The following is a 144,179-nucleotide window of genomic DNA, read 5'->3' as shown; positions in this document are numbered from 1 at the left end:
ACTGTGTCCAGAGGCAGAAGACATGTTGGTGTGTTGTGGATTCCAACCCCGACCGGCTGCGATGAAGCAGGTGGGCGTGGCGGCGTTGCGAACGCCGTCGAATTTCGTTTGGCTCTGAATTCCACAGTTTCGGGGTGAGCTGCTCCAAACTCACTAGGATGGATCCTTATCCATCCCCGAACAGGAATCCATAGCGATATTTGGTGGGCGTGGCCTAATTTCTCTATAGCGACCCCTAGAGTATTTTAAATGAACAGCCCAAAGCCATGCTTTAACTTAGAATTACGAAACTTGGTACACATGTGTATCTTGTCGGGACGTACAAAAAAGTCTCTTAGAGCCATGCTCTAAACCCAACAGGAAGTCGGCCATTTTAGATTGAAGTTCATTTGACCTCGATTTTGACGTTTACAGCCTTTGCATTTGATCGAACTCCTCCTAGGGATTTCGATTGATCGGCTTCAAACTCGGTCAGTCTGATCATAAGGCATGTCTGATTTAAAGTTATCAAATTGGTGACTGTATGAGCTTGCTGAAGGGGGGTTACCAGGGGTCAAAGTTCACCTACTCGCCATGAAACACGAAACTCTTATATATCCTGCACAGAAACTCACAGAGATACCAAACTTTAAATTATTGATCATCATTAGGTGTCCAAAAATACCCTGTGGTCAAATGATGACATCACTTAGGCCACGCCCCCTGAGAACAGGAAGTGTCATGTTTTACTGTGAACGGTCGCTATCTTAGCCCTTTGACATAATCAATATTAAACTGTGTCCAGAGACAGAAGACATGTTGGTGTGTTGTGGATTCAAGCCCTGACCAGCTGCGATGAAGCAGCTGGCTGTGGCGGCGTGGCGAAGTGACCTGTAACGCCGATGCCATACGTTTGCTTCTAGATTCCACATATTTCGACCGAGCTGCACCAAACTTGGCCTGACTCATCCTGGTGTGATGCCTGACAATGCTATGTCATCATATTATGACGTCGTCTAAGCCCCGCCCCCTCAGAATGAATTAGAGAGATCTTCTGTGTAATTACATAATAAACAGTCCATGTTCGTTGTTTGTAGGGCAATGCTGCCCTCTGCTGCCCACTGAAATAGTTTCATTATTTCAGTAAATCGACACCAGAGGGCAGCATTGCCCTACGGAATGACAGTTCAATGTTGAATTAAAGAGGAAAAAATTAAATAATTTGTAATTCTAACACAAAAACTGACAGAGACACCAAACCTTCAGTTATTGATCATTATCTTGTGTCCAATAATATCCAATGGTTAAATGATGACATCACGTAGGCCACGCCCCCTGACAACAGGAAGTCTTGTATTTTACTGTGAACGGTCGATAGCTTCTGCACCAAACTTTGCACGAGTGACCCTGGTGGGATCCCTGACGACCCTGTGTCATCATATTATGACGTCATCTAAGCCCCGCCCCCTCAGAACAGGAAGTGTCTTTTTTTTCCTTGGAAAGCTCCGTTTATGGCTCTCTTGACCTAATCAAGGTAATTCGGATGATGAGCTCTGTCAATGCTCGCTTCTGGCTGAACCGTGTGGGCGTGGCCAAATGGCGAATATCAGTCCCTCGCCATATTCATATGTTTGGCTCTAATTCACACATAGATCATCCGATTGGCGCCAAACTAGATATGTATGATCTTTGTTCTGCTCTAAAGAGCCCAACGGGTTTGAGATGTAATTTGACTCCACTGCGCCCCTACGTTAATACATCGGCTGTGTCTCCTCGACGCATCGACCGATCTGCGCCAGATTTTTCGACAGTCGTCGGGCAGCGCCGCCGAACGCATTCACGCGTATCGCCCGGTGGACGGGCGGGGAAAATGCGCGACAGCTTCTGCGGCGGCTGGCGGGCGGCGGTGCTGGAAACTGCGGCGGAGCTTCTGCGGTGGGGAGCGGGCTGCGGCTCTGGAAATCGTGCGAGAGCTTCTTCGGTGGCTGGAACCCCCGTGGTGGCCAATAGGCCGGAGCGGCGCTTGCTGCGAGGGCCGCCCGAGGCTGCTTGCAGCTTTAATTAGGCCCGAGCAGCAAAGCGCTGCGAAGGCCTATTGTTTCTGTACTGTTTCTTATTATTATTACGATTCTGCCCCCCCAAAGAGGCGCCTTTTTGGGGGCTTTATCATATTCAAAAACTCACCAAACTTGGCGGTGGCGACTAGAAAATTTAAAAATTTTGAATTTTAAGGTTGTCGCAAAAATCGCAAAAAAAATTGCTGAACGGCGGCAACTAGCAATTTTCTGTTGACACAATGGTATGAACGTACTTCATCGTAGAGACATGAAATTTGGTACACATGTAGAGCTCACCAAAAGACTCAGAACTTACATTTAATGTTATAAGCCAACTATCACAGGAAGTCGGCCATTTTGTATTGAACGTCCATTTTTTACCTCGATTTTGACGTTTACAGCCTTCGTATTTGATCGAACTCCTCCTAGGGATTTCGATTGATCGACTTCAAACTTGGTCAGTCTGATCATAAGGCATGTTTGATTTAAAGTTATCAAATTGGTGAGTTTTGGAGCATGTTGAAGGGGGGTTAGCAGGGGTCAAAGTTCACCTACTCCCCATGAAACACGAAACTCTTATATTTCCTATACAAAAACACATAGAGGGACCAAACTTTCAGTGATTGATCGTCATCGGGTGCCCTACAATACCCTATGATCAAATGATGACATCACTTAGGCCACGCCCCCTGAGAACAGGAAGTGTCATGTTTTACTGTGAACGGTCGCTATCTTAGCCCTTTGACCTCATCAATATGAAACTGTGTCCAGAGACAGAAGACATGTTGGTGTGTTTAGGATTCCAACCCTGACCGGCTTTGACATAGCAGGTGGGCGTGGCGGCGTGGCGAAGTGACCTGTAACGCCGTTGCCATACGTTTGGCTCTGAATTCCACAATTTCGGGCCCAGCTGCTCCAAACTCACTAGGATGGATCCTTATCCACTCACCGACAGGAATTCATAACAAAATTTGGTGGGCGTGGCCTAATTTCTCTATAGCGACCCCTAGAGTATTTTAAATGAACAGCCCCAAGCCATGCTTAAACCTAGAATTACGAAACTTGGTACACATGTGTATTTTGTCGGGACGTACAAAAAAGTCTCTTAGAGCTATGCTCTAAACCCAACAGGAAGTCGGCCATTTTAGATTGAATTTCATTTGACCTCGATTTTGACGTTTACAGCATTCGTATTTGATCGAACTCCTCCTAGGGATTTCGATTGATCGGCTTCAAACTCGGTCAGTCTGATCATAAGGCATGTCTGATTTAAAGTTATCAAATTGGTGACTGTATGAGCTTGCTGAAGGGGGGTTACCAGGGGTCAAAGTTCACCTACTCGCCATGAAACACGAAACTCTTATATATCCTGCACAGAAACTCACAGAGACACCAAATTTTCAGTTATTGATCAACAATAGGTGTCCTAAAATACCCTGTGGTGAAATGATGACATCGCTTAGGCCACGCCCCCTGAGAACAGGAAGTGTCATGTTTTACTGTGAACGGTCGCTATCTTAGCCCTTTGACCTAATCAACACGAACCTGTGTCCAGAGACAGAAGACATGTTGGTGTGTTGAGGTTTCCAACCCTGACCGGCTTTGAGATAGCAGCTGGGCGTGGCGGCGTGGCGAAGTGACCTGTAACGCCGATGCCATACGTTTGCTTCTAGATTCCACATGTTTCGACCGAGCTGCACCAAACTTGGCTTGAGTGATGCTGGTGTGATACCTGAAAATTCTATGTCATCAGATTATGACGTCATCTAAGCCCCGCCCCCTCAGAACAGGAAGTGCTATTTTTTTCCTTGGAAACTTTCATCTATGGCTCTCTTGACCTAATCAAGGTGATTCTGTGTTGGATGACAGATAGGAAGTTGGTCTCGCTTGCTTTAAAGTGCCAAGAGTTTTCAATGGCGGCAACGCCGTTCGTATACGTTTGCCTCTACATTCCACATATTTTGACCGAGCTGCATCAAACTTGGCCTGAGTGATCCTGGAGGCTTGCCCGTCAATCCTACGTCATCACATTATGACGTCATCTAAGCCCCGCCCCCTCGGAACCGGAAGTGCCGTTTTTTTCCTTGGAAAGCTCTGTTTATGGCTCTCTTGACCTAATCAAGGTGATTCTGTGTTGGATGACAGATAGGAAGTTGGTCTCGCTTGCTTTAAAGTGCCAAGAGTTTTCAATGGCGGCAACGCCGTTCGTATACGTTTGCCTCTACATTCCACATATTTTGACCGAGCTGCATCAAACTTGGCCTGAGTGATCCTGGAGGCTTGCCCGTCGATCCTACGTCATCACATTATGACGTTATCTAAGCCCCGCCCCCTCGGAACAGGAAGTGCCGTGTTTTTCCTTGGAAAGCTCTGTTTATTGCTCTCTTGACCTAATCAAGGTGATTCTGTGTTGGATGACAGATAGGAAGTTGGTCTCGCTTGCTTTAAAGTGCCAAGAGTTTTCAATGGCGGCAACGCCGTTCGTATACGTTTGCCTCTACATTCCACATATTTTGACCGAGCTGCATCAAACTTGGCCTGAGTGATCCTGGAGGCTTGCCCGTCGATCCTACGTCATCATATTATGACGTCATCTAAGCCCCGCCCCCTCGGAACAGGAAGTGCCGTTTTTTTCCTTGGAAAGCTCTGTTTATGACTCTCTTGACCTAATCAAGATGATTCAGATGATAAACTCTGTCAATGCTCACTGCTGGCTGAACCGTGTGGGCGTGGCCAAATGGCGAATATCAGTCCCTCGCCATATACATACGTTTGGCTCTAATTCACACATGGATCATCCGATTGGCGCCAAACTGGATATGTATGACCTTTGTTCTGCTCTAAAGAGCCCAACGGGTTTGAGATGTAATTTGGGGAAAATCCGCGACAGCTTCTGCAGCGGCTAGCGGGCGGCAGTGCTGGAAACTGCGGCAGAGCTTCTGCGGTGGGGAGCGGGCTGCGGCTCTGGAAAACGCGCGAGAGCTTCTGCGGTGGCCGGAACCCCCGCGGTGGCCAATAGGCCGGAGCGGCGCTTGCTGCGAGGGCCGCCCGAGGCTGCTCGCAGCTTTAATTATTATTACGATTCTGCCCCCCCAAAGAGGCGCCTTTTTGGGGGCTTTATCATATTCAAAAACTCACCAAACTTGGCGGTCGCGACTAGAAAATTTAAAAATTTTGAATTTTAAGGTTGTCGCAAAAATCGCAAAAAAAATTGCTGAACGGCGGCAACTAGCAATTTTCTGTTGACACAATGGTATGAACGTATTTCATCGTAGAGACATGAAATTTGGTACGCTTGTAGAGCTCCCCAAAAGACTCAGAACTTACATTTAATGTTATTAGCCAACTATCACAGGAAGTCGGCCATTTTGTCTTGAACGTCCATTTTTTACCTCGATTTTGACGTTTACAGCCTTCGTATTTGATCGAACTCCTCCTAGGGATTTCGATTGATCGACTTCAAACTTGGTCAGTCTGATCATAAGGCATGTTTGATTTAAAGTTATCAAATTGGTGAGTTTTGGAGTATGTTGAAGGGGGGTTAGCAGGGGTCAAAGTTCACCTACTCGCCATGAAACACGAAACTCTTATATTTCCTATATAAAAACACATAGAGGGACCAAACTTTCATTGATTGATCGTCATCGGGTGTCCTAAGATACCCTGTGGTGAAATTATTTTTTTAAGTAGGCCACGCCCCCTGAGAACAGGAAGTGTCATGTTTTACTGTGAACGGTCGCTATCTTAGCCCTTTGACCTAATCAACATGAAACTGTGTCCAGAGACAGAAGACATGTTGGTGTGTTGAGCATTCCAACCCCGACCGGCTTTGACATAGCAGGTGGGCGTGGCGGCGTGGCGAAGTGACCTGTAACGCCGTTGCCATACGTTTGGCTCTGAATTCCACAATTTCGGGCCCAGCTGCTCCAAACTCACTAGGATGGATCCTTATCCACCCACCGACAGGAATTCATAACAAAATTTGGTGGGCGTGGCCTAATTTCTCTATAGCGACCCCTAGAGTATTTTAAATGAACAGCCCCATGCCATGCTTTATCCTAGAATTACGAAACTTGGTACACATGTGTATCTTGTCAGGTCGTACAAAAAAGTCTCTTGGAGACATGGTCGAAACCCAACAGGAAGTCGGCCATTTTGTATTGAAGGTCCATTTTGGACCTCGAGTTTGACGTTTACAGCCTTTGCATTTGATCGAACTCCTCCTAGGGATTTCGATTGATCGGCTTCAAACTCGGTCAGTCTGATCATAAGGCATGTCTGATTTAAAGTTATCAAATTGGTGACTGTATGAGCTTGCTGAAGGGGGGTTACCAGGGGTCAAAGTTCACCTACTCGCCATGAAACACGAAACTCTTATATTTCCTATACAAAAACACATAGAGGGACCAAACTTTCTGGGATTGATCGTCATCGGGTGTCCTAAAATACCCTGTGGTGAAATTATTTTTTTACGTAGGCCACGCCCCCTGAGAACAGGAAGTGTCATGTTTTACTGTGAACGGTCGCTATCTTAGCCCTTTGACCTAATCAACATGAAACTGTGTCCAGAGACAGAAGACATGTTGGTGTGTTGTGGATTCCAACCCCGACCGGCTGCGATGAAGCAGGTGGGCGTGGCGGCGTTGCGAACGCCGTCAAATTTCGTTTGGCTCTGAATTCCACAGTTTCGGGGTGAGCTGCTCCAAACTCACTAGGATGGATCCTTATTGACCCGCCAACAGGATTTCATAACAAAATTTGGTGGGCGTGGCCTAATTTCTCTATATCGCCCCCTAGAATATTTCAAAAAATCAGCCCCAGGCCATGCTTTATCCTAGAATTACGAAACTTGGTACATATGTGTATCTTGTCAGGACGTACAAAAAAGTCTCTTGGAGCCATGCTCTAAACCCAACAGGAAGTCGGCCATTTTAGATTGAAGTTCATTTGACCTCGATTTTGACGTTTACAGCATTCGTATTTGATCGAACTCCTCCTAGGGATTTCGATTGATCGACTTCAAACTTGGTCAGCCTGATCATAAGGCATGTCTGATTTAAAGTTATGAAATTGGTGAGTTTTGGAGCATGTTGAAGGGGGGTTAGCAAGGCTCAAAGATCCCCTGTGATCGACTGTGTAATACAAAGGGCTTTGTCATGTGTAGGGTAATGCTGCCCTCTGGTGTCGAATTACTGAAATAATGAAACTATTTCAGTAATTTCAGTAATTCGACACCAGAGGGCAGCATTGCCCTACGGAATGACAGTTCAATGTTGAATTATAGAGGAAAAAATTAAATAATTTGTAATTCTAACACAAAAACTGACAGAGACACCAAAGTTTGAGTTATTGATCATCCTCGGGTGTAGAATAATATCCAATGGTCAAATGATGACATCACGTAGGCCACGCCCTCTGACAACAGGAAGTCTTGTATTTTACTGTGAACGGTCGATAGCTTCTGCACCAAACTTTGCACGAGTTACCCTGGTGGGATCCTTGACGACCCTATGTCATCATATTATGACGTCATCTAAGCCCCGCCCCCTCAGAACAGGAAGTGCCGTTTTTTTACTTAGAAAGCTCCGTTTATGGCTCTCTTGACCTAATCAAGATGATTCGGATGATAAACTCTGTCAATGCTCGCTGCTGGCTGAACCGTGTGGGCGTGGCCAAATGGCGAATATCAGTCCCTCGCCATATACATACGTTTGGCTCTAATTCACACATGGATCATCCGATTGGCGCCAAAATGGATATGTATGACCTTTGTTCACCTCTAAAGAGCCCAACGGGTTTGAGATGTAATTTGACTCCACTGCGCCCCCTAAGTTAATTCATCGGCTGTATCTCCTCGACGCATCGACCGATCTGCACCAGATTTTTCGACAGTCGTCGGGGAGCGCCGCCGAACGCATTCACGCGTGTCGCCCGGTGGACGGGCGGGGAAAACGCGCGACAGCTTCTGCGGCGGCTGGCGGGCGGCGGTGCTGGAAACTGCGGCAGAGCTTCTGCGGTGGGGAGCGGGCTGCGGCTCTGGAAATCGCGCGAGAGCTTCTGCGGTGGCTGGAACCCCCGCGGTGGCCAATAGGCCGGAGCGGCGCTTGCTGCGAGGGCCGCCCGAGGCTGCTTGCAGCTTTAATTAGGCCCGAGCAGCAAAGCGCTGCGAAGGCCTATTGTTTCTGTACTGTTTCTTATTATTATTACGATTCTGCCCCCCCAAAGAGGCGCCTTTTTGGGGGCTTTATCATATTCAAAAACTCACCAAACTTGGCGGTGGCGACTAGAAAATTTAAAAATTTTGAATTTTAAGGTTGTCGCAAAAATCGCAAAAAAAATTGCTGAACGGCGGCAACTAGCAATTTTCTGTTGACACAATGGTATGAACGTACTTCATCGTAGAGACATGAAATTTGGTACACATGTAGAGCTCACCAAAAGACTCAGAACTTACATTTAATGTTATAAGCCAACTATCACAGGAAGTCGGCCATTTTGTATTGAACGTCCATTTTTTACCTCGATTTTGACGTTTACAGCCTTCGTATTTGATCGAACTCCTCCTAGGGATTTCGATTGATCGACTTCAAACTTGGTCAGTCTGATCATAAGGCATGTTTGATTTAAAGTTATCAAATTGGTGAGTTTTGGAGCATGTTGAAGGGGGGTTAGCAGGGGTCAAAGTTCACCTACTCGCCATGAAACACGAAACTCTTATATTTCCTATACAAAAACACATAGAGGGACCAAACTTTCAGTGATTGATCGTCATCGGGTGCCCTACAATACCCTATGGTCAAATGATGACATCACTTAGGCCACGCCCCCTGAGAACAGGAAGTGTCATGTTTTACTGTGAACGGTCGCTATCTTAGCCCTTTGACCTCATCAATATGAAACTGTGTCCAGAGACAGAAGACATGTTGGTGTGTTGAGGATTCCAACCCTGACCGGCTTTGACATAGCAGGTGGGCGTGGCGGCGTGGCGAAGTGACCTGTAACGCCGTTGCCATACGTTTGGCTCTGAATTCCACAATTTCGGGCCCAGCTGCTCCAAACTCACTAGGATGGATCCTTATCCACTCACCGACAGGAATTCATAACAAAATTTGGTGGGCGTGGCCTAATTTCTCTATAGCGACCCCTAGAGTATTTTAAATGAACAGCCCCAAGCCATGCTTAAACCTAGAATTACGAAACTTGGTACACATGTGTATTTTGTCGGGACGTACAAAAAAGTCTCTTAGAGCTATGCTCTAAACCCAACAGGAAGTCGGCCATTTTAGATTGAATTTCATTTGACCTCGATTTTGACGTTTACAGCATTCGTATTTGATCGAACTCCTCCTAGGGATTTCGATTGATCGGCTTCAAACTCGGTCAGTCTGATCATAAGGCATGTCTGATTTAAAGTTATCAAATTGGTGACTGTATGAGCTTGCTGAAGGGGGGTTACCAGGGGTCAAAGTTCACCTACTCGCCATGAAACACGAAACTCTTATATATCCTGCACAGAAACTCACAGAGACACCAAATTTTCAGTTATTGATCAACAATAGGTGTCCTAAAATACCCTGTGGTGAAATGATGACATCGCTTAGGCCACGCCCCCTGAGAACAGGAAGTGTCATGTTTTACTGTGAACGGTCGCTATCTTAGCCCTTTGACCTAATCAACATGAACCTGTGTCCAGAGACAGAAGACATGTTGGTGTGTTGAGGTTTCCAACCCTGACCGGCTTTGAGATAGCAGCTGGGCGTGGCGGCGTGGCGAAGTGACCTGTAACGCCGATGCCATACGTTTGCTTCTAGATTCCACATGTTTCGACCGAGCTGCACCAAACTTGGCTTGAGTGATGCTGGTGTGATACCTGAAAATTCTATGTCATCAGATTATGACGTCATCTAAGCCCCGCCCCCTCAGAACAGGAAGTGCTATTTTTTTCCTTGGAAACTTTCATCTATGGCTCTCTTGACCTAATCAAGGTGATTCTGTGTTGGATGACAGATAGGAAGTTGGTCTCGCTTGCTTTAAAGTGCCAAGAGTTTTCAATGGCGGCAACGCCGTTCGTATACGTTTGCCTCTACATTCCACATATTTTGACCGAGCTGCATCAAACTTGGCCTGAGTGATCCTGGAGGCTTGCCCGTCAATCCTACGTCATCACATTATGACGTCATCTAAGCCCCGCCCCCTCGGAACCGGAAGTGCCGTTTTTTTCCTTGGAAAGCTCTGTTTATGGCTCTCTTGACCTAATCAAGGTGATTCTGTGTTGGATGACAGATAGGAAGTTGGTCTCGCTTGCTTTAAAGTGCCAAGAGTTTTCAATGGCGGCAACGCCGTTCGTATACGTTTGCCTCTACATTCCACATATTTTGACCGAGCTGCATCAAACTTGGCCTGAGTGATCCTGGAGGCTTGCCCGTCGATCCTACGTCATCACATTATGACGTCATCTAAGCCCCGCCCCCTCACAACAGGAAGTGCCGTTTTTTTTCCTTGGAAAGCTCCGTTTATGGCTCTCTTGACCTAATCACGATGATTCGGATGATAAACTCTGTCAATGCTCGCTGCTGGCTGAACCGTGTGGGCGTGGCCAAACGGCGAATATCAGTCCCTCGCCATATTCATACGTTTGGCTCTAATTCACACATGGATCATCCGATTGGCGCCAAACTGGATATGTATGACCTTTGTTCACCTCTAAAGAGCCCGACGGGTTTGAGATGTAATTTGACTCCACTGCGCCCCCTAAGTTAATACATCGGCCGTATCTCCTCGACGCATCGACCGATCTGCGCCAGATTTTTTGACAGTCGTCGGGGAGCGCCGCCGAATGCATTCACGCCTGTCGCCCGGTGGACGGGCGGGGAAAATGCGCGACAGCTTCTGCTGCGGCTGGCGGGCGGCGGTGCTGGAAACTGCGGCAGAGCTTCCGCGGTGGGGAGCGGGCTGCGGCTCTGGAAAACGCACGAGAGCTTCTGCGGTGGCCGGAACCCCCGCGGTGGCCAATAGGCCGGAGCGGCGCTTGCTGCGAGGGCCGCCCGAGGCTGCTTGCAGCTTTAATTATTATTACGATTCTGCCCCCCCAAAGAGGCGCCTTTTTGGGGGCTTTATCATATTCAAAAACTCACCAAACTTGGCGGTGGCGACTAGAAAATTTAAAAATTTTGAATTTTAAGGTTGTCGCAAAAATCGCAAAAAAAATTGCTGAACGGCGGCAACTAGCAATTTTCTGTTGACACAATGGTATGAACGTACTTCATCGTAGAGACATGAAATTTGGTACACATGTAGAGCTCACCAAAAGACTCAGAACTTACATTTAATGTTATAAGCCAACTATCACAGGAAGTCGGCCATTTTGTATTGAACGTCCATTTTTTACCTCGATTTTGACGTTTACAGCCTTCGTATTTGATCGAACTCCTCCTAGGGATTTCGATTGATCGACTTCAAACTTGGTCAGTCTGATCATAAGGCATGTTTGATTTAAAGTTATCAAATTGGTGAGTTTTGGAGCATGTTGAAGGGGGGTTAGCAGGGGTCAAAGTTCACCTACTCGCCATGAAACACGAAACTCTTATATTTCCTATACAAAAACACATAGAGGGACCAAACTTTCAGTGATTGATCGTCATCGGGTGCCCTACAATACCCTATGGTCAAATGATGACATCACTTAGGCCACGCCCCCTGAGAACAGGAAGTGTCATGTTTTACTGTGAACGGTCGCTATCTTAGCCCTTTGACCTCATCAATATGAAACTGTGTCCAGAGACAGAAGACATGTTGGTGTGTTGAGGATTCCAACCCTGACCGGCTTTGACATAGCAGGTGGGCGTGGCGGCGTGGCGAAGTGACCTGTAACGCCGTTGCCATACGTTTGGCTCTGAATTCCACAATTTCGGGCCCAGCTGCTCCAAACTCACTAGGATGGATCCTTATCCACTCACCGACAGGAATTCATAACAAAATTTGGTGGGCGTGGCCTAATTTCTCTATAGCGACCCCTAGAGTATTTTAAATGAACAGCCCCAAGCCATGCTTAAACCTAGAATTACGAAACTTGGTACACATGTGTATTTTGTCGGGACGTACAAAAAAGTCTCTTAGAGCTATGCTCTAAACCCAACAGGAAGTCGGCCATTTTAGATTGAATTTCATTTGACCTCGATTTTGACGTTTACAGCATTCGTATTTGATCGAACTCCTCCTAGGGATTTCGATTGATCGGCTTCAAACTCGGTCAGTCTGATCATAAGGCATGTCTGATTTAAAGTTATCAAATTGGTGACTGTATGAGCTTGCTGAAGGGGGGTTACCAGGGGTCAAAGTTCACCTACTCGCCATGAAACACGAAACTCTTATATATCCTGCACAGAAACTCACAGAGACACCACATTTTCAGTTATTGATCAACAATAGGTGTCCTAAAATACCCTGTGGTGAAATGATGACATCGCTTAGGCCACGCCCCCTGAGAACAGGAAGTGTCATGTTTTACTGTGAACGGTCGCTATCTTAGCCCTTTGACCTAATCAACATGAACCTGTGTCCAGAGACAGAAGACATGTTGGTGTGTTGAGGTTTCCAACCCTGACCGGCTTTGAGATAGCAGCTGGGCGTGGCGGCGTGGCGAAGTGACCTGTAACGCCGATGCCATACGTTTGCTTCTAGATTCCACATGTTTCGACCGAGCTGCACCAAACTTGGCTTGAGTGATGCTGGTGTGATACCTGAAAATTCTATGTCATCAGATTATGACGTCATCTAAGCCCCGCCCCCTCAGAACAGGAAGTGCTATTTTTTTCCTTGGAAACTTTCATCTATGGCTCTCTTGACCTAATCAAGGTGATTCTGTGTTGGATGACAGATAGGAAGTTGGTCTCGCTTGCTTTAAAGTGCCAAGAGTTTTCAATGGCGGCAACGCCGTTCGTATACGTTTGCCTCTACATTCCACATATTTTGACCGAGCTGCATCAAACTTGGCCTGAGTGATCCTGGAGGCTTGCCCGTCAATCCTACGTCATCACATTATGACGTCATCTAAGCCCCGCCCCCTCGGAACCGGAAGTGCCGTTTTTTTCCTTGGAAAGCTCTGTTTATGGCTCTCTTGACCTAATCAAGGTGATTCTGTGTTGGATGACAGATAGGAAGTTGGTCTCGCTTGCTTTAAAGTGCCAAGAGTTTTCAATGGCGGCAACGCCGTTCGTATACGTTTGCCTCTACATTCCACATATTTTGACCGAGCTGCATCAAACTTGGCCTGAGTGATCCTGGAGGCTTGCCCGTCGATCCTACGTCATCACATTATGACGTTATCTAAGCCCCGCCCCCTCGGAACAGGTAGTGCCGTGTTTTTCCTTGGAAAGCTCTGTTTATTGCTCTCTTGACCTAATCAAGGTGATTCTGTGTTGGATGACAGATAGGAAGTTGGTCTCGCTTGCTTTAAAGTGCCAAGAGTTTTCAATGGCGGCAACGCCGTTCGTATACGTTTGCCTCTACATTCCACATATTTTGACCGAGCTGCATCAAACTTGGCCTGAGTGATCCTGGAGGCTTGCCCGTCGATCCTACGTCATCATATTATGACGTCATCTAAGCCCCGCCCCCTCGGAACAGGAAGTGCCGTTTTTTTCCTTGGAAAGCTCTGTTTATGACTCTCTTGACCTAATCAAGATGATTCGGATGATAAACTCTGTCAATGCTCACTGCTGGCTGAACCGTGTGGGCGTGGCCAAATGGCGAATATCAGTCCCTCGCCATATACATACGTTTGGCTCTAATTCACACATGGATCATCCGATTGGCGCCAAACTGGATATGTATGACCTTTGTTCTGCTCTAAAGAGCCCAACGGGTTTGAGATGTAATTTGGGGAAAATGCGCGACAGCTTCTGCAGCGGCTAGCGGGCGGCAGTGCTGGAAACTGCGGCAGAGCTTCTGCGGTGGGGAGCGGGCTGCGGCTCTGGAAAACGCGCGAGAGCTTCTGCGGTGGCCGGAACCCCCGCGGTGGCCAATAGGCCGGAGCGGCGCTTGCTGCGAGGGCCGCCCGAGGCTGCTCGCAGCTTTAATTTCTTCTTTTAATTTATGGTTTCCATTTATTACCATGTCCAGGCCAGCTGGTTCTGGGACAGAGCAATAATCGTGATCTGCATAGGTGCAGTTGCGCCGCTGTCCGGCTCTGGTCTGCTCACTCTTTCCCATACACTGGCTCTTCCAGGCTGAACACAGAAGTTGTTCCATTGAAATAGCACAGGGACGGCTCCTTTTTTTACCATTCTTCTCCCGCCAGGAGTTTTAGGCTGATGAAACTGATCCGGAGGGAAGTGAAGGCTGCAAACTTTGCTATGCGATGTTAGCTTGATGTTGTCGTGACGAATATTGACAAGCCATCGTTGTTGTAAGTCAGGATCGCTTGGAAATCCATGAAAACTTAAACGACTGTTATATTTAGAAGACGCTGTGCACCGTGGAACACAACAGTGTTCATGGTATTGCTTAAATTGCCTTTGAAATACGAGTTTATCTTTCCTTGCGGTCATGGTCACTCATAAGGAAAAAAATGAGCCGTATTTGCGCATGCGGATGTGACGTCAGAGCGGCAGGTGCAAAGAGCCCATTCTTCTTGTGTGCTCAATCTTCTCTATGCCACCAACGCGGCAGCGCCCCCAGCGGTTGTGTGTGGAATTGCACGAACTGACTGAAATAACACTAAAGAACTTATTACAAAGAGAAATTAAAGATACAAAAAGAAAATTTATGTTGGGGAGCCTGTTTTCTTTCTTATTGTTTTTATTTACTAATAACTTGTTTTTCACTCCTCTACATAAACATCATCAGAATCAGGAGATGTGATTAATTATCATAAGAAAACAATCTTTGGTATTCATGACTCCATCTACATATTGAAAACACAACGCTGCATCATTTCTGTCATCATTATGAACCCTGATGAGGTTCACAGCAGTTGGGGACGTTTGTCAGCAGAGAGACACCAAAGTGCTTATTGTCATTTTATTCATCCACCAAAACGGCAGAGTGAGGAGAAGAAGAGAAGAAGAGAAGAAGAGCAGAGAAAGGCCGACTGCCGACACAACCAGGCCTGGACCTACTGACCAAACAATGGAGATCTGGTGGACCTGGGGGTCAAAGGTCAGACATATATTCTTCCAATCATTTCTGACTAACCATCCATCCATCCTTCCAACTATCATCCATCCATCCATCCATCCAACCATCCAACCATCATCCATCCATCCATCCATCCATCCATCCATCCATGTTGATTTCTATGAATTGTCACGAGGTTTGTTTACATAAACAAATTTTATAAACCAACATCTTGATATTTTACATTTAAAGTAAAACATAAATTCCTCTGACTGTAAAATCATGGCTGCCTGAAACGTCTCCTCCATATTCTCTTACAGACATTCCTGTTAGTGGTTCATACTGGATAGTTTCCAGTAGAGTTCCTTTCTGTGAAAAGTAGTTTTTTTTTATATATATATTATTTTGACACAGTTACAATAACCAGGCTCCTTATTGCTGCTAAACGCTGATTACCTTGAGTTATCACTGCCACCTCCCACTGAACCCCTCAGTAAATCACTCTGACTCCGTCCACAGTGAGACACAGCAGATAGAAGACAGGAATTTAGTCCCACTAACTCTCCTTCCTTCATCACCTTCCTACTGAGTAGCTGGTAATGAAAACTCTGTGTTGGTGGCCTTGATGCTTTTAAAAACTTCTAATAAACAGCTTTATCTGTCAAAATTAGCTAATTACTTCAGTGTGATTACTCTCTTTGGGTTTGGAGTATGACTGTCTACTGAGCCAGCAGGGATCTGGCAGCTGTGATCACCCTTATGAATCGGTCAACCTTGAATTTCTAAATTGGATGCACATCTTACTAACATCCTGAGGGATTTTAAGGCTGCATCATTCCCACTGGCTCTGCTTAGTTCGCTTAAGTCAAACTCTAGTTTCTTTGCCTAGAAAATCCTGTTCAAAAAGGCAAACTAATAAATGTTGCCATTTAGATTTGGTTAAATGGCAACATTTGTTATATTTTCAGCTGCTGTGGTTCTCTTTTGCACTGCACTGAGTCAAACCAACCAAACTATTCCCCTCCTCACCTGTGGGAGCGCTGTACCAAGAACCACTGAAGGAAATGACACTGGGAGCAATTTCCTTCTTCTCAAAATGTGAATGTAAGTGATGTTGGAGTGGTTGGAGGTAAAATATGAGCCATTTCTCCTGCTAGTGCTAGATTTTGGTTGTATTTACCCAGAATGCCCTGTGTTGTAGTCCACTTCCTGCTTTTGGAGTGGTCTCCGGTCCACTTGGCGTTCACATTTGCATTCGAACCGCATCAGAGTTCACTTCAATCGAACCGAGACCCTGGGTGGATTCACACAGCCCTGTTAGGTTCACTTTAATCCAACTCCAGTTCGTTTGTCTAGAAAGTCCGGCTCCTTTGTGGAGGTTTGAATTCGTCATCGAACCAAAAAAATGAACTTTGGTCCATCTACAGACCTAGTCCAGGGAAAATAAATGGTGTTCCTGGTTTGTCAGCTTGGCAAATGCCAGCCAATAGCCTGTCAAGTAGCTTTATGTTGATATTCTAGCTTCCCAAGCTTAAGATTCATTCACACCAGCCCTGTTTGATCCACTTCAATCAAATTCTGGTTCATTTGTCTTGAATGTCCGGTTCGTTTGAGGAAGTGTGAATGTGCAATCAAACTCTCAAAAATCTACCTCAGGTCCTCTGACAAACCTTCGACTTCGCTCGATTGAAGTGAACTCTGGTGCGGTTTGAATGCATATGTGATCAAAAGCAGGAAGTGGACTGCTTTTGGAACAGAGGGAATTGTGGGTAAATACAACCAAAACAAACCTGAGAGTCTAGCGCTAGCAAGAAGAAATGACTTGTGTTTTTTTACCAAAGAGAAAAGCAAAATTATACCACCGCTAAATCTGACGCTACTCCATTTTTGTGTAAATTTCCTGAGGAAAAAGTTGCCCTCAGTGTCTTCTTCTGAGGTTTTCTTGTTGGTTCTTGGTACAGCGCCCCCACAGGTAAAGGAGGTGAACAGGTTTGTTTGATTTGACTCAGAGTAAAACAGAATCACAGCAGCTGAAAATATAACAAATGTTGCAACTTTGGTCTATCAGTGATAAAAATAACCTGAGTCCCTCTAACACAAACCCTGCAGTGAATTAAAGTTTATTGTCGTATTCAGACATGTTTTAAGTTGCTCCAAAGATCCCAGGAAGTTGTGTTTATTTTTGGCTCTAGGTTTGGGCTGGTTGGCAGCTCCACCAGTGCCGGGCTACAACAACCCGACGTCGTTCTGTTCTGATTCGTTTTCAGATTCCCATCAGCTTGGATCCCGTTGTTTCACAGTCGGCTGCTTTATGTTTTTAAAGACACCGGAAAGACGCCCTCAGGAGTTTCTGCTGTCTGAGGAGACTTCCTCCTCCCTATAAATCCTTTATGTCTCACTGATTTTTATGTTTATATACTGATTGGATACGGTGGGACTTTAATGGGGGAGTTTTTATTTTATTTTATGGTACGCGCAGCGTGGTGGAACTGAAAGAATGTGGTTGTGTTTATTCTAAATATATCCCGACACAGTTATTAGTAGATCTAATAAAGATGTGCACAAAAGCCTTGAAATTTGCCAATAAACTACTTTTCCCTGTTACAGTAACCACTGGAGATTCTTTACCTCCTTATTGTATATGATGATATCTTGGCTTCTCATCCAAACTCGCTTGTTTTAAAGGTTTTCTTCACTATAAATATGGCTAAAGTTAAGTAAGAAGTTATTTCCCTGTTGCTAATTTTTACTACATATATATTTTATAGACTCTAGGACCAACTGTTTTCAGTGGAGGCAGCTGTCTTCTGTTTGACCTTTGACCTCAAGACATTTACCGTTTGCTTCCTCTGTTTCTGGTCAGGTTACTGTCAGAGAAAGAGAGCTAGTACCAGAACAGTTTTTTAATAAAGTAGTTTTTTTGTTGTTGTTGCTCTATTTTTATTTTATTTGTACTTATTTTTGACAACTGAGCCAAACTGCAGTGAGTAACAATGACGATAAAAACATAAAATTACCTGAAGTAACAATAATTACTGAGTCTATGCATTAACATCATTGATTTAAAATTTGGGGGAAAATTTTTTATATTGGTGCTAAAATCTTTCTAGATTGTTGGGTTATAGGTTTATTAGCCAGGATTAATTAGCGTTTTGCTAGCTGTCAAATTAGCTGTCTAGGGTAGTAACTTTTCAGGTAGCTAGTTAGCTAGCTAAGTTTTCATCAACAACACTGGATATGTTGCTGTATTGCTGTAGGAAGCTGTAATTAGCTAGCTAGTTTACTTTTAAGATATATAGCAAGCGAGAATTGTAGCTATTTTTAGCTTTTTTAGCAATCCTCTGCTAGCTTCTAAGCTAGCATTGTCCTTTGCAAGCCAGCGTCCTGACACTTTTCTGTTTTCTCTTCTACTTATGTACCTATAACTTTCTTATCTATTAACATTTTCAGATTAGTAATAATAATTTTCAGAATATAAGAAGAAATAAATCTGTTATTATGTAATTTCTTTATAAATTATCTCCTTAAAACTTTATATTCATTCATGTTTTAGCTGATTTGATTGTTCAATGCACATTCAATGAAATCAACAGTTATGATATAAAAATACCAAAGTTGTCATTTCTTAGGAAACTCAGGTTTGTTTGATTCACTTTTGTCTGTCTGACTTTTTTCAAAAGTAATGCTTTATAAAGTGATGAAGAGCAAAAATTAGCTTTGCCCCAGTTTGTAATGACAAGAAAACAAACGTAAATGCTCCATATTAAGCCCAATTAACTGCACCATTAACTATTATGTCTGTTCGTTTTGCTATAAACAACATACAATAAAGAATCGAGTGGAAACACTCGAGGTGTACATTGTTCCATCTTTATGACTCACTCCATGAATGAATTAGCATCTAAACTGCAGGGATTTTACAGCCTTTTCCCTCCAGTGAGTCCAGGTTCTGCTGCTCTGCTGGGCTGGCATCGATTCCTGTGATCCATCATCACGAGCCGACGCAGAGTCACCTCCGCCTCACGCTTCTCCACAGGCTGTCGCTAATTAGGAGAAGCACAGAGACGTGACGTAGCTCCGGCGTTATAAAATAACTTCCACAGCTCCAGGTTAGGCACCCAACGTGAAGCAGAAACACTTCGGGTTTAATTCACTGCTTCAAAAATAAAGTTCTCAGAAAATCTCAAATTTTCTTTATGTTTATGCTGAAATGTTCATCAGCTAATTTCTCTTAAACTTTGAGGCTTCCAGTTGAGGTATGAGGTTCTCCTCCTGGAATATTTGGTTAATTTCAAACATGTCCTCTGTTTTGGTGTCCAAATAAGTGGAAGTTAAACATATTGTCCAAAGATTGAACCGATTGCAGTTTTCTGGCTGATCGCTGATTACCGATCTTGACCAGCCAATTCCGATTTTGGCTGATACCAATTATTTTTGTCTGAAATGTCGCTAAATATAGTAAAAAAGTTGCAGAGTTGGAAACAGTGGGGTGGCTACTGGTAACTGTAAATGGGCCGGTCAATCCTCAGAGCAGAAGTGGACAGTCATTGATTTTTTGATCTTTACCAAGGTAGATGAGATCGGCTTCATATGTAAGTACAAGTGTAAAATTAAGGAAATCAGCACTGATAAATTGTTGTACCTGTAGATTGGACCACATTACATTGGTCCAAAGAACTTTACAACGGAACACCGAGTCTTTGGCTGCGTTCACACAGCAGGCAAATGTGACCCAAATTTGACTTTTCACCCTATAAAATCCGATTTGTTCCACTTCCATATGTGGAACTAAATCGTATATAAATGTTTTCAAACAGTCATGTCGCATGTTATCCGACTTTTACGTCATTGACGTGAGATGTGTCACAATCCTGCACCAGAAGAAGACAGACGCGGTAAATCCAGACGTAAACAAAGGCTAACAATTAGAATTCTTCAGTTACGAAACACGTCTGAGTATTGAAGCATCTCAGTCCCACCACTCTTAGCGCCAAATACGCATCCAGACAGATTTCTCTACTGAACCTGCAGTCAATGTTTCACAACAAGCTGTGCTTTCTTTTCATTCATTCCTTCATCAGTCGATCCTGTCGGCTTCCGTTGCTGAATAACTTTGAAATCGATCAACAGCGTCGTCCATTACTGTCTCCATAAACACAGTTCTGCTGTGTGATGCTAACGTTACTCTTCACGCGTGTTGCTTTGGGACGTAAACCGCTCAAACAGAATCTGTCTCATTTAATCAGTAGTAAAAAACGTCCAAAAACAAATGGGATTTCAGCAAAAATATCTAAATTTAGCATCAAGACCTGCTGTATCAATGCAACCATTGTTTATGTTTTAGCCACTAGCACAAAGTTCGCTTTAATCCAGTTAGTTTGTCTAATTGGGGAGGTGTGAATGCGTAAATAATCCAAAAACATAAAGTCTGGTCCACCTACAAACTTATGTATTGGTTTGGTTTGAATGCATATGTGAACACCAACCACTACAAAAGCAGGAAGTGGACTACAGAGTAAGGAATTCTGGGTAAATACAACAAATGCGCTAGTCTTGCGCTAGCGGGAGAAATGGCTTTTCATTAAACAAAAGAGAAATCCTACAAACGCTAAAATCTGACGCTAATCCATTTTTATTTACATTTCATGAAGAAGGAAGTTGATGTTTTCATGTTGTTTCCTTCAGTGGGTTTTGGTGCAGCGCCCCCACAGGCGAGGAGGGGAAATGAAAATGAAAATGTTGCAGTTTTGGGAATTTTACTTTTACATAATTACTTTTCAAAATAACCAAACTATGTTGATCATTGTTGTTTTGTAAAAGCAATAAAAAGGATAAACATCCAATATGATCAATACGTTTCATAGAAACTGTATTACCAACAATTTTACAGATAATTTTTGTTAGTTTTTCAGTTTGTATTAAACATGGAAACTGATTTTCACCCCAACATATTTCACATTCCAGTGTCAGCAGCCCTCAGTCCCAGTGATTCTAAGCAGCGCCGGCTCCGCGGGTCACGGACTTTACTTACCTACACGTCACTGTGAAAACATGGACGCCGCGCAGAACCCCTGTTAAAAATCCCAAGGTGTGCGTTTCTCCACATTTACTCAGGCTCAGGTTTTTCTTTGAGTTTGTGTATTTGTCTTCTCTGAGGTCACGTATACAAAAGAGCTGAACTGGTTGCCACACACAGACCCAGAGGAGGAGATCGAACGGGGAAACGTCGGACCTCCCACGTCTCTCTGAGAGAGCCGACCTGTCATCATGCCTCTTCCTCACACCCCGACTCCTATTTCACCTTCATTTGTGTGTTTTTCATCACTTTTTCAAATCGTTTTATTGCTCCTTCTTCTGAAGGCGAGCGTCCGGATGCCGTTTGGAGGAATACATATAGCTCCTCTGGGAGAAACCTTAACATTTCCTCTTGTGTGAGAACAGGATTCATGCGAGAAAAAAGGAAATCGGCGACTTTGGTTAGTTTCTGATGCATCGTTTATTTCAATAACACCAGCCTACATGTGTGCCTCTTTCTGGAAACCAGCAGAGCAGAGCTTTTAGTCTGTTAAGTGACTGTAACCGCCTCCAGCTGGGCTGCAGAGACCCGAACAGTCGCACAGCCGATGGAGAAGTGGAGGGAAAATGATAAATGCTCCTTCAAATCAGAAACAGGCAGAGAGAAAAAATACTTTTTCAAAGCAATATCTTCCAGTACATACATACAGACACACTTTGTAGAAAAGTGTGAATTGAAAATTATGGTTAATATTGATGGAAAGTTGAGTGGAAGGAAAAGAATTGGTAGAAAAAATGTGAAGAAGGAAACAAGACAAAACTGTGAAGCAAAGCCTAAAAAAGAATGGATTTATTTCAGTGATCCAAAGTCTTCTTTCTTTATTGCATGTTTTTACAATGAGTTGCATAGTAATGAAAAGTTGAGTGGAAGGAAAAACTGTTGATTGCAGTTCTGTTTTAATACATTTTAGTATTTTTATTTTTTTTCCTGATTTTTCTTTGAAAAATTAATTGTTAATGAATTTTTTTGGAACTGGAAACGAACCAAAACAAAAATAAATCAAAAAGAGTTTATTATTTATGTATTTCATGTTATATTTATGTAATTTTTTCTCTTTTGGCCTTCCAGTCACCTCAGGTTTCAGATAACAATGATTCTGAAACCCATTCCATGACCCTCAATTTCATACCTGGCGACCCTCCTGGGGTCCCCGCCCCCCATGTTGGGAAGCCCTGATTTGAACGCAAACAGCAGCACTGAAACATTGGATCAGGTCGAATTAATCAATTTTTATGTACTTTACCCACCTCTGTGATGTGTAAACTCAAAGTAAATCATACTCTGAGTGTGTGTGTGTGTGTGTGTGTGTGTGTGGGCGTGTGGCGGTGTGTGTGTGTGTGTGTGTGTGTGTGTGACAGGCTGCTGTGTTTTGTTCTGGCAGACTGTAATTGATAACGGCTCCATTGTCTTGGGCAACACAGACGTCTGAGAGGCGTAAATGAAGCAGGACAGCCGCGTTGGCCGGGGAGATGAGGTGATTATCGCTCATGGATTAGTCCTGCCTGCCTGGGTGAGGTGGAGCAGCGCCGTCAGACTGCCTGCTGCGCTGCGTGTGTCTGATGAGTCATACATGCACAAACACATAGATGAACCGGGTGACCCCAGTTTGCTGTGGATTTCCAAACAGGTGTTTGTCACTCAGGTGCTGCAGCTGCTGCCGTTTCCACGTGACCTGCCGTAGATTTGTCATCGTTTTCAAAGTCATGAGCTTCCACTATATACACAATATATACACAATTTGAAGAGGAAAGAATGTTTTCAAGGTTTTATTTTCAACAAAAAATCTGAAAAGTGTGGCATGCATTTTGATTTAAAGGGAAATATCATCAACTTTAAAAAAAAAAAAACTTTACATAATTTTATAATATTATTCCATCATCAAAAACAAACCTGGAGTGTTACTTTGATTCTTTCGTGCTGAGAAATCCTTGAATCTCCATGGCAACCATTCAGCAGTGCAAAACACCTGGGTGGACCTAGCCCCGCCTTCCAGGACGAAGCTCCTCCTCTGAGCTGCAGTTTAAAACCTTCATCAGACCAGAATATATTTGTCCTCCTCCATAAAGGAAGGATTTAACACCTGAGCTGTTCATCTCTGCAGCTCCTCCAGAGTCACATGGGCCTCCTGGATACATCTAGGATAAATGATCATCATAATTTCAGAACAGTAAGACAGTTGTAGTTTCTATATTATCAAGTTAAAATTTGTGAAAACTTATATGAAATAAATTAAAATTTATCTGAATCTGTTGAGCATAAATTTTTATTTATAATTTCCAGGGTTGGACGCCGCTAACTGTGTGAACCCTAAAGCTGTAATCACAACCATTAGCCCAGCTAACATGAAAGCACTTCATCAGTATGGTATTTAGCAGGAGCTAATATACAAATACCTTATTTAGTGAAAGCTGAAGCTCTTTACCGATACGGTATTTAGTGGAAGCTAATGCTAAAGTGCTATCCCAATACGATATTTAGCAAAAGCAAATTTTAAAGCAAATTCAATTCAAACATACTTTATTGATCCCAAAAGGAAATTAAATGTTGTTGTTCAGATATATTGTTAATTCAGATATAAAGTGATGGCTGTTGGCAGGAAGTATCTCCTGTAGCAGTCTGTATTACGGTGAGTTTGAAAAAGCCTCTGACAGAAGATACTCTGCCTTCCCTAATAGTTCGCTAGTCCTAAAGTGAATCACTGACATTTTATTTAGCCAAAACAAATTCCAAAGTGTGATGCTAATACGGTGTTTAACAGAAGCTAATGCTAAAGACAAAAGAACATCCATTCTAATCAGGCAGATAAAACTATTTTCATAATAGACGCAGAAAAATTAGCCTCTCCTCTGAAATTGCTGATATCTACATTCAGAGCAGTAATTTAAGAAATTAAAAGCAACTAAAACGGTTCAAGCGATGTGTCCAGTGTTAGCAGAAACAGTGAGGATGCTAATCTACATGTAGCAGGAGAACTTGCTGGGTTGCAGGCTTCCTGGAGCAGATCTGTTTCATATCCGTGTTGCATTTCCCATCTGTTTTACTGCTGTGCACCAGAAGCTCGGTGCGCTGAGAAAGCGTCGGTTTCGAAACAAACCTTTTAGAAACGGGGAGTCGGCGGCAGATGGAGGCTGACGCAGGTTGGATGGAGTTCAGCAGAAATCTTTAGGTGGAAGAAACCAGGCTGCTGCTGCTCAGGGTCACAGACAAGCTGCTGCTGCTTAAAGGAAATATCCACCGGTGTCTTGTTCTATCGCCGATAATAAAACACAATAAAATAAAATCCTCTCCTGGGAAGATTCCCCACCAGTCCAGGTTCCTCCGTATGTGGAGGATGAGATTCACAGGATTCCACCAAAACTCTGAGAAATTACTTTACGACTTTTCTTCTGTCCTGGAATCAGGAATGATGTGGCTCTGCGAATCTGCTAACTTCATAAAAACAAAAATGGCTAAATATTTAGTTTGTAGTTTTACTATTTACTAAGCTAGCTGGATTAGTTTGTAAACTAAACAATTTGGTCACATCTAAATATTTACCTTGCTAACTTAATTAGCTACTAACTAAACCAAGTTAGGAGCTAAATGCTTAATGCTAAATAAGCATTAAGCATTTATAATATTAATATTATAATGCTTAATATTAATGCTTAATATTTAGCATTAAGCTGAATATTTATAAATAAAACTAAATATTTAGTTTATTTTACTATTTACTAAGCTAGAAATAGCAAGTTTAGTTTTTAAACTACGTATTTAGTTCAGATGTAAATATTTAGTTTGCTGACTTGGTATTTTAACTACTAACTAAACTGTTAGTAGTTCAAATATTTAGCTCCAAACTATTTATTCAGTTAGTTTCTTTACTATTTACTAAATTAGCAAGTTTAGTTTGTCAGGTCAATATTTAGCTATGAACTAAATGTTTGACTTGCTAACTTAATATTTAGTTGTTAACATCTAGATTGAAGCTAAATATTAAATGTGAAGTTAAATGTTTTGCTCTAAACTAAATATTCAGTTAGTTATTTTACTACTAATCTGATTTATAAATATTTAGTTTGGAGTAAAAATATAATATGCTAACTAAAAATATCCCAGGTGATTTTGATTGGCTTTGATTTCTGACTCCATGATATGAAAATTCCTAAAAAAAAGTTTATATTTTACTGTTTTTAACGGCGTGAAGATACTTTTTCATTTACCGTTTCAAAGATTGAGAATTTTTTTTCAACTTTTTGACACATTTTTTAGGTGTTTTGCAGGAGAAACTGAATTCATGAAGTAAAAAAACAAACTAATTTTTGTTTTTCTAAAAGAAAAGAAATTGATTTATTAAATTTGGCATTTTTAGGGATACAAACTGTATTAGCATCTCTTCTGTGAGTTGAGGACTAAAACCAGTAATGCAATTTATTTAAAAAAATAGAGAAAATGTCAGAAAAAAGGACAACAACTTTGGTAAAACTGCATTTCAGGGATTCAAAAAACAAGAAAATATGATTTTCCATGCAAGGTGAGGACTGTAGTTAGTCATGACATTCATCAAATTAAAATAAATATATTTGTAGAACACAGATTCTTTTAAAAAGCTTTTTTTTTAAGATGGGTTCCCAAGAAGTGTTTAGTTTGAGAAGGCTTTCCTAGTTTGACCACAGTGGGGCGCTGTGGGCCAGAAGCCGTCACTTTAACATGAGTTTTATGCAGAAATCCAAATAAAATCAAGTTTAAAACAACATAAAAGTAAATAGCAGATCTTTTATGATGCACCTGGAGCAGAGTTGTTTTTATCCACTCAGAGTTTTATTGAGTTTTGACCAAACGGATGGACCTGCCAGATGAAGGTGAATCATAACGAAGCGATGAGGTCCGCAGGAAGTGGCCGGGATCAGTGAGCAGGTCTGGGAATGCTGCAGGCAGAGCAGCATGTTGGTTTAGTAAGTCAAGCTGCTGCCATTCAAACATCCCAAAGCCAATGGGAAGCAGCGCAGCCCGAAACTCCACGCTGTAAGAAATGTCTGTAACAAACAGCAGAGGCATCACAGTCAGGCTGACGGAGGGGCGGATGGAGCAGGAACGGCGCCCTGGGCAACCGCCCCAATCTCAAATTATGATTTAATCCACATCTGTTTGTTATAGAATAATCCAGTTCAGGTTTTAACTAGAGATTATAGTTTATTGATAATGGGAATAATTTCTAACTGATTTAATGTGAGAATTTTTTTTTTTTCCAGTGTGTCTCTGGTTATATTTTTATATTCATTCTTGTGTTCCAGTGGTTGATTCTATGGAGTACCAGCAGGGACATAATTAAATAACAAATGCTTAGATAATTTACTCAACAGAAAATTAATTGACAAAATGTTATTTAAACATTAAAAAGAAAACTTATAATTGCTAATAAATTTAATTTATATTTAATTATTTCATTGTTTGTAGTCCTGCAACATCGAAGACAAGAGGTGGAGGAAACACTGATCTGTTACTCCACCAGTTTAACTCTTCAAACAAAAAACATGGCAGCTCTTGTACTGGAGGATTTCCATGAGCTGATTTGATTTGTGAAATATTTAAACACAATGCTTAATTGTGTTTAATTATCTGCATTGGCTGTTGCAACCTTATCATGGTCACGGCAATCATGGTACATCTAATCAATGATTCAATGATGTATTTATTTGTTCAATTTTGTTCCTTTTGGCCCTCCGTAGGATCAACCACGTGGACAAAAGAGTGAACATAAAAATAACCAGAAACAGTCACACAATGTCACTGAAGGTGTGTTAATGTTGCTTCTGATTTGAGCTAATTTAACAAAAAAGTTTGCAATTTAATGATTTTATGAGATATGTCATAAGTTTATTGTCTATTAAAAATGTATTTATTTAATGATACATTGAATGGAGCATTTAGTGTTATTACATGCATTTTAATGACTTGAAAATATATTGAATAATTACCTGACAAACACCTACTTATTTAATTATATATTTAATGTATATGTTTATATAATTTTGTCCTCTCTGACCTTCCGTATGTTCCTTCAATATTTGTCCTGACCTCAACAGAAAAGCTTCTGGTGTATGCATTTATAACAGCAGCTGTTATTAATTACATATTTGGTGATATATTTAATAAATGAACTGTCTATTAAACATTTATCTACTTAATGGTAAATTTAATGAAAGTTCTATTTATATACATTTGCCCCTTCCAGCCCTCCAAACATTCCTTCAATTTTTGTCGCTGTTATATAGATTTTAAAGATCGGATTATACATTTAATAAATTGTATTGCAAAAATTTATTTAATAATACTAATTTAATGGACATATTTATAAAATTATATAATTTTGTCCTTTCTGGCCTTCCATATGTTCCTTCAGTGTTCAGATTTCAGCAGGAAAACCAAGGTAATATATGTTTTACACATATATTGATATACGCAATAAATTCCATTCAATATTTCTGTATTTTATGAAAGTTTAATTTATTTAATTTAGTCCTTTCTGATCTTCCATAATTCCTTTTATTTTTGTCCTGACATCAGCAGGAATGTTGCTGATATATTTGTTTTAAAGATTTGATGATATATGTAAATGGCAAACATTTATTAAATTGATATACTTATATAATTTTGTCCTTTCTGACCTTCCATATAACCTTTCAACATTTTTTCCATATTTCAGCAGGAAAGCTGCTGCTGTAGAGGAATCAGACGGACGGATTTGTTCTCGGTTGCTGTGGAAAATGAGCCTGAAGACTCAACAGTTTGAGTTGAGGAGGAGAACATTTCTTCCAGCGTGCGGCGGCTGGCGGGTAGGAGGGAGTCCGGGGGAGAGAGAGGGAGAGAAAGAGGGAGAGGGAGGAAAAGAGAGAGAAAGGGAGAGAGAGAGAGAGAGAGAGAGAGAGAGAGAGAGAGAGAGAGAGAGAGAGAGAGAGAGAGGGAGGGGGTTGGTCCGGTGGAGAGCATGGCAGCGGCAGCCACAGCGCTGCTGACTTGGTTCTCCTTCACTTAGACCCGAGAGCAGCCGCGTCCTGTGCGCTCCTGGCGCAGACCCCGTGCGTCATTCTGTTGTTTTCTTTCCGCCTCGCTTCACTCTTTTCGCGTCAAGACGCCGGGACCAGGAGCGGCTCGGAGTTCAGCCCGGATCCGGAGACAGCCGACCCTCCTCGGCCGCCCTGAAGCCTCCGGACCGCCGAGCAGCGGCGCTCCATGTGCGCCTCGTCGGTCCGACAGCTGAACCCGGAGTTACGCCGAACGGAACCGAGCCGAGATCTGCTGATTTAACAGAAAGCAAACAGATACACGCAGAAGGAGGCTGAGTTAACGCTCCGCAGCAGAACCAGGACCAGGACCAGGACCAGAACCAGAACCAGAACCGGACCTCAGCCCAGCGCAGACATGCCGCAGGTGGACATGATCCTGTTCCTCATCCTCATTATTGGGATGTGCGTGTTCGGCCAGGACCCGGCGTCCAAGGTGGTGTCGGACCGCTACGCTGTCTTCTGGAACCGGACCAACCCAAAGTAAGTGTCCCGAACCGAACCGGGAGTCCCCGGCGCGGCGCTCAACTTTCACTAAAGGGCCATTTCACCGCGTTTTAAGGGACTCTGCAGCAACTTTGATCCGCTCCGGTTCGGGATCTGGATCCGTTTGACCGACCGAACCGGGACCGGATCATTCTGCACTGATCACAGATTCTGAAAAACACATTTTAAATTTCATGGAACCTTTATTTCAGTGGTGAAAACACTAAAAATAGAACATTTTCAGCGCTGCTTCTGCATTAACTGTCAAACCTGGACTGAATTATTTCCCTTTTTCTTAAAGCTCTTTTATAAAAAATTATTTATTATTTTACTTCCAAGAATAAATAACCAAAAAATGTCACAATTTAATGGTTTAGGTTGAGAATAGCTTAAGAAACCAACATTCTCTGGTGTGAAAGTGAGTCAGTTCTTAATTACAAACTCTTTACAACACATTTAGAAATTGAGGAAAATTTCATTTTTATTGCATTAAAGCCACTTTGGATTGAAGCAATTGTCAAAATTGGACCAATTTATTCTGCATTCAAGTCAAGTTCTATAAAACCCAGTTTACGATCCGTGAAAAAGTGTTTCCAATGCTTTCATACATGAAGCATTAAACTCTTTTCTTTCTGTGAAGCAGAGACGCACTGATCAGTTTTCCGGTGGCACCGATTTTTACACGATTATAAAGCAGAAAACAGAAGAAATGAAGAGAAGTTTCTGTGACTGAGGCAGGAATCAGATGGAAAAGGAAGAATGAAAAATATTTATTATAATGTTTCTAATTAAACTTGACCACAGTGGGTTGGTTGGTTTGTTTATATGCAGTTAATGATGATATTTTTAAATTAAAATTATTTTATTGACTGTTTTTGATTGGTTCATCTCCATTGTGCAGTAAATTAATCCAACTTTCATCGTTAATGTTGCGTAAATACAGAAAGAAACAAGAATTTCAAGGTTTTCCAGATTCTTACCAATAAAATAAAAGTTTTCTAGATCATAAACTGTGTTAGGAAACATCCGTGGAATCATTTAGATTTTCAGTTTGGACGCTACAACACGTAAAAATATCATAAACTAAAACCTGTAATATAACTCGACCAAACGTTTATATTAAAGTTTTAAGATTCAACCCCAATTTAAAGTTTAATAATGGAAAAATAATAATTAAAATGCAACATTTTGTGAATTTTCTTGTTGTCTCTAATTTGTGTGAAACAATTTGAAGCAGGTTTGACTGAATATAGGCTGGTTATAGAATTTAATGAATATGTACTTCCTAATTTTGTCATAAAATAAGCGCTTTAAATGCTTTTTAATAATGAATGTGGAATTAATGAGTCCAGGTTTGACCAGTTTAAGAGTTTATATTCAATTCCAATCATGTTTGACCCAATGCAGGCTGGTTCTGGTGCAAAATGTTCGTATTTTTTGCATTTTACTCATAAAATAAACGTTTCACGGATCATGAATGTGTTTTTCATTGAACCTATAATCAGTGTGGACCAGTTTGACCAGTTTAAGTGTTTCCCTGGAAAGCAGTGAGTTATCCAGTCCTGGCAGCAGCAGTGTGATGTTTCTGCCGTCTGCAGTCGGTGTGTTTGTGTTGATGGATGGATGTGGCCTTACTGGATAATTTGCAGTTGGATCTGAGCTGCCAGCTTCACACACCGATGGATTTTTCCATGCTGGAGTTTTTTAAAGCTGCTGTTTGGAGGCTTTATGAGTCTGATTATCATTTGCTTCAAAGTTTCTGCTTTGATTTGAGAATTTTTATGCTTGTTGACCGAAAGGCTTAAGATTGTGCGATAGAGTGACATATCTGGTGCTGCGAGCTGCAGGCCGCCTCCCCTCATGAGTCAGTGCCACATGTTTGGCGTTTCACCAAAATCACAGTGACTGTGGGAGCAGGGGTGTGTGTGTGTGTGTGGGTGTGTACTTGTGGGTGTGTGTGTGTGTTTCTGCAGACGTTTGGGGTTAAATCAGCGTTTTTCTTCCCGTTGGCCCTCAATAAAAAGCTGTTTCTGTTGCTGCTTTTCCATTACAAATGTGTGTAAAACTTTATCGACGTTCCGCTATTGTGGAAAAAACACAATTTTGATGTTTTTCCATTAACTAAGAGACACAGCGCGAATACGTTTGTTCCCACAATGTCATAAAAGAGGTGCCATCATCATCCTCCAACCACTTCCTGTCGTCTGCTTTGTCGTTTCTGACAGTAGTAACATCTGGTTGTTGATCAGGACTCGTGATGCGAAAAAAGTGTTTCCGTTGCAGTTTTACGGGAAAAAAACAATTTCAGTTAAGCAAAAAAAAAAAAACCCCATCATTCTAATGGCAAAAACGTTTGATCAAAAAACTAAATTGGTGTATTTTCATTTAGCTAAATTTGTTTTTGCAATTCTAAAATAAATGGAAACTCCCAGACCACATGCTAGTCGGGGTGATAAACTGAATATTAGAAAACTGAAAATTATGACCAACATCATTTTGTCCTTGTCTGTATTTTCTGTGTTTTAAAAAAAGAAAAGTAATTTTGTCTTGTTTGGCGTAGCGTTGGCCGTTGTCTTCCTACACAGTTTTCTTTGATTCTCATCTCCCGTCAGTGCTCAGTCTGGACTTTCTCCATTTCACTTGGATTCCCTTTGGTAGAATTTCAAACGGGCCAACAGGAACAGAAGGAGAAGCTGTGAATAATGACATTGATTTTCTGCACCGTTTGAGGATTTTGTTTTAGTGGTACGTTTAGCAGCGGTGGTGGAGGAAGAGAACGAAGCCGATCAGACCATGTCGGCCATTTAACAGCCATCTTGTTCCACTCGGTTGTTTACAGCAGAGGAAATTTCTGCTAAGCTTCATAGCATCGAACTGGTGGGTTCCATATGTTACGGCCAAACGATGGAAAAAAATCCAGGAAAAAAAATGTTTCTCAACAGCTGGAGAGTCCAAACAATCTGGCCGAACAAGAGGCTGGTTTTTACCAGGCTTAATAAATTCTGTTCTCAGTGCTAAGTTTTACCTGAGCAAACTGTTTAATTTACCATAAACATTAAAATAAGTTTACTTTAAACCTAGTAAAGGCTGTTTTCAACTTTAAATGTAGCCGTTTAAATCAATGTTTACTTTTCCCTTAACATAACTGACCTAACATTATGTCAGGCTTGTTTTAACACTTCGCTCCATATTACATCTTTCAGCCATAAAACCAGCCGACCAAACATGTTGGAATTCACCTGGGGTTGCTAGGTAACGGTGGCTGCTGATTTGTGGCATTGCATTCAATAGGTTTTTGAAGCAACTCATTTTCCAGAAATTAATAAACATCAGGGTGTTTTTTTTTTGTTGAGTCGTTTTTAGAAACACAAAAACGTGAATTATTTTTTCTTCTTTAAAATCCATTAAGGCGTCAGTAAAAATAACTGTGAAAACCCGGTTCTGAGGGATCAAACCGTCATTATAACTCTCTGTAACGTATTCATGCTGACCTAGCACATCGTTTTATTTTCATCCATTTGTTGTCCTGGAGGTGAACTGTTACATTTACCATCAGATTGACTTCAGGTCCTTCGTTTCTCTACTTTTTCCTGGCGTTGAAACTCTTCCCAGCGGCCAAGTCTTGTTTCTGGGTTGCCCTGCGCTCCCTCCTCCCGCACCCTGCGGGAGCTCCACATGCCGGGGTCACACGCTCGGCAGTAACCAGGCGCGGCGCGGGTTAAGCGGCGCAGAGGGGGCCGTTGTCAGGGTCAGAAACGGGGCGTCGCGGGGCCCCGGCGCGGCGCCCCGCCTGGGCTTTGTCCCCTCCAGAATGGAGGGCGAATAAATGAGTAACTCCAAATGACTTTTTCCCTTTTCTCATTCATGACTTTGAAGCTGTATGATGTAAACGAGGGCCATGCTGGAAGCAGCGAGGGCCCCTCTGACCTGCGCTGCGTTCCCCGCTGCTTAATGCAGCTCCAGTCGCTGTAGGAACCTGCTGCAACACTTTTCCCCTACGCACCCCAAACTCTTCTTCTCCTGATTCTTATTTTTCTTCTTCTTCTTCTTCTCTGTGGTGGAGGAGAACCGGCTGTCCACACTCAGCCTTTCATGAAATCCCCCAACAGGAACTCTGGAATTGAAATGGGAACTGAGTCGTGAAAAATGGAAATGCATTGACATTTTCATGCCTTCCCTCCGTCCCTCCCCACCCTATTGTTTTAAAGAAGCTGAAAGGATTCCTTCTGTAATTTAGATAAACATGAGCTCTCTTCAGTAAAGCTTTGATCACAGAGAGAGAAAACGTTCCCGCGCCGATGGGAAGGATTTGAAGCAAAAACCTTCAGGTTTTCGGTTTCTGGTCAGTTACTTCAGTTTGGGTGTTTTCACACCTGAAAGTTTGGTAGTTTTGGTTTGACTGGGGGACAAAATGGCTAAATTTGTTACATTTTCACTCTGCACTGTCAAACCAACCAAACCGGTTCCCCTCCTGGCCTGTGGGGGCGCTGCATCAAGAATTACTGAAGGAAACGACACAAAAACCTCTGAAAACGACACTGAGCGCAACTGTCGTCTTCACAAAATACAAACATAAATGAAGAGGCGCCAAATTTTAGAAATTGTAGGATTTCTTGTTTATCTTTGCTAAAAAACCACGAGATATTTCTACTGGTAGCGCTGGGCTAGCAGGTTGGTTTTGGTTGTATTTACCCATAATGCCCAGGACTGTAGTCCACTTCCTGCTTGGCGTTCACATATACATTCAAACTGAACCAGTTTACTTTTTTGGACTTTCTAAAGTTTGATTAAAGCAGAATAAATAGATCTATTGTAAACTAGAGGCGTGTTTTTATTGTATCGTGTTTTTATTGTATCGTTTATCATTTATCGTGATAATAATTTTGATTGATCAAATTCCACTTATTGTCTTAATCCTCCCAGAACTGCCTGGGATTTTTAGTTTTCTATTTTCTCCACTGTTTATTCATTGAGAGCATCGATACGTCAATAAGTCTGAAAATATGATTAAAAGCAGTTACTGTGAGCAGTTTAGACACAAATCACGTTTTATGTGACTGGTGTCCTAAAGAATCATATTACAAATGGATTTATTTGCGTTTGTGTTTGTGCCTGCAGTCACATTCACACAGTCACATAAAAAAGGAGTAATAAATAATTCCTATCATCACTTTTATCACTGTAACAGTAAAACCTTCAGTCCAAACCTCCAAACATGAGTGTTGAGTTTCTGCTGAACAAAACTAAGAAATAGTTGGAAAATCAGTTTCATTTGAGCCCATTTTGCTGTTTAAATGAACTATAATCTTTATTTAAGCAGATTTTTGTTTCTAAATTCAAACTTCAGCGTTTCTTTGATGTTAAATCAAATGCTCCTCATAATCTTCACATCTCCATAAACGTGTTATTGCTAAAGGTTAGCAGTTTAAAAGATGTTTTATAGCCAAACTGGTTACAGTACTTGGATACCATCAAACTAACAACCACAATATTGATATATAAAATACAGATATATGTATATATATAAAACATTTATATATAAAAAACAGAAAACGAAGGGAATTACCGGAGATCGTTGTGGCCACTGGACGATCTGCGTTCAGCTGAATTCAAAATAAAACGATCAGAAAAAGTCAAATTCCTCTTTTATTTGGACAAAAGTTGGTGAATAAAACTGAATCTGATTCTAAACCATTATGATTAGCGGCGACCGATTGCAGTTTTCTGGCTGATCACTGATTATCGATCTCTTAAAAAGCTTAACTTACCGATTCCGATTTTGGCTGATAACATTTTTTTGTCTGTAATGTTGCTCAATATATGAAGAAAGTTGCTGAATTGGCAGCAATGGGGCAACTATTGTTAACTGTAAATGTGCAGAGATGAGCTGATCGGCCGGTTTATCAGTCAAACTTCTCTCTCACCAGAAAAGAAAACCACAGTTTTTGATTTTTAGACCTTTGCAGAGGTCAATAAGATCTGCTTCACATGTAAAAATCACCCGATCACAGATCTCCCAAAGTTAAGGAAATCGGCGCCGATTTTTCGGTTCCAATAAATCAGTGCACCCGTAGTGTTGATGTTACTGGTGATGTTTTTAAATCAGGCTGGCATTGATTCATCCAGTTGGTTCCTATAAATCCATCTAGTTCCCATAAGTCCTGCTGGTGTTTATAGATCTTATTGTTGTTTAATAAATATGCAGGAAAATCATCTGCATCTTTATGAAGACGTTCCAGAAGTTTGACTGAATCCTGTTTTCTCTACATTCATCACCTGATGAACTGACTCTGACTCCTCTGCCTGATCTCTGGGTTAAACTTGCCTGCAGATGTTCAGCTTCTATTAAGTATTAGTGACGTTTCCGTTGGACGGACCAGAATAAATATTGACTGAAGTAAAGTCGGGATCTGGACGGAGCTTCGTGAAGCATGTTGCCTTTAATCTGTAGATTATTAGTAACAGTCGTGGGACAAATTACAAATCCCACTCTCAATGGGCTCAACTGGAAAGTGGCACCAGAAGGAAATTAGCCCCAGAAATCCAACCAGGAAAAACACAAAGTGCAGCTTTTTCCAGGCGGAAAGTGAAACGAGCCCCATATGTTCGCCGTCAGCCGCGTTGGAAACCCAAACGGCGGAGTAAAGTGTAAGAGTCGGGTATTTACTGCTGCTCTGACAGGCAGCCATTAGTGAATTCCCCGCTCAGCAGCTCTTTAGCTGCTTCATTAGAGCCCACCCGGGTCCATATGGTCCGCTCGCAGCCGCTGCCTGTTGCCCAAGGTGTTTATTTGTTGCTGATAGGCGGATCAGCGGAGAATCGGGGCCGGAGTTCCTTCCCTAATCTCGCTGGCTGTTTGTGTCTCCGCAGCCATGGAAACTGATACCGGCTCCGTCATGAAAGAGGCTCGCTGGGTGGGACCGCGGCCCGGACAGCTGGGGGGAGAGAGAGCGCAGCGTCACCCCGGGGGTCTCCTTTAATCCCTGATAATTCCCAACCAGAGCTTCCCGCAGCAGATGCAACATATTCCTCCTCAAGACAATTAAGGAATCTCCTCAGGTTGCTGTTTGTCGATCGATTTAAAAAAAAAAACAATCTGATCAATCGCTACGGCTAACTTTGTTAGCTTGAAATATAAATATACATGCAGTTGTTCTTTCTGCCAAACAATTAAAATGGAAATGATCTGATTTGGTAGCAGCAGAAATCAACATCATCTAAAGGAGAACGACTCCAATAAACATTCATACAAGTAGAATATCCAGAAATGATACTCAGGTAAGAGTAAAAAGTATCAATTACTGAATAACTGGTCAAATTATCAATCATTTCATATTTAAAAATTACATCATCAGATGGACCAAAATATAAATTTAAGTGGAAATTTTGGTATTTTAAGGACCAAAATGACAATAATTCATATAAGTAACAAAATCAGGATAAATTTTTTTTTTCCAAATCCGTTTCTTTCAATAAAAAACTTATTAAACTTTAACAGAAACTGCAGGTGTGTGAATCTTTGGTTAAAACATGTTTGTTTTTCATTCAGTGGGTAGAAAACTCAGAACTTTTACTCAAGTAAGAGCAGAAATACTTCATAATAAAATGACTCATATTAAGGAGTAAAAATACTCCTGAACTTACATCCTTTCAAAAAGTTACTCATGTAAATGTAACTATTTTCTACCCAACTCTGCACACAAGTAGCAACAAACCTGTTAAGTAAATACAGACTGAATTAACGCGTATCGTAGATGTAAACAATAACGTTCTGCTGCAGAACTAATGTCTAAAGAAAATGCAGAAAAACCATTGAAGAACTGAAAATCTCTCGTTTTCTCCGTTTTTCTGCGCAGGCTTGTTGCCATAGCAGCTGATGTTAGTTTTATGCACAAATCTATTTTTGTTTAAAGATAAAATGATGTAATTTCCGTTTGAACAGAAAAATTGTTTCTGAATCGGATCGTGACTCTAAAAATCGGAATCGCTAAAATATTTGTATCTTTACAGAAAAGTCCTTTGAGATGATTCAGATTCCTCCCACATTGACCTCTGCTCCTCCGCTCTCTTTTTAATCTCCGCTGTGAGACTGGACGCTGTGTTTTCTTCGCGCCGGGTTGTGATAGTTTCCCAGCGGCATTGTGAGCAGCCCCATTTGCATTGTTCCCACTGTTTACCCTCGCTTTCCCCTCTCAGCCTTTTCCCGGCTCCCCGCCGCTCGGTTCCGCTTGGATTAAGAAACGGACACAAAAAAGTGAGTAAAAAGAGCCGACCACGTCCAAATATTGACTGGGACTCGGGACCGCGAGGTTTCTCCCAACGCCGGCGCGGCTCAAAGCGCGCCATTGTTCGCCGTGGAGTCAGCGGCCCGTGGCGCCGCCTCCTCCTGCCACAGGAGGAATATCTTTAATATTTTAGCAATAAAACCGCAAACTTTAATGTTTGACTCTGATTTCATGTCAGAGTCAAACACAAAGCTTCCTTTTTAAAAAATAAAAAGGAAAATCTGAAAAGTGAGGCAGGCATTTGCATGTAGCTCCTTTTACTCTGGAACCCAGAACCGTAGTTAAAAGGACTGGAACCAGTTTTGGTGCCATATTTATATTTATATCAGTGGTGAACACAACTATCTAAAAGGTTAGCAGCGCTAACCCTAAATCACTAATCATGAGCTTTAGCTGCGCTAGCACTAATGCACTAAACCAACATGGTATGTAGGAGAAGCTATTGCTAATGTGCTATACTAGCTGAAGCTAATGTTAAAGCGCTACACCAACATGGCATTTACTGGAAGCTAATGTGCTACATTAACATGGTATTTAGCATAAACTAATGCTAATGCGCTTTACCAACATGGTATTTAGCAGAACCTGAGACTGAAATGCTAAACCAATGTGTTATTTAGCTAAATCTAAGGCTGAAGAGCTACATCAACACGGTATTTAGCAGAAGCTAATGTACCATACCATTATGATATTTAGCAGAAGCTATAGTGCTAAATTCAACCATGTTTATACCCACCATGTGTCAATGACACCATGTGGTACATTTTGGTATATCGCCCTCTACAGGGTTAAATTGATCCATTCATCTCATTGATTAGCTGAATGGAGCTAAACTGGGTCAATCCTGGAAGAAAAACAGAAAATGGAAAAGAGTTAAGACCCATTTGGAGTTTTGTCTTCTAAACACACAAAAGGAGTTGAACTGAACGGTTCAGATCAATCCATCTTCATGTTTATGAATGGTCTAGTCCAAGTCAGGACTGAGAATGTGTGGCAAGACTCGTAACTGAAGCAAATTGTGATTCTAAACTGTAACTGCAAATGGACGACCCAGTTTTTCTGGATTGTATTTGGGAGAATTTTCTACTACTTTGTGTTTGTTGACATGAAACCCAGAGAAAACACAACGAAGGCTGCAGCTGCGATGAGAAAACCGTAGGAAGCTTCTCCGTGAGGAGAGGCAGCAACCCGAGTCGTCCGGGCCCAGGAGCCTGGAGGTGGGGTCACAATCCGTGTTTCCACCCGCAGGAAGCGTCAATCTCCAGAGGCATCAAAGGGAGCGGAGTGAATGTGATTTCCTGCAACCGAGCGCTTCACAAACCGCCAATAAACAGAGGCAGAGCGCCGCCTTATCTCCCGTTTCATTACAGCAGCCCGCAGCATCATGCCTCCTTCGCCACACTTCCTGTTGTCACGTTGCCGATCAGTTTTACCCGACATAATCCACTCAGAGACTCCACTTTCTGGTCAGGTAAGCTGTGAATTTCACACTTGGCTTTCTGCAGCGGAGGGGAGGCGGTCGTCATGAGGCGACACCCAACACCCCCCGCCCCCCAGAGGTTAGCCGCCTGCGACCTCCCCGCCCCCCGACCTCCACACACCCTTCATGCTCTGACTAATAAGGCAAAAGGCCCGAGGCTGCCAGCCGGTGATTGACAGAAACGACTGACTGCTAATAAGAATGGCAGCTTTTATTGCTGCAGTTTGTGGCGCTGCAGCAGCTCTGTGGACACGTTAACAACCAAAACAATTTCTTACTGTTTAATTTTATTGGGTTTTTAACTGGTTTCACACTAAAAAAACATGCTGTATCTGTCAAAAATGAAATAAAAAGAATAATTACTCACAGAAATGACAAATTAAGTCAGTTTATTTCCCAGTGGCTGTGTGACAAAAGACAAAACAAACTAATAAAGATTCTTAAAAGTGGTTTAATATGATTATAAGGTGGGACGTTTTGGTCTAAATTTGGTCTTAAATTGGGTTTTAATTAAACGTAAAACACAGAAGAACATTGCAAATAATTAGATGTCTAAGAAATGACTTGGAGGTTATTTATTTAAATAAAACAACATGAAGAGTGTGAATAATCCAGATTTAATGGTAAACAAATTAATCTGAATGAAAAAATATTGTCATTTTCTAGTTCAAAGTATTTCAGCAAAAAATGTAATAACCTACCAAACGTTAGCGCTAAACATTAACTAGCAAAACTCAGCATACTAGCATGTGAGCGCTAACGTTAAGAAAAAAAAGATCAAATACCGACGTTAATAACTTTAATATCTAGTTTATTGTTATGTTAGTGGTAAATAATATAATTAATGTTAAATTAAAGATTAGTTAATCTTTATTAGTAGTATTTAAATAGTCACATTTAGATTTTAGAACAGCATTTCTTAGCATATGAGTGCTAACGATGCTAACGCTAACAGATAACATTAATATAATGTTTATTTTAGTGCAAATGGTGAAATAGACATTAGTTAGCTCAGTTAACGTTTAGACCTGAGAACAGCATTCACTAGCTTATGAATGCTAACGGTGCTAATATTAAAATAAACAGTCATTCTGTCAGGCTTTCTACAAGGGCAGCTAACATTAACCAACAGAGCTAGCAACAGCCGTCACCAATATGTTTACTATTTCTAATATAATACTAATAATCTGCTGCAGGAAACTAACGAGTTCAATTAACTACCTAAACTAAACTCTCAAGCTAACTAGCAGAAGTTGAAAATATCAGTTCCCAAATTTGCAGAGGAGAGTTTTAATATGAAAAGCATCCAGAAAGCACATTCTCTGTAATAAGAGGTTATTTATGGATTATAACTGAATTTATTGGATTTAAAGTTACCAGAGACTTTGAGTCTCTTCGCTGGTATTTTTAATTTGTTTTTATAATGAATAATGAATTATAATATTAAATCTCGGATTTCATTTAGCTGGATATTATCCTCTCAAGACTTTATATTTCCCTGCTTCCATTTGTTGTGGTTTGGATCTCCATTTGGACTCATAATATCTGAGACATTATGATGCCTGATCAAACTAAACCAGCCCTTAAGTGAAACTCCCACTGGTAGATGTTACTTATTAAAGCAATAAATCAATGTTTTCTACACTAGACTGTAAAAAATATATAAAATTACTTCTAATCTTTGATGTTGAATACAGCATCTGAGAATGCCTCCAAATTTGGTTCAAACTTCTAAAACCTCTGCACACAAAAATGTTTGTTGAGCAAATTCATCAAAGTTTCCAAGGACACGTTTGAGTTCGATTTCTGGAATTTGAAAGAAGTTGCCACAGAGAGCTGGAAAGTGTCTGAATTGAGAAAACAAAGCCTCGATCCGATCCGTTGTGTCCAGATGTGAAACAGTTTGGCTTCTTCAGGTCTAATCTCTGCCGGTCTCACCCCGCTGCACAGAGCTTCACTTTTTCCTGCCGTTTTAATCTTAGTGGGGGCTTCTTTGTGTGTGTGTGTGTGTGTGTGTACTCTGTTAAATGCGAGTGGTGAAATGGCATCCCCTGTGTCTTTGTAGGCACCGGTGAGGGTATTAGCAAAGAGGCTCTAAGGGGCTTAAGAGGTCAGTCTTCCCTTTGTGTGGAGACACAAAACACTTCCTGTGGGACCCTTCACCCCTCTCTGTTCCTCACTCAGAAAGCCAAGCCCTGCCTGACCATTCACATTAATCAGCCTTAGCTCCTAATGACTGCAGGAAAGCCTCTGAAAAGTGCTTCCAAAAAGGTCCTAAAGAGCCACTAAGCTGCTAACAGACTGGCCACAGCTGATGCTGTTTGCAGGGCATTACTAAGCATCAAAGATAGGCGGCTGGGGGCTCATCCATCCCAACAGTTCCTCTTTAATCCCCACTAAATCTAATCTAAAACTTGAGCTGAGACTCTTTCAGTCTTCTTGATGCATGAAGGTTTTCTTACAGGTAACCGAGCTACAAGGAGACTTTCAATACACCAAGACGTTTTCTGTAAAGGTCACTGCCCTGTGATGACGCCTTAAATCTGCACTTTTACTAAACTGAGCTGTAAGATATGCATAAAGAAGTGTGTTTTTTGGTAAGTGACCCAAAATGACACCTTCAGTACATAATGAAAGTTCCCCCTTACCAATTCATTTACCAATAAGGTCCAATCTGGTGCATCAAGAAGGTGCAAAGACCCTTCAATACATCAAGAAGTTGTTTTTTATTGGTCACTATTCTATGATGACACCTTAAATGCATCACCAAGATGTACCTTTATACAACTGGGCTGTAAGAATATGCATCAAAAAAGTGTCTTTTTTTTGGTATATTACCCAAAATGGCACCTTCCAAGAAATCAAGAAAGTTCTCCTTTAAAACATTAACCAATAAGGACCCATTCTTTGCATCAAGTCACTACCCTACGATGACACCTTCAGAGGTGCAACTGGGCTACAAGGATATATAAATAGAAAGTGTCTTTTTTTGGTATATTACCCAGAATGACACCTTCCATACATTAAAAAAAGTTAATTTTTACACCATTTACCAATAAGAATCCCTTCGATGCATCAAGTTGTCTTTATCGGTCACTTCTCTATGACAATACCTTAAAGACGCACATTTATGCAACTGGGCTATAAGGATGTGCATGAAAAACAGTTTTGTTTTTGGCATATTACCCAAAATGACACTTTCTATACGTCAAGAAAGTTCCATTTTACGTCATTTACCAATTAGGAGCCATCACAAAGGTGCACTTTTACACAACTGGGCTATAAGGATGTGCATCAACAAAGTGTGTCTTTTGGTAAGTGACCCAAAATGGCACTTTCTATAATCCATGAAAGTTAAACTTTTTGTCATTTGCTCCTTACAAGCCGTTCAATCTATCAAGAAAACGTTTTATAGGTAACTGATCTTGACATTTGCTCCTTTGCCATTTCATACAGTTAAAGTTTTGGTTCGACTCTCTAAAAGCAGCTCGTCTTTCGCCACAGGAAGTTTTGTATAATTAAACGTTAGCTAGGGTTGATGGAAACGTGTAAAACTGGAAAAGTTCTCCAATTCGCATGAAAGTTTTTATGTTTGTGGAAAGTTTTGACTTTCCTGAAAACCAGTTAATGCGCTGAAGGTTAAATGGAAAAATGTTTGCTGAGTAAATTCTGATGTAGTGAACATTTTTCTGTTTATCGCAGCGTCACCATCTGACATAAACACTCGGTGTGTGTAGCCTGGTTGATTCACCAGCAGCTGGAAAAACAGCTGATTCACATTTTATCTTCTGTGAAATTAAAAAAATTTGCTCCAAATTTGCAACAGTTGGATAAAAACAGCTCCTGATTTTTACCCATCTTGGTGACTTTTCATGCCACCATCAACTGGAAGTTATTTACATATGAATTTTATAAACAACAACTTTAGGTATAAAGGATCAATGCACTATGACACAATACTACAGACAATACTTTAATTTCCACCTGCCGTTATTTGGGTTTGTGTTTGGCTGTGAGGTTCGTATTTGTTTACATTTAATTCTAAATGATTTATGAATTCACAGATTTGAAAATAGATTTCATATTCTTCTAATTAGAGAACGAAAATGAGCCAAGTAACGTTGGAAGCAGCTGCTTTAGATATTTTACTACATAAAGGAGCAGATGTCAGATTTGATCCATTACAATCAGGTTTTCATTTTCAGGTGTTTTGATATTTTACAGTTCAAAATAGTTTCTTATGTTTTACTCAAAATGCAGAATAACTTGGCAAGTACCAATATAAATTTTAATTTATTTGGAGTAAAAAAAGTAACAATATGTGAAGGAATATTTTGAATCAACCATCAGGTAATTCCTGCCCAACTTATGGATGTTTAGTAAAAGTTTGTTTTTATAGTCTGCTCTAAGGAAATGTAGTTTTATGACTAATAAATCCCATCAGCCAGAGTTGATTACTTGTGTTGATTTGATCAGAGGTCATAATATATCAGTTTTTAAATCAGGATCAGATCCACAATCAATAACAACAGCACAATCCAAAGTTTTGAGAACATGATGTGCAGCTGAGTTGTACTTTTTTTTAACGATTTTGTCACAGTTTATCTCCCTTACTCTTGAAAATACAGACAGTAAATTGGCAAGGAGTTTTTTAATACTGCTGAATGATTCAGAACACAGATATTTTCTTTCAAGCGTCGTTGAGTCTAATGTTGGACCTCAAAATTAACCGATTCTGCGTCCAATTCGTCACTGTTTTTTCACTCCGAGAGGGAAAATCTTTGCTGTCTCATCTGGTTCAAGTAAAATGGAGGTAATGGGGAAAAACCGGGGGCCACATCGTTCACAATTACCGCTTGATTAGAAAGCAAAATCCTGATCATTTTGACAGCTTGGGCCCCGAGTGTGTGAGTGAAGGTTTTCTGGACGTCGTGTGTTTGTCAGTGCGGCTTTGGAGCGACGCCTGAAACTAAAAGCAGGCAGACCTTCTCGCTGGGACGATGTTTCCTGATGTTTAATGGCTGCTGACTTGTAGCTTTTTGTGTTTCTTGGAGGGAACCGGGAAAAGCTGATGTGGGAGTGCATTACTTTCCTAATGAATCAGGGTGACAAAGCTCTGGGACGAACCAAGCAAACCAGAACCTCTCAGAGGAAGCAGCTTTTAGTTCCCAGTCTTGAGTTTCTCCTCAGGTACGAACCGATTTTTTCTTGTTGTTTTCAGAGTGATAAAGTAAATCTGAACGATCAGCAGTTTGTTTCTTGAACTTGGCGCGGCTCTCCGGGCCCTTCGTGTGGATCCGCAGCCAAATGTGTTTCCTCATGTTGGGTTTCTGCTCACTTTGTGCTCTGGGACCCATGAAATATTAAAAAAAGCTGTTTGTGATCTCACGATGGAGCTTCGACAAACCTTCACACGCAACCAGGAGAAATCCAGGTCACGGCTTTAACACCAGGGTCGACTTTCCTTTTTTTTTTTTTTTTTTTTTTTTTTTAAATTTGCTCCTTCGTTTAAACAAATTCCCTCCTGGACTGAATTACTTTAATAACATTTATTTTGGACAGCTTAAACTTAACGGGTCATTAATTTTAATCCCTGACTCAGAAAATCTCCGTCTTCTCGCTTTTCCTTTGTCGTCTTGCGGCGGAGCGCAGGCAGCCATTTTCCAGGTTGGACTCCATCTTGTAGAGGGAATAAAAGTAGGTTAAGATTCGCAGGATGTCACATGAACGTTTCCTAATCTGTCCTGATAAGAAAAATAACCCAAATCACGAAGGATAAAAACCTGCGGCGTCCGTTCAGTCTTTAGTGTCTGAAAGTCAAACTGAGTCAAAACAGCGTCTTCAACGTTCTTTATTTTAGGTATTTACAAGTTAAAATCATTTGAGTTACTTAAACATTACTCAGCTTCGGTATTAATAATTTTTGTTTTTAGTAGAAAAGATTTATCTGCTTTTGTTGACAATTTGGTTTAAAATTAAATATTTTTGCAACAGTAATAAAAAAACGGATGAAATACCGAAGAAAACTTTAACTTTCCTTAAATTTACTTTTACTTTTTGATCAACGTTTTCAGTTCTCATTTCTAAAATTAATTTAAATATTTAGATGTAAACTTGACATTTTTGTATGAACTATTTATTAAGCTGTTAGAGACATTTTAATAATACGACATATAAATCTCACCACTTTTAAAAGTGGTGAGATTTTTTCCTTAATGTTTTTACAAATGTGAAATAATTTGTTGAGAAATTTAGATTTTACTAAAATAAAACCTTCAAGTGACAATATTTAGTTTCCTAATTCTGGTTAAAGTTGATCTTTTTCAAACCAAGGTCAATTTAATAAAAGTTTTATTTTATTTTTATTTATTTTGAGTGTTTTATCGGTTCTCATCTCTGAGATTATTATGGATTATTTTAGTGAATTTTTGCTAGAATTTATTGCCGTTTAATTGGAAATTCAGAAAAGTCAGTTTGACAGCATAGATGAAGATAATAATTTTTATGAAAAGTATCAATAAATACTTTATGTTGGATCCAGTTCAATGTTAAATGTGTATGAAAATAGTGAACAAAATTCATGGCGAATAGAAGAAAGTTCCAGTTTAGTAAACTTTTTATGCAAATGTATAAAGAATAAAGAATAAACTACTCTGGAGTCACTAAAGTTATGAATTTTATTTATAACTTTATTTACTTGTCAACACACAGCAGACATGAATCGGCATCATTTAATGTAAATGTTTACGAATAAAAGCAAATTAGAAGTCAGTTTGTATCTAAATGTAAATAAATATTCGCCAATTGTTCAAATTTTAGATTTTGGTGTTTGTGGAAACAGTAACTTTTATACAAACTGAAATTATGTTATTAAATCTCAACATAACAAATAAAAACATTCAGTTTTGGCATCTGGAGAGTTTTTATCGGTTTCCTCTCTCTTGCTCATTTCATACTTTGGACATTTTTGGCTGAATTTTGCTACAATTTTATTGGGATTTTATTATTTTTGACTCTTGTTTGTCTTAAGTTGGACAATTCAAACAATTCTTATGTTGCGTCGATATGTTTACAAATTTGAAGCAATTTCAGTAGCAAAATTTGTGAAAACCTAAAACGGTTTAAGGAATCAGTGACTGAAGTCTTGAATATTGAAACGTTTCTCAGGCATCGTTACAAAATCTCTGGTTGAATTTTGGGAAAATATTGAAATTTGTTGCCTTTCAAAACTGTTTCATTTGTCTAAAGTTTATTATCAGAAAACTAAAATATAAGGTTCCTTAGCTACTAAGTCAAATGTAAAATTATGTTAAACTGTTAAATTGAAGCAAGTTTTGCTTTGCATGAATAAACACGTTTATACAAATTGTTTTGGTCCAACTGTAGTTCAGCTTAATCAATTCAGTTGATTTGTTTAGGACATTTCAGAAACAAGGCAGTTCAAAGTTCTTTACATAATAAAAATATCATACAGTAACGATGAGAAACCAGAAACAAACGTTACGTTTTGTTCACAGCCGTCGTCATAAATTTATTGGCAAAGTGATCAATTTCTGCATCATGTAAATTTGAATGATAAATTAGGATCACCGACTCAGCAAAAAGAAATATTGAGTATAATTTGGTCTAAATTTGAATGTAGAGACTCATATTTGTGTTGGTTTCACCAGTTTTCTTTATGCTCCTTAGAAAAGTTTGGTGGTGACAAACTTCTGTCACCAGGGGCCAAAAATCCCCAGTTTTAAAATCCTGAGGGACCAAAATGAGCATTTTTACCGAAACCACAGTCAGGATGACATTAATGTTTGCATCTATTTAACCTTTTGGGCCAATTATTTTCCAGTTTCTTGGTTGTTTTTGGTTCATTTCCAGCTATAAAAATGATGCATTTCTTTTACAACCTTTGTTGAGTTTCGCCCAAAACGTGTTGATGAGTAAAAAGTTTCTGGTTTGACTTAATGCTGCAAAAACACAAAATCCCACCAAATATTGTTGGTTTAGTTTCTACTGCAAGTTTCCCTGCACACTTCAAATAAGACAACTTCACTTATAATTAACTTATAAGAGCTTGTTTTAAATCAATAATTTATTAAAATAGTTGTGGATAATTTAACTTTTTAAAATGTTTTGCTATAAAGTGACATAATCTGTTAAATGGAACCAAAACGTCTTAGTCAATATTAAGGAACTAAAACAAGCTGCTATATCTTGTTTTAAAGTTACTTTTGTGTAATTTTCAGAGTGATAAGATATTTGCACTGGGAACTGGACTAGAAATAGTTTCTGTTTGTAAGATTTATTGTAAGTTTTTGTGTTTTTTTAGTGCTCTATGATGCTAATAATAATGTTGTACATTTTCCATCTAAGATATAAACTTGATATGGAAATCCAACAATAAAACAAAAACATAAAGTGTCCATTTCATCTGAACGGCCAAATTTGCACCATTTTTCAGGGGCCACATAAACTAATTCCAAGGGCCACATTCGGCCCCTGAACCGCACTTTGAGCACCGCTGTGCTACAGGAAAGCTCCTCTGCTTTGTTTTATTCCCAGTCTTCCCAGTCCCAGTCCTGCCCTGACCTACTAACACATTGATGGTGATGCTGGTGCCGCCGCCGCCGCCGTACGTTGGCGGCCGGTGTTAGCATTAGCGCTAGCGCGCGCGCGCCGTTGACCCCCCTCCTTCCTCTCATGTCTTGGCTCCATCAGGGCCCGGAGTTATTCTAGTGCATAATTGATGGAGGAGTTAGAATAGCAGAAGTAATGCGATGAGAGGGTGCAGCCAGGCGGAGCGGGGGATCGCGTGCGGCGGGCTGCAAACATTGCAGGGGACGAGAGGAGGGCATCTGGCGTAACAGGTCGCCGACTCGTCAGCCATCTTGGCCAATCACGACCCCACTCTCCTCGGCCAATCAGGCGTCTCCACAGGAGCAGAGTACTACATCCTCATGACTGTCTTCTGCTCCTTTATTTTCCTGGTTTTAAGTTTCACAGCAGCTCAGGTTGTGTCACCAAGCTTTGTTTCGCATTCATTAGGTCGATTTTGCGTTTTCAGAGCCAACATGGTGGATATCACACCTAGATGAGCGACGACAAAGAGCAGCTAATGGCCCAACAAGCCGGTATTGTCTGGCTTAACAAAAGAGAGCAGGTCAGATAACCTGCCTTCATGGCTTCAGAGACGCAGAGCGACTCGGCAGGGAGGAGATCAAATGAGAGGAAAGATTTCACAACATACAAACGTTTACTGCTTTAAAAAAAAAACACGTTTTTACGTCTTAAAAAGTTATAAACTCAGTCATGAGGTTGTAATTTCCACCGTTTGGATCATTTAACTGAAAACTGATTTTTTATATATTTAAAAGAATCAAATGGGCGACACATGGCTAGTGCTCAAAAGTATTTTTATTTAAAAAAAATTTATAAACTAATACACAATTGTTTAGCTTTACAGTATTAGATTAAAAAATAATATTTTTAATAGGAAATATTTTTTATTTTCTTCATTTCATATTTTTGAATGATTTGACTTTTGATGTAACTTTTATTATCATAATTTTGTTTCTCATAATTTTACCAAACTATCATGATGCTATCATATTCAAAATAAAGTAAAATAAAATTTTCCATATTTGATTATTTTTCAATATTTTTATTATTTTTATTTTGATATTTTTACTATTTTTTTTATCAACTTCAGTCACATATTTTTATTTATTTTTTCTCCTTTTAAAAACAATAATTTTCATTTTTTTATTATTGTATTTATTGCTAAATTGTTTCATCTGGTTACTTAACTCTAAAAAAAAAAAGCTAAAAAAGTTGATTATTTTACAAATAACAATAAGGAGCCAGTTGATTTGTTTATTAAGCATCTTTTAGCTAAAAGTTTGTGGAGAAGAATCAATTAGAAACTCGCTGCCGGCTCCTTTAATGTGTATTTTTCATCAGTGACTTTCCTTCCTCTCTTTAATATCGCAGCCCGGTTCGGTCTCTAATGAGAATTTATTGCAGGCAGAGAAAGTTTGAGTCGTGCTCGGCTCTCCGTAATGAAAACAGTAAGTTGCGGAGAGCTTCGTCTCGGCAGACAGTAGCTGAAGTCTGAAGTCGCCTGGAAAGCTCGGCGCTGTCCAAGCGGAGCACTTAGAGGCTGCTGGACCGGGAGTGTGCCTATTAAGATCATAAAATCCAGCTCATAAAGATGTTTTATTTGTTTCCTGAGTGTGCCGGCTGCTTAGGTTTCCATCAGAAACCTTTATGGCTCGCTGCTCATATTTCTGTCTCTGCATGGAGGTGAACATTAAGTTTTAGTGGACTTCTGTAAGTAGCAAAAGTCTGGTCACAGAAAGTTCACTAATCACTTCTTCTTCCTAAATGGACCCACATAACTGCTTGTTAAATGATTATTGGTAGGATTATGATTTTTTTTAATGGTTTTTGGTATAAAATGTCTGACTTCAAAAAACCAGACAGATCAATAGACGACAACGAAAGGCACAGAAAACCTGTAAAATATATTTTAAATGATTTCTAGTGGAGTAAAGATATCTGCACATAAATTATATTTCACTTTGAAAAAATAGTTTAAAATAATAAACTACATGTAATACATAACATACTAAATGTCATTAAACACGTTCAGATTATAAACTTTATTATACGGTAATGCCAAGAAAAAAAGTAAAATATTATAACAACTAAATGATCAATCAGGTTAATAAATAAGTAAAAATATTATGGATATAAGACAAAATAAGAAAAATAATATAATACTAGTGAACAATTTTTCACTGGCATAATTTGTAAATACTTCATTTTATATTTTTTATAGATGTTGAGATGTTGACTTTAACTTTACACAATAAATCAAGTTAATAAATAAGTAAATATGTAATAAAGTTTATAAAACAAACTAAGAAAAATACTTGAAAACTATTTTTCACTATGGCGTAATTTTACTAAACTTTTCTTTAACTGATGATGAAATGTTAACATCTTGGTCTAAAACTTTAAATGATAAATTAAGTTAATAAGTAAAAATGTAATTTGGGAACTAGTTAAAACTAATAAAAAATATAAATAATGCTAACAAATCATTTTTTACTGGCGTCATTTGTAAATATTTGATCATATTTTAAATCGTTGAAGTTTAACTTCTTGTGCTATAAACTAAAATTATTATTTTTATCCCATTTTCTGTTTGCTTTAATTATAAAAAATAAAGATTATTATAATAAATAATAAAAATAGTAGATTTTATTTAAAATGCCCTTTATATGTCAACATGTCACGGGGCTAAAGATTATAATTAGGTTTTTTGATTTTTTAAAAACAGATATTTAATATTTAACGTAACATTGAAAAATAACTGAAGTAAATGAAATGAATTTAGTCTATTGAAAAAATATTAAAAATAAATGGAACAGAATTGGTGGAAATTCAGATTCTGTGATTATTTTTTCATTCAAACTTTATAAGATATGAAATTCTTGATCTATTGACCCACATAGAGCAGCAAAGTAAATGTTTCATATGAGTTTGCTGCTGTAATGTCGCCTCTTTCTGTCACTTTTCCTCGGTTTCACGCCGTTGAAGATCTGATCGAAGAGGGAAAACGTAAAAACGCATCAGGCTGGAGATGCTCCTCCGGGTCACATGGTCTCCTTCCAGAAGTGCTGCTGTCGAGCTTTAGACACGCGATACACTGGGGGGTTGGAGGCGCCACGTCATCGCCGTACGGAGGCCGGCCCGCTCCAAACTTTGCCCAGCAACCGAGCCGCACGCTTGTGGTTGACACACATTTTACTCTGCGCCAATTTTCACCTGAAATTTGTTTAAAATGTTCAAATATGCGAAATCATGAGTGATTAAATAACACAAAGTCGTCCACAAATTGGTTTGCTGCCAGAAAAACGCTAATTCAATCCACTGTTTTTCAAAAATAAACAGGTTGAGATCCAACCAATCAGGACGATTCGTAGTCGCTTGGCAGCCAATGAGGCGTGAAGCAGCTGTGCCCTGATTGGCCCCTGGAAACCTGGATCACCAAACCTGCACCAGAAGCGCCAGCGAGGAGATAATGATGGCTGCTGCCTGGAGGAGGCCAGGCTGGTTTAATGCGACGTGATTAACTGTTGCCGCGGCAGCAGCGTGTTGCCGTGGCAGCAGCGTGTTGACACGTTTGGTCACTATGAGCTCCGACGAGGACGGGAAAATCAGCTTTCTGTCATTTTACTCCAAGATATCTGCCATGAATATGAAATATCTCAAATTAAACCACCTGAACACCTGAACACACCTGGGAAGAAACTTCTGCACTAAATACGATTTTATTCTGATTTTTAATGTCAACACGAATTCTGCTGCTTTAAGTGAAAAAACGCTCAGATCATGTTACGATTCATTAAATATTAGGATGAGCTAATATTCTAAAAATACTCAACTGTTTTAAAAAAAATCACAAATAAAAAACTATTAAAATAGTTTTTAGTTTTATGAATTACTCCAATTTTTGTTTGTCTATTATTATGGGATAGTACTGAGACTTTCCTCAAACTTTTCAACTGAAGTCCTGCTAGTAATTTAAAAAAATCCAATTAAACTTCATTTTATTTGTGAAAATTGTCTGTAAAGTCACGGCATTCGCATAAGCCGTGCAAAATGTAAAATCTTAAATGAACTTTATATCACTTTTAATATTTACTAAAATAAATGAGAAAGTTTCAGCTTTATGTGAACATGTATGAAGAATTAGAAGAAATAAACAAGAAAGTTGCAAGAAAGTTAAATAAATTGGTGAAAATTCTTCAAAAATTCAGCTGAATTTTTTTATATATACAATCTACGTTTTCAGTTTCTTTTGTCAAAATCCCAAAATTGTTCTGTTTCAGTCATTTCTACAACTCCAGTAGAAGAAAATTGATTGAATTTTTAGGATTTTATTTTTCAGAGTAAGATCGTTGTGATGTAGAATACTTTGTAAAAAGTATTTTTGAATTCAGTTGAATTTTTTAAGTTATTTAAAAAATTACAAAAGTAACATTTTTTTATTTTTTTGGTTGCTCCTGAAGTAATAGTGTCAGTTTGAAGCTGCACAAAAGATGATTTATAGTTTTATGTTTTTTTATTTTGTAGTTTGCAGTTATATGTCTTTTGTTTCATAAAACGTTCAAATAATAAATGTTGAAATATATATTTTTTGTCCATCCAAACATTTTCCTAATGTTAAAACTTTCTAATACAAGCTTGTGAAAAAAGTGAAGGAGTTTAATGTAAAATCTTAAAATATAAAATTAAAGATTCCGAAATGATCAAATGAACTTTTTACTGTTTTATTTTGAAATTCCCCGTTACCCCTGATCCAGATCACCCTAGCGTTGGTCTCAGTGGTTCTTCTGCTCCGCAGTTTGACCCACTTTTCCTCAGATCTCGTTCTCGCAGCCTAACGTCTCGGCTGCTTCGGTCCGAGGCTTTAATTTGCTGCCGGTTCTGCAGGCGTGTTTAATCCGCCTGTAGAAACCAGTCTGCAGGCTTTGGGGAGACGGCGCGATCTCGCTCTCAGAGCGAGGGGCCACGCATGCCTGCACACGCATGCAGACTCGTGAGCAGGGTGTCTGTCGCATGTTTATCCTGTAAGTCAGCTGTTTGATCATAATTTGTGATTAATCAGCCGTGAGAGCTTTTGAATTAAGTGCAGCTTTTCATGTCAGGGGAGCCGCAGCCTAATCCGTCTGGCCTTTCTTCAAGCGCTTCGTGACACAGAGCGGGGCCACTGAGCTGCTGGTTCTGTAGCCTCACTGGAGTCACAGGTGTTACTGCGGAGCGACTGGCTGCTTTTTCTGCTTTTTCTGCTTTTTCTGCTTCTAAAAGTCGAGAAGGAGAAAAAAATGATGCAAAAAAAACAGATTATTTACAAGAGTACAGCTTTCAGTTTGTCTCCTGTCACGTAGGAAACATCAAACCCATGGAAGAAGTTGCTCTGGTCAGTTGAGACCAACATTTAATGTTTTAGCTTAAGCAAGGAAAACATGGTGTTGGCAGCATCATGCTGTGGGGATCGAGGCCCTGACTGAGTTATAGGCTGTAAGACCAGGATGGCCGTCAACATCCAGCTGGAGATGCAGTAAAATGGTTTACATTAAAGTATAACCATATATTAGAATGGCCTAGTCAAAGTCCAGACCTAAAATGTGAGAAAATGAGAAAATGTGTTGGCCTGTTACATTAAATCACAATAGAACAATTTGAAGTTTGTGGTTTTAATGTGACAAAAACAAAAAAGAGTAAAACACTAAAACTGGAGCGATGACTTTGGTTGGTTTTTATTGTTTATATTACGGCTTAATTTACAAACTTTCACTGATTTTCAACAAATGACGACTTGCAAACTTTATTTAGGCCATAATTTAGAAAATATTGGAACAGTTAAAGTTGGTGTAGCTCTTTAACGTTAGCAGGACTGCAGATGAAATTAGCTTTTGCTCGAATGGTGACATTTATGTTGGAGTTGTCCCTTTTTAAATGAAGTTTGTCTTACATATAATGTTTGTAATTAGCGCTTTATGGTTAGCGCAGCTAATTTTCTAGCTAGTGATTAAAGGTTTTTACACTCCTGTAACCAGATTGTTGCTGATTTTCTTTCTTATCGAACAGATTTGTTTGTTTCTTCACTCATATAAATGTAACTCGTTCCAGGAAACTCCATTTTTCTCTCAGGAGTTGAACATTTTGTTTGTTTCTGACTCAAACGCTCAGCTTGTTTCGCTCAGTTTTGACTGAAACATTTCCTTTCTGTGAAACAATTCCTCCTCCTAATCATGTGAGTCCAGCTGGCGTTGAAACGCGTCGGAGCCACTCAGCATGGCGTGTCCTGGGCACACCGGTCCCTCCCCACAAACTGCCCCCCTTTTGTTGTGGCTCCAGAATGGACTGGACGCGTGTGAAACCGAACATGATACCAGGGGCCCGAGGGGCCATTATTCGCCGGTGTTCTCACGGGGCGAGTGAAAAATCGGCCCTTTGTGTCGGGGAAGAAAGAGCCTTCCTCTGACCTCATGGTTGCGCGGCGTAATGTCAAAAGGCCCAGAGGTTTGTGCGGCGAGGCCACACCCACTCCGTTGAAGCGCCGCCATGTTCTCCGTTCATTCCTGCGGAGGAGGAAAAAAAGCCTCCTTGTAAACAAATGTTTGGATCCCACATGGCGAACCACCACTAATTGGACCTTGGCTGCCTCAGACCGGCGTTTCTGCGAATCCAGAAAGTGCATTTTCTGTTTGCCGTCCCCTCTGAACCAAACTCCTGCTTTCCAATTAGGCTTTCACGTTTTGGCATTCGCAGGATTCACATACGGAGCTCCAGACGAGACACGAAGGGAAGATCTGCGATGTCAGAGGCAAAGGTTGTTCGGTCTGAGGCTTCAGGAAGAAATCACCGGGGATGATGAGAGGGAAAACGTTTCATCAGCAGAATAAAGTGAAAAAGATACGAGAAAACATTACTAGAAAAAATACATGATGATACGAGAGTAAAGTCACAATAATATGAAAATAAAGCAACATTACCAGAATAAAGTTGTAATAATACAAGAATAAAATCATCATATGACTAGAATAAAGTGATATCAACCAGAATGGTCGTAATAAAGCAAGAATAAAGTCATATTATCACAATAAAGCCACAATAGTTGCATATTATTATGACTGTACCACAATAGAGTCGTAATAATATAAGAATTAAGTGATATTACTGTTATCTTTTATAAAATTAAAACATACAAAATGATATATATAAAATCTTTTGTTTTCATGTTTATGATTCTGTTCATTGTTTACGTCTCACTATGATCCTCCTGGCGGCTTCGCTAGTCTGCAAAATGGCGACAGGAAACGTTGGGAGAAAACAGAATCAGTCGCTTGTTCAACAAAAACTGAATCCATTTTTTGAAAACTTACGTTTTCTGTTGAGTATTTATTACCGTATCGATGTTTACATAATAACAATACTTTGAGCTTTTTGATTTCTGTACATTAAAAATGTATCAAAGTATGAAACAACTGAAACTACTACTGTATCTAATGAAAACTGAACAATTATTACTAAAATAAACTAAAAACTAGGAATCACACTCTAAAGATTAATGAAGTGAGGAACCTCTGCTGGCCAGGAACTCATTATATTTTATTATATTCTAGTTACACTTCAAATCAGAGAAAACAAACTTAGAAGTAACTTTTCAACAAGATAAAACAGATTGTTTTAAGTAAATACTTCCTTTATATTGATGAAAAATATTTATTCCATTGGCAAATTAAATTATTTCACTTATAAGAGGACATTTTTCCATGTTATGTGAAATAATCTGCAGGTAAAATTAGTAAGTTTTCATCTTTATAAAGGAATTATTTACTTGAAACAAGCTTGTATATGTTGCTGAAAAGTTATTTGTAAGTTATTTTGTCTTTTTTAAGTGTACTTATACATTTGCACTAGAAACCAGACCAAGATATTTGGTAATAATTAGTGATTTTGTATCAGGTTGGTGTCGGACTCGGCGGTGATCTTCCGTCCAGCTAACCTCCGGTTAGCGCCTCCTTGTTAGCCAGGAATGTGGAAGCGGCCCATTTCTGCGAAACTTCATGGGAAAAGCGTCGCTCCTTCCGTGGAGGAAGAAGCGATAACGGATTAAGTGTCTGCTGTTTCCCAGCCGGGGATCGTACCTCCCCCCGCCTCCATCTGCAGAACGGCTAATGGGCATGGCTAGCGTAGCTCAGCTTTAGACCCTCGTCCTCCGTCGTGAACTTGGCTTTCTTTGCCCCATTCATGTCAGCAGGCTCTGGCGTTCTTGTTGGGCTTTTTAAGTGTGTTCACTTTGGACGGCGATGAAAGGACGGAGGGGAACATGGGATCTTAAATCACTTAATGAGGGGAGACAGGCAGCGCTTTTGTCCGGCTTGTTCTGGGGCTGCGTCCAGCCAACGGCCTGTAACGGGCTCTGACACCTCGCTTCGCTGCATACCCCACAATATGTGTGTGTGTGTGTGTGTTGGTGCTACGCCAGCATTGCTTCAGTCTGCTTGGCCTCAGCGTCCATTTTTTACTCCACATCTCATGATTTACCCACAATTCCTCCTTAGTTCTGCCTGTTTATCTGGTACAAATCTGTAGATTTGGGGAGCAGGAAGCGTATTCCTGCATGCGGCGAGGGCGGAGTCCTGAGGTCAGAGTCCTGAGGTCAGAGTCCTGAGGTCAGAGTCCTGAGGTCAGAGTCCTGAGGTCAGAGTCCTGAGGTCGGAGGAAGTGTTGTAGGATGGCGGGTGAATCCCTGTGGCGGTTTTTTCCTCGGCCGTCAGTTTGCATGTGCTGATGGAGAAGGAAGGAAAAACCCAGAACAGGAAATAAACAAGTGAGAACCAAGGATATAAGAGTTTGACTTTAGATTTTAGCTTTATTGAGTCTAATTCAATTAATTTTAATTGGATTTTAGAGTGTTTGCTAGTTTTTATAATAACTTTTAAAGAGTACCTACAAATTGTAAGAGTATAATAAATATTAGTTTATCATCTGCATATAATATAACATGGAAGAATTTGGTGGTAGTAACCAGACGTAAAGTTCACAACAGTTTTACTCGAGTAACAGTAGCACTACTTATACATATTTATTAGTATAAAAGTATTTGGTAAAAAGTTACTCAGGTACTAAGTAACTGATCTAATTATTAATCATTTCATATTTAATAATTGCTTCATCAGACGGAGCAAAGTAGAAAGTTAAGTGGAAATTTTGGTATTTTCTGAATCAAAATGTCAATAAATAACAAAATCAGGCAAATTAAAGTGATTCCAAATCAATTTCTATCAATAAAAAACTGAAAAAGCTGCAAGTGTTTCTCTGTCTGGTGATGTTTTGGTCAAAACATGTTTGTTCTTCATTCAGTAGGTAGAAAATCCAGACATTTTACCTAAGAGTAAAACTATTTCATAGTAAAATCACTCAAGTAAAAGTAAAATGTAATTTTTCTCAAAAAGGTTTCTCAGGTAAATGTAATTGAGTAAATTCAACTAGTTACAACCCAACTCTGGTTATTATTAGTTAAATGTTTAGATTTCATTAGTTATAATAGTTTCAGTTTTTCATTTTTTTGGTAAATTTTAGGTGCAGAATTGAAAAGGTGAAAGTTTTGCATTGTGATTATATATAAATCAATACACAGTTCCTTGGAGACTAGAATGGAAGTAGCAGCCATCTTGGTAGGCAAACGCAGTACGAAGCACCGCCGGACCCTGGCTTTGAGACTGAATGAAAGTATGTTGACCTTCTTGACTTGATAAATATATATCAACTATTAATTTTCCCTTGACTGATTCTGACCTTCATGGAGGTCAAAGACAAAATAATATCTGATTTTCTTTCTTATCCATTAAATATTGTTGATTTATTTGTACGTTGTTTATGTTTATGAAGCTGGTTTAAGTCCAGCTTGTGCTAATAAATCCTGCTTATATTTATAAATTCATCTGTTGTTTGTAAATTTGTTGGTGTTTATTAATCCAGCCTTTAGTTGTGTATATAAATATGGTGGTGTTTGTAAATTCTGGTTATGTTTATAAATCCAGTCTATATTCATAAATCCAGTTGTGTATATAGATCTGGTGATGTTTATAGATCCTGCCAGTGTTTATACGATTTGTTTCTCCGACATTGTTTATAAATTAGACTGGAAATATTTGGTCAAAACTAAAATCTCCAACTGTTTTCATCTGTAAATTGGTCATCAGGCACAAAAGAAGGTTGTGTTTAGATCATCTTCCAATTCCTTCATTTATGTTTGTTTTATTGGTGTTTTCTGTTTTAGTGAGTTAATGTGTTGCACTTTGGGAACTCCTCCATCTTGAGGATTTGTACAAATGGCCACTTATGGAAAATTCCCCCTGTGGACGTGTTTGGTCAGAACGTCAGTGGAAATGTGGTTTCTGATACGTTTTCTTGGAAATAAAAAGAAAAGGGACGTAACTGGAGTAAATTAATGCGGTTCTTTTAGAAGTTTCTGCGTTCTGTTTATCATTTTACGACATCTTATTGGACCGACTTCGTATTATAAATGGACCTGCTGATCAGGAATTTTGCATCCAGTCGTTTTTTAAGATGAAGTATTTGTGGAAGACGTGAACCAGAGAGAAAGTTTTTCCCCTTCTTTCATCCTGGTAAAGTGATATTTTTATAGTTTAATAGAAAATGTGTTTTATGTTATATTTGCGTTAGAATACAGTTTGAAGTGATGAAAGAGGAAAACGTAATGATTTCAAACAAATCGGAGAAAGTGAAAGGTTATCTTGGAGGAATTTGTTTCATTAGTTATGTTGTGACAGAAAAACCTTTTTGTCTCCTGAAGTTGGATTTCTTTCAAATAAAGAGTCCATCTTAGAAAAACAGTGAAAAAAGAACATAGACTTTGTAATTTACAAGTTAATATCCATTTTCCAATTAATCTTATTATGATTTTTTTTCACTTCAGTTTAGGTGATTAATCAGACGTAGCTGAGAAAAAAGTTTTACAGTACGATAACTGTTTTTTTCTTATTTAGTAGCATTTAGTTTTCAAAGCTGGCTTGTTGTTTAAAATAAAAATAATAATAATTAAGCTTTTCTACTAATATTGCACAAGAAGCTGCTTTATATCACCAGAATAAACCTGTTTTTTCTACTATTTTCTTATTTTCTGTGAAAGCGTCACTTTGGATCAGGATTTTCCGAGCTGCTCTCTGCTGTCACTACCAGTGAAGCCCGTTTGCTTCACTCGGGTCCATTTCCACTGTTGCTAGCACTCTGCCACATGTCTCACTCCTTCCTCCCAGTTTTCCTGACATCTCTTCCTGCGGTGAGCGTTAGCGCCTCCATGGCTCTGTGGATTTGTCACTTTTTACTGCTCTCTCTCTCTTTGATTTTCTCCTGCTTCCTACCACCAACTGTCTCTTTTCCCTCTTTCACACGGACTGCCTCGCATGCTGGTGTGTAGCTACGGGACACCTTTTAGTGTTTCTCCACTGTCCTCGTTTGCCAAGTTGGGTTTTTTTTTTTTGAGAACCAACCATCATTAGCACTCCAGCTTTTCAGACGCTACTACTTAGCAGGCCGGGGATAAACTGCTTACTCCTGCAGCGCATGTGCGCACTCACACATGTGTGAGCGATTGCGTGTTTCTAAAAACCCAGAGATTTATATGTTGTTCTCAATTTAGCTTGAGTGCAGCCGATTGTTGGCTGTTGGACCTCTCTGTTCCTCTCAGCTGGCTCCGGTCCGGCTCTTTTCACAGCCATACAAAACAAGAGGAATGCAGCAAAGTTCCCATGGTAAATCACATTCACATTTACATACGCAATGCCTGGCCAGGAGGTTCCTAACATTGTGAGACGGTTTGGGGTTTTGGCCCCCCAACATGGAAGTCCATTAAAAAACCATAATGGTTTTGTCTGATGTTGCTGTAGGTACCAGAGGATTTACAGCTTTCTAAACGTTTAAAATGCAAGAGATTTGTTTCAAACGCTTATTTACAATAGCTAAGCTAGCTAACTTTAGCAAGCAGTGCTCAGGAAACTTTTAATATTTCACTTTAACATCCAGTTAAGAATTATTTATGTTGGCTGAGTTTGGTAAAGTAGCTACATACAAAGCTACATGTTTAGAAAACTGTAAGATTTAACTTTGAAATCCAGTTAATAGTGATTTACGTTAAATAAATTATGTAAAGTTAGCCAAACAAGCTAACAATAGGAAGCAATGATAAGAAAACTTTTACGTTTTTAACTTTAAATTCCAGCTAAGAATTTATTAAAATAACTAGATTAGGTAACGTTAGCTAAACAAGCTAATTATAGGAAGCAGAAAGTTTTAACGTTGAACTTTAAAGTCCAGTTAAGAATGTCTGTTAGGTGAAATAAAGTTGGTAAATGTCTTTTTAAGGTTCAATTTCTGGCTGATTTTGTGTTTTGATAAAACTAGACGCCACTTTTATTAATATAGTGTAAATGTAAAAACACAACTGACAACTTTGAACTTGATTGCTAGAATAGTTTGAACTATAAAGTCAAAACTTTAGTTTTTATTCTTTGCTTTAATATTACAAATCTTTAAACTAAGTGGTGGGACTGAATAAATATTTTAATCGAGTTATTTTAATGTCTGTAATAAATTAATTACATGTTATTGAAAACAATTTATCGACAAAAAACAGCAAAAATTTACCAGTTGGCTTAGAGATGCTGCTTGTGCGTCGGATTTAAAGGAGTACCAGAAACATGTGAATACAAAGGTTCCGCTGGGAACTTTAAAAATAAAAAAGTAATTAATTGCACTAAAATTTGTATAATTATTTAATTGAAATGAACTGGACCAACTTTAAAACTGATATTTCTTTAGAGGTAGAAGAAGTTGCAGAAGCTTTAGTGTTTTTGGAAGAAAGTAAGATGGAGGAATTGCTGAATTTTCTGGATATTTTATATAATAAATAAATAAAATACCAACCAAACCACCTTGTGTCCAAGTGGCTGCAGGAGCAGGGCCTACTCAAAGTTTTCCTGCTGAATTCCTCACAGCAGAAATTGGCCGAAACGTTTCCAACGTTTTGAGAGAAACGTTGGAAACGTTCTGCGTCTCCTTCGGGTTCCCTGACCTTTTTCCACCTGTTGGGCTCCAGACTCAACGGCATTTAGAGAGAATAGCTTCGCGCTGCCAAGCCAACCCTGCAAAGTGCCGCATTGAATTTGCAAAGATAAATATGGACCCTCGTTTGTGCGTCCAGACGTTGTGAAACCCCCCGCCGTCCGAATCGGGCCGCCAGGCCCATGAGAAACCCGCCACTTGAAAGGCGTCGTCTGCAAACCAAGGAAATTCTGCTGACACCTAATCAGAAAACGGAGCGTAGACAGGGTGGAAAACGGTCCGGCGCTCACAGCGATCGCCCCGGGTTATCTTGAAGGAGCGTGACCTTTGTGACACTGATAGGATTGGAGACAAAGGAGGGTGCTTTCACTCTCTTTCTTCTTTTACAAGCTTTCTTTTTGGGTGTGCGATGCCGAGCAGTGGAGGGACCGGAGGTGACGGATGTCTCCCTGACTCGCCTTAATGGACTTTTTAAAAGTCTCTGAGGTTAAACTGGTGGTAAAACTAACCCCAAACATAAAAAAGACAAAAACACAGAGATCCTTCTGGCTCTGCTTTCCAATTTGCAACCCAACACTGCAAAAACACAAAATCTTACCAAGTGATTTTAGTCTAATTTCTATTGCAAATATCTTAGAAAAAGACCAAACTTACAAGCAACTTTTCAGCAAGAAATAGGAGCTTTTTTAACTCAATAATTCCTTAATATTGATCAAAAAGTATTAGTTCACTGGCAGATTATTTAACGTATATCAAGATATTTTCCCATGTTACCAGTGAAATAATCTGCCAAAAAAACTATTAATTTTTCACCAACATTAAGAAATTATTGACTTAAAACAAACTCATATTTCTTGCTGAAAAGTTGCTTATAACTTAATTTTCTCTTATTTCAATTGTAAGATTTTGTGTTTTTGCAGTGCAGAGGTGGGTAAAGTACCCAAACACTGTAAAACACTAAGAGCAGTAATACCTCAACATGATTTTCCTCAAGTAAAAGTAAATAGTAGACCTCTAAGAGTAAAAAGTACATTTTCATAAAAGTTACTCATGTAAATGTAACTGAGTAAATGTAACTAGTTACCACCCAAATCTGCTGATGTCATAATTAAATCATATCTTTGCACTCAAGTAGATTTCTTACTAAATACTTTTTTTATTTTTACTTGAGTATTTTTTCTTGTGTGGATACTTTTTACTTTTTTTAAAACTACTGAAGTCGTCTTTTTGTAATTATGAGTAAAATTTTTTGGTAGTACATGATAGTAAAACTATTTTTAAAAGTAATTTTCCCCAAAAAAAGTTACTCATGTGAATGTAACTAGTTACTAGTTATTTCCAGAGGTGGGCAGGTTACACAAAAACTACTCAAGTAAAAGTAAAAAGTATCCATCCAATAAATTATTCAAGTAAGAGTAAAAAAGTATTTGGTAAAAAGTTACTCAAGTACTGAGTAACTGATCAAATTATCAGTCACTTAATATTTAAAAATTACATCATCAGACGAAGCAAAATATAAAGTAAAGTGGAAATTTTGGTATTTTAAGGACAAAAATGACAATAATTCATATAAGTAACAAAAAATAATTTTTTTTTTTTTTCAAAATCAGTTTCTATCAATAAAAATCTTCAGAAACTTTAATAAAAACTGCAGGTGTGTTTCTGTATCTGGTGAATTTTGGTTAAAACATGTTTGTTTTTCATTCAGTGGAGAGAAAATCCAGAATTTTTACTCAAGTAAGAGCAGAAATAATTCATAATAAAATTACTCAAAGCACAGCGTAGTAAAAATACCTTTTTTCAAAAAGGTTACTCCAGTAAATGTAAGTAGTTACTACCCAGTTCTGTCAACACCCAATATTTTACACCCAGTAAAACCTCCCATAAAATGTGTTTCTCTTTACCTCCTGAAGCTGGTCAGAGCTGGAAGGCCACCAGTAAAACCAGTCTCTCCTCTTCTCTCACACGTCTTCCTCTCATCTGACAGAGTTTTCTCATGTCAAGCCAAACATGTGAGTCCGTTTTTCCGCAGCGCTCAAACAGCTGATGAGCCAGAAAACTCTGAGTGCAGACAACTGTTTATTTTATTTACTATCTACGGAAAGCGGCTTGATGAGCTGTTTAAACCGGGGAGATGAATCGGAGGCGAATTGATGGCCTGTGATCCACATGGACTGGCTTTGATTTGGGAGATATGTTTAAAAAAATAAATGAATGGGATTAGAAGGAAGAAAACAGTTGAGTTTTACTCATCGATGCTCATTTAGAGGGTTGTTCTATCCGGTTCTGCACTGGAAAAACACAAAATCTCAACTATTTTTGGTTTAATTTCTAATGCAAATGTCTTAAATCAGACAAAACTGACTTACAGGTAACTTCAGCAACATGTAGGAGCTGGTTTTGAGTCAATAATTTCTTAATATTTATGAAAATAGTTCAGGTTATTTCATTTATAAGATGAGGACATACAGTATATTGTTAAAAGTAAAACTGTCTGCCGATGTAACCAGTACTTTTTAAATATTAAGGAATTATTTACCTATAGCTTTTTTGTAATGTTTGTGGTGTTAGTAATCTAATGGGCATTTTAAATAAAAACAAATATATATATTTTTTTATTTCTACTCCTTCTAGAAACAGTCTAAGCACTTAAAAACCCACTTAGACAGTTTTTGGCAATAACTTGATGCTTTTGGTGTCTGGAAAACAAGCCGTTTCAAAAACTTCTGGAATGTAAAGACACAAATCAGCGGCACTGCCCGTTACCTAGCAACCCCAGTGGAATTCCGCTTGTTACCTAGCAACCCAAGCTGAGCTCCAGCATTTTTGGTCAGCTGGATTTACCTCTGTATGCGCTGTTCAATGGCTGCAGGAAAAGACAAGCGTTTTTTTTGTTGACTTAGCATCCAGAAACCACATGCTACAGTCATGTTAGTTGCACAGGAGGCTCTACTAATGCTATTCAAAGAACTGCGGTTGTATAATTGTGCATCAGTTTACAGCCATTTTCAGATGTGAGTTTAAATGTTGAATTGGGGGGGGCGATTATTCAGATTTATAGTGACAGGACGCCCTAAAGCAGCTAAAGTCTCATTATCTAAGAATGATTTTTACACAAAAAATGTAATGAACGTGTTTTTTGTAGGCCGTAGATGTAACCTAACCTGTTAAAAGAAACATAATAGATCAACTTTAATCAATCAACATTTTTTGTATAGCATATTTTAGCAACAAGGCAGTTCAAACTGATTTACATCATGGAAACTAAACATCAACCACTGTGAAAACCAGCAGCAGACGCTGCATTTGTCAAGTGATTGTTAATATCATCAATATACATCAGCTTTGTTGAACAATGTTTCATTTATTATGGTTCAACAGCAGCTCTAAACAGGTTGGGTTTTTAGTCTTTATTTAAAGGAACTCAGTGTTTCAGTTGTTTTTCAGTTTTCAGTTGTTCCAGATTTGTGGTGCATAGAAGCTGAAAGTTGAATTCTTGAATTGGATCCTCTTGTATCCTCATTTCAACTCCACTTTGTTTAGGACAACCCAAAGTCTCGCCACGCGCCGAATCACGACCTAATCTCACGCCGGCCGCCACTCGACTCGTCACGCTCTCGCAGCTTGAGCTGATGCTGCTCCAATCCGACTCTCCATGTGCGGCGATTAACCGCGAAACCGACTCGACTGCTGTTCACCTACATCTGTGTAACGACCCCGGCCGGGCATTTATCACCGCGATCGGCCTCAGAGATAAGCACAGACGGACTCCCACGCTCACAGACGTTTGGTATCTCGGTGTGAACAGACGATGCTTTGGACTGTTGACGTTTCTGTTCGCCTGGTTTCTGTTTGATCACCCACTCAGGGCGAGATTAGCCACATAAGTGTCGTCTGATTGCTGAGATAGCATTTTCCCTCTTGCTACTTTTGCAGGAGTTTTCCTTCTCTTGCTACATCATCGCTATAAATTTGTCAAGTTTGATTGAAAACAGGTGAGATGGATCCCCTGGAGGAGATCTGACGCAAGTTTGTGTTGATGTTTGGAGGATTATTGGGTCTCCATATTGAAACCAAGCTGGTTGAAAGTGCTTCTTCTCTCCAGCAACAACAAAAAATCCAAAGAATTTCTTCACAGCAAGCTCTCAGCGCTACATGTGGATAAGTAAAGACAGGCACACATTCCACTTTTCTCTCCATTCGCCTGTGCAAGCCAGATGTGAAATTATTCTCGGGTCTGTTTGATGGGAGAAAATCTTAGTTTCACTGAATTACACAATATGCTAATGCTAACTGTGGTATCTTAAAACAGAAGAATGTCAGCGACAGAGGAGTTATCCAGCAGGGTAAAAGAAAGAGAAATTAAACAAGAATTTAATTGGTTGAATGTCATGAAGGATGCATTATTCAAATTCAAAAATACTTTATTTATCCCAAAGGAAAAAAAACATTTCAGGAGAAATTAAAAGTGGCCTGTCGATTTGGGTCGATTGGATCCAAATCAGGGGTTCTGATGCTGAAAATTAGAAACAATGCTTAACTACGCTAAAATATGGTCAGTATTTCATCAATATGCTGGTGATGTGTGGGGTATCACTGCATTGAACTAGCCTTCCACTTACTAAATTCAGTATGCTAGTGTGGCTAATATATCAGAAATGAACTAAAATGTTTATTTTAGCAGTAAAGCTAACTTTTTTCATGAGGGCTATTGCTATCATGTAGAGGATCTAGCATTTTGACGCTACCAGTAGCCTGTGGGGCTTCACTTGCATTATGACTAAGAGCGACTTACTCCAATTATTATGCTAACATTAGTGTATAAGCTAAAATTAGATTAAATATTAAGGTTAGCTTATGTTCTGTTGGTAGCATGTGAGGCTTTTGATAAATCTATTTTTTATGGATCCGAAGGGGAAATATTTCCAAAGAAATTTTAAAGTGTGTGTCAGTCAGACCTAAATTAGGGGTTGAGATGCTGAAAATTATCAAGATTAGCTAAAACATACTCAGGCACATGTTAGCAATATGGCAGTGGTATGTCGGGTCTCATTAGCATTACCACTCCATTTATTTTCAAGCTAAATTTTGCAAAAATTTTGATTGAATTTTTGAACAAATTTATTCTCCTAATTTTGACTAATTTCATGCGACATTTTTCTCAAAATATTATGACATTCTTATAATATTTCGACTTTATTGTAACGTAATATTAACATAATATGGATTTTTTAGCGTACAACTTTACTCTGGTAGTATTATGATTTTATTCTTGTGTTATTACTTTTTTCTCCAATATTACGACTTTATTTCGTAGTATTTTGACATTATAGTCATACGACTATTTTCTCATAATAATCACTATAGTCATAAGTGACTATATTCCCGTAATTTACTTTTTTTTTTAAATCTTAGCCTAGCTAATACTCAGTCATAAGAAATGTAGCTTATGATTAATTTTTTTTTCTGTTAAAAATCTGCCTGAAAAATCCATTCAACTTTTCCTTCCTTTAGTCGTTTTCAGAATAAATCAGACGTTTCGCCGGAAACGACTCAGAGGTCGGATGAGGTTGGATTTCCACTGGACCCTTCAATCGCCATGGCGACAGCAGGAAACCTGGCGTCAACGTCAGATCACAGCTTTTTAAGTGGAAAAACCAACATGGAGGCTTTATTGGCTCATCTTTCTCTGTTATTCCGTCGCCTTCATGTCACGAGGGGTCGGCCGGTCTTGACCTCGCGACCCCGGCGTTATTCAAAAGCTTTTGTGCGATGGCGGCCATTGTCCGGATGTCATCCTTCAAACAAAACGGCTGTTCACGGAACGCCGGAACAAAACGCAGCATCCTCGGCTGTCAAGCGCCCCGACAACAACTCGTTTTGTTTTTACCGTCGGGGGCGGAGGACTTCTCACCCCGGATCAAAGCCGGATCAAATATGGCGGCGGTCCCGGTCCCGACACGAGAGAGAGAGACAGACAGAGAGAGAGAGTGTGTGATTTGTTCATGAAAAGCCCTCTGTGGGCGAGCCAGCGTGGATAATTAGCGTGTACACAACTATGTCAGCCGACCTGTGATCTCTCCGTGTTCGTCTGGCGTGTGGAGCGCCATTGTGAGCTGAATGTGTGTGTGTGTGTGTTTGGGTGTGTGTGTGTGTGTGTTTATGTATGTGTGTGTGTGTGATATCAGAGTTCCTGTCTGTCTGGTTGTTGTCTCGTCTTCGTGTCAGCTCAGCGTCTTGATTTACGGTGGCGGCGGCGGCGGCTCTGCTAACAGCCGTTTACATTAAGCTAGCTGAAGGTGAGGGAAAGTTTGGAGTTCAGTTTCCTCAAGTGGTGTGTCCTTTCCTTCCTTCCTTCCTTTCTTCTTTTGCTTCCTTTCTACCTGAATGTCTTTTCCTCCTTCATTTTGTCTATTCTTTCCTTTTTGTAACTTTACTGTGTTGCATCCTACCTCCTTTCCTTTAGTCCTTCCTTCTTTTTTACCACATATTGTCCTTCATTGCTCTCTTCATTCCTTAGTTCCTTGCTTTGTTGCATCCTTTTTTCTTTCCTCTTGTCCATCCTTCTTTCTTTTTGGGTTTTTCTTTTTTTCTTATAATTATCTTTTTATAATTATCTTTACCTTGTTACATCCTATCTTCTTTCTTTTAGTCCTTCTTTCCTTTCAGTTTCATTTTTGCAGGTTTTTTTCTGAATTCTGTGCCGTAGAAACTTCTTCCTTCCATTCAGAGTTAATTTTAGTATTTTATAATTTCATATGATGGAGAATTTTGGTGAATTTTGTTACAGTAAAACTGAAAGAAAACTGTAAGTAAGACCTCTGTCCTCAAATCATTGTTTTCCATCTATGTTTTGTTTTCTGTTTTTTGTTTCCTGTTTTTTTGTTTTCTGGTTCTTTCGGTTGATTAAAACCTGATTTCCAGGAAGCTGTTTCAGACGGAGATAACAGCGAGGAGAGTTATCTGTGTTTGAAGTCCGGAGCGAGTCCCACGTTATCAGTGGAGACGCAAGTGGGGGGTCGTGACCTTATCGCAGCTCCTCTTCCTCCCTCTTCCTCAGACGGTCAATAAAAACTCAGCGGCCGACCCAAACAAAGAGGATCAGAGGAAATCCTCCGCAGCGGCTCGATGCGCCGCTCAGCGCCGTGCTTTGAACCGACGGGACACCCGGCAGCGCGCGGGAAGCCGATAACCGATGAAACGGTGGACGGCGGCGGCGGGACGGAGGCGTTATCGACCTGTGGGCGTCTTCTTCTTTGATTTATGGAAACCCGTTAAAAACACAGAGAGTTGGCACGCTTTGATTTCTCTAATCAGGATTCACATCTAATGGAGCCAAAATGTGTGAAAGTGACACAATCTAGAAGATCTACAGGCGCCGACGTGGCTTGGTGTCTTACTTCCTTTCTGTTTTCTGTCTGACGTGAAACCTTTAGACAGAACAGGGGAACAAGTTTTGTATCTCCTTAAAATGAGTTTCTGAAAGTTTCTCATTCTGATGAGTTTTGTATGCCATTATAGCAAAATAACGTCTTCTAATAGTGAATTTTCTCATTGTGCATCCCGTTATAACAAAAAACGTATTTTGACCAGTTTTGTATTCTGCTATAACATGAAAGTTTCTTATTTTGATGAGTTTTCCATCTCGTTACTACAGGAGTTTCTTGTTTTAACGAAGTTTCTCATTATTCCTTTCCTTCTGTGGCTACTTTTCGCCAGATGCTACATCCATTTAGAAGCTACCTATTGATCTGATCAATGATTGGTTAGCATCAATTACTGAGTGACTGGTGCTGCCAAATGAGAAGATGACTACTTACTAGCATTAGCCTTTTGACTAGTATATCAATATTAGCGCTACAATAAAGTCTAAGAAATTTTTCACTATAACCATAAACATGATATGATAAATTTGCACCTGTATCAGGCTCTCTGTCTGAATGAAGGAACATTTTAAACATTGTTTTATTTGGACCTAAGAATAGATTTTTATTTTGTCTATTTTTTATTTATAAATTAACCCAGCAGAGAATCAATGATCAACACTTAACCAACAGACGGTTGGATTATGATTCAGATTTTGATTGAAGACTTAAAATTTCTTGTACTGCTATTAAACAAAAACAAAACAAAAAAACAAAAACAAGATAATTTTATCAGCATATCTAAATTTCCATTAGTTACTTTGCTCATCTTGGGTGAAAATATTTGTATTTTTTATTCTGTAATGTATTTTGCGTTCCAGTCATTTCCTGTTGAAAATACATGAATTTACTCCTGGGCTCTGGCCCCCTCATGTTCACCCCTTGGCTCTGCCCCTGTGGGAAAAGTCTAAACATAAAAGTGACCCAGTGAATGATTACGTCGATGCTCATTTGGCACACAAGTGGTCATTTTCAGTGCACAACAAACATCTGCTTTGTCAAACTGGCTTCCAGACACAATGTGTGCCAAATGAAATTAAAAACATCAGTGCTCAAGCTGCCAAAGTGTCTTTTTTCCCCCTGAATCGTTAACAAATCTGGACGAATTGGATCACATCATCACTCTGATGTGGGCCGTGTTGTCCGCCTACTTCCAGCTCATGTCTTTGGTATTCGTCTTGCTGCCATTATTTGGGGATTTTTGAGGTTTAGTTTACCAGAGGTGGAAGAAATGCGTTATTTTCGCCCCAACACTCCTCCGTAATTCATGCCCTGTGTTTAGCCATGCGGTAACAGCCGTCATCTGTTTCAAAGTGTGTTGGGGAAGTCATTCAGTAACCCCTCAGCACATGTGACTCGTTAGCTAACACGGCTATTAGCTACGCTTAGTTTTTCCCTCTACCTCCCTGGAGAGAGGCGAAAAGTAAAAATGGAGGTCGCTTCCTGGCTGCCTGCAGTTTGAGTCTGTGACATTTTCATATCTGCTGATAGGAAGAGCAGGAGCATCTCCAGGAGTCACTCGGTCCGGGATGGGGTGAGATTTACAGCGACCCGACCGAATGGCCGCCATCATGGGGAAAAGATCCCGGGTTTACTGCTGAAGGAATGGCTGCTGGTTGCCAGATCAGTCAGTTCCAAGCATTTAAACACAATGTAAAACCTGCTATAGTTCAATAAAACTCATGTTAATAGAGCCACACAAACACACAAAGAAGAGTTCATTTCCACCAAAAAACTCGGAAAGTTTCTAGAAAAAATTTACATTTTGTAAAAGTTGAAAATGTGCTAGAAAAAAGCTCAAATATTGAGAATAACTAGAACATTTTCTAGTTACGAAAGGAGATGTTTCTAAGTGTAAAAAGTAGAAAAGAATTTTGAGATCAATTTCAGAAACATTTTAGAAAAAACGACGACATTTCTGAGCTCCAAAAGTAGAAAAACAAAGACATTTTGAGATTTTGTAAAAGTTTCACAGAAAATAACTTGGACATTTCTGAGTTTCAAAAGTCAAATATTTTCCACCTCGTAAAATCAGAAAATTTCCAAAAGTTGATTTTTTTTACTTTTGAAGCTCTGAATGGTTTCTTTTTTCCCCAGAAGATTTCTGAGATAAATCTCAAACGTTTTGAACTTTTTCTAGCAGACTTTTTAAATTTCATGGATTCTAGCAAATTCCTGGGATTATTCTCAAACTTTGCTTTTTTCTAAAACATTTTTATCTTTTCAAACTCAGAAATAAAAAAATTCTATAAAATTTATGAGATGAATCTCAAACTGTCCTATTTTTTCTAGCAAATTTTTGACTTTTCAAGCTCAGAAATCTTTTCTAGAAAAATTTTTTTTTGGCAGAAAATAAGTATCTCTCTCTTTATATATATATATATATAAATATATATATAAATATGTCTCAATATGTTATTTTAAATCAGAAAGTTGATGTAAGATTTTTGTTTTACTATCCCACTACATAGCTGCACTTGATTAGCCATTTACTAATCATTAACAATCTCAATGACATTTTATTAAACATTTTCTGCCTTCCTGCCACACAATAACAACTATTTTCCTCTGAAACCTTTATAAAAACCATTAATAAACCCTCAGCTGTTTTTTCCAGCCCAACTGGGTGAAAACCTGCCCAATCTGGCAACCCGGGATGTGTGGCAGGGGTCATGGTGAGACTCAGATTTATTTAGCCGGAGCTCCATGAGCTCAGGGCTCGTCCTGCATTTAGCTAATGGCCTGCTGTCGTAACGATCAACCAAGAGTTATGGCCGCTTTGTCTTTCTGCTGGTCCCACTTGGAGAGCTGCAGGTTTGGAGCTACTGCTGGGAATACTGGGAATTACCTGCTTTACTGGGATAAATTATTTAAGAATCAGAAGCCAAACAATATGTGAGGAAAACCCAAATAAAATCATGACACTCGGCTACATATTGATAAATGTTTTGTTAATTTAGATGAATCGGGGATGGAAAATTGGAATGAAAATGGAAAAAGTGCCGTAAAATTACAACAGTATTCTCATAATACTGTGATTTACCATAGTATTATGACTTTATTCCTGGAATATTATGACTTTATTGTCAACTTTCTCATATTATTACCACTTAGTTATTGTAATACGATTTTGTTCTTTATTTTTGTACGACTTCTCGTAATATGGCTTTATTCTCTGAATATTTCAACTTTATTTTCATGCAACTTCTCAACATTTTGACTTTGTTCTCTCGATATTATGACTGTATTTTTGTGCAACTTCTTCTAATTTTATCATTTCATTCTTGTAATTTCTGTATTTTGTCCTAATACTCAGTCGTCTGTTCAGGCGCATTTGAAAACAAGATCATTTTAAATTCTTTCACTGTCATTTTGTTAAGGTTTTTACCATAAACTTGCGATCAAATCCAGAAATCTCAGTAAATCTTGTCAGCTCACATTCTTCCAGGCTATAAAACCATAAAGTCTGTAATCCTGCGGCAGATTCCCAGGAACCAGAGTAACTATCATTTTCTGGATCTGGTAGCAGACGGCAGTGGCTGCATCTCTTGAGTTTATTTATTTGTGTGCGTTTGGCTCTGAGTGTTTGTTTAGGTAGAAAATCCCCGGCGGGGGAAGCGGAGTGTGTCAGGAGTTCCTCATCAGTGTTTGTGGAGCGGATTATGAGGGATAAGAGAGCGACACTCAGACAGAGAGAGAGTCCATTTACAAACAGCAGATGGGTTTCCTCCTCTTCCTCTTTGTTCTGCGCCTTCGTTTAGCGCTTTCATCCAGCGTGCCCGACCGTCCCGGCGCCGCCAGGCAGCGGCGGCTCCTCGGGGAGCGCGGCGGTGCCAACCCGGTGGTACCGCCGCGCTCCGTGGGACCACACACGCCTCTTCCGCCTCGTTAGCCGCGTTGCTCTGCGGCAGCTTCTGCAGCATTATTTGGATGCCTCCTGGCTTTCTGCAGAGACAGCTGCCCCGGCCTGCAGCTGCGCCGCGCGTCTGCAGAGCAGCTAAAGATTCTGCTGACAGAACTTCTCTTTTACTCTGAAATTACTTTATTTACAATACAAGTCTGGTTCAAATGTCTGGAGTCATTCCTGTTGTCAGCCAGATGTTATTGTTTGTTATTGAAGTGCTTTTCTAAACTTTAGCTACGTTCACACATCAGCCAAACAGAACCCAAATCTGACTGTTTCTGGTAGTCTGAACGGACCAATTACAATCTTTTTACCTCCCAGGAAATCTAGTTTGTGTCAGATGTGATCCAATAGTTTTCAAAGCCATTTCTAAGGCTGTTTTCAGACCTGATAGTCCAGTAAACTCGGTTCTGTTTGGGACCAAAGTTGCAACATTTGTTACATTTTCAGCTGCTGTGGTTCTGTTTCACTTTGAACTGTATTAAACCAATCAAACTAAATGAAAACCTGTTCCCCTCCTCGCCTGCGGAGGCGCTGCACCAAGAACCACTGAGGAAAACTACATGAAAACCTCTGAGCGCAACTTCCTTCTTTATGAAATGTAAATAAAAATGGAGTAGTGTCAGATTTTAGAGGTGGTAGGATTCCTCTTTAGTCATTTCTCTTGCTATCAGGACTGCTGCACTTGTTTTGGTTGGATTTACCCAGAATGCCCTGCGGTTTAGTCTGTTCACGCAGCAGGCAAATGCACCACATATCCAATTCTGACCCGTTCAGCCCCAAAAAATCCGATTTGTGCCACTTCCATTTGTGGAACTGTCCGATTGTTTTCAAATTGTCTGCAGTCTGAACAGTCATGTCTCTATTTATCCATGCAGCGCCCCCACAGGCCAGGAGGGGAACAGCTTTTCAAAGAGTTGGGTTCTTTTGACTCAGTGCAGTGTGAAAGCTGGAAATCTAACAGATGTTGCAACTTTGGTCGCCATCGAACCGAATCTACTAGTAAGAAAACAACCTTAATTCAGCTTCAGTCTTTAAAGGCATTTTTTGTAAAACTACAACCTTTTGTTGTTTAGCAAAGGCAAATGAGTGAAAGCGTAAAAAGTTTAAAACATGCAGAGTTTATCTATATAATACATTTATAACAACATCACAGGTAGAGAAAATGATACAACAGGAAATAAAATAACATTTTCTATAATTGGCAGAAAATACCAAAACCCTTTTCTTTCTAAGCCGGTGTGTTTGTTACGAGCTGACGGCTCCTTCTCCAGCGGGTTTTGTGTCGGCCTCCATGCCTGTGTGGACGTTTGGTGAAGAAAGGCCCGCCGCGCTCCTTCATGCTCCTTATCTCGTCGTCCATCAGCCTGTCGATGGTCCTCCACAGCTCACCTCGAGCTGTCAGGCCCGAATCAGGCCCAGCAGACCAGGAACAAATGGGTTTTGTCTGGCTCACACGAGGGAAGGAGATACGCTTGTCACGGCGACGGCGGCGGCTTCGCCCAAACCCTGCTGCCGTTTTTATCTGAGGAATGTGGGAAATGAGGGCGAAAAGAGGGGAAGGCCGGCGTTTCTGGGCGCTGACAGATTCCCTCTCTACGGCGACACCTTCTGCCGAGGATTAGCGCCTCGGCCGCCGCGCTTCGCCGCCAACCGCACATCGTTTCCCTGCTGCTGGTTTAACATCTCTGACGCAGAAAGATTCACAACGGAGGTCAAGTTTCAGACCAACACAGACTATAAATCCCTGCTTCACTGCAAAAACACAAAATCTTACCAACTAGTTTTGATCTAGTTTCTACTGCAAATAACTTAGTACACCTAAACTATGACAAAACTAACTAACTAGTAACTTTTCAGTAAGATGTAAGAGCTTGTTTTAAGTAAATAATTCATTAATATTGATGGAAAAGTTCTAGTTCATCTAGCAGTTTTATTACTAAGACATTTCTCACATATTATAAGAGAAATAGTTTAGTGAAACTCCAATATTTACTTAAAGAATCAGCATTATGTGTTTTCTAGGCACTTACTGCCATTTTATTTAGTTTTCTTCAGTTGTTATAAAAATGTATTTATTTCAGACACAAAGTAAAAACAAGAAAAAGAAAACAAGTTATTATGCCCTTCGACATGCAATTTTACATAATGTGTTAGAAAAGAAACAGGTGGAAGATAGAAGATGTTCTGATTTTCGTTCCCTTTAATAACCTACAAACAATAAAGTTTCTACAGATAAACTCTGAAATTATCCCCACAATAAATGGCACTTAAACCTCACATTCTCATTCTTAAATATTAAAATATTTATACATTTTCAATATCAGATACAGCATTTTTGGTCTTTGAGACAAATATGACTTAGAAGGAGTTTTACCTTGTAATTTAACGCCTTGAAATTGGGCTTCTGTCTCTTTAAGAAGCTCCTGCTCTATTTGAAGCTCCGCCTTCAGGAAGTCATCTCAACATGGCTCCTCTATTAACCCTTTAACAATGTTTATACCAGCATTTCACTAAGAAGTAGCTCATAAAATGAGCTAAGCAGATGTTTGCTAATTGCTGCTGGCTAGTCTGAAGGAGCTGAGTGGGGGAGGAGTTTTGTCCTCGGAGGCGGGGCTAAGTCCACCCAGGCATTTTGGACAGCCGAATGGCTGCCATGGAAATTAAATAATTTATAAAACATCCGTGAAAGAATCAAGGAAACACTACCGGTTTGTTTTTGATGAATGAAAAACATTATAACATGATGTAAAGATTAAAAACAATACGTAGATTTTCCAAAATACTGCCCTTTAAGCTGCTATATCTTGCTGAAAAGTTACTAATAAGTTAGTTTTCTATCATTACACATGTAGTTAGGTGTTGACATTGAAATCTAGGCCAAAAACTCTTGGTAAGGTTTAGTTTATAACTGCTGCTATCATTTGAATTTAAAGAGAGGAAGTCGAGTTGGACTGAACCTCCATTCATTACCGCGTCTCATTTCTGCTGTATTAAACTTCACAAGGCGTCTTAATATCACATATCAATATCAATATCACATTTGGGAGACGGCCAAACCTGAACCACATCCCACTTTTTCCCAGCAGTCTGAACGACCCAATTCTGATCTTTTCACACCTCAAAAATCTGATTTGAGCCTCTTCCACATGTGGAATCAAACTGAAAACAGATTTCAAAGCGTCTGAATGGACATAAATCTGCACCAGAAGAAGCAATCGGTGCAGATTTCTCTCTTTCCATGTTTCACTTTTATCACATTAAACCTCCACAAAACCTCGTAGTTTTCAACTTCTAAACTCACAAAACACATTTTGATGTTTCCCTGTGAAAGACGGCGGCTCAGTTTTGGTGTTTTTTATTGTATCTGCTTCTCCTTGAGTCGTTTTATTCTCGTTTCATCTTTCACCACCAGTTTGCAGCGACTTTCTAATAAAAACACAAAAACACGCTTGGGAAACATTTAGAAACTGTCAGTTTTAGCTAACCGGAGCAGTTTTTGGAGTGTTTGTTTGTAATTTATTGACTTCAGATTCAGATTTTTTTGTCGGAAGTGAAAAAAAACAACAAAACAAAACCGTATTAAGTAATAAACTGTAAATAAATTGGGCTGATTCTGCTGAAAGGATCCTCGCTGGCAGATTGCAACATGCGCTCACATTGTTTGGCATGGGGGTGTTGCAGCTTCTCTGCAGAGTGTTAATGAGAAGCAGATCTGCCTCCGAGGTGTGTGTGTGTGTGTGTGTGTGGGTGTGTGTGTGTGTGTGTGTGTGTGTGTAGCAGTCTCATCTCCGGTGTCAAAGAGAGAAAACACAAAGGTGAATATTTATTCCAAATGAGCGAAATTCCTCCTTATGGAGACGAATCTGGGGTGAGAAAACCCAGGAAGGACTTTCGCAATAAAAGAGCTGTGAAAAAAAATAAAAAGATTAGCTCCTGATTGGACGCTGTAGCTTTCATTTACATATTCAACATCCTCTTCAGTTTATGTTCTCGGTTATAAATGTTGTTAAATGTTTACAGAGTTTATGAAAACCAAGCTGATCTTTGTCTCCTGGTGACATTTTTGTTCTTAATTAAAAATCAGATTTGTAAATTAGCTCAAAGCAAACAGACCAAAATCATTTCTAAAGCTAGACTCTATGGAGCTACATCGGGGCCATAAAGCGTTTTGTAGTTTTGAACACAGCTAAGTTTGTTTTCTGCCTGGTTTGAAGCCAGATGAGTCCAGCTGGTTTCAGCCCTTCAGTTTCCTCCGTGTCTGATTGTCCTGCGTCCTGCCAGGAGGGAAACCGTGTGAGATCAAAACCGAAACCACAGACTGCGGGAAAACGACGCTGGCAATGCCAATTTAGAGTCTGAGATGGATGTTTGAGTTTTTAAGCCTTTTCAGGTCCTTCCTGTTACTTTAACTCACCATCAGACGGGCAGCGTACCTAGAAATGATGCCAGAGTAGGAGCAGCACTACTTCAACTTCGACCGTCCAAGAAATTACTACGAGTAAAAAAGTGTTTGGTAAAAAGTCTACCCAACTTGACCAAGATGTAAAGTTAAGTGGAAATTTTGGTATTTTAAGAACCAAAACGACAATAATTCATATAAGCAACAAAAAATAACAAAGTTCAGCAAAAGAAAAATTTCCAAATCGGTTTCTTTCAATAAAAACTTTATGAAACTTTAACATAAACTGCAGTTTTGTCTGTTTCTGGTGAATATTTGGTTAAAATTTTCACTTAGGAGTTCGTTTTAGTAAATAATTTCTTAATATTGGTGAAAAAGTTTTAGTTTCAGATTATAATGTGAATTTGGGGAAAATATCTTGTTATAAATTAAATTATCTGCCAACGGAAACAGAATTTTTAAAATCAATGTTAAGGAATTATTGACTTAAAAAAGCTCCCCTATTTTGCTGAAAGGTTATTTGTAAGTTAGTAAAACCAAAATACTTGGTAAGATTTTGTGTTTTTGCAGTGTACATTATAGTTTTGCTATAATCTGAAATAATACGAGTAATAAAATCCGTTTGCAGACCGAAGTGAATGAGTGAGCAAACTGAAAGGTCTTCCTGTGTTCAGAGGTAAAAAAAATGGAAGAGGCCAAAATCCCCAATGTCTGATAAGTGATAAAGGTCAACGAGGTCATTTACATTCTGCTCATGTGCCGCCTGTGAAACCTGCTTCACATCTGCTGCAGCGCTGAAAAGAGCAAATGCTGTTCCTCCCAATTAAGAGCCGTCGTCTCCTCAAACAAACACATCGGCGAGTCCGTCTGTTTCTGTTTCTGTTTGCACTGATGGATGTTTTATTAGAGCACAGGACGCTCGTCTTTACTTCCTGTTTTTAACACCAGATTAATCGTGGATTCGTGTGATTTCCAAACATTTTACTCAAGTAAGAGTTTTCAAAAACAGTAACTGTAACGGAGTTAATCTAACTAGTTGCTACCCAACTCTGCTGATTTCCAAGTGAATTTAAAAAAAGAAACCTGAATGTTGTAGAAATCGTGAGTTTAGTTTCATTCGTAGAGACGTTCCAGCTGATGTTCTTCAGCTCTTAGCGGGTCGGAGCCGTTTTTTCCCCGAGGCTGGTGTCTCATTTTTGGAAACAAGCACTCTAGTTGGGGGCCTCCAGCAGCCACACACACACACACACACACCCACACTCACACACCCATCTGTGTCCCGCAGCTCCGGGTCTCGTCACCTGACACCATCTGCATGCTAAGAGGGCCGTGAAAGCCTCTTCAGGCCGACCAGCACACACTGCAGGGCCCTCTGCGCCGTCCGGTGACAAGTGTGGTGGGACGAGAGCCAGAAGGCACGCAGGAATGCTGTGTGTGTGTGGGTGTGTGTGTGCGTGGGTGTGTGTGTGTGTGTTCCCTCACATATGAGCCAAGAATTGCTTCATCCAGCTTAATAAAGGAAGTTCTTGTTTGCAGACAGGTTTGTGCAGCTTTCTCAGCCTGTATCTACTGTTTCTGAACAGTAAACCGGATCTCCTTTTGCATCTTTTATATTTTACGTTTTTTTTTTTTTTTATTGCTGATGAAAATCCTCAGCATGGAGGCTCACATATTTACTATTTAATGCATTTCTTCTCATGATTGTAGGTTTGGAGCTCAGATAAACCATCAAACTGCAGGAACAGCATTAAAAGTTTAAACTGGTCAGATATCACCAAAATAAATCAATGTTTAGCTACAACTGCTAGCTAAAAAGGTCAGTTTTTTATAACCGTAAACTGTAATCATAAACATTAGTTCCACACAAACATTGTATTTAGTGGAAGCTAATGCTAAAGTGCTTCATAAACTCTATATTTAGTGACTAAACTTAAAACTTAGCTCCCATCTGATTTATGCTAATTTGGCCATATTTTATTTGTTTTAACCTACTTTTTGTTCTTATGTGTGACTTTTCACTCCGTAGATATTTACTAAATGTCTTTGTTTTGCTGTTGGTGTTGCTTTATAAATGAAGCTGAGTTGGATGAATGATTATTTTTATCATTTATCTCCAGTCATGGAGCAAAAACTTGAAGTTGTGGATATTAAAGAAGCTGCCAAACTTTATTTTATAACTTTATTTGATTTGTAAACATGAACAATTCATCCTTTTACACCAATCAGCTGTTAAGAATAAGCTGCTGTTTTGGTGAAAAAGGTTCTTATTTTCATTCTGTGGGATCACAGCTGGTTCCTCTAGCTAGCGTAGCTTTGGGTCTGGACACGTTTCACACATAAAGCCACAGAGACTCACACACCTGTGTGAACACGGGTCGGGTCAGAGCCATTTGTATTACCTGAGTGATGATCGCCGGGCTGTCAGGGCAGGAAAAAGGCGGATTACCCGCCTGCAGGGCGTGGATCGGGTTTCCATCCTCAGCTAGCGCCTAGCGACGGAGGCGAGGCGCACTATGTGCCCCGCAGGTGTTAAACTGAGACCTCTACTCAACCGGGACGACCCGGTTCTACGACTGGACCGGTGGAACATAAGAGATGACTTCCTATTTGGGTTTCTACGGGTTGAGTTGGAAACGCTTGATGTGGAAAAATGAAACAGTTTGTTGAAACAAAAGTACAAGACAGCTGTTACACGGTCAGTTAGTTCACTAATGGGCATCAAAATGGTTGATAACTCATGAAACCCAGATTATTTCAGCAGGGATTGGAGTTTAATCTCAGATTTTCCTGTAATGTATCAAAGAGGATTTTATTTAACATGAAGTTGCATCACAGTTTGTGTTACCATTCTGAATAGAGCTTGTATACTGGAATCAGTGCTGTGAAGTTCACAGAGTTCGGCTTCATCCTGTCAGAGTTTTTCACTTTTCATACAAATAACATAGAAATGTTGCAATCTAGATTGAAACAACCTTCTTTTTTGTCGATCTGTTCTACTCAGGACTCATCGATTAAAGTAGCTTTAGCTTCAAATTCTGTAAATAAAATCTATAAATATTTCAAAACATTGGATTAGTAGACAGGATTTTTTTAGTGACAGATTTACAAGTATTCAGTAAAGTAATGCTGTTACTACAGTTTGTGCAATAAAATTATTGTTTTTTTCTTATTTATAATAGGAATTGAATTATTTTCTGAAGTGGTTAAATTAACCAGGCAATTTTTTATCAAAAATAATCGATTGTTAAAATAATTTAGTTCGAATCCTATTTAAAAAAAGGTTTTATAATAAATACTAGCTAATCATCTGCATATAATATAACATGGAATTCTGCTGTCATGGTAACAATTTGGTGTAAAATGATGATTTGAAGGCGAAGAAGCTCCTTTTAGCTTTGGGTTTTGTTTAGGGAAAACTCAGCACATGGTTGAGGTGTTTGGCAAATATTCCTCCCAGCGACGGGGAAACAAAGAGGGCAGTAACTGCCCACAGCTGGCCAGGGCCCCTCACAGGGTTAATATGGCCGCCCTCCCAATTATGTTTGTATGACAGTTTTCATCAAAGTGCTTAACAAGTCCTGTGAAAGCAGGAGAAAATAGTCCATTTGAGAAACGATGGCACTGAAAGACTTGGGCATGTTTAACAGTGAGGTCTCTGTTGAGAAATGGTTTCAACTGTGTATTTATTTCTACAGCCAGGAATGTTCGCCGCTTTGATTCGCTTTAATTAAAACCAAACAGCGTCGTGTGGAAAACATGAAGTGCGTCCAAATGTTTGCGTCTGTGCGGTTGTTAGCTGCTGAAAGCCGCCCTGTGCGGGTAATTGGCTGTTGTTCGGAGCGTAAACAGCATCTGAGGCGCGTTGAGCACGTGAAGTGCTTTCTGTGAGGGTAAAATATGTGTGTGTGTCGATTGATGTCGGTAATTTTTAAACACTCTGACTCCAAAATGGACTCAAATATCCAGCCATTCTCCACATTATGATCATTTTAGCATAAAACACCAAATAATTATCGTGTGATATGGTAAAATATTGTAAAATTTCTCTTTAAAAGTGTAAATATTATTAAAACTCTTTGACTTGGGCCGACAGGTGGCACCATGTGCTTTCAACAAGGGCCAAAAACCAAAACCAATCCTCCCAAAATAACCTTATTCTCACATTAAAGACAAACCATTTAACATTTAAACTTTTGCCAGTAGTGATAATTACTAAACTTTATTTATAAGAATTGCAAAACATATTTGAAATTTAAGAACATTTTAACCCCAGAATTTAAATGTTAAATGTTTTTATAAATGCTGAAAGCAGTGGATGGAAAGGATCTCCTGCAGCAGTCAGTATCACAGCAGATGTGAAGAAGCCTCTGACTGAAGACACTTTGTTGTTTTATGATAGTCTTATAAAGAGGATTTGTAGGGTTTTTCGTAACATATTTGCCAAAACTATAGTTTCCAAGCTAAATATTTCACTCAGAATTGATTATTTAGCTAATATGCTAATTCAATTTCAGGTAACCGGAAGTGGACTGTCAAAATAAAAGCTGGGTTTTGCATTACTAATGTCTACATGACTATGTTTTAAGCTGAATTGCTGTAGAAACAACAATAAAGGGAAGTCAGTTAGAGGTTCTCAAAACACAGCTTTTATTTTGATAGTCCACTTCTGGTTACCAGCAATTAAATATTTAGTTTGGAATCTAAAAATTTAGCTTGCTAACTAAATATGTAGCTTCAAAACAAAATACGTAGCTAACTAACTAAATACTTAGATGCTAAATATTTGCTTGCTAACTAAATATTAAGATTAGTGCTAAAAATTTAGCTTGCTAGCTAAATGTGAAAAAAGATGTTTGTTTTTTTAATCTTATATGCAATATGTTTATATTTTTGTACATTTTTGGCTTAATTTCTACTCTGTATTTGTTGTTTTTTCAGCAATTGGCCTGTTTTTATGAGTCAATGTCCCCAGTTAATAATTAATCAATTTCTAAATTGGTTGACTATTATTTTAATAATCAATGAATAATGCCTACATGTCATCTTGCATGTAATATATTTGTGAGTACTTTTGATTTAAAAGTTGTGGTTTTGTCTTAATTTATTCTTGAATTATTGTTAGAGGGCCGCAAAAAGATCAGTTAAGGGGCCACAAATGGCCCACAGCCCCTACTTTGAACATCCCTGGTTTGGATATTTAGCTATATTTTTAAAGGAAATAATTCAGACGATCCCAGTCTGCTTGATCAAACCAATGTTTCCGTCTGGATGGAAGTGAATCCTGCATCATTAAAGGACTCAGATTTATCGAGGTTCTGGCCCTGCGGCATCGATTGGGCTCAAAGTCGTCTCAGAACTCTGGTAATTGTGAAGGAAATCAAACCTGCGGCTGTTTTGTTAACCGGATGGTCTCTCCCACCACTAATCTCCCTCATCCTCCGGCTTCAGCCACTAAAGGACAGGAAGGATGGGACATTAAGAGCCGAAGAAGAGAAAGTCGTAAAAAATAATGACGACGTGTTCTGGCGAGCGGCTGAGAGGTCCAGTTATGTGGCTTCGCTCCCATCACATGAAGACGCTCGTATCTTTTTACAGCGATGCTAATGGTTATGGACCAAAATGAAAACGATGGCGGTGCTCTTTGCCTTCCCCACTAACGGGATGTCGGACGTCAGAGAGCGAGCTGCTAACAGCGCCAGCGGAGGGGAGAGCGCCGGACCGGAGGAGGGTCCAGGTCCAGCTTAGCGGTGCTCTACGTCTCCCTGGGGGGCCGCGGGGGGTGAAAAATGAGAACATCGTCATTCAATGGAGGGGAGTGTATTTATATAGCCTCACAACCCCAGGACTTAGTCCATTTAATGTGAGCTTAGTCCCTTTTGAGATCCGTTTTTCTTTTAAATCTGTCATTTTAACATTTTTTCATTCTGTTTTTCACTTTTTTATGTTTTTTTGTAAAACCTTCTACGTCCCACCACAGGAACATCTGATTATTTCTGTACTGGACTATTAAAACTAATGTTTTCTGGTGCATCATATTTTATTTTAGAATGCATTTCTGAGGTCAGACACTGATGTTGGATGAGGAGCCTCTTTTTTTCTTTTAAATCTTTCATTTTCTATTTTGGTCTAAGAAACTCAGAAATTTCTAAATTAATTTCAGACATTTTTCAGAAAAAAACAAGGAAATTCTCTGAGATTGAAAGGTCACAAATTAGAAAAAAAACTGAAAGTTTTAGTTGAATTTCAGAAATTTTCTAGAAAAAGCAAGGATTCTGAAAATTTGTGAGTTTTTGACTTTTGGAAAATCTTTTGAGCTAAAATTTTCCTTTTCTCTTCTGATATTATGTCCAATTTCTGAGTTTTTTTCCTCACAATTTTATGATTCCTGGAGCTCAGAATTTCCTTGTTTTTCTTCTTGAAAATTTCTGAAATAAATCTAAAAGTGTTCTGAAATTTTTCAGACAAATTTACGACTTTTTGAGCTTAGACATCTTCTTTATTTTTTTTTGATAATTTCTGAAATAAATCTAAATTTTTTTTAAAAAACAAATTTATGACCTATCAAGATCAGAGAATTTCCTTGTTTTCTCTTGAAAATGTTTGAATTTTTTAGCAGAAATTTACACCATTTTTCTATCTTTATTGGCTCTGCTACAGTGTTATATCTCTCTCTGTTAAACTGAATTGTTCTGGACTTAAATTGAATTTGTTTGCTTGATGCTACATTAATTGGGGAAAAGCTGAACTGGGATGAATAATCCCATGTTTTGTTAAATTTTCTGTCTTACTTTCCGAGGCGATAATTGCGTCACCAGGAAGAAAGAGAAGAAAAAGAGTAGTTAGCCTGAACAGCAGGCTTGTATCTGCACTTCCAATAACAATTACATGAAGTGTTGTGTTAAATGAGGGGTCCGCGGTTCAGGGGCCGGGGCTAATCGCTGCGGTCTGCACCCTAAAATACGGCGATAATGACAGGATTTAGCTGTAATTTAACCCAGACGCTGGTGCAGCAGAGGTGCAATGTGCCTGGAAACAGAAATAAAACCAAACTTTCAGCTGTGAGGTCGTCAGGAAAAGAGACACACATCTGTCTGGATGCCGCCGGCGGCGAGGCGATCCATCAGCGCCGCCTCTGTTCCTCCTCTACGGCGCTATACATCATCACATCCACGCCGTAAATCCTTCTTCAAACCGACACGAAGCCGCCTGCATGTGGTTCTTATCCAGCGAGTTTCCCGGGTTCAGCCGAGGTAGCCGTCCCCGCAGCGCTAACTGGGGATCCGACTCCAGGTACGGCGTTTTCTGTGGGAAGGATGGGAGCTTTATGCGGATGGAAGGAATGTTTGTTTTAATGCTGATCAGCTGTTGGAAAGCAGCAACGGAAAACAGTTTGTTTCATCCAGAGCCACATTTCTGCTTCTCTCTGCGGCCATTTTGGTCAGAATACCAGGAGATTTTCATTGCAAAGGGTAAAAGCCACAAATTTAAATTCAAAATGCAAAAATGAGAATTGCTGCAGATGATTTTACTTTGTTTTGTGCCATGAATTTATTATTACTCTTGACTTGTAGACAGGGGCCAAACAAAATCATTTCAAGGGCCACAAATGGCCCCCGTCCCACACTTTGAACACCTTTAAGGTAGACTTTTTAAGCACAGTTGGACTCATTGTTGAATTTGACTAAATATTTACCTGAAAACTGAACCATAACAGTTTTTGCGCAGGCTTTTATTTTGTTAATTTAGTTAAATATGACCGCATTTTTGTAGTTTGATCCAATTTTATACTTTTATTCAAAAATTGATTAAAAGATCTCAACAACAGAACATGAATGAAAACGTTGTGTAAAAAATCCTTGACATTCTTAGTGAGTAAGCTAACGCTAGCTCCAAGGTCGTCACCAAAAACATCTGATTCCCAAGACAAAAACGTCAAAAACAAAGTCAAACAGTGGAAAAATAATATTCAAAACAAACAGTATGGTTGCAACCTCCAGGAGCTAACAGCTAGCACACAGCGCTAGCATAAGCAGAAGGAATGATGCTAGCTACTGCTAGCAAAACAACTCAGCATCATATGACCAGAATAAAGTTGTAATAATATGAATAAAAGCTGAACTGAATAGCAGAAAATGTCTTGATGAATGTTGTAAAGCTAAATTATTTATTGCATTGAACATTAAAAATGATAATAAATTACAGCATATCAGTCAGGGGAAGAATTAGTCGTAAAAGTTTATGTTTGTCCCTCATTTCCTGCCATAATTTCAGCTCCAGCTCTCTCTCTCTCTCTCTGTGTGAATTATCATCAGCTGCTTCAAAGCTTCTATCTGTTGGGAAACGTTTCATTTTCACTGAAGTTTCCAAACGACGGGCCGTTATCGGCGGAGTCCTCCGGCGGGTGCAGACGTAATATACAGCCTTTGAAACCGGGCCCGGACTTCTGAAGGTGTGAATCTGAGCGGCGGCCCGATGAAGGCGGCTCTGGTTTGGAGCTGATGGACGAGACTCTGACAGGGAACCGGGGCGAGGGATTGAGCGGGCCAGGTGGCGCGGAGCGGCCTGGCATGCTGGGAACGCGCCGCCTGCCGCTAAATTTAGCCGCTTTACACGATGCTGCGGCTTTTTCTGGGTCCAAGGGACAGACGACCCAAAACCCGTCCTCCAGTAAGAGCAAAGAAGCTTTTGGTAAAAAGTTACTCAAGTACTGAGTAACTGATCAAATTATCAATAATGTTGCATTTAAACATGACGTCATCAGATGGACCAAAACATAAAGTTCAGTGGAAATATTTGGATTTTAAGGACCAAAATGAGAATAATTCATATAAGTTACAAAAATAACAAAATGAGGCAAAATTAAATTTTTCCAAATCATGTTAATTTCAATAAAAAACTTATGAAACTTAAGCAAAAGCTGCGTGTGTGTCTGGTGAATGTTTTGTTTTTCATTCAGTGGGTAGAAAATCCTGAAATTTTACTCAAGTAAGAGCAGAAATACTTAATAATAAAATTACTCAAAGTACATCTTAGTAAAAATACTCCTAAAAGAACATTTTTCAGAAAAGTTACTCAAATAAATGTAACTGAGTAAATTAAGTAGTTGTCTGATTCTCCCAGTCTGAGTCACATTTAGCTCCTCAATCGGTCAATACTTCCAATTTTTAACTTTTAATTATTTAAAGCGTCACATTTAATAAATTAAAGTCATTTATAAAATTGTAGCCGCTGCTGCTGCTGCAGCGGAAAAACTGTTAACTAACTGAAACCTGGAGATGTTATTAATTTACTTCACAGCAAAGGTAAAAAAAAAAAAAAAACGTACAAAAACTGTTAAATAACTCAAAACCATTTTCCCTCTCCGTCGGTTACGCTACGCACAGGCTCGTTGCCATAGAAACTGATAACAGCGCCACCAAGTGTGTCAGGATTCGACACCAAAACAGAATCCAGCCACAGAACAGAACATTCAGTCTGTTACAGTTTTATGTTTTTAGGCTTGTTGTTAATAAGTGATTGTTGTGGCAGATTAGCTGCTATTAGCTAAGCTAACACTGTCGTAATAATGCGAATAATGTCACGATAATACGGGACAAAAGTCGTAAAGATACGAGAATAAAGTCAATATTACCAGAATAATACAACAGTCGAAATAACACAAGAACTAAAACAGTAATAAAATATTAAAAAGATGAATGTTGTGAAGTTAAACTTTAGACTGACTTTAACATTAAGCTCTAAATTGAACTTAAAGCGAAATGGAAGGAAAAAGTTTTGGTTAAATACGGATCTGTGTTGTACATCTAATGAAGAATTAAGAATTTTAATTATGTGGCTTTAATCAAATTTGGAGGCCTAATGTTGCGACAAACTCTTTCTCCATTAGCTGTTTTAATTAGCATTAATCCAGAATGTCGTTTTCTATTGTTTCCTTGTAATTTGCAGAGTTGTAAAAACTAAAGTTTTCCAGGGAATTAGCAAAATAAAAGCCTTTCAGAAGCTTTTCTCTGGCTTTTTTATCCAACAGAAGATGAGAACCAGCAGGGAGAGCTGGTGTTTCTCTCCCTGTTGTTCAGCGATGGGAGCTGGAGATGCTCCGGGCCTGTTGAGACATCGTGTGTGAAACTGGGCCAAACAAATAAACTGGGAGCAGAGTGGTTTCATGCGCAGACCGCCCAGCTCACGTACTGGACCAGTGGGAGCTTTAAATCAAACATCTTCCCTCAGTTTCGGCTCACATCATTTCACCTCCTCCGCTTTTTTCACTCCGACTCGTCTGGTTTTTCAGAGTCGATCCGCTCTCACGCTTCAGTCCCAGAACAGGGCCGTAGAAAGCCGATTGGGGGCCCGAAGGCCCCCAGACAGAAATGACCACTAATTCTTTTCTCTTCATTTCTATGACAGAGAACTAGAGTTATAGAGAGAAAATAACTGGAATAAAGTCATAATATTATGATTTTATTCTTGCAATATAACAACTTTATTCTCTATTATAATAGAAAATTAATTATTACATGACAATAATATAACACTATATTATCAAAATATTATATCATATTAAAGTTTATCATCATAAACTGTATTATCATAACATTAATAACAATGTAATCATATCTTAATATTATGAATAAAGTTATAATAATACTTTATTCTTGTAATATTATGAATTGATTCTCAATATATGATTTATTTCTCATTATTTCGACTTTATCCTTTCAATATTATTATTTTTTCTTACAAAATAATTATTTTATTCTGAAAATATGACTTTATGCTCACATTTTTGTCTTTATTCGTGTAATATTACAACGTCATAATGTGACTTTATTCTTCTAATTTCATTTTTCTTTTCTTTTTATTTGGATGGACCTTTTACTCCTACTACTAATTACAAGAATAAACTCTTAGAAGAATAAAGTGATAATATTTAGAGAATAAAGTTGTAATTTTATGACTTTTTACTGCAGCTTTAAACTCTGTTATGTCAGAAATCCCTGGAGTTTCCCCTGAAGAAGATTCTTATTTTTCTGAATCACATTTATTACTTTTGCACATCTTACATCTGATCAGACTTTCTAGTTAAATATATAAATATAAATAATTTAAAAAAGCCTGAATATGTTTGGTTCTCCGTGTGAAGCGTGTTGTGGGCGGAGCTTCGCTACGGTTGAATTGAACCGTTTTTCCAGGTTTTCGCCGACTTCAGATCGCCTGTAGGTGTGTGGGAGACCTCACTAGTGGATAAGTGTGTGTGCACGTGTGTGTGTGTGTGTGTGTGTGGGGGTGTGTGTGTGTGTGGGCGTGGGTGGGTGTGCGCGTGTGTGTGTGTGAAAGCCTCTCTGCTTTGTCACAGCCGGTGATTGAGTCCAGACGTTGTGGGTTCCTCTCTGCCCCCGGTTTTTCGGAGTTCAGAGTGCGGCGGCCCCGGGCGCGCGGGGCTGCGGCTCCCCGGGGTCCAGTAAAGCGATAGGGCCGCGCGGGGGGGCCGGCTCGCCCCCGGGGATGGAGGTCAAAGGTCAGACTTTGGGCTCTGCGGGGCCGTGTTAGCCAAACACGCTTCAGGTGGGGCCTTCCTGCTGCTGAAACATCTGGGTCTCCGAGTCTTCCTGCTCCTCTTAGGAGCCAAAGTTTATGTTTTTAGAATAAAGTCGAAGAGTCAAAACCAATTATTGGTTTTAAAAAAACTGATTTCCTAATAGATTTATTTTACTTTTTCCTTTGGTAAATATTTAATGTTGACACAAATGTTCCTAAAAGCAAGAGATGGACGAGTCAGGTTTTTACCCACCAACACGAACGGCAACGTTTTACACATTAAACACAAACTGTGAACATTTTGAGAATAAAGTCATAAAATTAGCAGAATAAAGACACAATGTGACCAAAATAAAGTCGTAAAATTACAAGAAAAAAGTTGTTTTAATGAGAAAATCTTTGATACAGTCATCAGGATCTGGCCTGACCTGCTCAGAAAGTTTGTTCTCCGTAATCGTTTCAAAATCCTGCGATTGATAATAATTAAATTCTGGTGTGTTAAGAGAAATATTACAGTAAATTAATATAAAGTACTCCTGTATTTGTAAAACTGAAACCAAAATATAACTTCACAAGATTCTGAACTTTCCTCATTTTTTAGGTTTTAATTATATTTTAAGTTTTCATAAAATAGTTCTGTTATTCTTGCATCATTTTGACTTTGCTCTCGTAATATTGACTTTATTCTTGTATTATTGAAACTTTATTCTTATAATATTTACTTTTTTCACACACTATTCCAAATTTGTTCTCGTAAAATGACTTTATTCTCACATTATAGCTATTTTAACCTCAGATTATGACTTTATTATTGCAATAATTCTACTTTATTATCATAATATTATGACTTTACTCTGATAAAACGGCCATTTTCTCAAAATGTTATGACTTTGTTCTCATCACAACTTTATTCTTATATTATTACAGCTTTATTCTTGTATATATTTTTAAATGTGTATATTTAAGTACATTTATTTAGCAGGGATAAAGAGATTACTTTTAACTAAATCTCCAATGTTTCTTTAAACCGTCACTTCCTGTTTCCTGTCAAAACACGATTCAAAATGGGAAAGACCAAAGAACATGTGACTATAAGAGCATTCTCCACAACTACAGTCAGAGCAGCTTTAATGAAGCAACATTTTAGAAATGTTTTATTATCATAACTTGGTGCCAATTCAGTTGAGTTTGTGTTGAATTAAGTGAAATCCATTTGGAAGATGGTTGGGATTACCAGATGATGCTCAGATTATTATCCTGGAGCCCTGGGAACAGGGAGTGAAGATAATCCAGCTATTAACAGACCTCTGCGTCCCTCTGGGAGCAGTTGATGCTAAAACTGGTTTTATGGAAGTTAGTTTAATAAAAGCAGACACTGGGTGAAATCTGCTGCGGTTTCATCCTGAATGCACAGACGGTTTGCATCTGTGTCCAGTTTCTCCTGTTCGACTCGGCGGCAGAGCAGAAGCCTGAGCTCTGGTTCGCCATCAGCCGCCTGCAGACGGGAGGAACAATGAGGCTCAGCGGCGTGGAAACAAATCTGCTGCATTCTTACGTAAGGAAGATAAAACGATGCAGAAAGAACTGATGCCAAAGGTTTATTAGCTGGTTCTGACTCTACATTAACCCAACAGAGTCACTGGATTCACAACAACATGTCATATAGTATTAATGTAACTAAAGAACTTGATGTTCACTTTACTTTTTAAATTAATCAGACTTTAAACTAAATTAGCAGACGTTAGCTAGAACATATTTTAGTTTGAACTTCCCCAAAACAGTTTCTGTTGTGTAAATTGCATCTATTCAATGGTAGGAGAAGCTAACTAAAACGTTAGCTGCGCTAACCCTGAAGCACTCATCAGAAACATCAATTACGCTAATGCTAACGCGCTACAGCAACATGTTATTTAAAAGCTAGTGCTGTAGCGCCAAGTGGCTAACTTCAATCAAAACTTCAAGACAGATGTCGAAATTTATTCAACTGAAAATTTAAATTACTGCCTACGGGAAGCTAAGTGTGCCAAATGCTAAAAGTTAGCAAAGACACTAAAGTGCTAAACAAAACAAAAACTTTGACAACTTTAATTAACTGACAACTTACAAAACTACCAAGTAAATTAGCGCATTAGAGTTGATGCTGAAAAATTATTTTAAGGGAAGCTAAGTGCGCCACATGTTTTAAAAATTAGCAAAAGTGCTAGCACGCTAAAAAATTTACCAAAATTTCAACAGATGTTGAACTGAAAGTTTACGAAACATCCAAGTAAATAAGCGCTTTAGATTTTGGAAAGGACTGCAAAGTTTATTTTTTAAAATTAAGAAATAAACATTTTACTGCCTCAAATTAAACAAAATAATTTTCCTTTAGCAAATTTCAACCAGGCGAAGCTAAAACTGTCCTTTACAGACAAACGTGTTTTTATTTTAAATGCAAACAATTTGAACAGTTTTGGTTTAATTTCTACCCTGAATATGTTTTTTTCAGTCTGGAATATTTCAGTTAATTAACTGATTACTAAATTAGTTGGTGATTATTTAAATAATCAATTAATTGTGAATAATCGTTTCTATTGAGGGTTTTTTAATGATCCAAAACGTGGGAAAACCCAAATGTTTAATTAAAAACCAAATTTCTAATAAAAGTGGGTCAATAAGATCCCAGATGATGAAGGCAGCTTCATCATCGAGGTCGAGGTCAGGCCGTCTGCCAGGCTCAGACTCTGACCAAACACCGGCTCTCAGGCTGAATAATTGGCTGTCAGTGACCTCTGACCTCATCTCAGAGTCTAAGGTGTCGGATCGATACGAAGCGGAGGAAGATAATCAGCTCAGTGATGATGATGATGATGATGATCGGGTTCAGAGTCTGACCGAGGAGCGATCTGATTGGTCGAGACGTTTGCTCGGAAATATTTAAATGATAAAACTGAGCGGTGAGTTGTGATTGAGCAAGGCAGCAAGGTTGGAGTCCAGGACTGATTCTGTTGCCATGGAGACGGGCTCGGCAGCAAAACGCCCAGAACAAGCCCTCAGTGACGAGGAAGGTCCGGATGTTGTCCTTCCTTCAATCCTTTCTTCCTTTTCTTCTTGCATCAGTGACGCATCAGGAATAGTTTGCATTTCTTGTTGAATCTTTGCTTAAATCCTCCCATCAGTTTAACTCTGTCTGTGTTTTCAGCAGCTTCAGTTTCTGTTTTCGTCACATTTTCAAACTGAATCTGTCGAGAAATTAACTCCGATTGATTCTGGCGACGAGTTTTGACGACATTTCTCTTTCCTTTGCTGTAATCTCAACCCAAACAGCCGCGTTCGGTTCCCTGTGGGTCCGAGCGACGGAGCGCTGCTGTTTGCCTAACACATGACTGACGCTAAACTCCTCTGACCTCTGACCTTGAACGACCCTGTCAGTAATTAACCTGCTGCTTTCTTCCACTTGTCTCGGTCAGTTTGTGAAATATTCATTTGGACGGGTCAGATCAGATGATAACAGCAGCTACACTGCAAAAACAAAACTTTACAGAAAAATTGTTTTTCTGACATTAAAAGCTGCGTTTCCATTAAACACAAAAAACATAAATTGGCAATTCACATGAGTTTCTGTTAAAAACTGTTGATATGTCAAAACACAGTTTCAGTTGCATTGTTTCTGTTAAATAAGAAACGCAATGTGAATAAATTTATTCACATGTTAAAAATCATGTCGCTCTGTTGTCCTCCTTCCTGTTGTTGTCTTCTTTGGCATTTCTGCCAGCAGTAACTTCCTGTTGTTGATCATGTGTCTTATATGATCCGTTGCAGTTTTGACCAAATAAACTAACTTCAATATGGCGGAAAAACTTTTCAGCAAAAATAATGTGTGTTTTTTTTTCTAACTTGGCGTGTGCAAAGGTGCCGACATTGTCTTCGTCGTTTCTGCCAGTAGTAACTTCCTGTTGTTGCTCATGTGACGCGTGTAACGCGAAAAACTTGTTTCCATTGCAGTTTTGACTGAAAAAGGTCATTTTAAAACCGTCTCCTCCTAACGCAAAAAACTTATAGCGAGTTTTTTTTCCGAAATTGTCATGTTTTCAATAAGCATATTTATTTTTGTAATTTGCACAATTGTAAGGTTGATGGAAACACAGTTACACAAATCGTCAAATGGTTGCTATGGAGACCTGACGACGACAGGATGCCACCGCTTCTCTGGAGTGTCTCCAGGTCTCTTCTGGACCTCAAGGCTCTAGTCTTAGTCCCAAACTGTTCTCACTCTATAATAGCACTAATTTAAGGAAACATTGCGTCTCTTTTTAAAGTTATCCTTTGCCTAATACGGGGTTCAATTAATGACAAATCTAGCTTTTTTCTCTGTGTTGTTGGAGACTTATTTTTACAGTTTACCTAAACCCTAGTTGACTTTTTTTGCTGACAGAGTTTAATGTCCAATCATATTGTTTTGTTTGCAGCTTGATGTCCAGCTCTTTGGCCAGTGGGATTGGGTTTTACTTCATTAGCATTCTGGATTTGATTACTTGAACGTTATGGGCTTTTGTCTTTAGTTGCACACTGAAACATCTGTGTCTCTGGTCTCTTGAAGTTGCTGTTGGTGATTTTAGGCGGTCAGGACCACCAGGATGCTTCCATTTTCCCGCCTCTTGTTGTGTTTTCAACCATCTCGGATGTCTTCCCACGAGCCCAAATGTGTTTTTAATCTGAGCCCAATTATTCACCTCCTCTGGTTTTGTTCCCAGCAAAGACTCAGACAACTGTCGGCAGTTCACAGGCTCCGGTTGGCTGTCAGCGCCCAGCCGGTCCAACCGGGCCCTCTGGCTGACGCAGTGTGTGTGTGTGCGCGCGCAGGTGTGTGTGTGTGCGTGTGTGTGTGTGTGTGTGTGTGTAATTATCCAGTTAAGTTGTAATGAGTTGAACTTCCCGCTGGTGCAGAGTTGTGAATGATGGGACAGGTGGAGAGCAATGAGACGACCAGACTGTCTTGTTTTCCACGGCTCCTCCTACAGGCAGTGATGTGGAAGTGCAGTTATAGTTTGTGTATTTCTGGATTTGTTGGTTTGTTTCCTGTTTAGTGATGCTGATCATGTGTTTTTGTCAGAAAATATATTTTTTGGAGAAGGAAAAACAAAATGTATATTTTTTGATGAAAAGGCATGTATGAGAAAAAGGGAAAACAAAAATTACATATTTCTGCTTTTTTAAAAATTATGTCAGTTTTGGTCCTCCGTAGATAAATCTCCTCTGATATCGCTGTATGTTGAATTACCCAGAGACGTTGCCCCTGTCCTGACCCAGGAGACCGGGAGGAAAACAACGGGGAGGCTTTCTGCTGCTCTCCGCCTCCCTCTTACCTTCCTCTGCTCCCTTGTTTTGTCAACATTCATCTTCTTACAAATTATCTTTGCTCTCCTTTTCATGTCTTTCTGCTCTCCTCCCATGAGGCCTTCACCGTTTTTCATCGTCATCGTTTCTTTTCATCTCTATCCGTCTTTTCAGATTGCACCCACCATTACGTCTTGTATTATTTTCTCTTTGCCTGTTTTAATGCAGCAAATTGCTGTAAAAAATATTTCAAGTCGAGACGAGCATAAAAAGAATCTACTTGAATTTCAATATGGCCGCCGTTTTTTAGCCTTTTAATCAATTATTAAAAAGTTTCACCTTTTTCATCACCTGGATGAAGTTTATGTCACATCAAATGTTTTTGACTTTGGTCATCCTGTTTATAAAACTTTATAGTAATAATATGTATTAAAATCAGAAACTGAGGAGTTTGTTGTTTGTTGTTGGAGATGAGATAATGACAGACTGAGAGACTTAATGGTTAGCATTAGCTTCTGCACACTTTTTAATTTAGTGTTTTGGGGTTTACCATTACTTTATTTTATTCAAATTATTTTAGGTGATTAGTGGTTTAGAGTTCTCTCCAGCTAATTTTTATGTGTTTAGCAGTTTAGTGTTAGCTTCTTCAAATTTTTTAGATGTTAGTTGTTTAGCATTAGCTTCTGCCGATAATTTTATGTCATTAGTGGTTTAGTGTAATCTTCAGCTAATTCTTTATGCACTTAATGGTTTAGCCTTAGTTTCTACTAATTGTTTTAATGTGTTTAGCAATTTAGCATTAGCTTCTGCTAATTTGTTTAATATGAGACTCTTGTTTTGGCTATTAGTGGTTAGTGAATATAAGTTTTTGGTAAGCTGGACTCACCACTGGTAAAAAAAATATTTGTTTTCTGACTTTCAAAAGTCAAAAATTTAAATCTCAAACTTTCTGAGTTTTTTCTATCATTTTTTTTACTCTGGAGTTCTGAAATGTTATTGTTTTCTCTTTCTGTAACCTGCGATTATTCATATTCAGCAGACTGACGAAATGAAACAAGCTTATGCCTCTTTTATGTTTCTACCGGCCTTGTTGTAATCTTGAATCTTGGTCTGATGAAGATAAACATAAATACAGAGAGGAATGTAACTACTGGCATCATTCAGACAATGTGAAACAATATTTTCATGCATTTCAAGTTGGGAAATAAAACACTTTTACTCTCAGTTCCAAGAGTTTCCATCAACGTCTCCCAGAAAGAGGCTTGACGTCTGGCTGAGTTGTAGGTTTGCACAAGAAACACGCAGAAAATCAAATGAAGCAGCTGATGCAGTAAGTAAAACACAAGATATGTCCTCTCTGAGTTTCCTTACCTGCTCCAGGCCACAAACACAACAGATGGGGCTCAAAGAAAGCAAACAGGTCTGGGGGGCAGCTGACAGAAAAGAGGGATTAGCCTTGATGTGTGCTTTGTTAAGAGCTCTGGTTACTGATTCATCGATTAGCTCCTCAAAAGTGACTAATTGATCCAATCAGGGAAGATTAAACACCAAGACAAATGCATTCAGGATTTAGAGGCTTTCGTTTGGCCCATTATGACGTATCCATCACCGATTCTCAGCCGCTAGAGCATGCTTCTTTTTTATTGCTCATCACTCTTCCCGCCTGCGTTAATAAAAAGCTTCGATTCTCTTCACCTCCCGCTGCTCAGGAGAAAAACTCAACTGGTGAAATTGTCTCAATAAGCCTTAATGATTCTATAAAATGCCTACAACAACAAAGCAATTTGGAGAAATAGAGGAATAAATCTGTCCTGTAATAAAAACAGAGAAAGCTGAGGAGAATGAATTAATTCTTCAGAGAAAACGGGATTAAAGGAGGAAAGCAGAAGGCTGGGATTGTAGAAACGTCTTCTGCTGCTTTACGTCTCGAGTCGGTCTGGATGTTTATGGCTCTGGTTCTTTTCAATATTTCACTTGTGCCACTCAAAAATCTCCATCTGGCAAACAGCTGCTCATCTGCTGGTGCTTTTCGATCTCTGGAGGCCGTCCGAACCGTCTGGACCCGACAAACCGACTCTGAGCTCCACGGCTCAAACAAAAACAAGATGGAGGAGGAAAAACACTCAGCATACAAGCTGTGTTTCTATTCACCTCACAATCAGGGAAATACATTTACCTAATTAAAAATAAAACACCTTTTCCATTAAGTTTTTGCGCTTGGTCGAGGTTCTTTTCGTCTGTTTTGAAATTTGTGTTTTTAGTAAAACTGCAATTGAAACAAACAAGTCAGGCGATCAACAACAGGATGTTACTACTGGAGGAAACAGCAAAGAAGACAACAGGAAGTGGTAGGAGGATTATGGCACAGCGCGATTTTAATGGCTTTTGGTGTGAAGAAACTGATACACGTCTGATTTTATTTGTGTTTCTTAGTTAATGGAAATACAATTGCAAAATTGTGTTTTTTCAACATTAGCGGAATATCAATGAAATCATCTGATGTCAAACTAGGGTCAGAATTACATTAAGGATTATGTCCACTGAGAAAAAAAGATTTCTGACTTTGATTTATGAAAATCTTTTTCTCCAGATTTTGACCTTTTTACTTTTTTCCTCAAAATTTTTATTTTAATTTCAGAATTCTTCTCTAAGTTTAGAATTATTATTTTCAGAATTCTAACTTTTTTTCCCAAAATTTTTAGTTATTTTTCAGAACCCTGACCTTTTTATCAGAATTTTAATTTTAGAAATCTTTTTCTCTGGATTTTGACTTTTTCTCAGAATTCTGAGTTTTCTTGTCTAAATTTTTGCTTAAATTTTTAAATTCTGACTTTATTCTAAAAATACTGACTTTTTTTACCCAAAATTTTAACTTTTTCTCAGAATTCTGACTTTTATTGTCAAAATCTTTACTTTATTCATATTGAATTCAGAATTTAGACATTTTTTTCTACATGTCAGACGAAAGTCAGGATTCTGATTTAAAAAAAGTTTAATTATTTTTTCTTGGCCCAATTTTAACTTGAAGAGAGGTAAAATATTAAAAAGTAATGTGGCCAACAACTCGGCCCTGAGGGACACCATTTCTAACCAGGTTTTTTTTAAATTATTTTAGAAATCCGAGTTGTGGGTAGATGGTGGTTAGCAGCTTTCTAATTTTGCCTCTACAAAATGATAGGGATCATCCTGAGGCATACTTTTAGAGTGAGCGCCTTTAATTAAAATGTTGACACAGTGCATCCTGTGCTGTGTGGGAGGTAAGTTGTGCACCTACCAGGTTGAATCAACTGGAAATATGAGGGTTAGGCTGGTTAAGAAGCGGCGCATCCTTTGCATTGTGAGCCTTCATGCTGACCTGTATTGACTGGTGAAATCCAGAGGGGATTTCACACCATTAGGCTGCAGAAACCACCATGAAAAGACGGCTTTATTTGTTTTCCTTATTTCGCCACATTGCAGCCGTCCTCTCCCGTCTCTCCCAGGTGAAATCTTTCAGTCTGTTTGCTATAAACACCCAGGCTGATCTCTGGTGATATTTCTGCAGCGCCCTACAGTAATTTGTATTGATCTGTTGTGGCTATAGAGGTGGATGGGATTCAGACGGACTTTCCAATCAGATTTGAACTTAGAATGCAGCTGGAAAAAGCAACATGGCCGCGTCCCTTCCCCCTGCTTGGGGGTGTATTTACTTTACATTCTTACATTGATATGTTCCAGAAATATTGTTTTCAGAATTGTCAGTCACAGTTTACTATTTAAATCTGCTTCTCCTGCACTGCAAAAACACAAAATCTTACCAAGTGTAATTTTAGCCTAGTACAATTGAAATAAGACAAAACTATCTCATAAGTTACCTATGATAAGATACAGGAGTTTGTTTTAAGTCAATAATTCCCTGATATTGATGAAAATGTATTTGATTACTTCATGTGCTGGAGCTCATCTCAGACATTTTGTAGAAAAACAAACATTCAGATTTCTGAGTTTGAAAAACTCAACATTTCTAGAAAACACTTGGAGATTTCTGCGTCAGAAATGTTCTACTTTTGACTCTCTAAACTTTTCAAGTTTTATTCTAGAATATTTGCTTGAAAAAAAACTAAAATTGAAAGTTTCTGAGTTTGAAATGTTTCAAATTTGCTAGAAAAAACCATTTTTCTAGAGTAAACCTTGGAAATTTCTGAGTATCAGAATATAAAAATGTTTTATTTTTAAACTCCAAAATTTCCATGTTTTTTCTGCTAAATTTAATATAAAATTTTCAACATTTTTTCTAGCAATTTTCCACATTTCAAACTCAGAAATTTCCATGTTTGCTTCTCCAAAACTTCTAGAAAAAGATGTGGAAATGTCTCAGTTTTATAGTCACAAAAAATACATTTTATAGAAAACACTTCAAAATTTCAGTTTCAAAATTCGAACATTTTGACTTTTCAAACTGTGAAATTTCCATGTCTTTCTAGAAAGTTTCCAAGATTAAGCTCTAGATTTCAGATGTTTTCCTGAAGTTGTGTTGGTGACTCAGGGGCTCATTTAAGCTCGTAATCAGGAGGAACACCCCACCCAACCAGTGGAAGTTTCTCAGCATCCTCGGCCGTTCTCCGGTCCAACCCTCTCTAATTATAGCCCAGTAAAATGTGAAACCCAAGCCCTTGTTTTCCCTCCGCCCCCACTGGCTGCTTTGGCTCTGGACAGCCTCAGTTTCAGCAGAGCTTGCTGATATTATGACTTGAAGCGGTGGCTATCAGGATATCCCGCTTTGTCCGCTATCCGCACTAAGACGTTGATGTCGGCCTCCGCTTTGTTTGTGTCAACTGCTGCCAATCAACGCCGGCCGCAGAAGTAACACCTGAGCTTAGCCGGGATTGGGAAGGTGTTTGACTAATCCCTCTGTGGGAGAAAGGTGTGAAATAGTTTGTGAAAGTCACGGTGACCTGGCTCAGACGGAGACGTTTGGATTCATCCGTATTGTGTCTGCAGTGGAAGAAATGTTAACAAGCGTCTCAAAGCAAGTCTCCAGCAACTCATTAGGTTTCCACTCTGCTCTGAAACCTGAAATAAACCTGGGTGGTCAGCATTTTGTCTGTGTTTTCAGTGCAGGAAGATCAATTAAAGCTGTTCACACTGCAAAAGCACTAAATCCTACCAAGTATTTTAGTCTAGTTTCTTGTGCAAACACTTTAGTGCCCTTGAAAAAAGACAAAACTAACCTATAAGGAACTTTTCAGCAAGAAACAGGAGTAAATAAATTCTTAATATTGACAGAAAACGTATTGGTTCTGTTGTCAGATTATTTCAACAGAAATAACCATTTTATAATTACCCATTGTAAAATGCTTTGTTACAAGTGAAATAATCTGTTTGTTACCTAGCAACCGCAACGGAGTTCCGTCCGTTACCTAGCAACCCAAGCCTGGTCCATCTGATGATGTAATTTTTAAAGATTAAATGTTTGATAATTTCATCAGTTGTGTTTTTACTTGAGTAAAAACACATTGAAGCGGTGCTACTCTTACTTGTTTATAATTTTTGGGTATTTTATCCACCTCTGTACTTTGGTATCAGGTTTACAGATTAGCTAACACATCAGCATTAGGACTTTGAAACAATTGAGCAAACAACCAAAACTCTCTGAGCTTTAACCATCAGATCCTGATAACTCTAGAAGCTTCTTCTTTTAAGAGGTTCTTCTGGTAAAATTGTGTCTTTATTCTGCTAATATGACTATAATCTCGTAACTAAATAGAAATTCTTGTAGCTTGTAGCTACAAGAGCCTCACCACTCCCTCCTGCCCAACATGTCGATGGAGTATTGAAGACATCCTCAGTATGTCGGTGTTACACGTTCGCAGGTCATTAGCAGCGACGGACAGTTCAGGCTCTGGAAAGGCCTCAGTTTCTCCTGCCCTGGTGGGAATCTGTGTTTCCAATCACTCCACCTCAGGAATGAATACCTGGCATATCCTGTGGTTGCAACTCGCTCCCCCTGACTCTTGTCCGATCGGTTTACAGTAAACAGCAGGCGGAGAGTCTGTCTGTAGGCTTGGGAACGGGGATGTTTCTCACAGATTTAACAAGAGGTTGGGGGTTTGGGGTTCGTACATCGAGCTGTCATCTGTGGCTAATGAAAATCTCAGTCTGCGGCGGGATCCTCCTAAAGCTGCTAAAGGCCCGTCCTAACCAGGGGATTAGCTCTGTAACGCTGGGGGAGTTTAATTTCAGCCACAGCATAAGTCATCTCAGCTGAGTGCCAGCATTGATAAATGGCTAAAGACTGACGAGTGAAGACCATCAAAGGTTTCTGCTGGGAGGTAATTGCTACAGGTTCAGACTGACAAAACGAGACGTTCTGCGTTTTTACCCATCTTTCATTCTGATGTCTTTATGTCCTCGAGTTCTCCTGTAATAGCAAGGAAATCTCCCAAACCAAACAATTAAAGTATTCCTCCAAAGGAAATTTGAGGATTTCCTGAAAGATGTTTACAGGAGAGGCACTGATTAGGATTTACCTTCAGATTCTTGATCTCTAGTGTTTGTAAATGTTCTTTGTTTTTAAGAACTGCAACGTAGGAGGATGTAAGAGAACTCTGGCCTTTATTTACTGAGTATCCATCAGTTATTTTGATGCAGTTGCTGTAAAACGGTTTGTTTCAAGTGGCCTAAGTTAGCAATTTGTATGGTTAGCATAGCTAGCGGTGCTGAAACAGCAGACTGATTGTGCTGTAATGTAGGCGTTTACATAATAACATTCCTTAAACATTTCTTGACTGGTCAGTCAGCAGTTTGGGCCAATCAGGCTAAAAATTGGGCTTTCTTTGAAAGACCGTTGTTGTTGTTAGCAGTTTGCACTATTAGCAATGCTAGCTAAGGAAGATTTTCCTTTCGCACGTTTGCTAACTTTGAAAATGTTTAGCACAATTAGTTTTTCCAAAAATAATGTTTGTGGATAAATTCTATATTGTTAGATTTTGAATTGTTGTTGAATGTTTTGTAGACTTTCAGTTGACTCAAAAAACTGACCAATTGCTGAGAAAAAGTTATTTATTTAGAACAGCAATTAAGCCACAACTGCACAAAACATATATATATATATATATATATATATATATATATATATATATATATATATATATATATATATATATTGTATTTAATATAAAAAAGACATTTGTCTATAAATATGTTTTACCTAAAACTCCTCATTTAGCTTCACACCGGTTCAAATTCACTAATGGTTGCTATTGCATTTTAGACAATGAAATGTTTATTTTCTTATTTGCATCTTTTAATGTATTTCCAATATTGCACAAAAGACTGAAGTGGTCAAATGAAAATGCTGTAGAATATTTCATGCTTGGTTTTTGTTAAGTTTGTTCCTGGAACAAAAGGCTTGGAAACCTCTTGAAAACCAACAAGTGTCCATTTTAAATCTGCTGATTTTCCACATCAAACACTCAAAAAAGTCGTTTGTTTCCCTCCAGATTTTACCGGGGTGATTACCACATCGACGTCTGCATCAACGACTACCTTGACGTCTACTGCCCGCACTACGCGAGCCCGGTGTCGGACGATCGGGCCGAGCGCTACGTCCTCTACATGGTGAACTACGATGGCTACAGCTCCTGCGACCACACCGCCAAGGGCTTCAAGCGCTGGGAGTGCAACAGGCCTCTGTCGCCCAACGGGCCGCTCAAGTTCTCCGAGAAGTTCCAGCTCTTCACTCCGTTCTCCTTAGGCTTCGAGTTTCGCCCCGGCAGAGAGTATTATTACATCTGTGAGTATAAATGTTGGCTTAAGTTCCTGTGATCTTCCTAATTACCTGAAAGTTGTTTGTGATACGTAAAATCTCAAAATTACTTGAAAAATGGTGATTTTTGAAGTAAACTTGGGCAGATTATAATGAACTAGATGTTATAAACAAAACACAAGAATTCAAAGCTGACAACTTCAGTTAGCTTAAAGTTTTCATGTCGTTATACAAGAGACGTGTGTTGAAACAAACATTGGTGATCTAGTGTTTACTATATTAGCAGAGACTATCTCCTTTAGTAGGAGCTAACAACATTAGCAGAGACTAACACCATTAGTAGCAGATACGAACATTAGCAGGAGCTAACACAATTTGCAAGAGCTAATGCAATATACAGGAACTAACACTATTAGCTAAAGCTATCGCCATTAGCAGGAACCAGCACCATTAGCTAAAGCTATCACCATTAGGAGGAACTAGCACCATTAGCTAGGGCTAACACAATAGATCTAACATAAATTGCTAGAGCTACCACAATTCACAGAAGCTAACTCTAGTAGCAGAAGCTAACACCATTAGTAGCAGCTAATGCAAAAGCAAAACAAACTGGAAAATAATGAATCAAGTTAGAAACTGGAGCTAAGATTTCATTCTGGGCGGCAGTTTGGAGGAAGATTGAAATTTCACAACAAAACTGAATCTTAAAACTGTGAAGTTACAAGGGACAAATTTAAATCATTAATTTAATAAATAAATGTTTAATCAAATGTTCAAATATGTCACTAAAACATTAAAATGAAAATTATAACATGCAATTCAAATAATGAATTAAACACCATAAATTTATGTGAAAGTCACTCATGAAAATCATCAGTTTAATTTTGTCCTTTTTAACCTTCCATACATGAGGAGACTGATATTGTTGAAATCAGCTCAGCTTTCTGCCCCTCGTGAGAAGACTCACCCAAACAGGCAGCGGGGAAGTCGTGTTTTCATAAGTGAAGTCAGCACCCTGCAGGGAGAGACGCGCTGGACTAAATAAGACACAGTGGAGGGTTTGGAGATATTTGGCTGACATCTGAGGTCAGCCTGAGACTTCAAGGGTTTTAACAGGAACCCGTAATAAAGTGGAGCGAGTCAGCGATGTTTTGGCACCAGAGCGCAGAGGAAAACAGGGATAACCAGATACTTTGAGGAGGAGGAGGTTGTTTTTATATCCATGTACCCCCTGCTGACCTGCTGAAGCTTCGTAAACGTCTCTTTAAATTAGAGTTGGGCGATAAATTCAATTTTATCCACTAGTAAAATTACACTTTTGGAGAATATGGATGTCAGTGTAACCAGGGCGGCCATCTTGTTTGTTTTACAGCTTCTATTTGTTTGGATTTTTAATTCAGGTCAACTATAAAACTACTAGGACCAGAGCGAGTCTGGAAAATGTTTTATTATGAATATAAAGTCGTAACATTACAGAAAATAATGTGAGAATAAAGCGATGACATTACCAAAATAAAATCCTAATATTAGGAAAGTGAAGCAGTAACTTTATGAGAACAGAAAAGCCTGTCGCATTAATTGCATGATAAATTAAAACGCATAATGTTTTGTTTCTCTGGTGCACTGCAAAAACATAAATTCTTACCAAGTATTTTTAGTCTAGTTTCTAGGACATTTAAAATAAGACAAAACTAACTTACAAGTAACTTTTCAGCAAAATATAAGAGCTTGTTTGAAGTAAATAATTTCTTAATATTGACAAAAAAGTACTAGCTCTATTTGCAGATTATTTCATTTATAAAATGAGGAAAATGTTAAATATTCTGCCAGTTTAATCAGCACATTTTCATCAATATTAAGGAATAACTGCCTTAAACAAGTTCCTTTATCTGGTTACTTGTAAGTTAGTTTTGTTTTATTTCAAGTGAACAAAGATATTTGCACTAAAAACTAGACAAAAAATACTTGGTAAGATTTAGTGTTTTTGCAGTGTATCTCTCGTTCTATCAAACGTTGGACGATAAAAATCTTCAGTCTGGTTCTTTGGTGTCAACTAGCCAATTTTTTAAAGGACAATTTTGTTTACAGAGTCATCAAATTTCACTTTAGTTGTTGTTTCTGTTATTTCTCTTGGATATTTAAAAACCCTCCAGTTCCAATGTTTAACGTTCTTTACATTTTAAAATGTTTTGATCTCGGAGAATCTGTTCTTTCGTTATCATCATTAAGTTGTTACCATTATGTTGCTTTAAAATGGTCTCAAAACTACAATATTATTGTTTATTGCCAAAATTGCTGGGACAATTTATCACCCAGCAAAATAAACTGAGGAATGTTGAGCATCTTGTTAAGTTATACTTTGGTGAGGTTTGGCATTAGATCACTCTAGAAGAAAACTTTTTCTCTTAATTTTATGACGTTGTTCTGGTAAAACCATCTTTATTGTACTAATATGATTATATTCTTGTAATTAAACAAAAAATATAGCAGTCTGGCCCTAATGGTCTGCCATAAAACTCACAAAAAGAATTAGAAATTAAATCTGGAATAAAAAATGAGTAGATTTTATGTTTACGCTCTGCCAGCCCAACTTTAAGGTCAGTGAAGGTGTTTTATGAATTGTTTTGCTCAGTTGATCAATGTTTGGAGATAAAACATCCCCAAGAGTCGCCTTGTACGGCTGCATTGTTTAGAGAGGCTGTGGTCTCGTTAGACTCATTCCAGGGAATTGTTGATGTTGCCGTAATTCCTTGGAACTCCATAAGTCAATTCGTGGCTTTCTAAATTCAGCTTTATTTGTCCAACTGGCTCTGAGTTCTGCGAAGGCGAGGCCCGTTTTGTCTTTGATGGTGATTGATCGTCTAAGGAGAGAGAGAGACCCAGAGATGGTCCGGTTGCCTTTGGGCGGTTTTTTGGCCACTTGCGCTGACTCAGATGTGTGACTCATCTGTAAGATCTTTGTTTTATCTTTTGTGAGCTCAGAAAGAGATTAGAAACCAGGACAAAATACCTCTGGGAAAATGTCAGAACATTCAGTCCTGCCATCGTGGGCGACAGCTAATGTAACGTCCAAGTTTCCCTTTGTTCCTTTTCACGGAAACAAGGAAACCTTTGGATGGTTGTGTTCTTTAAGACTTTGGCGACAGTTGTTCATTAGTGGTGACGACACAAGCAGCGTCCCTCTTGGGTTACATTACCTATTTACGGACATTATCGAGTCTTTGTCGTGATTGACACCTGTTTTAAGCTGCATGGAGGGTTGATTGGAGAGTCTCCACCAACTAACCACAGAGTGTACTTCTCATCTCCAAAGGGAAAGTGTAGGATGTTGGAAAGGAGGCTCAATCCGATTGCCAAACCTCAGATTCATTGGGAGCGGTGCGGACTCTGGCCTGGTTCTGGCTCAGTCAGGAGAAGGAGTTGCAAAGGGTTGGTTGTCCGGTCTACATGTGTTTTCTGGATTTGGTCACGGAGCCTATGACCGATTCTCTCAAGGGACTTTTGAGGTACTGCCAGTTGGTTTTAAAAGTTTTCCTGGTACTTGCGTCCCTAAAGCAAGACTCAACATTGGTTCGAGAGCTGACGCCCAGTGTGGGAAACCAACCATATGTCATCAACTGTGGGCGAAGTAGCAAGATAGCGGCGCCGGCAGACCTATGCCTGTTACTACTTTGCTTTTCTTCGTGATTACACAATCGTAGAAATCCATTTAAAGTCAACAGATGTCCGCCATGACACTGTAAGGTGTTTGCTACAAGGTTGGAACGAGAGTCAGTTCCTCTGATAGCGCGTTTCTGCAGAAAGGTTTGGGCTCTTTCAAACTTCGGTGCCTTGTTGAGGAACCGAACATGCTTTGCCACGCAGAGGCGCTGGCAGGCCTGTGTGTGTTACTACTTTGTTTACATATCTTCCCTTAATCTGCCCCCTCAGTCATACAGATTTTTGTGATTGCATGATTGCAGAAATCAACAATTCTACAAATTTTTTCGAGTTTGACAAAAATTAATAAAAACATTTGGTTTAAGTGATGCTGACTCCCACCTGCAGGTGGCAGCATTTCTTACTTCTGCTACAATAAAGACAAAAGATAAATCCTACAACCGCTAAAATCTGACGCCACTCTATCTGTGTTTACATTTTCTGGAAAAGGAAGTTGCACTCAGTGTCTTCAGAAGTTTTTATGTCGTTTTTTTCAGTGGTTCTTTCTGCAGCGCCCCCACAGGTGAGGAGGGAAACAAGTTTTTCAAAGGTTTTGTTTTGTTTGACTCACTGCAGTGAGAAAGAGAACTGAAAATATAATTAATATCACAATTTTGGTCCCCAATCGAACTGAAAATACTGAACCATCAATTGGAAAAACACCTGATAATCCTGAAGCTCTGATTGTTGATTAAGTATCAGTTTTAACGCTGAATAAAGTGTCTACAGAAATTTAGCTTCTCTACAACAAATGCTGGTTAAGATTACTTTTCCGAGGCACTGCAGTAACGTCAAACTGCATGTTGACCATTGTTTAAACAAAACAAAACGTCTCAGTGAAGACAGGCGCCGCTTTGTCCTCTGCTGAGGCTCATTTGCTCATCAGGAAGGCGGGGATGGGTCTTCCTGTTGCCAGACAGACACCTGGGGGAACGCCGACCCGGTGTGGGTTCAGCGTTACGGCCCGTCCATGCAGGTCAAAGGTCAGCGGGATGACAACGAGCGGTGAGCTATGAGCTCCTTGTGGTCTGGTGTTTTTCTAAGAGAGCCGCGGTGTAGCTGGGGAAGCCTCGTCCTAATCTCAGGGGATAGAAATCCAATTTTCAGAGGAGACAGTTGAGAGTCTGGCTCTCCCTGTGTGAGAGCGAAGACTGTCTCCCTGCAAAGCCTTTGTGCTTCAAACGCCGGCGCTGTACAGTCGGCGCAGATCTACATCGATAATGACGAACCCCACACACACAAAAGGCTTTGTTCTCCGAGATAACCTGATCATCACAAGGAGAAAAACCCGGTGCTTATATCAGGATCCGTTCTAATTCACCCCACAGTCGCCAAATCCTGTCGTCTGATCCGCGATAAGGCGCGACAGCACATGACTGAACATGTAGAAATGCGTGACCAGGAATTTCATGCCGCGGTGATGGAGAGGGGCGGCAACACGAATGACCCGACCGGCAGAGCGGTGTAGAGTTGCAGGCAGAGCTGGAGTTACAGGCCGCGTCGCTGGAGGACAGAAGAGCTAGAGTCTGACCTCGGTGGCAGAAGTGAGAGAGGAAGAGGAATAGAGACGGTCGGATGTCGGTGTGAGAGTGTTGGAATCCGGGAGGGGAGAGCAGAGAGGTGGGAAACATGGGAATAACAATTATTAGAAAAATAGAAAATGATCCACTAATGAAGCTAAAACTGTGAACATAAAAACCTTCTCAGGATTTAAATCTGCCTTTGTTTCTTTTTTGTTTCACCAAATAATTTTGCAAACCATTTATTTCCAAGCTTAATAACAACCTTAGTGTGTTACAATTTCAACAGACGCTCCACGTTTGGACTGTGTCAACACTGAATTAATTAGCATTATAATGTAAAGCCTGTTACCGTGGCAACCTGTATAGACAAGTTGCATTTTATTGATACGTCCGGAAATTTCACGCACTGGTGCTCAACGCTGCAGGGCAACAGGACGATGGTTTTACTTTCTGTTGAAGAACATTTCCGTTAACAAAATGAAACCTGGAGATGTAGCCATCATTTAGTGCTCCGCGCCACAGCGAAGGGAAAAATAACGCAGAAAACAAGTTTACCGCTCGTACTCTTCTTTTATCGCTGACCTGTTGCCATAGCAACTGACTGACAACAGCTCCACTGAGCGTGTCAGGATTCATTACCAAGAAATACCCAAATGCAAAGAGCAACAGAACATTCAGTCTGTTAGTTTTATGTTTTCAGGCTAGATGTTTATTTTGCGATTATTAATAAGTGAAAATCTGAACACAGCAGAGATTGATTATTAATGTAAATACCTGCTTTACTGACAATCTGATAGAATCAGTGTGTAGGTCGCCATTTTCTTTACTGAACTGAAACACCAAATTCCACAGCATATATACATGTTAAGGTTGTCAAAGTCAAGCTAGCATAACTGAGCTACTTCTCTCTCCTGTGCTACTTTTTTAATAATTTATTTTCTGACTTTTCTAATATATTCTGCTATTTTCCTTTGTTTTCTTTGCTCTACCTGCTAATGCTAGCATCTAGCAAAAAGTTGTCAAAGCTATAAATATATATTGGGGGCTCAATAAAAAAGTATTAATTAAAAAACCATACAAGCTATATGATATATACAAAACCCATTGAGTCATATACATATATCTTAAATTTGCTTTAATTTCAATAGCTTAATATTGATGAAACAGTACTAGTTCCACTGGCAGATTATTTCACTTATAACAAGACATTTCTTTCTGTTATTTGTGAAATAATCTGACATTTAAGCTAATACTTTTTCATCAATTTTACAGAAGTATTGACTTAAAACAAGCTCACATATCTTGCTGAAAAGTTAATTATAAGTTTATTTTGTCTCATTTCAAGTGTATAAAGATATTTGCATGAGAAACTAGACCAAAAATACGCAATGAACAAATGTTAACATAAACATTTTTATTTGTAGCAGAATTTCCTCTCCAGAGCTCATCCTGTATTTTATAGAAGATAGAAAAATTGACTGATTCAGATCTTCCATACAAAAATGGAGTAATGTGCGTTTTTACAGGAGATTCCCAAAGAGACAGCCAGGGGACCCTGGATGAGAGAGCGCCTTTAAAAGAAAGAGACAGTTTAGTTAGGTCGGCTGTGTCAGGTTTTGATCCAGAGGAGAAACTCGATCCCTGCTGGGACTGACAGCGCTTCTCTCGTTCATTTCCGTCCCGGCCAATGTTCCTCTCGTGTCGACGTTTAGCGAGGATTTTTGTCTCTCCTCACTCCACGTCTGATAATAAAGTGTCTTTTGAAATAAGAGCCGAGTCGGTGGAAACCCTGACACAGTTTGCCTCTTTCAGGAATTTACCGCTGGCGAGAAACAAACCGCAGACACGTTTACGAACAGATGCGCATACGTGGGAAACCACAACCGACATACACGCACGTACAAACGCTAAAGTACCCAGACGCCTTAAAGGTTGTCTGGCAGTGGAGTTTAAGACTCTTGACCAGAGCTGGGTAGTAACTACTTATATCTACTTGAGTAACCTTTTTGGGTAAAAATACTTTTGGAGTATTTTTACTGCACTGTACTTTTTACTTTTACTTGAGTAATTTTATTGCGATTCTTAAAATGACGGTATTGTTAATTTAGTGCTGTGCGCCACAGAAAAAAGGAAAAAATCTACTGATGATCTGTCAGAGTTGGTGTTTAGATGGACTTTTTTATATATATTTTAACTGAACATAACACAAACAAATTCCACACCACATCAGATGTTCAGGTTGTCATAGTCAAGCTAGCGTAACTGAACTGCTTCCCTCTGCCTCCCTATTTTTTTCTTAACTAAGACTTTATCTTGACTTTGTTGTCTAGTTGTGATAGTGTTGACAATTAGTAGCAAAGCACTGCTTCACTTTTTCTTTTCTGTCAGGCGTACATATTAAGATTTTGCACTTTATATTGACAACTTAACAGCTAAAACCAATGCTAGTCATCATCAGGTAGCAACTTTTTCCCTCCAGCAGGACGTCGCTCTGCAAAGGGTCTATACAAATTATTTTCACTTTGGTCTTTAAAATAACTAAATTTACACTCAACTTTATGTTTTGGTCCATCTGATTGTGTAATTTTTAAATATCAAATGACTGATAAGTTCATCCGTCACTCAGTACTTGAGTAGACTTTTTGCCGAATACTTTTTCCGTCTTCTGCTGCGTTTTACTTTTACTTGAGTAATTTAAGTAGTGCCACTTTTACTTCAGTCCAATCTTAGGCTGCTCTACCCATCTCTGCTCTTGACTTGCAGAAAATGTTAAGAGGTCATGTTATTGTAACATGTCTGCATAAGTTCACGCTAAAAACACTGTTGACAAAAGCACAGGCTACTTGGAAAATTAATTCAGAAGAAAAGGTTTTAATCTCTGCCTTTCGCCATCAGGAAACACAGGAAATGAGATTCTGCAGGTGAGCGTAACGCCGCGCCACACAGCAGCAGGAATGACTGCCCCTGGCCAAATTAGACTTGGAAATATGAGGGTGACATTGACATAAAATATGGAGGCTGAAACACTCACATCAGGGCGAGCGGCGAGCGCCGACAGCACAATGAAGCTCTTCAGTCGGGTTTTAAAAACACGGATAAGTGTGGAATACCTCTGATGGAGAAACCATCGACCTTGTCAGATTGTCCATTCCTCTGCTTTTGACTAAAAGTAGGTTTAGTGAGTGAAGAGATTTTATGAAAGAGGGTTTCCAGCGTTAAGCCCTTCAAATCTGGGGCTTTGTTAAGCTATCATATGTATTTTGGTATTCTGGTGCTTTTTCATGACTTTCTGTAGCATAAAAAGTGGGAAATGTAAAAAAAAATGTGAGCCTAGTAGTTTAGAAAACTTTCAAAAACATTATGTTTTAAATATGACTCCCTGTATAACTATGTTATTGCAGAAACCTAATTTTTCTCCATAATTTAGAAAAATCAAACGAGGTTCTGACATTTATTCTGATATTTATCACTTTTAGGTTACTAATTATGACTTATTCTGGTAATTGACATTTATGCTACAAATTATGAGTTTTATTGTGGTAATTATGACTTTTATTCTCCTAATTATAGCTATAACTTTAAGCATCCCAGCAAAAGTTAAATATCTTGTTCTGATGCAGCAGAACTGTGAATTTCACAGCCGCTACCCAATACAGACACATAATTCACAAAAAGAGAAGATAAAACGTATTAAAAGAAGTTGCAAGCCGTGTTTCATGTAAACCCAGGTAGCGGCAACAAACACTGATCATATGGCGGTTGGGGATTTACGCTGGATAAATATTCCCAGAAATGCTACTGTCCAAGTGAATTTATTTTATATACGTTTAATTCAAAAATGACTGTTTTAAATATAAACTGAGTCGAGGAGTCAAAGAGTAACAATCAGGATAATGGGTTCATCTGGAAATCACAGCGCTGATGCCTGAGAGGCTGAAAAACCTTCTTTTTATTATATTCCTCATTGTTCATTATGTCTTTTGTCGAATTAGGTTCAAGTGCAGTAATGACGGTGACATTTAGACTGACATTTTAATGACATTTCTCGTCCTCACACCGCTGCAGATTAGTTCACAGGGGGTATTTTAACATGTGGAAGTGGAGGTAATGTGTCTGAAGTGTTCTGCTCCGACACGTTGTCACGTTCTGTCACGTTTTCTGCAGCCTCCATCACCGACGACAGAGGAAGGAAGAACTGCCTTCGGCTCAAGGTCTTCGTCAGGCCCCAAAGTGAGCAGCACGTTTGTTGTGTCTGTCGCCACATTTTCTATTCTGTTTGCAGTTTTTTTCGCTTTAATTCAGCTCGTGATCTGGCTGCTGTGACGACTGACGTGTCTAATCTTCAAATCTCTCTTTCTTTCCTCTTTGTTTTCTCAAGACAATTGTGTGAAAAACTCTGGGAGCTCGCAGGAAGGAGTCGAATTTGACGAAAACAGTCACAACTCACTTGAACCCAGAGGTTAGTGAGAGTTTACTGAAAAAACTGACTAGATTTGGACGGCTAAATGTTTTTTTTTACCAGTTTGGCAGATTTATATAACAGAGCAATAAAGCCAAAAATATATATATAAAATTACAAGAATAAAGTCATATTATGACAATAAAGCCATTATATTACAACTTTATTCTCCAAATATTGAAAAATTGGTCCAAAATACCACAAAGTAACCCGATATCTCAAGATTAATCTCAGAAATATTCTAGATAAAACTGAATTTTTCTCTTTTTTCTGTGATCTTAAAATTTCTGGGTTTTCTCGGAGGAAATTTATTCCTCCTTTTCTTTCTATCCCAACATTTTGAGGATATAATCTCAGAACATTCCTAGAAAAAAACAAGGACATTTTTTAAAAGTCCCAAAAGCACCAAAAAAAAAAAAACTCAGAAATTTTCAGATTAATCCCAGAGATTTTCTTGGAAAACAAAACAAAGACAAATATTTTCTAGAAGAAAAAAAAACTCTGAAATTTAGAAATTTTCTGTGATTAATCTCGAACTTTCTTAGAAAAAAAGGAGTAAATTTCCACCAAAAAACTATTTATAACAGCCCTGACAAACTGTCACATATAGGAATAAAGTTGTAATATAAAGAGAATAAGGTCACAGTATTATGAGAATAAAACAATAATGTTATTACGGTTTTTTTCTCTCGTTAAAATAGATTTTATTATATGACTTTCTTCTCATGATTGTGACTTTGGAAATTTACTCCTTTGTTTCTATCTACAGTGTTTCTAAACCAGTCGCATAAAGTCCCAGTAAAATGTGTTAAAATATATTTTTCCAAAGCTCTGTAAGTGTCCAAATATCGTAAAACTGTTAACAGGGAGACAAAATGTCAAGGTTTGTTGCATAATTGGGTTTTAGTTGAATGCAACATTTAAAACTCAAACTACCAGTAAAAAACAAGCCAGGTTTTAATTTAAAATGTTTTTTTTTCTCCTCAGATGGAATCAATCACGAGTCGCCGGAACCAGCCAGACAAGACGTGAACGCTGCCGGTCGGCGACAGTTTTCCATCCTGCTGCTCAGCTCTGCCCTGATGCTCCTGGCAGCCATTTTGTCTTTATAGCGGCCGAGTCGCCTCACCCGGGGAAAGGACTGTCCTGATTGGACCACAGCTCGCCGCTCTACACCTCCCTCTTTAAGGAGCACTTTTTAAAAAAGATCAAATTAAAAAATCCTAATCTCTGAGAGGAGAAGAGACTTCAGCAAGTGAAGCCTTTGCTTGTTCTTGTCGACTTTGTGACTCTTCGGGGCGGAAGAGCCTCGCTGTAATCCACAGTATGCAGATACTTCACCGTTATTTTGAAAAGCGTTCCCACACGGGACACCGTCTACACAAACGCGACACTAATTAGCTCGAGTAGCAAAGAAGCACAGCAGGATCCTGGGAAAAAAAAAAGTTTACAGACATTTTTTCTCTCCCGTTCCTTTTCGTTTTTTGGGAACTTGGTGTCACTTCGTTGCGGGAGGAACAATGGAGGACGCTGCTGCTGTGATGACTTAACCTTCCTCTCAGGTTAGAAAGGACGCGGACTGTGGAGCCGTTAGAAACAATATTAAGGAAGCACTCATCTCTTAGTGTTTGGACAGAATCAATTTAATGATCAATTAATGCATTTCTTTGTTTTTTTTTTATTTACCATGTAATTGTAGCAGCCAACACGGGTGTACAGTAAAATATTTGAACGGAGAGCAGAAGCGAACAAGGAATTTTTCCAGGCAAAATGTTATTTTCCTATTTATTGTGAATTCCTTGTGCTTTTTTTCTGTTCTGGTTTAGTCTGTAAGTACAGTTAGAACGGCAATAAAAACAAATACCCGTCACAGGATGTTAGCTTGTATCACACTTAGGTTTGGAGGAAAAAGAAAGGAACAAAAAAGAGTTTGTCTGTTTTGGACCGATCACATGTGATGGAGCTAGTTGTTTTTAACAAAAGTCTAGGAAAAGAAGAAGAGTTTGGTGTGCATCAGGGTGTAGAAATGGAGTATTTGTGTTTTGAATTTGCCACTGGCGAATGTCACGATCGTAGTTTTGCTGTTACACTCTTGTTTTCGTGGATCACTATTTACACTGCTATTGTAAATACGAGCAAATTTTAAATTCAGGGATGTTTCCGTGCCGAACATGAGATCAATAGAAGGAAAAGCTTTTTATGCCAATCTGGAGGGAAATTCCCCTTTATTATTACAAAAGTACGGAACTCAGCAAGGGCCAACTGCCAAAAAAAACAAAAAAAAGATGAAGGTGAGGAAATAGTTTAAACTATTGGTAATTTGCTTATTTTGCTTTCACAATCTAATATTTTTAAAATAGTCCCCACAAAAGCACCCAACTTCTCAAAATGAGTAAAAGATGTCTAATAAATAAAACACATAATTTCTGTAAAATGGTTCAACATATAATTTGGTTGAATGATCTCAGTAGAAAACTGATGAACGTTAAGAAATAAATGTTTTTCTAAATTGTTGGTGCAACTCTAACAAAAATAATGTGAGAAATTCACCTTGAAAAAGGATTACGGTACCCAGTTAGTGCCAAGAGTAAAAATTAAAGTCATAGTAAGATCCCAGTAAGCTGTTTAAATATTTTCACTGATGGATTTTCTATTTTTATTTTCCCTCTACCAACAAAAATATTGATGTTTCACAAATTAAAAGTTTAATATCTTTAAAATAAATCACATATACACTCCTTTCCACAATTATTAGCAACACTAGTAGAGTTGAAACAGTATGTTTTTGAAATTAACCTATTTTTGCACTAGCACAACTTCAGCTTGAACATTTCTGAAACCTCAAGCTTTTCATTTTGGCACATTTTTGAGTCTTGGAGAAAATAATCAATGTTAATGTTTTTGTAATATAAATAAGTGCTGGAACAGGTTTTGGCATTCTTCATTTTTCTGACAAACAATTTCTGGAAAATTCCCTTAGGCAAGTTAAAAAATATGGAACTCAGTTAGTGCCAGATGTTGAAGTGATTTTAAAAGTGGGGAAACTCAGATCAGATCTTGAGCAGATTGCTTTAGTAAGCAGTTTGGACAGATTTACTTAATTTCACTCTTATTTTTTATCTAAAAAAATATGTTCACTGAGGTTTAAAAGTTTAATAGATTTTTGCCTTGAATGGCCCTATATTTGAAATAAACCACAAATCCAAACACTGAAATAATTGGCTCTTCTGGTAAAGATGCATAAAAAATAAATTAATTGTATTTTTTGCAGCATAATAATCTGATACTAAATAGAAATTTCAGAAAAATAGATTGGAGTGAAAATCTTTAGTTGGGATTTTTAAAAATGATTTGCAAAATAAATAAGTAAATCTAAATAACTGGAGCCAAATAATTATTATTACCCTTAATTATTAAAATTATTGAATAAATGAAATGTTACCTGATTTCCAAAACCATAAATGTCTTTACTGATGGATTTTCTATGTTGTTATTTTTAGTGTAGAGAGCTATTCATACACTGCAAAAACATAACATCTTAATTCTGGTCTAATTTCTAGCATATTTGAGATAAAACAAAACTAACAAGAAACTTTTCAGCAAGATATGAGATTACTTAAGTAAAAAAATCCTTAATATTGATGAAACAGTTCTAGTTCTATTGGCAGATAATTTCAACCCATTTTCCATGTTACTGGATCAAAATTACTTGGTAAGATTTTGTGTTTTTGCAGTGTATGTTAATATCCTCAAAATATACTTCCCACAAATATTGGCACCCCCAACAAAAATATTGTTTTATTTTTACATCTGGCACAACCTGGGCTCCATACTGGGTGAGATTTATCAGTGAAACGGCGAAAACAATTTACAGCGCAGGCAGCAGCGTTGCGCATCGGGTTGCCGGCTGAGCGATTCGGTTTCTGTCTTTGATCCTGGGTAAAGTGTCGTCTGAACAGAAAATACACCATGTACCCCCGCGTAGCGGTTATTTCTGGAATGAAAAATTGACCCCCAGAGAAGAAGGAAAACACAGAGTGTGGTCGACGCAATCCGAGCCTCGACCCGAGAGGGAAAGCGAGGGAGTGAAAAACGCGTGGAGATGGTTTCACTGCTGCGCTCCATTCACATCCAGTCAGCTGGAGAAGCACAAGCGTCGAGTTAACTGCTTTCTCCAGTTTTAAAGTACAAAAATAATCAGGATTTACACTGAAAATCAAATAATCAAAATGTAATTAGTCACTGGGAAGTTTTGATTAAGATTAGCATATGTTTTAATTAACACATTTTAAGGAGATCATTTTGTTTTTCAATTAAGTGTGAATTTTTTTAAACTTTGCATTAAAAAAATACAATTTAACTTTTCAAGATCATGTTTTAAAATGATTAAAAGAGAAGCTTTAATTAAAAAAATAATAATTAAGATGTCAGAATAATTTTTACGAGAATGTAATTATGTACCATATAGTGTAAGATATGTAATAATTACAAGTCTTGTTAGAATTATAACATTTTTCAATGCTTACAAACTTTTACAAAATAGCAAAATAAACTTTTTTTATCCTAATTTTAAGTGAAAATTGTTTCTATAAAAGTTTTGAGAAATGTCCTTTGTGAAAGTTCAGTTTTTCTATTATTTAGAAAATCAGGGAAATTCCCATTGAGGAGTCAAGCTAACGTCTAAACTTTAATTTTTCACTTTTGTCAAAGTAAAAAATGGTTTTCATTTTCTGTTTCATAATCACTTAATCTTGCTATATATGTTTCTTTTTTAAAAAGTAGAAACACAAATTGCTCTAAGTTTGTGATCCGATACATATATTCATTAGTTTTCATTTAGCTCTACTAGCTAAACTGGTTACTGAAATTGAGTGTAGCTATAAACTAAACTGTCGCTAGCTGTAAGCTAACTGTTAGCTTGAGCACATATATATGCTTGGCTAGTTGCTAAGCTGAATAGCTTTTATTTAGACTCCTAGTAATTACCAACTTGACTTTAAAAACTATTAATTTGACACTCAGTGTAATCACTTACTTTGATTAGTTAGCTAAACTGATGTTAGCTTAACTTTGATTTGCTATTAGCTTGATGTTGACTAGCTAGAGCAGCAATAAGCTCGGCATTAAGTAGCTGTTAGCATGATTTTAACTAGCCCCACCAAGCATATTAGCACAACTCTAAGTAGTTGTTAGCTAGATTTTTATGGCTATTAGCCCAAACCTGAGTAGCTTTTAGCCTGATTATATCAGAACTTGACTACCCCAATTTGATTTGCTATTAGCTTGATGCTGACGAGCAAGCGCAGCAATTAGCTTGACTTTATGTAGCTGCTAGCATTATTTTAGCTAGCTCTTATCAAGATATGCTATTAGCTCAACTCTAAGTAGCTTTTAGCTAGACTTTGATGACTGTTAGCTCAACTCTGAGTAGCTTAGAGCCTGATTGTGTCTTAGCTTGACCACCTCAATGAGAATTTCTCCTTGATTCTCTTATCTGAAATAACATTTACCAGCTTTCTAGTCCAAAGACAACAACAGTTCAACACAAACCCATTTTAGAAACATTTACGTTTAATTTATATCTTTAATTTTTGACCGAATACTCAAAACTGTTTATCAAAGGGAAAAAATTTTCCAATTCCCACCCGGAGGAACACTACTGCTCCAAAACTCAAACTTTTCATAAAACCCTGCCTTCTTTTTTTAAAACTAGTAAATCAAAACATTCATAATGTTTGGTAAGCTGAAACTGATGAGTAAAACCGCTGGAGTTCCAATTTAAAATGTAATTCAAGATCTCTTTACTAATACCCTTCAGCGAACGACATTTGGAGCTGATTTTGTTTGTTTTAACTGGGTAGAATTATCGCCTTCATCCGTCAGCGACCTGATTCTGGATTTTTTTTTTCTCTTCCTCACATAGTTGGCAAAGTTGTGTTACTGTTTGGACTCAATTTAAACCCAAGGGGTGAAACTAGACCACTGTGGTATTCACTTGAAAAGACGAAACATAATCATTTAATTCATAAACTGATGTCACGATGCTTCAAAAACAAAAATGGAGTCAAGGAGGTGAAATAGTTGAGTGACTTTTTCTGTCGAGACTTAACATTATAAATATATCTCGGGTTAATGATCGCCTCCAGTGACAAATACCAGTTGGATCTTTTCCTGGATACTGTGTATCCCAACGGTTAGTCTGTCGTAACCCACTCTGTATCTTTCAGCACCTCTTTTTAAGGACGACTCAGTCGACGCATTAACAATATGAACAAGTTTGATACCGAACCTGCCGACTTTCATTTTGTATGTCTTTTATATAAAACAAGAAAAACAAACAGCCTCGTATCTGTAGATATGTTTGTCCAAATAGCTGATGCTCGTCCGCGTCAGACATGCAGTATGGTGGCGTTGCAATCATTGATCGCAGAACGCCGAGCGAAAAGTAGCTGGATCTGTCCAACTGTTTCTGTTTTATCTTCACATTCACAGGGCCATTCCTAGAAAAATAAAGTTACAAGAGTAAAGTTGGAGTATTACAAGAATAGTCATCATATTACCAGAAGAACGTTTATGTTTTGTGATACTGCAACTTTATCCTTGTGTTATTTTGATTTTATTCTCGTATGACTGTATTCTCTTAAAATTATGACTTTATTCTCGTAACCGTGTTTTTTTAATTTTCTGTGCATGGCCCTAAAAAGGTTTATAAGTCAATTAATGGGTTGGATTTCATTGGTTTCTGCATCAAATACATGTTTTATTATGAAAATCTGGAAGGTGAAAAACGTTTTCTGATGGACTTCTTCTTCTCTGTCACCTGATTTAGGTACCTTGTAGCTTCGACCACCTCCTCCTTGTTGTTCATTATCTGTTCTTCTTTATCTAATTATCTGATGTGTGTTTTTGTCGGTGGGAACATTTTTGCTACCACAGAAAGACGTGGCTGTGGCACAGAACCGCACACTTGTTTTAACGTTGTAGTGACTGAACCTTGTGCCTAAACGAGCCCCGTCTAAAAACCCCTCTAATGTTTCCCCTGTTCCGTCTCTCACCAGACTTTTCTACAGAAACGCCATGTCTTTGTAAATACACGTGTCGGAGCAGCTATGACTAACTGAAAGAAACAAAAAAAAAAGGTTTAATAAATACTTCTTTGTGGTTGTAATTGCGGTGTCTGATCTGTTTCATTAATCTCGCCGTGGAGTGCCGGGTTGCCAAGTGGAAAAACGTCCAGAGTGTGTGATGTTTGTCTTGGTTGGGTCTGGGGGTTGAAGTGGCTGTACAGCTGTTACCCTGTAATCTGGGGGTAATTTGCAGACTGGAATAACAAAAACAGAAGTGGCTTGAATTAATCTTGCGGGAATGTGCAGCGCTTCGGGGAGTTCTGCCAAGAAAACGCCATCTCACGCGGTTTTGTTGCTTCTCGCTCCGGTCTGCCTCCTCTGCTGTCGGCTCCAATTTTTCACCTGCGCTTTCCGTGTCAAACCTCCTCGTTCCTCCCTGCTTCATCCGACTGGAGGTTCTTAAAGATGGGATTGTGTTTAACAAGGATCAACACAAATATGATGACGAATCATCAGGAAGTGCTCTGGAGCATTCTGGTTATTGGTGGAACGTTTTTCCCCTCTTTAGAGGAACAGCTAGTGGGATTGTGCACCATATTGAATGTCGCTACGTTTACACCTCAGGTCTTTATGCTAAATTGTGATTTGTTTTTTTTTGCAAGGCCTTCATTCTGCTAATTAAATGTGACCACAATTGGACAAACCGCATGCATGTAAGAAGAACATTGACGTCAAACATCAGCACTTTGTTTACAAAACTAAAAATGGACGGAGGTGTTTAATGTTACGAAATCATAAGACGAAGGAAGCTAACGAATAGCATCGACCTTTTGTGATCCATTGACTCTGGACCATCTGCTAAACCTCGGTCTCGGTTTGGTTGAAGTGAACTCTGGTTCGGTTTGAATGCATATGTGAACACCAAGAGGACTGGAGATTGCTGCTATGGCAGGAAGTGAACTACAGCGCAGGGCATTCTGGGTAAATACAACTAGAACAAGAGAAATCCTACAACTGCTAAAATTTGACACTATTTTTGTTTACATTTGATGAAGAAGAAAGTGTCTTCTTCAGAGGATTTCATGTTGTTTTCTTCAGTGGTTCTTGGTGCAGCGCCCCCACAGGCGAGGAGGGGAACAGGTTGCTATACAGAGGTTGTAATTTTGGACCCCAACAACCGAGTTTACCGGAATATCAGTAGTAAAAAAAACTCCTTAAATGTGTTTTCACACCAGCCCTGCTCAGTCCACTTTACTCAAACTCTGCTTTGTTTGCCCAGAAAGCCCGGTTCGTTTGGAGATGTGCGGAAGCATAATTTAACTCCATTTTGGACCAAAAGCCTCACCTACAAACCTCAGTCTCGGTTTGGTTGAAGTGAACTCTAGTGCGGTTTGAATGCGTATATGAATGCCAAGCGGACCAGAGACCACTAGTGGATTATAGCTCAGGGCATTCTGGGTAAATACAGCCAAAAACAAATTGCTGTTTTGTCAAAATCTGCCGCAATTTGTCTGCAAATGTGAATGAAAAAGGACACAAACCTTTTCCTCACGGTTTACTTCATGAAATCTCTTTGTCCAAAAAAACTGTTTTTCTACAATAAGAGCCAAAAACCCAAATTCAGCCCCACCTACAGACCTGCACATGGACAAGCATCTATTCCTGTGTTTTGGCTCGTGTAGATCTTGTGCTCCATGCTGTCAGGTGGAAAACTGTGGGAACGTTTCCTCCTGGACTTCCCACTGATAACCAGCCTCCTGCTATCTGCAGCTCTCAGGGTCTGAGGAAGTAAATCTGTCCGCCCTCTCGCTTTCCCTCTCGTTTCCCATCTCCTGTATCTCCTCGTTACAATCGGCCGTTAAGACGCAGATCTTCTCCCGTGAATCCTGGAGCGTGTTCTCTGTGACAGGATCATCTGCCGATGGAAAGATCAACCCGAGACTCGAGCAGCTGCTGATTATCCAGCAGGGACCGCTGCAGTTATGGCTGTGAAATATTCCCACATGTTTGTTTGGTCTGGGGTTACAGCTGTGTTGCGTTCAGAAGGCAAATTATCCTGTTTTTGGACAACAGGCTTCGGTTTCAAAGGAAGACGTTTCAGTGGGATCAGTAGCAGAGGAAGGGCTGTTTCCTGTTAAACTGTTATTGATGCTGCAGCACAGTTTCATTTAATATTACATTCACAATCGCCCCATTTTCCAACAGTGATTTATTACTTTTCTTTACCCAAAATTCAGAATAACACCTCATTCTAAATTCAGAATGAGGTGTTGTTTGTAAAATTACAGTAAAAAATGAACAGAAATAATTTATATTATTTAGCCCATAATAAGATCAAAACAACAAGGGTTCATATTTTCACCATATTCATTCATTCATTCATTCATTCATAAATGTCACAGTTTCAAACTAAATGTTTAGTTTACAAACTAAATGTTTAGCTAGTAAACTAAACATATAGTTAAGCTAAACATTTAGCTTCAAATATTTAACATGCTAACTAAATATTTAGTTTGCTAACTAAATGTTTGGCTAGCAAATTAAATATTTAGTTAACAAGCTAAACATTGTGTCAAACCAGATACTTTGTCAGGAAACAAAACCTTAATATTGAACTAAATATTTAGTTAGCAATGAAATACTTTGTTGCAAAGCTAAATATTTAGTTTCAGACAGTTACTAAAATACTAAAATATTTTCCAAGTCCAGTCGAACTGGATGGAGAATATCTGAAAGCATCATTTTGCTGTAAACCTAACAGGCTCTCAATTGGATTTGGGTGTGGACTTTGACTAGGCCATTCTCAGACATACTGGGGATGTAGCACCACCAACTATTCTTGAAAATACTAAAACTCTTTTCCTGAGGGGAAAGTTGCAAAAATAATATTTTTGCTTAAAATTTCTGTCTAAAAATATTGCAAACTTTTATGTTTTTTTTATCACAAATGTTGTGAAATTTGCTCAAGTTGAGATCCAAATTTAGTTTAAAAAAGCAAAAAATTTTGCAAAGTGGGATAAATTCAGTTTAGAAAACAGCAGGAAGTGATGTAATGTTCTTAAACTCATTTGCGAAACTGTTTCTTCTTTTAAAGAAGAATTATTAAATTTTTCTCATTTTGGGAAAACAAGAGACAGAAGTGAAAGTCAAACTTAAATCTGTTTCTGTTTTCCATACATTTCCTTTAATGTAGGATGAATCTCCTTGTTCCAGGTTTTAATATAAAGTTCTGGTTTAAATAAATCCAGATTTGAGGGAAATTTTCCTCCACAGAAAGCTGAGAGGTTTCCAGGTTTCTGAGTCCAGATTCGTCGTTTTCCGGTTTAGTTTTCCTCTGGTTCTGGTCTCCAGAACGTTTCGTGCTTCCCGTGTTAATTTGATCTCAGGGGGAAGAAACGCCCCTCCACTTTATTTCCCAAATCTTCCTCCATCTCCTCTCCATTCATCTGATTCCCCAGCAGATGGAACGGAGGGAAATGAATTGTTTTTCCTCTGGTTTGAATCAGCAGCCAAACGCTCCGAGTTGAGCTGGCGACCTTCGGAAACCCCGAGGATAAACTCATTTCAGAAATCATCATGGTGGCGGTGGACAGAGGAGCGAGCGGCTGTGTTACTGAACTCCCCCGTATTCCCATAATAGAGACCACACAATGGCACGGCGGCCATTTCTGCCCGCTGCCATAATGAAGCTCTATTCAGCTTTATGTAGGCCATCTGTGAGTCGACTCACAGCTAAAAATACGGAGCAAGTTCAAGGCTGAGAGCTGAATGAGACGCTTGAAGGGCAAAGAGCAGAGCGAGGATCTGCTGGCCGAGTCCAGCGGATCCATCCAACGACTGCACAGAAACAGGGCGGGGAGGGGCGACAAAATCAGCTGGGAGGTGGAAACCATCAGCTGATTGGTTCATTTTATTCACCTGGCTGTAGGCTAAATACATCCAACTGTTCATCCAACTGTTCATCCATCTTTTTATATATTCATCCATCTGAAAACTGAAACTCTGACCAGCAGTAAATCAGGAGGAGATTTCATGCTGTAATCAAACATAATTACTACAGTGAAGCATGGTATTGGCTCAGTGATGCTGTGGTTCAGCTTTTCTTCTTTGAGACCAGAAACCTGCTGCATGAGGAGGACAAGATGGCGGAGAGGAGAACCTGGGAGAAAACGTCTCTGTCTGTGAGGAACAGGACAATGAACATTCAGTTCACACTGACATGAACTTTGAGGCATTTTGTGTTTAGAAGAAAACTCTTGTTAAATTGTTCAACTCTTTTTACATTAATATGTAGCATAGCGACAACTGCAGGCTGTTCATTTTGTATTTATAGCATATTTATAATGAAAACTGCAGCCTCAGCATGAAACATGGAATTTGGTGAACGATAAAAACGATAAAAACGATGTAGACGTGCTGATCAACGTCTCGCTGTAATAGCAGCAGCTGCAGCGTTCAGCCCTCAGCGTGTTGCAGTAACTGTTACACAACAACAAGCTGAGGCACCTGGGACAGCAGTGGCAGGTGTTCGCTCCGCCCGGGGCCCCCGGGGGCCACCTGGCTCCCGCGAACGCAAACAGTTTCTGTATGGAACTACACACTTTCCAGCAATGTGGCGGCGCGGCGTCCCAGGAGCCGGATCACAGACGGGGCATCTTCACACACACACACACACCCACACCCACCCACACACACACACACACCGCTGTCGCTGAGATGAAACTGGTGCAAATAGCTGCATGTTCTCATGGCCGATTGGTGACTTTACTTCAGAAACTCACAGCTGCAACAGAAACTCATGTTGAACTGATTTCTACGTTACACAGATCAGTGAGATGCTGCTTCCTTCTCTCTGATCTGTGTAAGTTTTGTATCAGAAATGGTTGTTTGAAATGGCAACATTTAAAAGCATCATCCTCAGTTTTCCAAGAACTGATTTTATGTTTGCCGTCCACTCTGGTTTTTGGTGAGAAAAAGAGTTAATGAGCAAAAGGCAAAGAAGAAACAGAAGTTTTATTTATATTGCAGTTTAAACTCATTTTCTGTTGTGTCGAAAAGACAAAAAAAAAGAGTAAATTCCTGCCAAAAGTCTCTGAAATTTTGAGATTCATTTAAAAAATTTACAAGAAAAAAACTCGGACATTTCTGTGTCTCAAAAGTCAACAAGTTGCAAGATAAAATCTGAAATATTTAGATTAATTTCATGAATAGTCTGGAAAAAAGACATGATTACATAGGAAGCTTTCCTATGGATATTTTTGCAGCATTTCCCTTTTTGTGATTTTTTTGGATCTTTTTGTTGTTCATCTTTGTTTTATTCTTGTTCCAATGTGAACTTTCCACGTTGGGAACCAAACTAATGTTTATTCGTTTGTGTCCCGGCTGCTCTTCGTGTTTTCTGAGGAGTTTGCTCTGGTTTTGTTAAGACGCTCTGCAGAAGGAAAAAATAAGCAAACTTGTGCTAATATTGCTGGTATGAAACTCTGCAGGCCTGCATATAGAATTACATCTTCTGCTGATGTTAAATGGAAACATTGACTGTGTGGTTTCATGGAGATTTGAACCTTTTGTAAATGCAGTTCAGTTACATGTTGTTTAGATATCCAGTGGCTAATGGCGGCGGTCTGTGAACGTCACTGAAGAACGGGACTACAAGTGGAAAATCTCCGCACAATGAGGCATTGTGTGGAGATTTTCCAATAATATTTAAGTTGACAACCAAGCCCACTGCATGCAGGAAAAGGAAAAATGCTTCTATGTTCAGTCTAGTCTTTAGAAATCAATGAACAGCAATTAGGAGGCCCGACTAATGCACATTTAATGAAAAAGGACAAACACCAATTACCAGACTGGCAGCGTCTGCATGTTTTCACAAGCTCAACTGTTAAACAGAGTTTGCTGTTTGTGTTGAGACCAACATTGGTTTGGATTTTTATTTCATTTATTTTTACTGCGATAAAACGACTGAAACGTTTGTTAAACAGGAAACCAGCTGGTCAATTAAGAATGAAGGGAGGACAGAAGGTCCTCACTTCTCTGTCAGTAAATTTCTGTCTGAACAAATTTTTTTAATTGGTTTGACTTGATATTAAAAATAAATCTGAGAAACAGAATTTTAGGTTTTCATCAGTTTTAAACACAAATTATCAGATTAAAATAGTTTAAATTCATCCCTGTTTGTTATTAAAGCATTCTGAGATAAATTAACTCATTTTCTAATGACACTCCAGTCATTCATCTAAATAGCAGGAAATGTGGAGAAAAATAACTAAATTAAAGTAAAACCATTGTTATATTTCTAAATGTAACAAACCATTTTGTTGTCAGAAAAGTGAAAGTTTCACTTCTTGCAGATGTTTAATTACAAATTTAATCCTGTTGAGGGCGATAAACTGTGTTGTAGCGTGTCATCGTAAACGTTGTTGCTTAGCGCTTTAGCATTAGCATTAGCTTCTGCCAAATACTGTGTAGGTGTAGCATGTTAGCGGATTTGTTTATGATTAATGCTTTAGGTTTAGCTCAGCTAGCGTCTCATCTGTCAGTTTCTACCACTGCAAATATCTAAGAATTTAAAGAAAAATATATCTGCTACATTTTTAGCTAGTACTTCCCACTACTGCAAACATATAAGGATTTAAAAACATACATAATTGTACATTTTTAGGTCGCACAGCTAGCTTCTTAGCTAGCCTTGGTCACCATTGCAAATATTTAAGCAGTTTAAAAAAAAAGACATATGTAGCTGTACATTTTTAGGTAGCTAGGCTAATGTTTTAGCTAGCATTGCCCATCACTGCTAATATTTAAGCTTTTTTTATTATTATTTTTAAACATATATCAATGTAAATTTTTGGGAAGCACTGATAGCTTTTGATGTAGCAGAATCCAGCACTACAAATATCTAACAATTTTAATTTAAAAAAACTTACATATCCTTTGATAACATAGAAATGCCTGGAATAATCTCTGAATCTGACAAATTACCTTTTAAATAATCTGAAGTATCCACGCTGCCTTTCACCGCTTGATGTCTGCGGTTTTCTGCGGTTTACTCGCAGGGTAAACATCTGTCCTCGGCGCCAGAAAAAGCTTCTGTTTGTGTGGACACGACTTGTGACAGTGTGTAGTCCCAATTTGCCAGGACGTCTGGCTGTGTGGGCAACATGCTGCGATGCATGCTGGGAGCCGGAGGCTGGGGGATATTAATTAGCTCAGCCGAAACAATTCATGAAGTGCACAAAAAAAAAAGAGGCTTTTAAACAGATTGGTTTTCATTCTAACTAAATTAAATGCATCGTGATGGTGTATTTTTCTTTTTGGATCGAAAAATATATATACTCCTCCAACCGCAATTTTTCATCAAGGAACATTAAAAAAGCTCATGTTGCATTTACAGGGAAAGATGAAACTGAAATGAATCTTTGTAAGGCGATCGCTGCACAGATAACCAATGAAATGCTTCGCACTGAAGGCTATAAACCTGTTTTCTAACTTATTATAGGACTGGGATGCTGCTCAGCATTAGCTTTCCCATCAGGCTTTTAACACTGATTAAAATTCTTTGCACTGTGAATTGAAACATCTCCTTGTCTCAGCTGCAGCGCTCCTGCAACCTCAGTATTTAATCATTATTTTGTAGTTACATTTTTTATTTCTAGATGTTGGGGATTCGGTCTGACTTGAGGGCATCGTTTTGTTAAATTATGACTAAGAGAAACTGCCTTTCATTAAATAATTGACATGAATTTGCCACAATATTAAAATCCTCTTTGTAATGCTAATCACTTCCCCTCGTTGTGCAGAAGCGGCTCTAAATAAGCGCCATGTTGTCCAGCTTGTAGCTCCAGGATCTTTCGGTTCGTGTCAAAGCAACGTCTACATGAACTCCAGGAGACAGCTGCACTGCAACAACATGATCATTGTTCATTATTTCAGAACTCAGTGGGGCTGATGGTTGTTACTGTTTTCTGCAGCAGACAGTGGAACGGCTGTGGATAACCCACATCACAATAAACATCTCACGACGTTTTCTGTCTGATCAAATGCATTACACTTTTTCAGAATCAGTTTGTTTCTTTAATGTTTTTGTTAATTTGTTCTGTAAACATTCATTAAATGTTAGTTTTTCTGTGGCTGGAGGTCTTCAGGTAGCGTCCACTGTGACGTTCTGCTGAGGGTTTCCTTACGATTTCCTTTCAAAATATCTTTATATTTTGTTTTTAACTGAAAGTTTGATAATGTTGCAGCCAAAAAGCAAGTAACTTTTAGCCCAGATCAGATTATCGTTTTAATATCCAGAAACTGCTCAGAGAGGTTTTGGTGAGAGCTAGCTCTTAGCTAACGGTTCTTAGTAACTTTCATTTTTTATTATCAATTGATCATTTATAAAAGTTTAACCAAAATGTTGTAAATAAATTTCTGGTAATGTTTAGTGAACATTTACTTAACTTTTTTCCTTTCATGTTTACTAAGTGTAACTAAAACTTTGCAGCTACATTCTTAGTAGGAGTGAGCAGATTTATCGGCCAGACGATTTATCAGCCGATTTATCTGAGCCGATTTCCCTAATTTTGGGAAATTAGTGATCGGCCGATTTTTACATGTGAAGTGAATCTTAACCACCTATTTTATAGATATTTAAATCTGCTGAGAGGTTTGGCTAACAGAACGGCCCACCAGATCAACTCTATATGTTTGCAGTTAATAGTCATCTCACTGTTGGAAACTCATCAGCTTTCTTGCTACATTTAGCAACATTTTAGACAAAGAAAATAAAATGGTATCGGCCAAAATCAGAATCGGCAGGTCAGGATTTTTAACAGATCGGTAATCGATGCACCACTAATTCTTAGCAAACTTTCCTAAACATTTGCCTGCCTTTTATTCTTTATATCTAATAAGCATTTGGGAAATGTTTATTCACTTTTAGAGAAACTTGCCAGTTTTTCATTTTCTCTTTTTATGAAACAACTAAGGTTTGCTACATAAACTCCTTTACGGAACATTATCTATCTTAATCTTTTTTTATGTTCACTAAGTAAATACAAAATGTTTGATAGTTTCCAGATGTTTCATTGCCTTTATTTTTAGTTTTTCCATCCACTATGAAATCTGAAACATTTCCTAAAAACTTTATTTTGAGTCAGTTTCAGCTAATGTTTCCAAACTGCTCACCTAACTTAATTTTTTATGTCAGCTGAGTTTTTATAAGAGTCTTGCTTGATGCTCTAGCTAAATGCTAACTTTCTATTAGATTTAGCGAGTTTGTCTAGATGCTAGCCTAATCTTAGCAATGTTTTGCTAACTTTTTGGACATCGTTAGCAAGGTCTCTGGTAAGTTTTAGTAAATATGTCTCTATTTTCACCTGTGTTTAGAAATAGTTTGCTAAAGTCTGGAACAAACCTTCCAGCACCTTTTCCCAGACATTTCCTTACCCTGTTATTTAAAGTCATGATGTTTCCTGAAAGCTGTAGTTAACTTTTCAGTAGCACTTAGCAAACATCACTTAACCAAATTGTTTTGCTAACAGGACATTAGCTGGAGTTCTGGAAACACTTTGGCTGCAGATTGCAGTCACTCTTAGTGAATGTTTACCAAACATTTATTTTTACATCTAAAGTTTTGGTAAAATGTTAACCTTTCCGTAACGTTTAGCAAATGTTTCTCTGGTTTTGCAGTAGCTAACATTCCCCAGACATGTTCTTATGTCAACAAAGTTTGCAGCTAACTTTCCTGTAATGTTTATCAAACGACTCACTGTTTTTTCAGGAAACTTTACACTAAACATTAGTGAATGTTTCCCATTGGTTGCATAAAAAGCTGCTGTTTCAGTTTCAGAGTAAGGTTACCTGACTGTTATAAGCAACACTCGGTTTGCGATAGCTTTACCTAAAGGTCATAAAACCTGCAGCCTTCAGAGAGACTCGCCTGAGCTTTCTCTGAAGGCTGTGTTCTGTCTCGCCCTCAAGAGAAACTTTTCAAATGTTCCCTTAAGGTGAATTTTAATTCTGAAAGTAAGTAAAGCCATATTTTCACTCATTTTTCCTGCCTGTGTTGCTACTTTACATTTCACCCTGACTCATGGCGCCTATAATTTATCTCAAGCTTTAAAAATTCACCTTCACCGAAACCTAAAAGCAGCAAGGAAGTACTAAGAACGACGATTTACTGGGCCACTAAAAACCTCAAAAGGGCGCAGCGTGACACGCGCAGAAATCACCGCCGCTGCTCTGCGGCGACGAGGTAAGGCCGTTCCTCTGAGGTGGCGAAACGAGCGCTTGAAGCCTCGATTTCCGGCCATTAAAACCGAAAAACCCCGATCCTGCTGTCGTTAAGAGGCAGCTGCGTCTGCGAGGGTCAGCCCTGAGACAGAGCCGGGCTCTGATAGCGTGTCTCCAGCTAATTGTGAGAGCGATCATTACGCCTGATAAAGAAAACCATAAATCACAAAGAGAGGCTTGACCTGCGGCTGGCCCCGGACGTTTGGTGGAAGAAACTCTCAGCGGCTGACTCAGAAAAATCTCATTATGTCTTCGGCTTGACAAAGCCCCAGCGCCGTCTTTGGCTTTTATTTCTTGGTCAGATAAAAGCACTGGAAGCTCCAGTAATGTGTGTTTGAATGGATTTAGTGTCCAGTCTTTAAATCAAATATGAGTTTTTAAATCAGCAATGAAAAAGCAAAGATTGTTAGGTTTTATAGAATCTCTCTATAAACGTTTTGGCAGTAATTTGGTTTGGATTCATTAATCAAATCTTTGGTTTTTGGAAAATCCAATTTTTTTTCACCAATGGGCTCCTTGGTTTACCAAAGTTCAAAGTTCAAAGTGATGTCAGCGCGCCAAGGCCGTTATCTTGTTTCTTCTTCTTCTTTGGGTTAAACTAAAATGTTATCTTTTAAATAATTAGGATATCATCTGAATATTAGGAAAATAAAGAAGTAACTTTATGAAAACTAACACAAAAAAAATATTCTGAAGATTCTTGAGTATCTTGTTACGATAAAGTATTAGGATAATCCTAAGAAACAAATTAAAATTTCAAAATAAAGTTATAATATTACAAGAATAAAGTTGTAAAAATATGAGAATAATTTCATAATATTTTGGGAATAATCATATTACAAGTATAATATGAGAATAAGGTCATAAATAATATGACTTTGTATCCTTGTTTTAAATAAAGTTACTGGGGGAAAAAGAGACAGTGAGAGGAAACTACGTTAACGGTCTTCACCCCTTTCAAAATAAGAGCATTAAGGGGCGTGCCGTGGTGGCGGAGGGGTTGGCGCTACCCACATTCAGGCAAACGTGGCCTCGATGCGGCTGTCGCGGGTTCGACTCCCGGACCCGACGACCTTTACCGCATTTCTTCCCCCCTCTCCTTCCCCCTTTCCTGTCAGCCTACTTTGAAAAAGGGACACTAGAGCCCACAAAAAAGACCCCCTGGAGGGGTAAAAAAATAAGAGCATTAACATAAAGTACCTGAATTATTCTTAAAAGCTGATAACCAAAAGTACAACACAGACGTTGAACTTTATTCAACTGAAAGGTTACAAAATGGCCAAGCAAATTAGCACTTTAGAATTTAGCTGGAAAAATTAAGCTAGCAAAAAGCTAACATGCTAAATGCTAAGCAGCCTGTTGTGAAATTTTTGCTTCCTTTCCTTTGCTAGTACATCTGGACCAGCAAAGTCCAGATCTTGAATAACACAGCTGTCTGCTCAGCAGAGGGAAGCACTATGATGAGGTTGAACCTTGACCTTAGCTACATGCTAACCGTCCAGAGGCCTGAGCGCACACGGTTTCTCTCGGTTCCTTCCAGTTCACCTCAGTCCTCTCATCAAGTGTAATGTGTCCATGTGTTACTGCAGGCTTTGACATTCTTTGCTGTTTTTCTTAACACACGGCTGCTTTTCTCTCCACACTTTGAAAGCCAAAGCAAATATTCCTTTCACTCCACGGTGAGCCTGAATTATTAGCCAGGAGCGGCTCTGCAGGATCCAGCAGCCGGAAACTTTATGCCACCACCACAGACTCCAACTCCTCTGAAGATTAAGTGGATGAATAAAAGGCTTTATTTGGTTATTAAATCTACTTTCATTCGATTTTTAAAGTGTCCACATCCCCAGACAGTCACATGAGTCAACAATGACCGTACACGTTAGCATTTCCAGAAAACTCCAGATGTCTGAGGATAAAGTCATTGAAAACATCTGCACACCCGACGTCCCATCTGATTTGGCCTCCAGACAAAACAGAAATTATTCTTAATGCCATTTAATGCCATGCACTTTAATATTTCCATTCCAAAGGTCAGAACTTCACGTGACAATTTAACACCATGTAAGGAAACCAAAGGGTCCCACAGCCATGCTGAGCTAATCATCCTGACTCGGTGAAACTATCGCATTTATCAGCAGCCATGATTGTTTGTGCTGTAGGCTGCATTCCCACCAGTTCAGTCCAGTTCGTTTGGGGATGTGTGAATGAGAAAAATTAAGATTAACTCCTTAAAATGTCTTAAATTGTTGAAAAAACTGCAAGTTGGCCTTAAACATGTTAATCACAAGTCTTAAATTATGTTGCTGAACATTATTTAATCTCAAATATTCTATGTAGGGTTTTTTTCTCAGGATTTTTCTGTCAGGCAAAAATTTGAGTCAGTGCTTGAGGCTACCGCTAACTAGCTGCTAATATAGTTGGTTAGCTTATTGGCATCTATTATGAATGAAAGCAAATTTATCGGCAGTTGCCTGGACGGTGTTTGTTTTTGCTACTGATTCACTTCTGTTGCCATCTGAACCCGTCTGAGGCTAACTAGATGCTAGGCAAAAAAACTTTTAAGCTAGGCACTACTGAGGTTATTTACAGTGTAAAAAGCACAAAGCTACTACTAATAGCAACAAAACAACCACCATAAGTTTAACTGTTTTTGCTATGCTTGACACAGAATCCACCAACCATTCCCAATATCTATACATATGTATATAAATATTTATTGTCTTAAATTTAACTAACGGTGGCATTAAAAACAGTTCTTAAAAAGTCTTAAATTTGACCTGCTGAAACCTGCAGATACCCTGGGTTCAGATGGTTTCTGGATAGTAAGTCAACAACAAAATAATTGTCTATTCCAGCAGCCATTGTACAGCATACAGAGAGAAAACCAGTTAACAAAATGTGCTGGAACTCAGGTTTGGTTGCTAGGTAACAGGTGGAACTCTGCTGGGGTTGCTAGCTAACGCCGCATTGCCAGTTAAATATAATCCAACATTCAGAAGGTTTTTGAAACAGCTCATTAATTTATTTCCAAAAGAAAACGTACTTTTTCCCCCTCTTTTTTTAGTGATTGGACTGATTTTAGAAACAGGAAAGTCCAAAATCAAAGTAGAAAACATGCAAAATATGACGTTTTCATTTTAGGTTTCCTTTAAAATACATTTTTTGTTGATTTTTTTGTATTTAATGACTAAAAATGTTAGTTTCTGTGTTTTTATTCTTTTTTTCAGATGAGTAAGAAAAGTATAATACATCAGTATCTGAGCATTTATTAATAAGGACACTGAATATTTCAGGGGATTTTTTCACATGACTGTGGCATTGAGCAGTCTGGGACACTGGGAACGGTGGCTGCTTAATGGTACCAGTTGACAAATGGATTTCTGTTTCTCATCTATTACACCATGTGAACATCTGACAGCAACCAGACCTCCTGGTACTGTGTGCAGTACAGCATGGGAAACAGAGCCAGGTGTCACTGTAAAGCTATGCTAATTAGCCCGGTAATAAAAACAGCGACGCTAATGAAGACGAGGAATGTCGGACAGAGAGGGCGGCGCGCGATCACGACGCGGAAAAATGTCTGAACGCAAGCTGAGAGTCTGCAGGACGCTCTGCTGAGGCTTTGCTTGTCCTGCGGGATTTGGCTTAACGTTTGCACATGAGAATATCTACAAACACCCAGTCTGTCCATTCTGCTGCTGAAAGCTACGGCGAGGTCAAAAACAAAGGTTTCCTTCTTGTTGCTCTTGTGAAGCTGATATTTACACAGGTGCAGCAGCAGAATCTTCCTGCAGGTCTTTTTACAGTCAGACAGGAGGTTTTATTTCCCTTCCAGGCCATAAAATGACCTCTAATAGCGCTGGGAAAAGAAATCTCACTTTTTCCTAACGCATCCAATTTCTGATTTGAATTTTAAAAAAATTCTTGCTTTATTGTCTAAATAGTGAGCTTACAAATAGGAGCATGTCTAACAGTAGGACCATTGTAGAGTGAATTTCCACCAAAAAAATTTAGATTAATCTCAGAAATGTTCTAGAAAAAGAACTAAATATTTTTTTTACAAAATATCTGAGCATGAAAAGTCAAAAATTTGCAAGCAAAAAAAAAAACTTAATTATTTTGACTTTTTGAAACTTGAAAATTCCCAAATTGTTCTCACTGTATGCTTGCTGGCTGTGCAGGAGGCTCCACTTCTGCTTTTCAAAGATGTACGCTTGTCTAATTGTGTGTCTGTTTGCATCCATTTTCATGTGCAAGTGTAAACATTGAACTGGGTTTGGATTTGGATTGGACTTAAAGTGACAAGACACCCTAAAACATCTCATTCTGATCTGAACAGACTAGAATCTCATCATCTAAGAATGATTTTGCGCTAAAACTGAAACAAACATAATTAGTTTAGTCTATAAACTTATCCTAACTTGTTCAGGGTGTAATATGTTATGTTTAATTACAGGAAATGCTGGTAACTTAAAAAACTGAGTGGAAATTGCAGCCTCAAGTTTTTAAGTTGAACCAAGAAAACATTTTTTAGAGTGTAGCGCGGTGACCTCTGTTAGGTTCACTTCACAGTTAATCACTACTTTTTCAGGGCACCATTAGTGCATCCCGCCGTCTCTATGAAACCTTTATTTGACCCCTTTGAAATGTGTGGAAAGTCAATATATTGATGTCTTTTTTAAAAAAAACAAACTTTAAGCTAAAATCAAATTTCTGAGCCAGAAGCAAAACCAAACCAAACCGAGTTGATTCATTATGAGCAGAAAGGAGAGTCTGGATGAACCTCACTGCTTTTATTACAACAGATAATCCTCTTTAGACTGATTCATGTCTGCAGGAAAATATGTAATGATCACCTGTACGGATGATACAGATGTATGGCGACAATTCATGCCAAAAAACAAGAAAATTCATGCTGGTGAATGCTAATTTTGCATCTCGCATCATTCTATAGTAACGGTTAAATATGTAGGATATCAGTTCCCAGCAGATTTATCCACAGAGTAAATATTTTCAAGATTTTCTTCTGTCTGGTCAAACTTCTGGTTCTGATAGCTACACACTCGTTTCCTTTTAGAGGTTTTCCACGTCTCAATCAATCAAAGGGAGGATTCATCACAGAAAAGAAGAAGCAGCAGCTCTGCTGGCCAACATTGTGATGCACAAAAGAGGAATTTGGCTCCGTTTTTAAGGCGTCAACAGATATCAAGTGAAATATATGAACTTTAGATGAGATAAAATCAGGATAAAAGAACAAAATGTACATGTGATTTCAGCCAAATTGATGATTTTTATAGACAAAGAGACGCTATTGGACGTCCTGAACCTTTGTTCTCTGCAGCTGAAAATCTTTTTAGCGGCTGTTTCTTGGATGTTTTGATGCTTGCTGTTGCTAACACAAGATCATCATTTCAGGAACATTTCTTTTCCGAAGCAAAGCTTACTAGCATAAAGGTATGCTAGTCAGAAATTTTAAGATTAATTTCATGTATTTTCTACAAAAGACAAAACATTTTTCTCAGTTCATAAAATAAAACATTTTTGAATGATTGAATTTTTCTGAGTTTCAAAGATTTTCTAGCAAATTTTGATTTCTGAAATGCAGAAATTTAAAAGTTTTCTGACATTTTTGCTTGCAAAGGTTCAACTTTTAAAATAAAAAAATTTAAAGTTAAAAAATTTTAAAAATAGAGACTTTTTCCTCAGATTTTTTTCAAAAAAAATTGCAGTTGTTTGAAACTCAAATTTCCAATTTTTTTCTGGGAAATTTCTGAAAGTAATTAAAAATTCCTGTGTTTTCAAAACTCAGAAATTCACAACTAGCTACTATGCTAACTATGCTAATGCTAAAGCACTGATCATTAACGTTTCTTCTGTTAATGCTAACACAGTATTTGGTGGAAGCTCCTGCTAAAGCATCACACCAACATGGTATTTAGCTTAAGCTAATGCTAAAGCACTAACTTGAATTCAAGTTATATCTCCCCTTATATCAGGAAAAATGTATTTATTGGAAGCTAATGTTTTCAAAGTTAGCTAAAATGCTAAACAAAAACTTAGCTCTGCTATTAGCGCATTAGCTGAAATGTGATCACCACTGGTAATTCCCTAATGACTGCATCTTTTACCTCCTGAACATTAAGTTTAAGGTTCTGGTTTTGCATTTTATCAGTTGGTAAACCAGCAGTAATGCTGCAGCATGTTTGCATCTGTTCAGGGAGCAGAACCTGTTCCAGAACAACCGAGCTGCAGCAGAGCGAGGCAATAAAACGGATTGTAAAACGCTGAAACAGGAAGACGTTTGGATCCCGGCACATCTGCGGAGTTTCCAGGTATTTACGAGAAACACCAGCAGGTTCTGGGTGAGACAGAACTAATAGTTATCTATGGAAACCAGATGAAGTCAAATCACCGATTTAACTGAGTCGTTGGCTGACAATAGGAAAGAACAACTCATTTTCTTCGGGGAAAAACTTACAAAAGAACCAGAACCAGGCTCAGAACCAGCCTTCGTCTGCTCTGGGCTGAGAAAACAGGACAGAAACACAAAATCACAACAGTTAGGAGTTTGGAGAAATGCTAATTTTACTGCTAATGTGTGACATAAAGATACACAGTCAGAAATTAACAATAGTTTGAGTTACTAAACATGTCAGAGAACAAAATAATGGGATTAATTTTTCAAAGTGATACTTAGGTAGCTAGCTACAAGATAAATATTTTGCTTCAAGCAAAAATATTTAGTTAGCAAAACTAGCTGCAAGTGAAAGATTTACTTTGCGAGCACAATATGTAGCTTCAAATCCAATAGTTAGTTTACAAGCTAGTTTTCAAACCAGTTAACATGCTAATTATACACTTGTAGTTAGCAAGCAGGCTCCAAATGGAACATTCAGTTATTGAGCAAAATATTTAGTTAGCAAGCTAGCTTCAAACAAAATAATTAGCCAGATAAAATATTTATCTAGCAAGGTAGATTCAAACTAAATATTTAGTTAGCAAGCAAAATATTTAGCTACAAACTAAAAAGTCAGCAAGCTAGCCACATCCAAAATCAGACAACAAGCTAGCTTCAGACTAAATGTTTAGTTAGCAAGCTAGCTTCAAACAAAATAATTAGCCAGATAAAATATTTATCTAGCAAGCTAGCTTCAGACTAAATGTTTAGTTAGCAAAATCCCTTTGCAATTTACTTAACTAAGGGAATATTTAACTCCAAACAAAACATTTGCGTAGTAAGCAAACTACATACAAATATCTATTTAGAAAGTGAAATATTTTGCTTCAAAATAAATATCTAGTTAGCAAGAAAATTATTTAGCTTTAAACGAAACATTTTGTTTGCCAACAACAGACATTTACAAAATGAATGAATGAAATGGTGAAAAATGAACCCCCATCTTTTCTCATGACAGGCTAAATAATCCAAGTTATTGCTGTTGACTTTTGACAGTGTAACTGCAAACAGGCGTCCCATAAACCTCAGCATGCTGGCATCAACATGCCGATCTTGACGCCGTGCCAAAGTTAGCATTAGGCTCAGATAACCTGCGTGGTCGTCTATAGATTTACGGTCCTGCTGCAGTCCGAATGATGAATAATGAAAAGAGACAAACATAAAACGACCCCCAGACGGCGGCCTCAGAGATTCGCTCTTACTGGATCCTAAAAGCTCCGGACTCAGAGCAGATGAGCAGCGAGGATTTATGTCATGTTCGTCTTGCTTTCATGTGGACGGACCCTCGGTGTCCTCCTGGTTCTGTAGTTTGCATTAACCTCAGAAAAACCTAACAGATCCGCTGAGCTAAACCGGAGCCATCAATTACAGGATGAGGCCAATATTTGGCCGTAACTCTGCAAACGGGGCGAAGTCCTGCAGAACTGAGCCGACTAACGACGGTTTAATGGACAATCTGTGACAAAGATAAACAGGAGCCTGAATCCTGACAGCAGAAGCTCCTAATTACATCACAGAGCGAAGGCAGACGTCTGCAGCATGAATCCATATGGTGGAGCGGAGCATCGGGCCAGAGCAGAGAGAAATAAGAGGAGGACATTTCTGTCAAAGAAATCTTATCAAATTAATTAAAACAAAAAATAATCTATACAAAACAGAAAAACACTCCGGAAAACATTTGGAAAGTCAAAAATTCAGACATTTTTAGATGAATCTGATATTTTCAAGAAAAAAACGTGGAAATTTTTAACTCAACAGAGAAAATTCTGACTTTAGCTTTTTTTTTTTTTTACAGAACTTTGAGGAAAAAGTAAAAATTATTTTTTCCAATAATCTTCCCTAGAAACTTCTGAGTTTGAAAAGTCAAAAATTTGCTGCAAAAAAAGACTCAAGAATTTTTAGATTTTCAGAAATTGAGACAAAAATTTGACATTTTCTGAGTTTCAGAAGTCGAGAATTTTTGCTGAGATTCAGCTCAAATTTTCAGCTTTTTCAAGCAAATTTTTGACTTTCTAACTCAGAAATTCCTGTGTTTTCTCAAAAGTTTCTGATATTAGTTTCTCCTAGCAAATCTGACTTTCCAGGTCATAAATTTCAAGTTTTCTCTCAAAAGTTTCTGGGATTAATCTCAAGATGTTTTATTTTTTCCTAGCAAATTTTGGACGTTTTAAACAGAAATTTCCAAATTTCCTTTCAACAAAATTTCTACACTTAATCTCAAGATTTGAGTCTTTTCTAGCTAATTTTTTGACTCAGACGTGACAAAGATAAACAGGAGCCTCAGACGTTTCCAAGTTTTATTTTTCTAGAAGATTTCTTGAATTAATCTCAACATGTCTGACTTTTTTTCCAGCAAATTCTCTACATTTAAACTTAAATACTTCAGTGTTTGGTGAAAATATACTAATTTTCCACTGTATGGCGTTGCAACATGTAACATGTTGCGCTTCTGGTAAACTCCTGAAATTCCCAGAGAGAAGCTGCTGATCGTCACTAGCATGAAACAGAACAAGATGGCGGCTGATCATCAGGCATAACGAGCTCTGATTTCTGTTTTGATCATCATTGACGGCTCATCGCCGCACGCTGCTGAAATACAAACGTGTCACTGCAAACAGACAAAACATGCCAAGATCCATTATTTCAAATCACTTTTTCATTTCTCTTTGTGATGAAGCGTGATGGATTTACAGCGTTGGTGTTTGTTGTAGATATCTGCTGTAATTTGCATGTAAAATGTTTTTGAAAATATAATCTGTTTGGCTTCTGGAAAGAAAATAATTTCATTTGCAGAATGACTTTATTAGAGAGAAATGTTTGTCACAAAGGGAGTCAAAATAAATCTCTTTGTTTCATGAACCTCGGCTGGTTGAGTCATTAAAAATGAGCCGTCATTAGCCATTAGCCTAGCGCTGGTGGCAGAGCTACGGAGGAACATTAGGGCCAAATGAAAAACAATATTTTTTTCTCAAAATTCACATTTTCGGTCAATATCCAAAAAATCTTAGGTTTCTGTCAAAATATGGTTTTCATAAAAAAAATAATCACAAAACAGATTTTTATTGTTACTGGATCCATCCATCTGTTCATCCATCTGTTCATCCAATTCATTCATGTTTTCATCTTTCCTCTTCTCCATTTTGTGTTTTTCTGATTTTTCTCCTCCTGAATCTCCATGAAAACATTTCAGGGTTTTTTTTCTTGTCTTTCCTCACCTTTAATCTGGACAGTTAATCTGGAATATTCCAGTAAATCTCCTGACCAGGATGAACCAGTGTTCCCAGTCTGATGCCATTGACCTGGCCTGACCTTTTCTCCTGCCGAACATCCAGGTTTCCCGTCTTCATTAGCGCTTTAAAAACTTTAAAGTGACTCCTTTTCTCCTCTAAACATCATTAACTTTTTAATTATTTGCTTCTCAAAGATCATTTTATGTCCTTTGTCTCGTGTTTTATTTCCAAAAGCCTCATTTCCAGGCAGGACAGAAAAGCCCTTGTGGATTTAAAATTAATTAAAATAAAACTTTCTGGATAATAGCAAAAGCTTCAATTTATTTTCCTTTCATATTTTCATTCAAAGGTTTCATCTGCTGCACCTGTAACGTTCTGCCCACCTTGAACTGTTGCTAATCGATGTTGGGCCATAAAGCCCGTCTGCAGCGGAGCGCCGAGTTTTATTTATGAAACTGGGAGAGCGAGCGGAGACTGGAATAACTCCCAGTTAATGAAGCAGATGGTATTTCCACGGCAACACCTGGGAAGTCCAGCCGCTCCGGAGACAGGAATTAATCCCACTTAGAGTCTGAAAAAAGATTCAACCGCGCCGGTCGTAGTAAACACGGAACTGAACTGAACCGAACTGAACTGAACCGAACCGAGCCGAACCGAACCGAACCGAACCGAACTGAACTGAACTGAGCTGAACGGTTCAGAAAGCTTCAGGTTCCTGTAATCCAGCTCAAAGATGAACCCACAGATTAGGATTAAAACCATCAACAAATTATTAAATTCTGACTATTAACTTAGATTTATAAATTTTTTCTCAGAGTTCATATTTTCTTTTCAGATTTCCTATTTTTTCATCAGATTTTTCCTTTTTTTCACAGAATCCAGGTTTTTTTTTTCTCAGATTGTAATTTTCTCAGAATCCGACTTAATTCTCAGATTTCCGACTTTTTTTTTAACTTTATTCTCAAATTTTGTACTTTTTTCTCCTTCCCAGATGTATCTTAATAATGTTGTTAGCATACTAAAAAACTGTTTCTAAATTTGTATTCCTGGATTTTAAATTAAAAAATTTTGAGATTAAAGTCAGAATTCAGTTTAAAAACAATCAACATGAACTTCCCTGATTAGGACCAGTGAGGTTTTTCCTAGTGGCCCTAATCCTCTCCCATACATACCGGTCTGAAAACCGTCCAGCTTCATGTTTAGGTCCTTTATAAGGTACTATGGACTCCTGCAGTGCAGAGCGAAGGCTCAGGTTGGAACCTTGTTAGCAAGGAAAACACTGGAACATGACGGGATTAAGCAGGAATGTGAGGAAAACCTCAAACTGGGATCCAATTACTGCATTCTGTCCTGTAAAATAATAAGTAATTATGACTGAAACGAGCCCCACTGACGGTACGCGGGTCATAAAGGAAATGAGAAACACGGCGAGTAAAACTCACTTTCCTCTGAGCCACGTTGGTCCAGCTGAGGCACATTTAGAGACACAAACAACCCAAAGATTTCTAGGTGACCTAGTCAAAGATTCATCTTCTAAAAAACACAACAGGACAATAAATGATGAATTTATGGATGGATGGATGGATGGATGTTCCTAAAGTCAGCATGAATCTACCTACTTGTTGTTTTCTTATATTTCCCTTCTCTTCCTCTCCCAACAGGAAAGGCGGACATCTTTGATTTCCTCTCCCTCCCCTCGCCTCTTCCTCCTCCCTCCCCAGCTGAACCTCCCCTCTCATTGGTATTTGAGCGATGTAAGCTGCTGCCCGGCACATTTCATGGCTAATCAATGCGATCACCGCCGCAAACAGCCGATCAATCGTCCAGATCGCCGCATCATCCGCTCCGCCCGCCACCGTGAGCGATGGCGACACCTGTAATTGGATTCACTCCGCCAAACAACGGAGGGAAACCGCCGGTTCAGAAAAAAATGAGACAATTACCCCCAACAGTAATGTCCTGCGTTCAGACGACTCATATTTATTCTGAGAGGCAAAGCGGAGCAGAACGTTCAGCAGGCGCGGCTCAGATGTGTTTTATTGAATTTGTCAGGCTGTTTCCTTCTCAGAGGCCCGATCTTTTCCTCTATCTCTTGTATCCATCACACACACACACGCACACACACACACACAAACAAAATGAAAATGATGGGTTTCTCCCAGCACCCCGGGCCCCGCTCGACCCCTGCACCAGATTAAATCTGACACTCATGACCAGCTCTGACAGCGGGGGAAAGGCTGCGGGCCGGGCCGGGATCTGGAGCGGGCTGCAGTGTTAGTTTGGAGTGACGGACTAATTAGGGCTTTCCTGCGTCTCGCTTTATTTTCATATTTACTCCAGGAGCCAGGCAGCATTCCCAGACCGATTCGGGAGAAGGTAGGTCTTCCTGGACCGGAGGAAGGCGAAGATGAGGCTGGAAACTCGGATAAAAGCCGCAGCTGCGCCCTCTGCTGGTGAAAACAGGCACAGCAGGAGCATCATGCAGGAATCAGGTTCAGTTATTTAGATGTAAAATTGACAAAAAATAAACAATGAGTTTTCCCTCCTAAAACAACTGCAACTGTCAGTAAGAGGCATTTATTTTTGCTGCATAATCAAAATATATCAGTAATAATTTGGGTTATTTATTTCTAAAAAGAAAAAATGGGATTAATTTATCAAAGAGGGAATCTTTTCACCATGTTGTTCATTTAATTATAAATTATAAATGACAGTTTCAGCGTGAAGAATATTTAGATCTAAACTAAATATTTAGGTAGTTAGCAAACTAAATGTCTAAATATTTAGTTTACATATATTACAAATATTTAGATACATATTAGCAAACTACATACTTAGCTCCAACGTTTAGATAAGTATATTGTATTTAGCATCAAACTAAATATTTCAAGCTAAATATTTTCTTTGGTGCTAAATATTTAGTTAATTATCCAACTAAATATTTGGTACCAAATCAAATATTTAGCTTCCAACTAAATATTTGAAGCTAAATATTTAGCTCAAAATTCAATATTTAGTTAGCAAACTAAATATTTAGCTCCAAATGAAATATTAAGCTAGCTTCAAACTAAATACTTGAAGCTAGCTAAATATTTAGTCATTTAGATGCCATGTGTTTTTTACTCCAGTGACTCTGTTCACTTTTATGAGAAATAAAAGCGGTTAAAATCTGACGCCACTCCATTTTTGCTTACATTTCATAAAACAGGAAGCTGCAATCAATGTCTTCTTCAGTGATTCTTGCTGCAGCGCCCCCACGGGTGAGGAGGGGAACAGTTTTTTTATTTAGTTTGGATCATTTTATACAGTGCAGCGTGAAAGAGAAGCGCAGCAGCTAAAAATGTAACAAATGTTGCAACTTTGATCCCCAATCGAACCGAATCTGTTGAACTGTCAGGTGTGAAAACACATTAAACTTCAGACTCATCCTGCAGAGCCAAAACCATCAACCGGCTCTCATTCTCCTCTGAACTCGGACTCTGAAATGAAAATATTTTACTAAGCGAGCCGATAAATTTATGGAGCAGCTTTCTCTGCTCTGCAGTAAATCATTCAACATTGTTATTAACATAAAACATTACGGGATAAATCCCTGCAGCTGTAATAAAGCAAACAGCTGTTAGCGGCCAAAAGTCCGCGGCCCTTTTAGAAGACGAATGGGATGAAATCATACGAATGGAAAACATCCCTCAGGTCAAAGCGCATGAATACCCACAAGCCTTAGCATGTACAACACGGTACTTTATCACGAGTCGTATTTCCTGCGGCGTAGTTTGGGACCGATTTGTCCCCGGGGATAATAATTACAGCCTCTAAAGTTTAGCTTTTTTTTTGTTCTTCTGGTGATTTCCTGCCCCATGAAATTAGGCCTGGCTGCGTCCATTCATCATCCCATTACCTCCGACTGCTGCCTCTATATTTAGAGCCGCTCTGGAAGGAGAGCAGAGAGGAAGGTGGCAGCAGCAACAACATCAACATCGCCAGCAATCACACAATCACAGCGCCTGATTACGGCTCGTCAGGCCAAGCAGAGAGCTTTAAAGCAGCAGCGCTGACCTTTGTGCTGCATTAAAACAAACATCTGAGAGGAAGATCATTTACTGCGTCTTACATCTCCGAAAGCTGCACTTATATCTCACCTACCTGCTTTTTATTTATCTTTTTACAACATTTAAATTGGTTTTTCTGATGGAAGCTTTTCCCTGTTTTTAACTAACATAAACTCTGAAACACAAAATTAAAACACAATAAGCGAATTAGCTGCAATGTTATTTTATTCTCTTGTTCAAAACAACAAAATAAACCTTTGGCATGTAGATATTTAAAAAAAAATAAAATTCCCCATATCACTTTATAATTTTAAGTGCTTATAAAAAGTATATTTTTATTGCTTCTACAAATTAATTATGAGCAAATTGACAAAAACAAACTTTAATACCAAAGTGAAAACTAATTTCTACAAAATAATGACAATGAGAAAAAATATTTAACAAAGTGATTGCATAAGTTTGGCAGAGTACTAAGGCCATAGTAAGAAAATAACATTAAAAAGTAATATAATGAGAATAAAGTCTTAATACAACAAGAATAAAGTAAAAAATTACAAAAGTAAACTTTGAAAACAGTCATAATATTTTGAGAATGGTCATATTAAGAGAAAAACATTTTAATACTAAGACTTCATTCTTGTAATATTTTTTAATTCTTAGCACTAACACTCCACCATACATAAATATTAACTCATTTAAAGTGTCGCTAGCCTCTCTAGAAGGAGACACATTTTGGCCAAATGTGCTGGAGCTGCACTTGGGTTGCTAGGTAACGGGTGGAACTCTGCTGGCGTTGCTAGGTAACAGCGCAGAGCCGTCAACTGCAAATTAACAAATGGAAAGTTTTTGAAATGGCTCATTTTTCAGACACTGAAAAACATGAAATTACTGCCAAAAACACGTCAGTGATTTTTTTAAGTGTTGAAGTTGATTTAGACCCAAATGGAAGAATGAGCGCGGGAATTTTCCCCTTTATTTTGTCTAATTTTTGATTTCCTAAAAATACTTATGCAGTCACTTATTTTATGTTAACCATTTTTATTTTACTGTCATTATTTTAAAGAAATCACGTTTTACTTTGAAACCATATGGTCTATTTTTGTATTTTTTGGTCTGAAAAGCCAAATTTTGCAGCTCATGATTGATTTTAAACGCAGTAAAACATCCAAAGGGTGAAGAGTTTCACTCTGAGCTCCTTTTCTTCCAGGAAATATGTTCAGTGAGCGACAATTAAGATAAAGGTTAAACGTGTTAGACTAACAGTGACCCATGCTGGTAGCGTGGAATATGATGGGGACATGTTTGACTTTTATGGGGAAGAAGAAACAAGCGGCACCACTTGTCCTGCTGTTTATTTGACAGACCCGTCAGTCGGACAGGAACCTTTTAACCGACCCATAAACACACTGCGCCTGCGGTTTAAACAAAGTCTGAGCTCTAACACTTGGTTTCTACGTGAGAACAAGCCTCTCTTTTAGTCCTACAGCAGCAGGGGGCGAGGTTTATTTTGAAAGGAACAAGTAGGAACACATCTATGAAAAGAGTTTGACCTCTGACCTTACGCTGAGTTTAGATTAAAAAGGTGGCGGCGGGTCGGACCCAAAAGGCCGTCGGCGCTGCGGCGTTTTGTCGATGGGAAAACGATGAAGCGGTGAGGGGTCACAGCGGGGTCACGGCGGGGTCACGGGGCCAAGTGACATATTTCTGCCTCCAATATGTCGGGATCTGAACGTGTCAGTCAGAAACTTTAAGCTTTAACGTAAAACGCAACGGAAATGTTTACAGGAAGTAACGCAACGTCAGTGGAGCAACGCAACGTCAGCAACAAACCGGCAGACATGTTGCTGTGTGGAAACACGACAGATCGCCGTGGAGACGATACAGAACGTAAAGCAGATGCTTCAACTCACTGCAACAATGTTTCAGTTTAAGATGTTCTATGGAGCTAAACTAGGGCCAAAATGTTGAATCTAAAAAAATATATACTGAAACTGAAAAAATAATTTTGAGACAGAAAAGGATTTGAAACTCAAAAAACAATAGTGAAATTGAAAAATAGAAATTTGAAACAGAAAAAAAACTTAGAAATAAAAATTTTTATTTACATATATTTGAAACTGATGAAAATTTGAAATCTGAAAATAAAGATCTGAAACTAAAAATAATTCTGAAAAGAATAAATATTTGAAACTAAAAAAAATATACTTCAAACTGTAAAAAAAAAATAAAAATTTTAAACCAAGAGAAAAGGGAAACTGAAAAACAATTTTGAATTTGAAAAAAAAATTGAAAAATAATTGTAAAAACTGTTTTAAACTAAAATAAATACTTGAAACTGGAAAATAATTTTTAAAATGAAAAATAAAATGAAACAAAACATATTTTTAAACTGGAAAAAAAAAGTTTTAAAACTGAAAAATCTTTTTGGAATTTTGTCTGTAAAAAAAGTAATTACTTAAGTTAAAGTTTTTATAGTATTAAATATTACGTAATAATCCAATTGAAATGAAGGTGTTTAATTTCAGGTCCTAATTAACTGATAGACCAGGACGGGTTGGTCCGTCTCTGAGAACCAATTATTTAAAGAGATTTTTCTCCAACCTGCTCAGTGAAGTGACTTTGTGACCTAATGTTTCATTTTTAATGAGGATCAAATAGTCAATCTGACTTCGGGTTGGTTGGCAACCTGAAACGGTGCCAAACGGCCCCTGCGCCGCACTTTGGACACCCCTGCACTCTGACGAGCTTTTCAGGTGTCATTTTGAAAATATGCAGATTTCATAATGAAATAAAAACTGAAATCCAGAGTAACTTTGACAGATTGTTTAATCTAAGGAGACAGTGAGGATATTTTCAGGCATTATGTGGGTTTCAAACAGTTTTACGAAGATTAAAAAGCAGTTA

The 144,179-nt window shown here is 38.8% G+C and overlaps 1 protein-coding gene and 1 long non-coding RNA gene across 3 annotated transcripts; one reads left to right on the top strand and one right to left on the bottom strand.

Annotated features, from left to right (window-relative positions):
- Positions 1 to 28,171: 28,171 nt before the first annotated feature.
- LOC116724585 (ephrin-A5b-like) lies at positions 28,172 to 117,359 on the top strand. 2 transcript variants are annotated; one of them, XM_032570357.1, is made up of 5 exons: positions 28,173 to 28,754; positions 100,245 to 100,537; positions 109,897 to 109,962; positions 110,111 to 110,191; positions 111,179 to 117,359. In XM_032570357.1, the coding sequence occupies exons 1-5, from the start codon at positions 28,630 to 28,632 to the stop codon at positions 111,301 to 111,303; spliced, it is 690 nt and encodes a 229-aa protein (XP_032426248.1). In that variant the 5' UTR covers positions 28,173 to 28,629; the 3' UTR covers positions 111,304 to 117,359. The 2 variants fall into 2 exon arrangements, with proteins under 2 accessions (XP_032426249.1, XP_032426248.1); XM_032570358.1 differs by lacking the exon at positions 110,111 to 110,191 and having other exon boundaries at positions 28,172 to 28,754.
- On the bottom strand, positions 88,537 to 109,885 carry LOC116724653 (uncharacterized). The gene is made up of 3 exons (XR_004340209.1): positions 107,689 to 109,885; positions 103,454 to 103,457; positions 88,537 to 88,549 (listed from the first exon to the last, which is right to left on the bottom strand). It is a non-coding gene; the product is annotated as an uncharacterized LOC116724653 (long non-coding RNA).
- Positions 117,360 to 144,179: the final 26,820 nt, after the last annotated feature.

This window comes from Xiphophorus hellerii, chromosome 8 (assembly GCF_003331165.1).
Source record: "Xiphophorus hellerii strain 12219 chromosome 8, Xiphophorus_hellerii-4.1, whole genome shotgun sequence".
Taxonomy (NCBI): Eukaryota; Metazoa; Chordata; class Actinopteri; order Cyprinodontiformes; family Poeciliidae; genus Xiphophorus; species Xiphophorus hellerii.
Note: the sequence above shows the minus strand (reverse complement) of the source record. Positions and strands in the feature narration are given on the sequence as shown.

Coding starts and splice junctions, on each gene's coding strand:
- LOC116724585 (XM_032570357.1), top strand. CDS start 28,630: ATGCCGCAGGTGGACATGATCCTGTTCCTCATCCTCATTATTGGGATG. Junction 28,755..100,244: donor TGGAACCGGACCAACCCAAA/GTAAGTGTCCCG, acceptor GTTTCCCTCCAG/ATTTTACCGGGGTGATTACC. Junction 110,192..111,178: donor CAACTCACTTGAACCCAGAG/GTTAGTGAGAGT, acceptor TTTTCTCCTCAG/ATGGAATCAATCACGAGTCG.